Genomic DNA, 142,086 nt, shown 5'->3' on the forward strand with positions numbered 1-142,086 from the left:
TAGTAAAGTGATATCTAATTAATGTGCAGATCGCTTCATTGAAGGCGACACGCAAAGATTCGAGTAAAGAAACATAGAAAACGCTAAAAATACAATCTTGGATGAAATGTTTTGAGTAAATGATTGCCGTGTGAACTTAAAGGGCGAACACAATACTCAGTGTAAACAGACGTGTAATCATACAGTTTGCTACAAGAAGGCTGCGATATTTGCAACTGTCTGATAAAAATAAATAAATAAATTTAATTACAATATTTAAAGAGGAAGCCACATCAACCTTGGTTTTCATGCAGGTCCTCTCTCTTGGTCAAATTGGAATTTGGAGATGTTGGTTTTTATGAAGGGAGGAAAACCGGAGAACCCGGAGAAAAAACCCTCGGAGCAAGTCAAGAACCAACAACAAACTCAACGCACATATATGGTACCGAGCCGGAATCGAACCAGGACCACGTTGTTGAGAGGGGAGAGTTCTCATCCTTGCTCCGTATCATTAAAAACAAAAACTCGATGATTCGGTATCAAACATGCCCACAAAGACATGAAATATGGTATTTCTAACAACTGAGCCTGCGAATTAGGCAGAAATGAATATTTTGTCGACACGTGATACGACAAGGCCTGGGCCTTAGGCCCGAACATCATGGGTAATGATGCAGTGATATATCAGGGGAAGTATAGCACGTAATATCCATCTAGGCCTTCAGAACCAGCCATTAACCCTTGGCTGTTGCCAAGTTTCTTTTTAGTTTTAAATTTTATTTTGTTTGAACTGTAAAGCCTCGTAGGATGGGCTGCTAACTGCTTGGAGTTTGGGCCATGGTTCTTACCCAGATTTCCTGTCGTATTTTTTCTAGCCTCCGAATAACCGTAGTAGTATCTTTGTAAGCGGTTGCTCAGCTCTATTAATCCTGACTTGTTGGAGTTGAGACGTCAGTGCCCTATACCCTATATTGAATGTGTAAGGTATTGTTTTATATGAGGATTGTATATGGTGCACGAGATACGAATGTATACATGTATGTATGCGTGTATGCTCAGGGTTATTTACGCCTCCGGTTGGTTCTCGGCAGGCATCCTAAAATAAACTTATTTGGTTTACGCTGCTGTGTTATTTGTTGTGAAGTGGAGACAGAATATAGTCTTCTAACTGTAAAAGTGTCTAAAAAAGAGATATACTAAAGGCTACCATATAACTATCCGCGTATAAGGGATACGATTGGCGGCGTTTAAAATGTCAGCAAAACAACAGTCGGTGATGTTACTGGGCAATTTATTCTAACTAAAGACCATGTAGGCTCCGAGATAAAACTGGGCAAAGGTTTTATTTATGTGTTGCTCAGCTGGTAAGTTGTAGTACATGAAAACATGGCAGTCTAGTAGCTGCTGATGTTGCCATTCGGCTTTTGCGAATTGTCATTAGCCGTTTTCGTGATTCTTACATGACTGAGTGATAAAGCTTCTTCCCAGCTGCTTGTAATGTGGTTTCGACGCCTTTAGAACTATAACTATTTTAGATAAACTACCTAAATTTAGCTGCGTCGGTTTAGAACTATACATGGCTGGCCAGGTGTAAAATATTCATTGTTTTGGCAAAGTTTTTTAAGGGAAGCTTTCGTATCGTTAATGACAATTTTGAGTAGTATAAGAGCAGACTTTGTTTTCAGTAGCTGTGGTCAAGGTGGAGGATGAAGTTCAATTAGCCCACAAGGGACATTTAATTTTAGGAAACATTTTTGAAAGACTAAATGAGGATGGCAGCAGGACACTGGCGCGAAGTTTCACTCGCTGTTTGTGTTTATTCTAGCTACTATCTCCATATTAGGAGAAGCCTAATGGGGCACGTGACCTCTTGATGTTAATAACGACCTGTTCCACAGCACAAGTAGATGAATGTTGAAAGAAGTTATTTGAAGAGAATATTTGTGGTTTAAACCACTTGTTAGACTTAAAATGTGCTTCTGAGAGCAAAACCGTCATTCGTCAATCAATCTGTCAAACAAGGCATAAAATAATGAAAATGCAATGCTTGAATCAGTCAACTTGTTTCAAGCTGTAGTTAAAACGGTGATTCATAATCATTTTTCTCAAGTGAAATGCTCAGTACCTTATTCCTTTTTCTTGCTTTTATATATATTCGCGACCCCTGCTAAGATCATTTGTTAGAAGACATTTTCTTATAAATTGAAAAAAAAAAACACTTAACTATAGGGCAGTGTACTCGATTACGATTGGCTGAGAGCAGAATAAATCCAAATTGTACCCCGTAGGAATAATCTGTCACGACGTCATAATTCTTTGTTGAAAGTCCTTGATGAAACCAGCTGTCAAATTAAAACTCATTCTAAGTCTTATTCTTTCGCAATTTTCGTGAACGTGCTATAAAAAACCGCTCGTTATTAAAATTCTCTCTTGGCTCCGAGGCTTAGGAGAATAAAACAAAAGAAATTAATTATTCATCCCTCATCCTCAATGCGATTTCTTTTGTTTTATTCTCGCAAGCCTCGAAGCCATGGTAGAATTTTAATATATCGAAATTGGACTATTACTACTCGCAATCTTTTTAAAATTTTAAATTGCATTAGCCTAAAAGCACGTGCTATTTTGAGAAAGTTAAAAACATCACTCGTAACTACTAATTCCAAGTCGTACTTAAAATTGTACGATTTCCTATACAAAGAGAAAAAAAAACCCTTTTCTTCATATCACGTACACACTTGAAGCTCGATTATGTGCCGCACTTATATGCACTGTCAATGAGCAGATTCTATTACACTTTACACACCTTCTTGTTTCTCTGATAGCTCTTAGAACTGATCAATAGTGGGCGGCCTTCAAAATGTCAACCAAATATAAACCGAGGAAGTTGAAAATCTCATATCAAAGGAATCGTGTGTACACTACGTGAGCGGAAAAGTGACAAGATGAAACTTCTGGTACGACTCACTTAAATTAGTGTTAATATTTGTTTTATTTTCTTGAATTTGTATTCAGAGAGGTGCTATTCAATAACTAGTTTAATGCAAATTACGAACGAGCGTTTCCGTATGGTGAAATGAAACAATGTTGACATTGCTGGAAGAATAAGCCAAGCTGTTCAGAAGAGTATTTTTAGGGGCTTTTCCCGCCAAACCTTGCCCTTGTATTTGTTGTTTTCCTTTGGCCTTTGTTTTTAATACGTGTTTGTCCAAAAAGAAACACAATACAATGCATCTTCAATAGAGGCGACACGGTGGTTGGCACGCTGGAGTCTGGACCTAGTGATCCAGGCGGTCATTGCGTTGAGTTCTTGGGCAAGACAATAAACCAATTTCGATATACTAAAAATTCAGCCTAAAGCAATAGACAAACCCTTCAAACTCTGTAGTTATTCCCCGGAGCCTCGCACTGAGGTCTATTGTTTTAGGCTGAATTTTAATATATCAAAATTGGTCTATTTCCTCTCACAATGCCTCCCTCCACCCGGCCGGGTGTAAAAATGAGTGTCGGTAATCTATTAGGAAAAATGATGGTGGTAACCCTGCGTTGGACGCACTTCCCATCCAGAGGGGGAGAGTAGCAAAACTCCTAGTTGCTTTATGCTACAGAAACAGGGATACTGTAAGCCTGTTGGTTCAGGCTCGCAAATTTAGCAAACAACTATATAACAGACTTTGACGATTTTTTTCCAACAAATTCAGGTTAAATATGATGCTTTACAATTTCCATAAATACACATACTCAAATTACCCTAAAAACGAAAAATTATCCATATAATGAAAAAAAGGAAGCAAAACTAAAATTACGACACAGCTTGAACGCTGAACCAGAGTTAAAAATTCAAGATGCAAACTTTTTGTATATTCGTGTCTAGGAGTGGTTTAAATGATTATATAGTCCCAATCTTTTCTTAGCAGCAAAGCCGCGTCATCAAGCTCAGTATACGTAAGCGGGCCGGGCATCCTCATCCAACAATGTCTGGTCATGGTGTGACCAAAGTTAACTTCCCTTCGCTATTCGATGTTAAAAAAAATAGCAAATGATTTCATGCTTTAGCGTGCATCTTCGAATTATGATGAACGTGGGAAGTTTAGAGAGTTATCAAGAAGCTTTTAAAGTGGTTCACGGCTGCGCCTTGATCGACCAGCTATTTCGCTTTTCCATTCCTTTCCTGTTACGCGCTTCCCGGCTTCGTGCTCTCCAAACTTCCCATGTGCATTATAACACGATGACGCACATTAAAGTTTAAGTACGAATCAATAGTGTTAATTGCAACATTCTACTCAATTTAAATATTAAACGTTATCCGTCGTAGTTCACTTCTCACAACGCAGAATTTGATCATTTCACGTTGTTGTTTTGCAGGGGACGGAAAGAAATGTACCAAGAGTTGTAACGCACATGCAGAGCCATTGTTCCGCTCATTGAACCTTTTGTTTACCGACGTTGCCGTTGTGGTTTTCTTAAACTCCATACTTGAATGAGTTTAACGCGCCTACTCTTTTGATCGAATTCTTGGCAACGGATTTGAACCAATCGTATGTGCGCACGAATTATCTTGTCTAATTAGTATTCTATTTTGTTTGAATTTTATGAATACTACGCATCTGTGTTATACATTTACTTATCTGTGAGAAAATCGTACTCGAGATTCACACAGCCGAGCTTTAAGAAATGCTAGCTCAATACGACAAATATCTCCAGCCAAAATTTCGCGCTACCTCCACCACAGCACTAAAATCTTACCGTTATATCCCCTGTGGCAGATATTGACGATTGAGATCATTATTTTTTGCTAAAATGTCCGAAACAACATCTTTACTTGTTGAAGTTTGCATTGCCACGTGGAGATCAGAAGAGTGAATTTCTTTCATGCTTTCAAATTGTTCTGCGGGTATTGGTTTTTCCTTTACTTTCTTTTTTCTTCCTCTTTTTGCTATTACTTTTTTTCTGTGTCCATTATGTCAACGTTTGGGTCCGGCAAATATCTTGTCATTGCTCCAGTTAAGTGCAATATATTGCAAGATATTTCCCTGTTTAAAAAGGGTGACATAAACAAAATGACCATTCAAACAATAGCTCATTTCAAAAGCGCAATCTCATCGGGCCCTCTGGTCACGAAGCAGAAAGGGAGACCTATAACATCAATTTCCAAAGGAAGACGTTGGCAAAAGGCAAAAATATCTGGTCTTCGCTTTTGCCGTGAAGGATTGGGGAATTTTTTTCAAAGTCTACCACCTACCTGGATATAATGCAGCGAAATGTCAAATAGAGGCTCAGATGAGAATGTGCTAGCTTTGATCACCTTTCCTCAGCGGCAATAATGAACTGATGTAATCAATGCAGTGCAGAAGAAGTTAAACAGTTTGGTTCAAGCAGCTGGAATAAGCCCACCAATCGAATCTTTGTCTAGCAATTTCTGAGGAAATTCAATGAGATATTTCCAAGATACGATGGACGTATTCAAAAATGCTTGTCTAACGGCCGGATATAATAAACAAATAAACGATCCTCTATGAATAAATGAACTGTCATTAGAAACGGATTTGAATGTTACAAATGAACGAATCTCAGCGAAAAGGTGACTGATGCAGCCGGCTTTTATCTCTTTTAATTTTTGTCCGGTCTTTGTATTCCAGAGTTTCTCAATAATTACATGTAGTCGTGTTGGCTGTTAAAACTTAGAGACAGAAGATTACTCACGGACAGCATGGGGTTAACAAAGCGATTATAGCGTCCAATTTAAATGGATAAGTGGTGTGGGCGGTTTATACACATACAAAGTGAACTGTTGGATTATAATATCTTGTCAAACTTGTCTTACATAAACTCAAACCACTGTAAATAATTCCAAATTTGGAAAAGCAAAGACGCCTTTTGTCAACCTAAACGCCGGACCTTTTTTCTTTTGGTTTTAAGCTGAAAGCTACGAGATAGGGGTTTGACGATTGTTATACTCTCGAGTTCCACCACAAAACGGGAAAAAAGCGAAAAAATTAAAGAGTTGCGAAAGAATTGGCCCTTTAGAAATAACAGGTCTCGTTAGTTTCAGATTTTGGCGTATTTTCTATAGCTGCTTTCGGGGAATCGCTTAGTATAGGGCGGTTGCTATTGTCAGGGGATCGCTACTGTCGGGGGATCGCTTCTGTAGGGGGATCGCTGCTGTAGGGGGAACGTTACTTTCCGGAGATCTTTACTGTAGGAAGACCGTTACTGTCGGGGATGGCTATGGTAGGGGGATCGTTAGTCTCGGGGCCGGGGGATCGATACTGTCGAGTGAACGCTACTGTCGGGGATCGTAACTGTGGGGGATTGCTACTGTAGGGAGATGGTAATCGCGTCAAAGTTAGTGGAAACAGACACAGGGCCGGCCATAAGCATAATTATGTTTTTTTACCATATAATCGCTTTTGCTGTAATAGAAAAGCATTGGTAATTTAGAAATTCATGAAAAGGATTTAGGTTACTGAAAAGACCAGAATAATCGATGTATTGCCCTTGTGTCTGGTTTTAAACAATGTTATTGTACAAAAGAAGAATTAATCTGATTTCGTCAATCAGAATATTATCTCATCTCAACAAAACAGACTTTTTTCTTTTAACAGTTGTAGGAATGAAGTCCGAAAACTACTTGAAAAACTAGAAATTAAGAAAGCGACTGATTTGGATAATTTGCCATCCAAGATGCTCGTTGGGTCTGTTGATTTCCTCTGGTATTGTTCCGATTCTGAATGGACACTAGCTAGAGCTGAGTGACGCCAATTTTCAAAAAGAGCTTAAGACAAGACATTAATATCTACTGCCAGGAGCCATAATCGGGGACGGAGACTGTAAGCGCGCGCCATTTCAAGTATTGGGGTTGTCCCCATGATATGGGACAATAATTCTATTTTTAGAACAAATTGCGCCATCACCTGGGGCACACGCGCGTACATGATGCGAGGATTTTTGCGGATGTCGCGCGGGGGGAAATGGCGTCCGAAATTCCCGAAATGTTTCATGTTTTTGGCCCACAACTCAACGCGTTTACTTCTGTTGGAATTTTGCTTAAGTATTTTCGTCGTAAGCTGCTCCCGTTTGAGTGAAGTAAGACAGTGTCGAATTTAGGTATGTTCCGCTGTAAGCTTATATATATCGCTGACCAAGTTGTGTTCCGACGGATGCTTCTTTTACATGAGCTGTACATTACTCCACTTTAGTTTCACATATGTTGAAGATTAACAGCTTTTCCATTACACAGCAAAAAACTAGCTGGATATATTTAGGTATAGCAGAGCTTCAGGACTTCATAGTTTCCTAGCTCCTCTTACCACACACTTGCGAGGAATTTGTCAGTCTATCGCGACCGAAAAGTAAAACAAAATAATTGCTAGTTTGAGTTTCGCTTGAATTGTAAGCAACGCTTGATGTTTCATCAAGGCTTAATAACTTTACGTCCGTAGATACTGCTCAGTTTTATTCGTGTAAAAATCCAGTAAATTCTCTGTTGTCGATGAATGAGAGCGCCCGCCGATGCGTGTTTTGTACAGTCAATAAACATGACAAATTGTACTTCCGCCGCACTTTCGTGTGAAAGCGTACATCGAACTCAAACAATAGCTTTATAGTTTTTAAATATGTTTAAATTTGATAAATGTTTGAGAACATATTAAAAGCTAAGCTGAAAATATGTGAATGAAGCAGAAATAATCAGCAAAGTTACGATGACGCTTTCTTTAATCAACTTGGAATAACGATTTCGATTTTGTTGATCGAGTTATCAAAACTCCTTGTCTGTTTTCATTTTCGCAATGTAAAACTTCACTATGCTTATGTTGAAGAAACACACATGATGTTAGTAGCCTTTTTTGCGTTCGTGAAATGTGTTGCAGCATCTCAGCACAAAAGATAACGAAGGAAATCTTTGTCAAGATGTGTTGACAATTGAAAACACCGACTCGGACTTGAAAGTGCACGCGCTGCACTATGCAATTGAGCTAATTGTACGCGTCAGACTTTCCTTTCAAAAACTTTTGCAAACTCACCAAACAAGCAGAAACAATGAGAAACCATCAAAACAGGTTTTGGTTATGATTAACCATTGTCTGAGAAACTCACAAATTTACTCGATACCAGAGTAGAGAGTTTTCTTGCTATATTCTTAAGTCAGAACAAATGCAAAAACATACGCGTAAGCTTACAACTAGCGTGAGCAGATCTTATTATTCATTCCCAGCGCGAGATTGAAGTCTTGTTTTCGACCCTGAAAAACCCACCTTTTCCGTTAGCTCAGAGCATAAAACTACATATAAGCGCCCTGGTTCATATTTCCTGCCTTATTCCCTGCCATCGCTGTGAAAAATACGCAAGAGAATCTCTCAACTCTAACCATTTGATCACGCAACGTGACAACATCCACGCGAGAGCCCCTGACATGTGCGTGAATCCGCGCGGATATATGACGTCAGGATGGCGCAATTTGTTCTAAAAATAGAAAAATTGTCCCATATCATAGGTGCGCGTGAATCCCGAGACTTACGGTCTCCGTCCCCGATTATGGCTCCTGCTACTGCTCAATTTTGATTACTCCTGTCGCTAAGGTGTTCGAAAAAATAATTGACGATAAATTTGGCAAGTATCTTAATGAGAACGATCTTTTGGCCAACTTTCAATCCGACCTTGGATCACTTAACTTCATAGCACACTTAGTCATGGGTCCTTGCTTGAAGCTCTGTCAAAATTGACAACGGTCTTATAAATGGTGTGATATTCATAGATTTGAAACAAGGCTTTCGACGCCATTGACCATACGATTCTCTTTATACGAAGGTTACCTAGCTATGGCATTGATCAAAAAGGCCCTAAAGTGGTTTGACTCTCATCTAAGTGATTGTCTACAAAAGTGTCTGGTCGATGTGGTGAGCTATCTGGTGCGCGTGCTGTTACCTGCGGTGTCCCACAGGCAAGTCTTTTAAATGGTCCCCTCCTTTTCCTGATTTATACGCCTTGCCAGACTCCCTCATCGAGTAAAGCTTTGCAACGAATGTTCGCCGACGATGCAAGCTATACCGAGTCAATGCAGATCAAGTTTGTCGTGGTTCAAACGTGTTAATGAGATTGCTAAGGTTATCTCCTCTGGTATAGGTGCACTTTAACCCTTTGAATACCAACTACACATATATATGCGTAATTAATGGTCGTGCTCTTTGTACCACTGATGACGTCATCAATTTAAATGTCATCAGATATTCTTGATAAGCAGATCGTAGTACTAGGCTAGGCCTTTCCGCACAATGGTCAGGTTTAGATATCGACGACATTCCGACGTCGCAAATCGAAAAAAGTTATCAGTTTTGGTGCAAAAACGGTGGTAAAATGGTCCACTACGCCTATGATTGATCAAGGTCCATTTCTAGGTTTCGCCAGTAATTAACATCCAACTTTCACGGCAGCCAGAAAGAAAATACAACGCAAAAGTTAGCCAGTGTAAAAGGGCCGAGAAAAACAGAAAGGAAAGGGGCAACAAACAAAATTGAGAACGGTTAATGGCAAAAAAAAAAAAAAAAAAGTCCAAATTTTGGCTTATGCGCATGCCCGGAATTGAAATTTTGCTCAATTTTGTACCTAATCCTCGAAAAATCTCTCCTTTTAGTAAAAAAAAAGCTTTCTTAGCAAAACTTAGGCTTGTTTAGCGTCATGGCGGCTAAAAAGCCTGACTAAACGGTTAAAAACGGTATTTTTTGGTTAAAGTTTAGTATTCAAAGGGTGAAGGTTGAGGCCGTTCATATGTCAAGATAGGGCTATATTTACCATATTTCGATTATTGCTGTCCTGTGTGGGACGGTCTCAACAACGAGTTAGCCGACAAATTACAAAAAGTACAATTAGGGTTAACGTTATCACCAAGAGTGATTACCATTCTGGCGCTACCGCCCTCCGCAGTAAGCTAGGGTGGGATAATCTCTACATCAGACGGAAAAAACAAAAATTGAAATTAATGTTTAAAACTATGAATGACCAGACTCCGGAGTACCTGAAAGGCCTATTTAAACCCTTCAGCAGGACTATGGACTTAGAAATATTGAAAACAAATTAGCTTTCTCCAAGCCCCTGGCCGACCTTTTGAAATGGAGTTTCTGCTACATTGGGGCACACTTGTGGAATAGCCTTCCATCAAGAGATTATCATGTTGCCTTCCATCTAACTTCAGAGCCATTAGATGTTCTATTAACTTTAAAAATGAAGTTAATTACCTATTGTTTTCCTCGTACTGCCACACGGCAACATGCAAATCAGTTTTTTTATTTTTTATCTCACTCTTGTTATACTGGTGTCTTTGCCGAGTTTAACTTAAGTGTGTGTATGTATGTAATTTTATCGCTACTTTTGAGGGCAGGGGGAGGGGTGGCGCATTACTTTCAGAGCTTTACCCGGTGTGCGCTGAAAGTGCGGCCAAACTCGGAAGTCTAATCGAGGTAAACAAAAATCCCACACCAACGACTGGAAAAGCTATTAATTCGCAAAGTTATTAATGAAGTTTTCGATTGGTGTTCACCAATCAAGTCGAGTTGACACGGCATTCATCTGTTTGTTCGTGACGCTCAGGGCCTACAGTCTCAGTAGAATGAATGACGTGTCCCCCACCCTCCCCTCCCCCCGACCCCTGATCAATGTTGGAAAATGCCACGTCTTTTTTCTTATAAATGGAAAAAAACTGATTCCCTAGTTGTAAGTGGGGTAAAGGGGACAACTTGCTTGGTATCGTAGCATTTTCGCCTGGGATTGTAGCTTTCATTTCAGCCGTGACAAGTGCGTGACTTGTCTTGTGACTTATCAGTGACGGGAACTCGTGACCAATTACTGACCTGTATCTCTACAGTTCATTGTTTCAGTTTGCACGAAGTGTTTTTTTAAGTCAATCCCCGTGTCAAGCATGCGGTTATTTCGTTTGTCTATAGCACCTGGTAGAAGAGTCCCGATTTCATAATCTCTCGGATTTTTTGTCGAAGAAATGGCGCAACCGAAATTCCACTGAAAAAACATCTGAAAAAAAATTCGCTTTTTTGTGCTATGGGCGCTTCTAGGAGTTCATTCCAAAATAAAGGTAAGTAAAAGACAATGTTTGTAAATAATCAGTTTTTAAAGCTCTCTGATTTCTTCTTCAGGTCGAGCTTTACAGCTCTACCGCACACTTGATGTTTGAACAATCAAATAACAAAGCATATTTTAGAGCAAGGACTTAACTGTTCATATTTCTCATTAAAATCTACTCAAGGCTTCTAAGCAGCGAAGGTACATTTTTCCTTTTCAGCCAGATCATTAATGTTCTATTTGACTGACATCGCTCACGTTCACAGTGACAGATAAAATAAATGTTGAAGTGGCTTTATGACGTGATGTCATGTTTGTCACGTAATCATTTCCTCCAGTTTGTGGGACTAGTCGAGGTGATTTGCAAAGTTAAACGTTTTGCGATACATGGGATATATAAAAGCCAAAAGTTCTCACGAGTTCACGCGAGTGATCACGAATGACCACAAATGGTCACGAGCGACCACAAATGACTACGTACGAGTGACCACGAATGATCAACGAGTGAGGTTTTATCGATGTTATTGTGACGTCATTATAAGGTCCTTTCATCAAAATACCGTATCTTCTCGATTAAACGCCCCCAGCGTTTATTTTAAACTTGACTCGAGGATCAGACGTTTAGAGACTTTTGCAGTTTATTCGAGCCTGGAGTTTACTGGCGTTTTAATTCATTATTTTTAGAGCTTTAAAATATCTTATAATTATACCTAAAGCTTACTATAACCCGAATATAAATTCCTTGAGAGTCTATTTACGAATCTACGTGGGAGACCCAGCGTTTATTCGGGACCCGGCGTTTAATCGAGAAAATACGGTACTGTGACCTATCAAGAGGTTATTTACTAGTATAAGACAAACAGAGAGAGTGACAGGCAGAAAAACAGACCACTATACCCAACCTGATCCAACCAGACAGACAGAGGCAGAAAGGCAGAGAGATAAGACAGACAGACAGACAGACAGACAGACAGACAGACAGACAGACAGATAGGCAGAAATACACAGAGCCACCATACCCGACCTGGCCGGACCGGGGAGACAGAAAGGGAGAAAGACAGAGAGATAGCCAGACAGAGAGACTTAAACAGAGAAATAGACAGACAAACGGACGAACAAGCCACTAGGCCAGCAAAAAGACAGACAAACCGACAACCATTCAGTACCTCCTATATCTTACGTTTTCATTACGGTATTTTCAACATCTAGGCGTGTCAAGTGTCGATCTGGTAATACTATGTTTTATCACCTTCATTAGGTTCGTCCGCCCCCTACAACACCTATGTGACAAACAAAACTGGCGGCATTAAACACCTTTATGTGCGTCTGCGAGATGATAAGCTTGGTGACACCGAGACATACACACAACTTACAGGTAACAGGCCTACTGGACCAATTGAAGGAAGTCCTCAAAAGCAGCGAAAAGAAAGGCTATTTCCGACTCTGATCCAAGCAGGATTCTGTTTGCTGCAGCCTGGAATTCCCAAGCGGTTCAGCGTTGTGAGTCGTGCCAGTCCCCCGATGTACGCCTCGGTTCATGATGGTTATGACTTGTGGGTGACGGACATGCTTGTGGATCCTACAGAATACGGATGCGTCGCCATTATGGGAGACAAAAATGGCATCAATATTCAGCCATCGAATCCTTGTCCACTGTGGATACCTCATACACAAGGCGATCCTATTCCGGAACAAGCCATGCAAGCCAATAAGGTCAATTCATCCAGACAAATGTATTTCGGGCGCTCCGAAGGGAAGCTTTGCTTTGTGGAAACCAAGGATGGCCGGTTGGACTTCTGGCGCGCTATGTTTGATGAATACACGAAACAACTGAGCGGAGATTTACTGATGGACACCGGATTTGACGTGATTGAAGCGAGGCGGGGTGATAAACTGCCCCCAAACACTCTTCAAGTGGGCGGTGGCTATGTGGGTAGGTATATCGGGGATTATCTCTGTCCGATCAACGTTCACGATGGAAAGGTGTGGGATTTTCAATCCATATTTAAAATAAGCAACAAAAAGGGAGACATTGTCGTCATGACTAATGATCCGCTTCTCTGACAAGAAAACGCGATCAAAAGGGCACCGAACTGTGTATAAAGTCATTTAAAATAATAAGAAGCAAAGTGTGCTTTTTTGGAAACTTAAGTTCCTTAGTTTCTTCGCTACGGTCGTGTAACAAAATTATTCCTGTGAATTAGTTCGCGGGAATTAATTTTGAAGAAAGTGGAAGAGTTTATACGGTTTCGAAAGTACTGTCTGTCTTTCTTTCTTTCGTGTACACGCCACTTCTTCAAGGGACATGCACAGCAGTGTCTTTGCTGGTATATCGTGTTTTATCCCTCGGACGTTCATGCACACACATACCTCCACCGTCGTACAAAGGGGTGGGAAGGGGGTGGGGGTGAGTTGGGCGTGGATGGAGCCCTCCCCCACATCTTCTACTTCTTCGCCAAAATACTTGTTTTAAAGGAGCTCAGTCACGGTATTTTGAGTTATTTATCTTAGTAGTCAACTAAGATGGTACAACACCGAAAAGATAATAATAAACCATAAAGGAACAAGGATGGTTAAGGATAGAGAAGATTAACACAGATTACAAACGACGAACTTGAAAAATTTTGGCTAAACTTTACAAGATGAGCAAACCGTGACGTAGCTCCTTTCATGTGCTCTGTAAAATTGAGAATCTGGATTCTGGAGCGTGTTACGCGTGGAACGAAAGACGGAGGAAAGCAAACTTCCTCCTGACTTCCCTATTTTAGAAGTTATTTATCTGACTTCCACCCATCTAAACATGAACAAAATCAAACACGTGAAAACTCAGTTGATATTCTGCAAAATAATGCTTTCTCTTTATTTACCTTATTCGTTTACAAGCGAAACGAATGAATTTATATATACCAAACAAAATGACCGTACTTGGTCATTTTTTTGAAGAGGTTATCCAGAGTACATAATGCCATATATTAAAATATTATTCTTCACAAATGGAATATATAGGTGTATGACGGTAATAAATAAATATATACAACCCATGTATGAACAAATTTAGGTATACAAAATTTTAAGAAATTACTGACCTGTAGGGCTTATATTCGAATTTAGCAAGACATCAATTATAACGTGTTTAAGTCGCTTATTTTGTGAATATTTGTCACTTTTAATGTGCACATTGTCGAGTGCCTCCTTAAGAAGGGCTTTTAGAAATCTGTTAACCAGATAATATATACCCGGGTAGATAACGCAAAGACATCCTGGGCGATACCGAGGTTATTAGTTAAGCAGACAATATCGGCCTACCATTAAGTCTAACTGTTTTACCACATTAGTATTTACAAGAAACGACTTCACTTTTTAAGATTTTAACACAACTTTTAAGAGATTGAAAAGGTCTCAACTACGATGGAATAAAAAGAATAATGTGCATTTGTTAAAATCTTTGCAATCAGAGTGGAAGGAAACACGTCACCTCAGCATAATACAAAAACTTACCAAATACAAGATACCATTTCAGGTTACAAAGCTACAAAAATACAAAGCTTGCTTTATAGAGTGTTTCTCTTAAAGATAACTTAAACTACACTTTTTGAAAGCTCTTAGTTCATGACAATTCAATCCAAACTTAGCTTAAACACTACCACGAAAAATAACCAGTAGCTGCAGTGGCCAAATACTAGCCAATATGACGCCGGAAATACACAACATTTCATTTCAAGAATACCTTTTTATACTTTGCTCGCTTTCTACAAACAATTCTTGTCTGTTGCTACGCAATTATTTTACATAAACCGAAAACGTCTCTGGGTTAAACTAGTTACTCCACTATTTCTGTAGCTTATCATTGTCTTTTCCCATTTTCCTCAGTCAGTGTTTTATACCCAGTGTTGTTCGTTAACACTGGGCGTGACAGGCGACTTTACTACTGGCTTCTGAGGAGGAGGATTAAGTCTATCCCTAAAACAAAATCAAAGAATGGAATTAGCACCACATAGCGAAATAGCTAAACCTGGCAACAGTTGTTGTTGAGAAAGGTACACAAGGTGAAAAAAAAAAAACGATCCAAACAATTCTTCATACAACTTAGACTATATTACGTTCAGTAAATCTAAGAGACAAAGTAGCTTGGGCTTATAAGTACCTACCAGAAGACATCACTCAGTGTAAACAAGCGATAATTATTTTCATTTGGATCTACGCCGCTTATAAGTTCCGTAGATGGTGAGAAAGCCGAGAAGTCCTATGAGCGGTATAAGAGTAGTCTGTCTAGAGGACGTCTATTTTGTGTTATAAAAGTTCGTCGAGACCGCAAGCACGATAATAACCGCGGGGGGTTGGAACGATCGCGTTTACACACCGCCCTCATTTCCGCGCTCGCCGAAAAGCTGCGGTTTTTTAGAGCTTTGCATCTGACCCAACGCGCTCGTCCTTAAAGGCTGAGGCATACTGGACATGATTTTTATCCAACCACAAAGTTAGCCAATCTTATACGTAAAGTCAACACACAGCAAACACAAACTCGTCGGAAAACCGCTCTATCACCAAATTCTGCTCACCTTAAAGACTTGTGGCTTTTTCTCGAGTAAAGGCTTCTTCCTCGGTGGCCGTGAAGGTTCAGACTTTTGAAACCCTGTGAAAGAACGCAAAGACCAAGTCAAACAACGCACAACAATTTCAAATCTTCAACACTGGCGAATTAAGCCAACTCTTCTCTCCCCTGAGGTTCAAACTTTGTCATGTAAAGTGGGTGGTCTATCTTGTCAGTCTGTAAATTCATGGAAATCTGGAGTGTGGCAATTCAAATGAAACCCTCTGAGCAGTCTGAGCAGTAATTTCATTGGATAATGTTTATGATGCAGTAAAAGGTAGTTCTAAGTTTTAAGTCTGCTGATGAAACCCTAGGGTGTGACCATTCAAATGAAAGCTAACGAATAGTACTTTCATGCAGTACTGTTAGTTATGCTGAACAAGTTCGTTCAAACTTTCAAGTCAGTGGACGAAACCCCGCTGTGTGACTATTCAAATGGAAGCTACTGAATAGTATTTTCTTGCAGTACACTTCGTCCCCAGATTATTTTGGAAGCGAAATTTGTGTTAAAATTGCGCTTCAATGGTATGTTAGAAAAGAATATTCGACAATTAATTTCCCCTTATGATAACGATACCGCCATAAACGGACATCAACTGGATGCAAAACCAAATTCTCAATACATATAAAACCGAAGTCTATCTCAATCGCTAAGGAGAGTTCGTATTTTGACTAACCTCTACATCCCTCAGGAGAGTTTGATACTCTTCGCTCTCCTCGAGCCACTTGGGAATCTCAGTAGATCCCTCATCAATGGCTTCTTCGATTCGCTTTTTCAGGTGGGATAACCTTCGAATTTCATCGTTTACCTGTAACTGAAAACAGGAGTACAAAAATCGTTAGATTTTGTTCACGCTTCTTTTCCAATACTGAAAAGCCTGATGTCTGTTATGAGGGAACTAAAGCTTGGGACCAACAGAGGATGAAGGCTCAGAGAGTTTATTCCCCATCATAGCTGTTATTACCAAGGTAATCCCTCCAAAGCTTCAATTAAGCTATTTTTGGATTGAGTTCTGTCCCAGTCTTTCCGAGGATTTTGCCACGCGCGATGCGTGGATTTTCGTGGAGGATGACATTGCGTGTAAAGTCGCCCCGGCTGTCCACGTAAGTAAAATCCGCGTAACAGGATTGGCTATTTGCAGACTGTCCTGGGTTTCCCGAAACCGGAACTGATGTAGAAATACCTTGAGAGGGATTCCCTTGGTAATAAGGCCTATATGGGGCATTGTCCTCACTTGTTTGGACTCAGTAATGGTTTACCAACCTGTTTTGCTTTAGAGGCTTCGAGGTGAAATTCCAGATCCATAGCTGTGCGCACGTGGCCTTCCTCCAAATGAGGGTTGAGCTGTTGGTACGTCTGGATCCCCTGCCATGACATCGGACGCTGTAAGTGGAAAAAGAAAACAAGACCAATGTTATATCGAATGATGCCATTTTGGGCAAGCGGAATATATAAGTACAGCTATCGATGCTTACACTCACGGAACTTCATGTCACGACAGAACTCAGACCTTAATTTTTGTTTTTTCAGGAAGACAAATATCGAGATAACAATTAACTAAAAAGAAATAACAATGGTTAATGATTTGAGGAAGTTTCAAGACGCGACTTCGTTCAGTCGCTACTTTGAATTCAGACTCTTGCAGATTTAAAATTGCAGTTTGTTTAGGTCATTCCATATTAAAATTACCTTTTTCCTTCGCATGCTCGTTCTTTCGACCGACATTCTAACGAATGGACTGCCTTCTGTTTTTCTCGTGGTGCAGTCTGAATTGCTGCGGTTTAAATTGATGTCGTAAAACAGGCGGCTCAACGACATCATGGGCAATTCGTCATCTACTCCCTGTAGAGGAAAACAAATGACAGAGATCATGAAGAGAAAATGTTTTTCTGTAGTACGAAGCGACTAGGAGTATTACCACTACCACCCTACCCCACCCCCAAATGGGATGCTGATCCACCAGAGCTTACTCCCTCGGCCAGAATTCTGGACTTCTGCCAAGTTGCACCAACAATTTTCAAAACTTAGTAAAGGGTTTGAACCCAGGAGTATCAGTAGTTGGCATAGTGTGAAAATAACTGTTGTTGGTGGCTGACGTTCGACAACCTGAGCGGAAGTCATCTTCGGAGTCTAGTCTTGACTTCGAAGATGACTTGTCGAAACGTCAATCACACGGACGATCACACTACACAGGCCAATTTTCAAAACTCTACAGAACTCAGACGAATCATGCTCTACACGTCTTAGCGCTGGAAGTTAAACGAACACTGAGTAAACCATTCCAGATGCTACACTTACGTGGACTGGGAACGAACCCAGCGGTTGAGGATCGGAAAACTTCCGCGAGTACTTAGTCTTCAACATCGGAGGTCTGGGCCGATTCATGGGCGATCTATCAAAGTCACTGTCTCTATCCTGAAGAGACCCACCGCTGATCACACTGTCACCCTGGGACTGCGCCCTTTCCACCGGCCTTCCAGCGGTATGTTTTCGGACAGGTAGACTTTCCACCACCTGGTCGAGCACCTCTTGGCTAACTGATCTAAAAGGCATGCGTTCAAATCCAGCAACCGCCGATTCCAAGCTAAATGTCGAGCCTTCGCACTGTTTGAGTTAAAAAGAAAGATGGGGAAATGTGTGTTAGAAATGCAATCAGTAAAAAGAGTTTTTTTGTTTTTTACTTCGCCATTTGATTGTAAACTCACCCATGAGCTTGGTCGTAAACTGCCGCCTCGTTTTGGCTCAAGAACGCTGTCCATTGATAGCGAGCCAATCGGCGGCGCCGTAGTACTGCGTTTGCCATGCTGATACTTGGCAGCCGCTGACTGGAAGAACTGCAGGCAAAACAAAATTCATGTTAAGCCCGACAATATTTACGCCATGCATACTGAAGATGCCAATCAATGCAAATTGGACGGTCGTTTATTTATTCAGCACCGTGAAATGTCGTTTTCAGGGTACCATTCAATGCTTGAAAGTGTTTGGGCGGACTTTAACTCGAGAAAAACAAGGCACATAACAAGCGACAAAAGCAAAATTTAGGAAGACTCCAAGGAATGGGTACTGAATACGTTAATCTTTAGTAGTAAGCTACCTGCAGAATTACGAATTAAAATGCGGACTTACAGCACAGCTCAAGAGGTTGTACCATCGAAATCGCACTGGAGTTTGAATGTCGAAATCAGCAAGACTGATTTGCGCTCCACCCTGTAATTAAAAAAAGTAGTTAATTAACTGGAAAAAAGGCGATTGACGCCTTACAGAACATAATCTTCCGTTTTCCGCTTTCAGACTCTGACGCTCTGTCACTCTCGTAAATTTTACGGACCCACCCCTCCCAAGCAGAAGTCAAAGCGTCAACCTACCAGAAGTTCTTCCGTTTCATAGTTGGTGACAATAAGGACGTTCACTTGGAGGGTTTTGCTGGTCAGCTTGCTCTACAAGAGAAAACAGATATCAAGATCTAAATTCTCCTTTGCGTAAAACTACACAGTCAAGCGTATTAGAAGATGGTCACTGCAAGGAAACAGTCCAAATTCTGACAAATAGTATTGCAAGAAAGTAGCGAGACTAGCAAAATCCAAGATGGCAAACTAATTCGTGCGCCAATAATACGCCTGCACTGCAGGCTATAGCGATACCACTGCGGAGAATCTGCATGTGGATATTGTGACGTTTGCTGCTCCTCTTACCTCGGGAACAGGAATGTGGAACTGCTCTCCAAACACAGGGCTGTCTTGGTAATCACAAGGTTTCGTTTCCAAGAGGCAGCTCTCACTGGGCGCGCTCGGCAAAAGCACTGCTTTCGCGAGCACCGCCTTACAATGCGTCGAGTTGCCGAGAGCCTTGAGACCCTTCGCTTGATCAATACACACGACCAGAGCTTCGCGATCCACGTCGTAATTCAGCCCAATTTTGATTTGCGAAGTCTCCGAAGCATCCTCGTCGAAGTCGCCTCTTTGCGCCGCTTTCAAATTCTCTTGCGACGCGTCGAACACTCCGCTGTCCGCCGCCACGGATTCGTCCGAGGGAGCGGCTGTGACGGGTCGTGTTCCGGTCGGGGGAAGGTGGATTTCGCAGTGTCTTAGCGGAAGCGCTGGGATTCCCTCCGTGATGGGAGACATCGGAATGAACGGAATGGAGTTGATCGATTCGCTTGATTTTGAGTCTGCGGTCAATAGTCGAAGTCTTTGTTGGACAGGTATCCCTTCAGCCTGCAGAAAGATGAGAACAAATCAAATCAAGAAGAGAGCTGGATTTGGGAGGGTAGGAAGAATAATATGACACTAAATTCTTGAATTAAACAACCTCAAACGGGGACGGGCGGGTAAATAATTTTATCAGATAGTTCTTTCACGATCGTTGGCTTTCACAAGCGCATTACTTGGCTAAAAGAATGACACAAACCTGAGGCAAAGAGCTCCGTTCCAAGTCAGTCCCATCCAGACCAGCCGTACTCTCTCCCTCACTTGCCACTATACGAGCAGTGGCCGGCGAGTGTGTCGCAGAACGATCGGAAGTACTCGGAGAGATCGGCGGCGAGTGCGTTGAGGAAATCGAATCACGTGACGAGAGCGAAACCTGGGACGAGTTGCTGGCGCTGGGGTGATTCGCTCGACCATTAGTGGGCGTGTAACTTGTAGCAGCACCTGTCGTCCGCACTTCGTAGATCGGCTGACACGCGGGATCTCGGGACATCCCTTGAAGCATGTCAGTGACGCGTTGATGGAGCTCGCGAAGGTTGAACGCGTCGTTTCCTCCACTGTGATTCAGGTCGGGGTAGTTGAGCGAGTTTACGGAGCCTCGGCTTGAGGCTGATAAGGAGTCTCGGCTCCCAGATAACGATAGCGATCCGCGGCTTGAGCAAGAAGACACTGACGGGGTGCTGCCCGAGATACTGTCAAGACGAACAAATGAGTGTAAATTACGTCTTGCGTTCACCAACCAACCCTCACTAATGATTACCCTGCACGAGGCAGTTTTGTAGATAAAATCTCATTGTAACGCATGGAAATGAAAGCCATTGAGCAATTCCAAGTAGTGCTGTTTATTTTCTGTTTGACGTTTTACTGAGCTTTTACTGAGTGGTTCTGCCTTTAATCAAAGCTAGTAGACCAAATCTTAGCGTGCGACTATTTACATCAAAGCCACTGAACAGTTCTTTTATACGCCGGCAGTGTTTGTTACGATGTACAAGGTGATTCTAACTACCTGAGGTCATTGGATGAAACCCGTTTGTGAGTACAATAATAAAGGGCCGTGGTCGTGACTTTCGTGTAGTACATGCTGTTATGCTGCACAAAGGCAGTTCTGTTCAGGATAAGAAGTATCAAAAGAAACAAAATCTTACTTTCTCAACTGCATGTTCAGAAGGTTTGTCAGTTTGGTTTGTTCCGTAAGCTGGTGAACCAACATCGACTTCTCGGCCTGCAGCTGGATTCTGTCAGCTATTACTCGGTGGGAAAGTTCTCGAGCCGAGTCGAGATCAGCTGCAAGTTTGTCCTTCTCCACTTCAAGTTTTTGCTGCAAGAAATGGTAGGCAAACGTTAGTTCAACAGAAATGCAAAACAACCAAATGAAACCGCCGTGACCGAGGACTCTCGCATAAACTTCATAATCTGTACAATTAGATCGTAAGATACATAATCGTTCCGGGGAAGTTCCGACTGTATCCGAAGTTCTTTCGTCACTGCTATCCCATAATGCAACGCGCATGAGCTTGATAAAACTCCGAATGTCACGTGACCCAGCATTTCCCAGTGGTGGCTGTTGTGTGAGGTTCTCCCAAGACGAAAGTTTTGAAAGGAAACGAAATTCTCTCTCTCTAAGAACTTTGCAGAAAAACATGCCTGAGGAGACGTTTCCTTACCTTTTCTCCTTCGCTTCTCACAAGAGAATTCAGGCGACGAATTTCTTCGAGCAGAACTTCCTTTTCTTGAAGCAACATGGGCCTGGAATTGTTGTCATCCGCCATGACCTGGGTAATTTTCTCGTCCAGGCGTGTTATCGCGGTTTGAAGTTTCGATTCGTGTTTAAGAGCTTCTTTATACTCTGCTCTTAATTCTTGTTTGTCCCGTCTTGGGAGCTGTTCAATGGCCGAGTCTGAACCGAGGTCTGTTTGGGATCCAATACTTGTTCCAACACCAGTGGAGTCATCTCTGACCTGAATAAAGGTGAGGTGTTCATTACAAATGGAGAGAAAGACGGTTCCAATCGGCGCTTGGTATTTAGGCATTGCGGAATGCACAGATCAACACCTCGCTGATTGAATTCTTTAACACAATGACAAATTTGTACATGAAATTTAAGATTACCTACACGCACTATGTTAGTTTTTTTTTTCAAATAAGTTCGAGGTTAATTAAGGTGTTGGTAAAATAAGCTTATCAAATTAAGCTCAATTCTATGGAATATTTGGTTATTATTAACATGAAGCTGTTGACATCGTTCTTACATCAATAATAATAAAAAACAGCTGCACCAGAAAATTAAACTTGTTAGAAGTCAAAGTCAACATACAAAATATATCAATTAAATGAAAGTGTTTTATTTCCCCTCATCCAATTTCAATGAACTCAGTTGACAAATTAAGTTGGCTTACAGCAGATTGCATTATAACCTCATATACAATGCTAATGGCTGTCTCAACTTCCATTTACATGAATTGCGTTGTCCCTGTTTTGTTCAACAAGTATTTTTGTCCATCTTAATTAAATTTAAGCTCATTTAATAGCCGATTAAGAGATTATCATCAATCTAGATTATTTTTAATCCTTAGGAATGAAAAGGAAATGCCTTTTGACCACAGGAAAAAACACTTTGCCTGTTATGTCCGAGCGAAAAACCTTTTTGATATTATTTGCTTTTCTTTACATCAACAACATCATTGATTTAAATTTTCCGTTTATCTATTATGCAGCTGACATGTTATTTTTCCTTAAAACATCAAAATATTCCAGTGGAGGCAAAAACAAAGAGAGTCATCAACTGATAGACGTTGACTTGAAGCAAACATACACACATATATAAACAGAAGTAGGTAAATAAATTTAACAAACATATAAATTCATTAAATAACTGAAACGAAATAATTGCATTATTGAGATTAATAGAGTGCTAAATCAATTTAATTTCTGATACCACTAATTAATTGATTCCAACAGCAAACTACTTTCAGTTAACTTGCAAAACCCCATGCCCGGATTGCTCGAAAGGAGGATAATGCTGTCTACCAGATAACTCACTATCCAGCGGGTAAGCATGGTTTGTTTTGATATAGTAACACTTATCCACTGGCTAGCAGTTTATCTGGTAGATAGCTTTATCCAGCCTTCAAAAAACTAGGCCCAGGTGTCATGTGCCAAACGTAAGCCAACCCAAAGAGGTTAGCAGTGACCACTTGTCTATTGATGCTAACATTATACCCACATGCATCAGAGAATCTCCACTACGCACCTCATTTGAAGAATCAGGTTGTGACAACTTATCCTTGAGTCTCAGCAAGGCTTGTATCAGATCATTTTTCTCTTGTTCTTTGACAAACAATGTTCTTTGCATGCTTTGTATCTCCTCTACTAAAACTTGTACATCCTCCTTTTTGCATCCACGATGGGAAGACAATTTTCGGTCAACTTTTTTAAGTTTTTCGTAGCCTTCTTCCTGCGCTTGAACTTCACCCGAAACAACATCCATTTCTGTTTTGAGTTCTTCAACCTGAGAAAGCAGTAAATGTGTCACAAAAGCTGAACAACTTTGAAAACTTTTTTTATTTCCCATAGTTGAGATAGTTGGTGAAACTGAACATTGTGTTCTGAATATTAAATATAAAATTCAATATAGCTTTAACATGTACATGTAGTCTCACTCTGCTACCTAAATTACCAAAAGTTTGAGGTTAACAAGTTGACCTGTAATAGTCATTTGACAAGCAATTTTACAATAAAATCTCATAAATGTTGCCCAGAGATGATAACACATGGAAGTTTCAATAATCCAGAAGCAGGGATCAAATTTGTCTTGTAAACAGGGATGCACACGTAGCTAAAACTAAGCCAGGTCATAAAAACAAGCTCGCCTGGCTTTTCTGGGCTGCACACCTTTAAAATCACCACAAGGTTTTGTTTACTGGTAAATTTCAGCTGGTGATAATCTCTCTTCTAGCTGGTGAAATTAGCCAGCTCTTAAGCTACATTCCTGTGTAAAAATGCCTTGTTTGTATATCTCATGAGTGAAACTACAGCATCATTCCTGAGGCCTGTTTCATGCTGCCTTTCCCAAGATCAACCAAAACAAAATGTCTGGAGTATTATTGCATACCCTGGACTTGGCTTGAGATATCTCCTTCTTGAGTTGATTCACATCATACTTGCTTGCAATGGAGCTTACTGTTGAATTTGATGAGGAAGAACTTAAGCTGCCTTGTTTTACATGCTTTGGTTGTCCCTCATGGCGTTTCTGCATTTTCTCCAGCTCTGATGTCCAAAACTGAACCTGTGCAAATGTGTGTATAGGATTAGTCTTGAGTTGATAACATTGTTTAAATTTTACTCTTACTAAAGCTGCATATAGTTACACAATATTACTGAACATCTGCTGACATTTGAGTTGGCATGTCTAGACTTTCCTCACCTGGTTACCAACAGCAGAAAATAGAAAAATAACATAAAATCTTTATTTTGAAAATTCATGCTAATCAACAAGAACTTTATTTGCACACGTATTTATTTCTTGAAATTTACACAATATTACTGAACATGTGTTGACAAGTAAGTTGCCATGTTTAGTCTTTCCTAATCTGGTTACCAACAGCAGAAAATAGAAAAATAACATAAAATCTTTATTTTGAAAATTCATGCTAATCAACAAGAACTTTATTTGCACATGTATTTATTTCTTGAAATTTACACAATATTACTGAACATGTGTTGACAAGTAAGTTGCCATGATTAGTCTTTCCTAATCTGGTTACCAACAGCAGAAAGAAGTAAAATAAAATGAACTTAAAATCTTTATTTCAAAAATTCATGCAAATAAACAAGGATTTCCAATAAATATAACATATTAAACATTATTTCATTGGAAACAACTTTTTTAGTAGGGAAATCAAATTTTACCTCTTCACGTGCAACATTTAGCCTTTGCTTCTTGACATCTAACATATTTTGCTTAGCCTGTAATTTGAAATGCAATACATCACAGTTGTGGTCACACTTGTGATATGTTTGCTGCAGATAATATTAGCTATCAAGTGAACTAAACAATAAAAAATACATAATTATGTTTTTAAAATACCAGGGATTCTTGAGCATTCTCTGAGGCATTTAGTATACAACTACTGACTATTTCATAAATAAACACCTGGGCTAAACTGTTGACTTCTTTGATACCTTATTTCCTGAACTTGATATTATACAAAAACATATTATCTTACATGTAAGTTATTTATTGACTTTCAAAAATTGTCTGGGCTATATTGTTAAACATTAATTTTGAAAGCCTTATTTAAGGCAAGGAGGTCAAGCTTGACCATTAATCAGCTCCTTTTTAGTGTTTTTGTCACAAAATACTCCTGTTCCTTTGGGTGTTTAATTTGTAAGGGGGACTTCACATTTGAAATAAAGAAAATAAACTGCAAAGAAACCTTTCCTGGCATGAAATGCACCTAAACGAGTGCACTGATAAATATAAAACTGAGATATTAATAATAAGAATGTTTTGACATTCCCTGAGTTGCGCATGGTAGAACACAAGCAATAACATTCATACCAATAAGTCAGACTGTGCAACTGCCAAATAATCACAGAGCATAGTTTCCCGCTTCTTCCGCCATTGTATTCTAGGGTCTTCTGCCTGTTGCGCACCTAATGGCAAAAAGAAAATGCATCAAAAGGCATTGTCAAATTGAATATTTTCATACAATTCCCACTGCCCTGCAAATGCTTTGAATAAAGAAGCATTCCCAAGTATCCTAATTAATTTAACATGTTTACAAGGTGGCATGCGACTGACCTTTAGCTCTGTGAAAGAAGCGTATATGCAGCTTCAGACAAATCAGAAATGTTTTTGCCTGAAGCTACAATTAGTTTGTGGTATGATTGGAACTATAAATATCTGCCACGTCTATTGAAGAGGCTAATTTTAAATCACCTGATGTGCTGGGGTAGTTAATGAAGCTGCAATTGCTGATGCTTACTTTTGTAAACGATCTTGTGCTATATTTAACAAATTTAGACTTATGTTGGTGCAGATCCAAGAGGAATTTAAGTGTTCTACTTCTTTCACCTAGAGATACCTGTATGTCATGCAACACTGCAGAGAATGTTAGTTATATAGAACATAATTATAATAACAGCCATTTATAAAGGAGAGAGTGCTCAAAAAGGGGCGGAATAGCCACTTAGTTAAGTGACTGAGATCCCAGCCAAAGATAATGTGAGTTAATCTAAAACAGGAAAAATTTACCTGAGAATGAGTCACTGTCTAATGCCTCCTCACAAATATAAGTAGGTACTAACTTAGCATAATTAAGTTATTACAAAAAATAACAAGTCTGTGATGCTGTATTTATACACTACATATTCTCCAGCTTACCAGTACAAAATGCAACAAGAAGAGCATGTAACATATGTAATTGTAAATTAAAAATTGTAAACTAACAAATGACCAAAAAAGTTTTAAGGTTTAATTTGAAGAATACCCAAAAATTAGGCATCCAGGCTACAGTAACTCTTAAAGCCATAATTTAAATGCTGTTATTGAAGTTATCAGCAGCCCGAGATGCAAACCAGGCAAAAGGGTCTACTTTGTATCGACCCTTTTCACTTTGTTTGCATGCCTTTCTAACAAAAGAATAATAATTGTCTGAAGACTCAGCTGCAACAACAGCTATTTGAAAAAGATTTGTGTTATTTTATTTTTTTTCTTTTTCCAACTTAAACAAATAAGTTTTTTAAAAAGAAGTATAAACTCTTACCAGTGTTGTGATCAATAAAGTATCTTCCAAGAACTTTGTCATGGAGCTCTTCCCAACCATATGGCAACTCTGCGTTTAGAGAAGAATGTTAAACAATGGAATGCAAGCCAGGGTTGTCAAAAATAGCCCGTGCAGGTGAAAATCACTCTTTACTTCATGACCTTAGCCACTAACTCTGCTAGGGAATTTGTCTGATTCTTTAGAAATACATGTACAGTAGACAACAAAATGGACAATCTAAAGCTGTCTACCTCAAAGCTTTTAAGCAACCCTGGTAAGAACCTGGTAAGAACTGTGTGTGCAACCCACTTTTGTGTTAGCAACAGAGTACCATAGAGAAAATCAAACTCGAAAAAGTCGCACAGTAACCCAGTGAAAACAAGTTTATCTTAAAAAAATGTGATAAATATTTATTGAACTTGATAAAAAATACCGTACAAATACATTGCTGCACGGTTATTGATTGGTTAGTCTATATGCACATATACTCAACATACCATTTCCTACACAATCAGCAAATGTCATAGGCTTTGTTAACCTGTAAAAAAAAACAATAAAAGTTGTTAGGATATTTTTTCATACAAGTGTTAACATCACCTGAATCAAGTTCCTTCTTATTGTTTTTGCCATGGCAATTTGAAGTAATGCCAGGTGGATGTACACACTGGTATCAATATCCCATCCAGGAAGAGTCCTATTGATAGTCACAAACAGCTGTTACAGGCTAAAAAAGACCTGGATTTTAAAGTTCCAAAAGAAATGTAACTTTACTAAGTCCATCTTGGTATGAGTTCTTTTCATTGCCAGGAAATTACATAATTTGAACATGTAACAAAAGTACATGACATATTGTAACAAATATTATTTTCCACACTAAAATGTTCCTTCGCTAAAACAACGATGTAAAACATATGTATTTTAATTAAAAGTTTCCTGTTCTGATTATCAGCTTGTGTTAATCTCACTCCTGCGAAATTGCTTTCATGTAAATATCTGACAACAATCAATGCCCACAATGTCCTTACTGTACAAATGCATCATCAGCAAATAGGTGAAAAAATCAGAGAAAAAAATAATCAATTTGCAACTTAGGATCAATATGTTGTCACACTAACTTCTCAGAACTATTCTTAAAACATGTTTATGGAAATCAGTTACATTAATAAAAAGGTTTTTAAAATGACATTGTATTTACACTCCAAGTCGCAAAACACGGATAAGCTTTGACCTGATGGGCCACAGTTGGCTCATATGCAGACTTTATTACTTACTTTCCCAATACAATAAACATCTTTAAGCAATTATTCTGGAATTGAATTCCAGACATTCTGAGCTAATTTTACATTTAAGGTTTTAGTTACTGAAGGGATGTGACAGTCATGCTTTCTGTCTTTGAGGCACTCATCTGTTTCAGAAATAATAGTGTACTGGATTGGGTGTTCACAAATTCCTCTTTAGAATGTTTCATATGCATCTACAGTGTGTGTTAACTCCGAAATAGTTGAAATTGCATTAACAATATAACAGCTCACAGACTTCTTGAAATGGTCAATGTTCATCAATCTGTATTTGTTTTAAGCAAGAAAGTTCCAGAACATGAAATTAATTAGACACAAGAATATTATAGTTTCAATTGAACAATACATGGTTTATTAAGTTTAGTGACACTGGGTCAAAGTATATTATGCTGCCTGGAGACAATCTTTACATTTTTTTCCCCCTCTGTTCAGATAGATATTTTAGATATGCACATTCTGAAGACCAAAACATCCTTGATATTACAGTCTTGGGAAGAACCCTTGACAAATATCGCACAGCATTGACAATAGGCCCGACTAACCTGGGCGAACACAATTATTTGAAACAATAATTCACCAACACAAGACCCCTGGGTGGCATACAGAAAACAACCTTATTGCTTTACAGAATTATTTGTGTACTTTGTTGGTAAACTAATGCTAGATAAGAACACAACATATTTACTCAGCTTATCTACTTACGAGCTATGTGGAACATCTTTGGATTTGATGCTCAGGAATTTTGGACAAGCCTTTTGAACCATGGATAACCTTTATGGTAATTTGCATGTATTCTCCCAGAAGTCAAACACTACCTTGTAAATAAGCCCATTTACAGCCAATAAAGTTCTATATCACATCCCCTGTGAAGTTATCGGTAATAATTTGGTTTTGAACTGACCAGGGACTCACATGAGAAATTTGGAAATAAAAACACATTCAGCAAAAAGTAAACAAGGATTAATCCAGCAAGGCTCAAAATAAATCTGCATAGCAAATATCTGGGGCAATAAATTGTTTTCACCACCTGCTAACCTGACAGAGAAGTGATGCATATCTATTGTTGACCTTCATTAGAGCGTAATTAATTGAGAAGAGTGAAATTGCAACATTTGACAACAATATGGTCATACATTCCTGTGAAATTCTGAGGTTGCTTCTGTGGTGAATTAGAAAAACAACTTCCAGCAAGATCTTATAAATCCCATCAAATAAATGTCATTGATTCAAACTAATCTCATTTCCCTAACAAAACATCATTTTTTTAAGCCTGGAAGTCTACGTATGGTCTGAAGAATGTTTCAGTCAGGACATAAGTGCAGAAAACTTCAAATAATTTTCGCAAAGCCACAGATTTTACCATTGGTGACTGTTTCTAGTAACATGTTCAAAGTTTAACCAGTAATTGCCGTGGAGGAATGAAACAGATAAATAATTCAATTACTTTTGGCAGTGTGCCACAGATCAGCCAGCTAAGTAGAATTCTTCTGTTCAAAAATTGTCGAGGTACGTTTTTCCTTAGCTCTCTTCACAAACCAGACCAGAAATGGAAAATACAGTGATAACAATAACCTAAAACGAGATATCAACCCTGCTAGGGTAAAATATTTTAACTTCATAAAATATCATACTGAATTATACGACTAAACAGTTTCAGAGTTTGATTTCAATTTATTTGCCGTCAAAACAATACAAACAGCAAGTGCATTTTCAAAGAAATAAAATAAAATTCGACAACTTCAATATCGTTCGAAGTGTCAAGCTCGGAATTTCCTGAAGTTTCTCTTCGATTGGAATGCGACCGATATGCTGATTCCCCGAGAAAAGGATATCGATATTTAGTGAAAGCTCCACGCAATAATTATAAATAACTTTAGTTGATAAATGAAGTCGGGAAGCAGACACATCGCGTTGTATGAAAATCGACGAGTTTCCCGTGATTTTGCGAATCAAAAGCGACCAGTGACGACATAATTTCAAATAAATGTGCCTGGAGAGAAACATTTTAGACAGGATTTGTTATTTTTAGACGCGGGTAACGTGTTTTTATAAGCCTTCATTAAAAATATATGTTGTTATGTCCTATCTCCAGTTATAAGCTTACTGCGACAAGATGTCCCCTGAAGAGACGAAAAAGCGTCTACAGCGATTCAAAACCGGCAAAAACACAATTCGTGCCTACAAATTTACTTAAAGCGCTAAATCCCAATTATATCTTAAAAGGGCAGGCATAGCTATCGACCAACAATATAGGATGAATCGAACGCGAGCTAATAGTCACGCAGACCTCCTTAGAAACAAGGCTATAACAATTCTATCGATAAGAGGAGACGAGAAACGCAGCATTTGGTCTAGAAACCTAAGTAAGAATGTCTCTGCATCGCCAAAAACAAGACTTTCAGAGAAAAGAACTCAACGTGATCGCATTAGCCATTTCTGGTATTACATACACTTTGACATAACGATTCCTTTCCAGTAAATTAGTTTACTGTACAAGTAAAATCTCGCTGCAATCATAACGTTTCACGCAAACAACACATTTCTTAGCCAGATACGAAATTCTGAGTTCTAAAATGAATAAGATAGAATGGAGATAGGATTTGGACCAGTTTTGAAGGGAAAAAGCTCCTACATAACTGAAATATTTGGGGATAATAAAGCTCAAAACGGAAAGCCGAGAGGAATAATAAAGCGACAGTTACGAATCTTCTGCACGCTATCAGACTTTTCGGGGAGCTTTCGAGCTCTCCAGGAAGTTGTATCCTTTATTTTGGCATGGAGAAGCCTAACAGAATCCTAGAAGTACATTTACAAGGCCGATCTGTCTCGCTTTAAACGTTTGGTCGCTAACAATGTGTAAATTCCATAAAAATAGCGTTAATACTTTTGGATAACTCGCATACATACTTGATACCACACATAGGATTTAAAGCGCCGTGAAATTAGTGTACCCTTCTCGCCCCTAGATGCGGCCATTCGCTTCGTAAAGTAGCTGTAGAACACCCGAATAACAGTTCTAGAAGCAGGATAAAGCAAATGGCCGCCTGAGCTTTGGGCAAATGTCAATCGAGTTGGTCATACTTGCTACGGTTCACTACCCGCTCTGTTACACTCACCGATCGCGAGGGTCGACCCAACTCGTTCTCTTGGAGTTGTGGTCGATATAATACACTCTGCCATCGTAGTCTCTGGCCTCTTCCCAGCCCAGGGGAAGCGGTACTTCGCATGTTTTCTTCTTTGCATTTGGCATGGCGTCGAGCCACACTTCGCAACCGTTCTTAGCCACTTGCCTCCATGTTTAGCGCTGTAAGTCAAACAGCAGCGGTTTCTCCCTGATTTGAATTCGTCAGTTTCGCGGCCATGTCAGTTTCAATAGCATTGTTCCATAATAGAAAGTCTGCCTGATGGACGGCAAACCGCAAAGCCTGCTTAAGCCGAGTACAATTTCGAAGAAATCCGCAAGTTTTCAATTTCCATATGCGAGGTCTCTAATTTTACACGCAGTCTAGTATTTGGACAATTTATTTCTCTGCAGATCGCTGTATTTGATATGTGCATTGTTTGAGCAAATAAACCAATAAGGATTGGGCTGCCATAATAGCTCGCGGCATGGGTTTGCGGTTCAAATCCCTCAAATACTTTGCCTGTGTAACTCTCCGCCCCCGTTGTGAGGCGATTGTTAAGAGACACGCTTGATTGGTCGATTGGATTGCGAGTTATTGTCAGGACACTTGACAGCTTCTCGTTTGCCATCTTGGAAATTCCGCGCGTGCAGTACATTTCATGTTGACAAGTCATGCCGGAACACACTGTGGCTCGCTTTGCCCCCGATATAACCCGGTTTTATCTCGCATAAATAGTTATCAGCAACAAAAACCATCGCGCAATGCGACTAATTCGGACTTAAGAGCACCCGTTATTTAGACAGATTCTTTGCCTTTTCATTCCTATTTGAAACGCTACGACGTGACAATCTTTTCCCTCCCTGAACATTCAACTTAGTTCCCAATGGGAAATGCAAAGATTTTCAGGAATTTTATTTTGGCTGTTTTTATTTTTAACACTGGGGAAGAAAAAGGCACGAACATATCAGCCTGTTGAACATCGTTGTGGGATTTTAAGTATCGCAGACTTTGGCCCAGCACTTTAGCAAGAGATAACGAGACTTTTACCCGTGAGAAACATCAAAGTTGATCGGCGCGTTCCAATCGTTACTTACATACACTTAGCACTTAACTACTGTTATTTATCTGTGAACAAAGTCATGAAAACGCTTCTGCGCTTTTGAGGGAAGTGTGATATTGCATCACAACGCGTTTACGCGTAAGGGATCGGAATCAAGGACCTGCTATGATCTCTGTTAAAATGCTGCGACGGACAGCTACAGGAAATTAGATAAATAGTTACATGTCCTACTCGACGAATTCCTTCGTTTCTTAATCGCTCAAGGGTCAACTAGGGGTCGCCGGTGTTCCTGTATTTGTTCCAGATCTCAAACCCTCTCTCTCCCGATCACGGGCGCGCTCCAGAAAATCGACTGCTGCTTAGCAATTTCCGGCGCGCGTCAATGCAATGAAACCCCTGGGGCAGCCGTACGTGACACACTGCAGGGGTGTGCGACAAACAGGGGGGATGCGGGGGAGGGGGGGGGCTAGCACGCGTTGGGCGCGCGTTTCCTTCGCGTGTCTCAAAAATTGTACTTCATAGATATGTAATTTCCTTTTTATTCAATTTTTAAACTCCTTATTCATAACTTTGCGGTAATTTTTAAATTCTGAATTTTTTTTCATGTAGTCTTAATTTTACGCAGGGCACCCTTTGATACCAGCCTATGGCTGATGGGGCTACCCTGCCTAAATAAAAATGACGACTTGTCATATGATGATCACTATCAAATTGCATACTAGAAAACGCCAAAGTAATAAAGTAGTAAATTAAATCCTGTACCGGTTCGACCTCAAGAGACAAACTTCTGCTGTGGCTCGAGTGCAAGGAAAGCCGAAAGAAATGCTAAGGATTCGTTATTGTGCAGCAAGTCTACCACCTGCAGGTCTAGGGGATTAACTGTCTGAAAGTAGCTGTTGTGTTCCTGGCGGGTTAACAAGCGAAATCACTTAAGTTTCTTTGTTTAGGTACAAAAAAAAGAGTCGTCTTTCTTTTGGACAAAAAGGCAGAGATTATCCATATCTGCTCTAACTTATTTACAACCGGCTGTGAGTGGGGTGCGACACAATATATTCTATCGTCCCCAAAGATTGGACCCCAACACTTGCCTGTGTTTTTACAGCGTCCACTCTCGCAACCAAACGACCTATTTAGTACCTCATTCCAGACCGGATAGCACTTTTAGCTTAAAACGTGAAAACAAACAAATAAACAAACAAATAAATCAGCTGCCCTCAGAGGCCTAGACCTGAGCACATCTAATGCATGAGAGAGCCCCATTCCATAGCGTGGAACGAAAAAGAGAGAGAGGGGCTTGGTACGAGGAGCCCTCCCGGGATGCGCGCCTTTTATATTTACAGGGCCCCTACGGATACCACTCTTCGATCTGCATGGGCCACCCTGTTGAAATAAAGATTTACTTTACTTTTCTCCCTATTTTTCGCCAGGGTCGCCAGGGTCTTTCGGACATTCAAATCCAAGATAGCGGGTGTTTCCAACTTTTTGGATTGGAACAACTAAAAGAGCCTGGGGACAAGGCAGACCATCTATGACTTTCCTAAAGTAGCTTAAGGTAGCACTAGTAACATTGGTATTCTAGAGATGAGTCACATCTTCAAATAATCAATTGGGCAATTGTTTTCGATTATCAGTCATCTGAGGAAGACCTCCCCCAGCCTTGTCCTAAGGCGTTCTCTTCGATCTTCTCGCGCCAGCGGGCGCCAAAATACACGTAAGGTCTAGAAAAAAGTAATATAACCTCCGCGCAAAATCAAGTGCGCAGGATCAGATGGGAACGCCTGGGCACTAGCGGATTCCTTTTCAACCTCCAAATCCAATCCTGTTTTCAGGGAGGGGAGGCTTAGTAGCAGTTCACTATAAAAAATATCAAGGGGTTCTGGGAATGCAAATAGTTATTCAAGCAACCCGGCAAGAAGTAGCTTAAATACTTTTCATCAATCCACAGATTCAAGGCAAAAACATTTAATCACATTTTCGTATATACTTATATATCTATTTACAAAGATGCTGACGTATAATACATTCTGATTTGAACGTATTTACAAATTCTCTGGTTACAAAATCCACCTCTGATCTATCAAGTGGATGAAGAGCACTTTGAAAATTATAGTCTTAATGATGCTCTCTCAAGACAGTTCTTCGATATTTACAAGTACGTTTTAATCAATTTGGTGTATAACTTTTTCGTTGACTTTACCAGTATAAAGTCAGGTCTGGAAGCGAGCCCACTGTCCATTTTTCCAGTGGATGCTCTCTCTTGAACTGTGAAAACTCACAGGCTTCAATCATCAGTCTGTCAGATTCAGAGACGCTGGATTGGAGGTCTGATGCCTCTCTTTGATTTCCCAGGTTATTGATTAAAGAAGAGCTGGAAAGACATAAAAGAAAAGGTCCGTAATTAGTTATATACGCCCATCAAAATGATCGCAATTTTAGCGAATGTAACCCTTCATTACCCATCCCATCGTATGTTTACTAAGGACATGCAATGAAAATAAAAAAGTCTTTGTACCTTAAAGTCTTGACCAGTTGCCGAGGCCTGTTGCCGGCAGTCAGTGCAAATTTCTCGAGGTTTATCTGTTCTTCAAGAGCTTGGATTTGTTGCTCCATTTGAGCTTTCATCTTTATTACTTTCGCCCTCTCGGACGGGGACATGGAACTGCGAAGCCCACGCTTCCTGTAAGAAATGACCAGCGGCATGTTAAATTAAATTGATTTTTCCTTTTTCAATCAATTTATCTTACCAAAAGTTACGAGACTTGCAACCATAATGGCGACGTGTGGGAAAATTCAGAAACCCAAAATGACCGATTCATTTAAATGATATTTATTTCCAAATTTTCTCAATTTTAACTTTTTTTCTCATTTTCCCCACTTTCTTCAGGCTTACACTAGCGCCGGAAAATCATAAGCACATGCAATGAGATGCTGTTCAATAGCGCCTTTTGTTAGGAAAGTTTCCGAACGAAAGACGCTAATCAGCATCTTACTGCGTGTGCTTCTGCTGTCACGGTTTAAGCTTAAGCGCGAGTGAAAACCAGCCTTTGCAGAAACGCAACCTTTTAAACAAAACTTTTTGCAAAGCGTAAAAGAGTATTGATTAAATCCTGTTACTCCGTCAAATTAAACAGTGGTTCATAGGACTAAGTTCGATTTATACCTTTTCTCAGTTCAGTTTTCCTTTTCTACGTCGTATGAAGCATGTTCGATTTTTTTTTTTTTCGTTTTCCCACGAAATAAAAACAACGAAGGTGTTAACAAACCTTTTAAATTCCTTTTTCTCCTTTCTCTTTTCTTTGTAAGAACTCCAAATAACACCCATTTTGAGTAATTTAGCAAGAAACCATCTCTCTCTCTTTGCAAAACACGTCTGAAGCGAACAAATTCGTTTTGCGAGTGAAGTCTTTTCTTTATGACATGACAAAGGAAGAAAAAAGAGCGCGCAAGAATCAGCCAATGAGCTTTGCCCTAGTGTTAACTGATCAAGCACGCGCATGACTCGCTCGCGCGAAAAAAAAAAAACGCACAGCGTAGCAAGGCGGTTCAGGCAATCTGCAATCGATCTTTTAATATTCCTATTTGAAAATAACTGACCATTTAGCATTCAACCGTGTTTACTTCAATCTGCATCATGTCTCCTCAACCTACGTACGTAGGTGATTTCCTTTTTTATAAATAAATATTTACGACATCCAGACTTTCTTCCATTTGAAGTTAATTCAATGCGAATTTCAAATGTTGACATGAAAAGTGTAGCGGAATCGAGAAATCAAAGTTCACACAAACTGAGACGAGTGGCAGAAGGGTAACGTACTGAAATATTTTCAACGTATTTCCCACCTGTGCGCGCGACGTTTAGACGCGTTTCAACTTGTCTTTTTTGGACAACGTTTATATAAGCTCCCATAATTCAAGGGCCTGTTTATAAGAAGAGAGGGCTACCCTAGCAAGTGGATTACGCTATCAATCACACATTTCCTCTTTTTTTCTTCGTCGTGTTTACAAGGCAGACAGGGTTACCCGGTCCTAACTTTTAGAAACTTCAAGTGTGAATCACTGATCACGCTTGGTAATATTTAGAATAGCATTTCACGCTACAGTTCGTCTTTCAAAGTATACTTCATTATGCGCTAGTGAAAAGCACAAGCAAAAATTTGCGCAAAGTGTAAAAGAGTATTGATTACATTTTGTAACTCTGTCAAATTAAAAAGTGGTTCATAGGCTATACTAAGTTACGATATATACATTTTCTCAGTTCAGTTTTTCTTTTCCACTGCGTATGAAGTATGTTCAAGTTTTTTCGTTTTTTCATAAAATAAGAACAACCAAGGAGCTAACAAACCTTTTAAGTTCCTTTTTCTCCTTTCTCTTTTGTTTGTAAGAACTCCAAATAACACCCATTTTGAGTAGTTTAGCAAGAAACTTTCTCTCTTTGCAAAAACACGTCTGAAGCGAACAAATTCGTTTTGCAAGTGAAGTCTTTCCTTTATGACATGACAAAGGAAGAAAAAGGCGCGCGCAAGAATCAGCCAATGAGATTTGTCTTAGTGTTAAGTGATCAAGCGCGCACACGACTCGCTCGCGCGAAAAAAGAAATAGCCTCGCGGAGCGTAGTAAGGCGGTACAGGGAATCTGCAATCAATCTTTATTACTATTTGAAAATAACTGACCCATTCAGTATTCAACCGTGTCTATTTTAATCTGCCTCATGCCGCCTCCACCTACGTTTCCGGACATCAACCAAGCTAGTCCGTTTCCCCTAAACCGTTACTTTGAGGTATCTTAAAAACTTTTTAGGTGATTTCTACTTTATAACATTATGACATCTAGATTTCCTTTGATTTAAAGCTAATTCAGCATGCATTTCAAAATGTTGTCAAAGAAAGTGTTGCAGAATCGAGAAATCAGAGTTCACACAAACTGATGAGAGGAGTAGCAACGGTAAGGTACTAAAATACTTTTAACTTATTTCCCACTTGTGCGCTACATTTTGACACATTTCAAATTATCTTTTTTTGAGCAACGTTTAAAAGTACCCATAAGGTAACTTCGAACTTCGATCAAAATCTTGAAGCATTGATCACGTTTGTTAATATTTCGAATAGCATTTCGCGCTACAGTTCGTCATCCAAGGTATACTTCATTATGAATTCAAAGTCTCTGTAACTCACTCTCCCATCTCGATCCATGTCCGCTTCTCGAAACAACTTCTCTACGGTGACGGCGTCCAAAAATGGAGCAACTTGCTGGAACACCCTTTTAGCAATGTCCAACGTGATAAAACCGCGACACATTACATCAAATGCAATAAACATCTGCCGAATTTCGTCGTCGTAATCTTCGACCAGAATTTTAGCTTTTGCTATCTCTGCGAAGCGCTCTAAAGACATACCAACATTGGGGGTATCGGGAGTTTGTTCAATCCTAAAGTCTTCAGACCTCTTGGTCAGCGATTGGTCGCTAGGCAACCCACTGCACTTGGCCATTAGTTGCCCTACTTCATTCTTTGATGGCTTGTAACCAAACAGGGCCACAAATGCTACTTTAAGATCCTCATTTGTTAAGAATCCTTTCCTCCCATCATCTGCATTGTGAAAAGTCTCCAGGATTTGACACAGTTTTTCCTCCGTGATGTGTCTCGTGGGCCTGATGTGTGGCAGCTGATGCATGTAATTCTGCATTTCGCTACAGGCAGCGATCTATAAAGGAAAAATAAATCATTAAATATTGTAATAAAACCAAATAATCTAAACAGAAAAGGTGAAGGATGAACTTCCACTAGTTTGGTCAGTTCATCGAATCTTCTAAAAGCTTCAGCCAGAGATTTGACTATACATTATACACGTTCTAGCTGAATACTTTCGTTTGCCCATGAAAAAAAGTTACCTCAAAAGTCGTTTGATCTGTGATATGGAACAAATCCAAACATTAATTTGTATAACCAAGAGCCACAATCTTTAACTGAAAGATTTGAACTTCGCCCGCCATATTGGATTACTGACTTGCCTGGGTAACCAAGCCTGAAACCTGTTCTTGCCTAGTCTCCACTCGTTCTTGTAACACCAACAAAGTCGAAGCGATGCCGTCGGAAGGTAAATTGAAGCGCTGTTATTTTGCTATCAATCCCTTTTCTAGTCACTTCTATAGTCTCTAAGTATAAGGAGAACCTGCTTTTAGCTATGTTCTTTTATTTTCAGGTGTTGAAGTGTTCTCAAATCCATTAGCCCCGCCGTCTTCGTCAGGATCGTACGGAGGCCATCATGGCGGCGGGTAGGTATACGTGTTTGGCTTGCCCAAGCTTTGAGCTGTTTTTGTCATTTATTTCTCATTTAGTTTAAGCTTGGGCTTGTGTTTAATTCCTCCGATCCTTAGCAGAAGTGTACAGCTGAATTTTTAGTTCAGTTAAAAGTGTGTTGAGCAGAATAGACGTTTTAGCGCGGCAGATGGACGTCGCTTGCAATAGACAACTAGACGACCTGAAGCTCAAATGGCTACCAAAAGAAAACGAAGTTAAGCTCGAGTTTTGTTGGAATGCGAGAGATTTAGGGAGTGAGAAATTTAATAAGAGAGGGAAATTAAATTTGATCGAAGTCTGGATTATCTTGCTCTTATATACGTAGAGTATCAGCATTGACAAATGAAGATTTTCGTAAACTTTTGATGACCCCACGGTCTGGTGTACCATCTGTGGCTCCGCCGTCAGCTAAGTCATCAAGTCACAGCAGCAAGAGCGTGGCAAGCAGTATCCATTCTCATCGTAGTAGCAGGTGAGCTCTATTGGATTTGTTGTTCATAAGAATATTGAGCTTATATTCAGATGCAGGTTGTTAGCCATTTCATATGATATCCATGCCCCCCCCCCTCCTGTCTTCCCCTCCTGTACCCATTCCTCACCGATCTGTTCACAAGATTTTCTTAAGGGGCCCTGAAAGTAATTTCTGAGGGGTTTGGTCCATCATCGTCATAAATTTTGACCTTAAGAGTATTTTGGAAGGGGTTTGGAAGAAAAATGGCCTTTTCTCATGGGGATAAAGATAAATGTTTCTTTTTTTGTGTGTGGGAGCTTGATGTCAGCACTAGTGAATAGGTCTGGTTTTGTAAGTGGGTAAATTCTTAACTGGTTTGGTCAAAAGGGGGAATGAATAAATAATAAAATGGCCTTGTATGTGTCAGTAAGAGTGATGCTCATTTACACTATTTGTTTCACTGCTTGTTTCCATTGACCCTGAAAAGCCCCATTGGGGAAGTGGCATAAATTTATTTATTGGGTGATTCCGGAAAATATCCATACCATACCACAGGCAGCATCTTGGAATTCTGAGGGAGAGGGGCAGTTTCTTGGACTGGAATGTTGAAGGCATGGGGGGTAACGCAGTTTGGAATTCCAAACACATAGCGGGAGAGGGTTCAGCTCTGAATTTCCAGAGGGAGAAGAAGACAAAAGCTTCGCTTGAAATTGTTGATCCGATAACTTTTCCAGTTTGTAAATCATCAAGCACGAACTGACCGCTGAAGCAGGATAAAGATCGATCAGGCAGGTGCTAATGATCACACAGAAAAGTGAGCAGATAGATTGTGCAGTGAGCTCCACATTGAAGAGGCCTTAAAGTTGATGAATTAGTCAATGGATTAATAAAGTGTAAAACAAGTCTGTGTTTCTTTCTGACCTAAAATTGTTGATCCATGATTAAAACTTGCCCCAGTCTCTTGTTTCCCAATGGAACGCCTGACAGATTTATAGGCTGCATTACTAGTGGTCAGCAGTTCCTCAATGAACACAATTTTCAATATGGCGAGAGACAGCACATCGTGAACTTCACTTTTGTCTTCCACTGGTTTGAATATGATCTACTCTCCTGAAAATATGAAGCTAATGAAATGAAAACAAAAATTTTTATTTGGTGGTAAACAACTTCAAGATAACACTTAGAAGGGAAAGCTACGGTGCACTGTATTAAACATTAACAAACTTGAGTTCCTTGTTTGTTTGACCGTTAATTGTGAGCAGAATTTTCTTAGAGGGGGAAAAAGCACAAGTTTCCCATTCAGTGGAAGTTTTAGGCGGTCAAACAGGAATTCCAAAGGGTCTGAAAAAAAATCGGAAATTTCAGAGGGAAGGAGGGGGTAACGATTTTGGAATTCGGAGGGCATGGGGGAGGGGTAGAACATTTTGGAATTTCCAAAGGCAAGGGGGGTTAAAATGTTCATGCCGCCTGTGGTAGGGTATGGATATTTTCTGGACTCACCCATTTATTTCCTTTTTTATTTAACTCTCTCCCTCCTAGAGTCTTACATTTTGATTGGTCAAAACATATGGAACCTATCAAAAGTTGTCAGTCAAACAAATTAATTAAAACTTCAATTTCGATGACTCTTTCCTGTGATGAAGCTCATTATGTTTGCAAATATACTCCCTTGCATGGTCATCTTGGGACTGTACAGTGTATGATTTAATAATTATAATAAGAAACGCAGCCATATTAAAAAAAATATGGTGTGATCTATGCTGCAGGGATGAGGAAGAAGGGTATGGTGAAGGAGATGATGATGACCCCTTGTCTAGAAGAAGAAAGAAAAAGAAGTACGTGAATATGTCTTGACTTGTAAATTTTCATTCTTGTAATTCACAAAGACTTTTGTTGATAGAAGTTCTGGTTTATAGGTAGTATGTGAATCACTGTGTCACTGATTGAAGAATTTTGTTAATTTCGTTTCACTTGATTACTTGAATAAGAAATGTTCTTTGCATTTGTTATGATTCTAGACAATCATATTATTCAATATTTCATGGTTACATTATACTATCTCTGCTAGGTAAACCATGATCATGCTTGAGGACAGCTACATTGTATTTGTTCTAACATATACATGACCACACTTGTAACCTGTAGTTCATCTTGCACAGTCACCAAACAGATATATTTTGCTTATTAACGGTCACTTTTGTTCTTATAAGATATTATGCAAAACTTAAGAAGATGGAAGAGGAAAGAGAACAAGAGCTTGCAAGTAAATACAGAGATCGAGTAAGTTATCAAGGAAGGAAGATCTTTATGAGAGCAAACTGATACAAATAGTTTGATGCAGTGTTCCATGTACTTCATTTAATATGTCAAATGTATGACGTTTTCTTGCTTGAGCTCAGGGTACATACATGTACTTGCCCCTTCATAATTTAGCAACTCTTTATTTGTTATTGGTAGCTGTTATCCTAATAGGTAAATCTCATGATTGTTCTTAATGAATGTCATTAGTGAATACATGTATACTCTTGATGGATGAAAATGAAGTGTCATATTACACACATTCAACTTGATATGCCTACTGCTTTGACAACTTTGAATTGGAATTACTGTAGCAACCTTATATAGTTCTTCACTTTGACTTTTTCAGGCAAGGGAACGAAGAGATGGTCTAAACCCTGACTATCAGTCAACAGACACCCTCAGTGCGACAGCCAATTACCGAGCAGTTGGACCTACTGCAGAAGCAACGTAAGATGTCAAATAATTTGTAGAATGCTTGGGCATGACAAAATTGCAAATGGACTCATAATACTTTCAGATCAGTCTGTCAGTCAATCTAATGATAGTTTGTTGGTGTTTCATTCAATATATTGGTTAAATTCCTCTATTAATCTTGAGTCATCATTGTGGTTAAAATAGAAACACTGCAGCTGAGAGACGTCGCCAAGCTATTCAAGAGAGTAAGTTTCTTGGTGGTGACATGGAGCACACTCATCTTGTGAAAGGCCTGGACTTTGCCCTGTTACAGAAGGTACTAAATAGTATTAAAAAAATAGAAAACACGTATCATGTTTCAATCAAGTTATAGAAACACAAGTGAAAGTTTGGGAGAATGAGAAGTGCTGTGGGAACATGAGCCTACAGGCAAGTGTTTCCACAGCTTTTTCAACTTCTTCCAAACTTCCACGAGTGTTTCTATTAAACAGTTAGATTATGAACCTGAAATTTCTATCGCGTGATAGTTGATGAGGATGCAGCCCAGGTCAACTATCACACATAGAAATCGGAAGCAAATAATCTAATTTTTTAGTATGAAACAACTAGTTGTTCAAAACTTTATTTAAATCCTCTTCGCAGACACTTTGGTAACTCCAAGAAGCTGCCGTCATTTTGTTAACAAGGGTACACATCTATGCTACTCACTATCTATCACAGAATAGATAGTGAGTAGCATAGCCAATCAGTGAATGGCATTCATGATAGAGCACTAGTAGATTTATACTAAAACTCAATAGAAACACGGAGAACATGTTTTCTATTTCTTTTAGAAAATTCTGTGACGTAAAAATGAAAAGAGCTTATTTACTTTGATCATCAAAATGTAAATTCTCTTGCTTGCAAATAAGCAACTATGCATTAGAAGAAAATGTTTACATTAAGAAGAACTTAATAAGAGATTAATCCATTTCTTTTCACTATTCTAGGTTCGTAGTGAAATTGCAGAGGAGGACGAGGAAGATGAGGAACTGAATGTAAAGAAAGTGAAAAGTAAACAAAAGGACAAGTACGTACGACATGGTCGAGATGAAAATATTTTGCTGTTTTTCTCAAACATTTCTTAACCTAACCAATAATATTTGCTCGTAAACTTGTGATATCAGTCAATCCAAATAACATTTCAGACCAGTATTCCATTGTCATACTTTACAGTTATTTAATCTGATAACAATACTTAATATATTAAGAATACCATTATGATAATAAAATTTGCAAAATAAACTGAAATCACTACTTAGAAAACCCCGGCAGTGTGGCTATTTGTTACATGTACATGCATCTATGTTTATTTTGTTTTGTTTTTGTTTTTATAGGGAAGAAAATGATAATGAAGACGAGGTTGAGTTCACAACAAAACTAGGTAACAGCATAGTTTTGCAGGAGGATTCTGCCTTCAGCTACTGTCTGGTTATTTCTGACCCAAACAAAACTTCACGATTTTTTTTAGTCATAGATAATAAAAAAATATATTTGCACTGTATAGATATATAGGTTTCCAATTGAGTGTCGTAAAACCAAAACCAAACCAATTACTTACCAATTAGACTACTCAGCCAATCTCAAACCATAGTAAAACCAAAACCAAAACCAAAGTACACATTTTGCTGTTCATTTACGGAAAATAAACATTCGTGTCCAAGTTTCTTTCATTATGATCATTAAACTCTCATTAACACCAATATGACCTTCATTTGCGCATAAGGAACGTTCAAGAAAAACATTTACATATGCATTAACATTCAAAATCATCAATAGAAAAACAATACCTTCATTTGACATTCATTGACTGTAAATGTATTTTCATTTTGGTTGAAAAAAAATTCGTTGTCACGAAACGACAATCATTTGCACTTTAGCACAATCAGTTTTCAACAAAAGACTTTCAATAACACAATTTGCATGAGAACTAACATTCAATTGCATTATTATGCAACCATATCCATGAAGGTAAGAATCTTTAATGCGGCGAGACAAACATTACAGCCATAATAACATTTATTTTCGAAAGATAGAATATCAAATTCGCTGAATGATTTATCCGTCAATTGCCTCACTAGTAAATAGTAAATAGTCTTCGTTGACATCTTCAAAAGCCCTGACTGTCCTTTCGCGGTGTTCAACATCTACATGTCACTACATGTAGATGTATGTCACACGGATACTGTAGTGCGCCCTCTGAGTTGTACGCAAAAAGTTTCCTAAGTGGCCGAATTTATATCTGCAAGGGGAGGATTGTGAAATTATGATTTGAAAAAAGTACATATGGTCCCTTGTTCTATAATCAACTTTTCGAGGAAAATTGGGCGAGATATCTCTGTTCAAAAGAATTATGCTAATGAGCAATTGTTTTCTCTTAACGTTAGGTGAAAACACGGTAATGTATGTCTCACCGCATTTAAGATTGTTACCTTCATGGATATGGTTGCATAATAATGCAATTGAATGTTAGTTCTCATGCAAATTGTGTTATTGAAAGTCTTTTGTTGAAAACTGATTGTGCTAAAGTGTAAGTGATTGTCGTTTCGTGACAACAAATTTTTTTTTGACCAAAATGAAAATACATTTACAGTCAATGAATGTCAAATGAAGGTATTGTTTTTCTTTTGATGATTTTGAATGTTAATGCATATGTAAATGTTTTTCTTGAACGTTCCTTATGCGCAAATGAAGGTCATATTGGTGTTAATGAGAGTTTAATGATCATAATGAAAGAAATTTGGACACAAATGAATGTTTGTTTTCTGTAAATGAACAGCAAAAGGTGTAATTGTCTAATTACTTTCGACACTCAAATGAAAACCGCTCTGTGACCAGGTGCATTCCAATCCCACTCCATAAAACAGACACAAAATTAATTTTAGATCTATTAGTTTTTAGTCTTGAAGTGCCATGTAGTAGTAATAGAGAAAGAGATCTATGTATATACAAGAAAACAAAAATTTGTTAAATTTAGGTCTGAAATAGATTTTACACCATAGCTCATATCTGAAAATATTTTGTCTGGCATTGGTTTGTCTGCCAAAGTTGATTAAAATATGTTGGAGAATGTTGTGAAAAATCATAATAGTTTGGTCTGAAATAGGATAACAGTTCAGACTCTGAGGTTTATCCCTGTGATAATAACTGATGCATGTATTGATGTATACTTTCACAATAGGTCAAAAAATATACAAAGCCTTGTTCAGGAATCGACCAGCAGAGAGAAATGAACTGTTTCAACCAGGACGAATGGTAACAAACATTCACTTTACAGTCTTTTCGTCATTTCGCTGTTGTCATGTCCAGAACATTATTTATTGAAAGGTATTTTCATGACCAAAACTGTGTCAGAACATTGAACATGATACACCTTGGCAAAGATGCTCTGATTCACAGAACTAATAAATATCTAAGTGAATACTACATAATGTGTGATGATGATAAAACAATTTTCATCTTTTCTAAAACCCGGGAAAGTATACTACAAAATGCAGTCCTGAGCAAATTATGTGTGTTTGGTAGTTTGTAATTTAGTTCCATTGCCAGTTATGAATGTGTATGTTGACTAACACTGCTGGTGATGTTTTTATTTTATCATTTTACTCAGGCTTATGTGTTTGATGTCGAAGATGAATATGCTGAAAGCGATATCCCCACAACACTCATCAGGAGTAAAGCAGATTGTCCTGGAATTGAAGTTAGTTATTTTTTAATAGTCATGCTTTTTTTGTCATTTGTGTGGTCTTAAAGCATTTGCAGCCATCATCCTTGAAATCAATTCAGACCAGATGCAATGTTTTGATGATGTCCTCTAAATACTAGTTTGTGCAAATTGTCACATCTTTTGATCAGTATCAGAGCAGGTCCTTTGCAGCCACAATGTACAGTGTCCTGTGACCCATGGTTTTAATCATTAAGGTGTATTGCAATAAGAAGAAGCCAATAACACCCTAGGCTATTTTTGAACTGGAAAAGACCCACTGCGCAGGTCTTTTGCAAGCTCTGCTTGTTAATGTTAGTTGTGTTACTGCAAATTGACAAATTACTGAGACACATTATATTTAGACACATTATATAATACTTGGTAAAAGCAGTATTCTCCTTAAACATAAATTACACGATAATATTTCATTTGTTTTCCTCCTAGACTCAAGCAACACTAACAACCAATGACATTGTTATCAACAAATTGACACAAATCTTGTTGTACTTGCGTCAAGGCACCCGGGGAGGAAAGAAGGTTAAGAAGAAGGAAAAAGGTAGGCATTTAAAATCTTTCTCATTATCTGGGGCATAATTAGTGGTCCTACTTCTAGAAGTTCCATTTTCGTCTGAATGCCTCGTTCCCTCAAGGCAAAATTCCTGCATGCAGTCCACATGCAGGGGATCGTGGTACTTACATTCAACAAAACAAGTAACATTTCAAATGCAACTCTTGCACGCATGTCTCTTGGGGGAAAGTGGTCATTTTTTCTGTAAATCACTTTTCTTGATTATAGTTCTTGCAGTGTCTGTTGTTTGTTTTGTTTATTTGAAACAAAAAAATTAATTTTATTTACTTTAACTCATATAATTTCAATGTCTTTTGTTGAATTTTGAAATACATAGTGCCATAACAAGCAAGAGTGGCATCTTGACTTTTAGGCAGTATTGGTCAAAAGAGTGTAAAAAAAAAGGTTTCATTTTAGGGGTGACAAATGGTTAAATTATGGGAGTCTTTGCACAAAGGCCAGACTAGCTTTTTTCTTTTGCAGCGCAAAAAAAATTGACAAGACGTTCAGATTCAAAGATGTTCAGATGTCCATGACTAGTCACAAAACACACTTGAGTCTGCGAGACACCAGAAATTGGACAAAAACTTTGCAAAACCCATAGTCTGTGAAGGAACATTCACCACTCCTCATTTTAGTTGAAGGGCTAAAATATGTAACCCGAGCCTTTTTTTAAATGCATAACCATCTGGCCTGTAAGCATTTACTTATTTGAAAATCATTGTAAAATTAGATACATATTGAGTGCTTCATTTAAGAATAGTAATTACAGCAACCTCCGATCTTCTTATTATAGCAAAAGAGAAGGAAAAGAATGACAAGCAAGGACAAAAGATACGCCCTGCAGGGGCTGATGACAGGTAAGAGGGGAGTGTTTGTCAGATATTAATAATATTGAAGAACAGCTCAAGTGCAAAGAAATCTCCCATCAGTTGGTAGCCTGTCAGTGGCACTCAGTTTTACTATCTGTATGATGTTAGGCTGTTAAACTGACAAAATGCCAGTGTGTAAAGGTATGTTTTGGAGAAAATAAAAGCAAAAGGAGGGTTGCCACAGCTAGAAATCTTCCGGGAAAAAATGTTTGGGTGGAAAAGATGGCTGTAAGGGGAGGTTAGAAACTTCTATAATTACATGTATAGTAAGTACTTTTTCTGACATTTTGTATTTATTTGGTCAGGGAAGCTTTATTTCAAAATGTTTCACTTTTCATTAACAGTATTTTTGGAGAAATTGGAGATTATGATCCCACAGCAACTACAAGAGAATATGAAAAGAAAGAAAAGGCAAAAGAACGTGACAGGAAGAAATCCAAAAATTCCACAAGCTACTTTGAGAAATCTGAAGGTGGAGTTGATGATGAGGTATATGTCATACAAAAATGTATCTTGTCAAGAATTGATGTTCCAGAGTTTTGCTGATACATTTTTAAACTTTTATTGTCATGGCAAAATATTTTTGGTTTTAGAACAAAATGGCAACCTTTTTGGGGGGTCTGTCCATGGAGTTATAAAACACGACGACGAGAATTGATGGTCATTATACATTTATATATTTCCACAGCTGTTTTGATTAAGTTCTGGCGGTTGTATGTATAGATGCTACAGAAAGCGATGCCACAGTTTGAATGCACAGTTTTTAATCATGGTTCGCATAGGCTCAAGAGTAAATAAGAGTAATTATGGGTGTGTGTGATGTAACGTGATGTGATGTGATTCAACTGAAAAATAAACAAGACAAAAATACCCAAGTACAAAGATATAACTGCAAACTAAATGCGGAGAAAAATAAACTCACAAACTGTGACGAGCCGAGCAGGATAGATCTCTTGACAACAATAATTCAGAACTTCACAACAGTGGAATTCTAGTTCGAAACGTGGTAGAAACCAGGAAAAAACTAATCGCCAGCCGTAAACAAGCACTGGCAAATGGACGCCAAATTATGCATAATGATCGGTTAAGTACTAATGTGTTGGTTACGTAATTCCCATAGGTAAGTGGCACGCAAAAACATGGAATTGAAAATACTCAAAGAAAATTCTAGTTGCTACAGCTGTCATTCACAGGGTTTTTTTTTTTGTGTTTTTTTTTTATAGTTCTATAGAAACACCTTCTTGTTTCCTAAGGGGAACAATTTGAGGCAGTACAAATATTTTTCATGAACTTCAATATATAATTAATAGCACAGCTTTTAGCCAAAGTGTACGTGTAATTTATATCAAAATAATTAATGCCCTCATTTTCAAGACCAACTGTTTGTATATATACCATTGTTCTTGAAAATGAGGGCATTATTTTTTTTTATATAAATTGCTAAAATCAAATTTGAGGATCTTTAACTGGGGAATGTTTCTGTTACATTTCTAGTCATTTGTATGTTTTTCATGAGTTACCAGTAGCATGTTTCGTTGATATCTTTTAATGTTCTTATATAAAGCCATGTTCCTTTGATTTTTTTTCAGGCACAGTTTAGTAAGAAAGGTAAGACAGTGACACATGACCGACTGTGTAATATTTAAAACAATGGATTAACACTTCTTGTTCGTGAATTTGCAGTAATCAAATGGTTTTTATTGGTCAGTTTTATTTATAGACTCATGGCTTCACTGCAAGTTTACTTAAAACATGTTTGTATTCAATGACTCAATAATTTTATTTCTTTTTAAATTTAGATGTGTCAGCTGAAGAGTTTGCTAAGTCTGTCACTCAAACCTTTGGAAAAAAGGTATACATGTGTGAATTTTGCAATGTACAGTTCACATTTATTTCACCTTATTTTATTATAATTATTTTTTATTTTATTTAGCAGGAGATGGAGGAGAGAGCAGCATGGGATTCAGTCGACCCAAAGTATCCTTTGATATTAGTCAAGATTTAAATTTAGTGTCAATCCATATTTCTATGTGTAATGTTGCACAATATTTTTTTGATGTGAGATTTTTGCCTGTACAAACTACATCATCCTGATTAACAAGATGACTACTCAATCACCTGGTTACTTGTCTCCACCCATGTAGGCTGACAGCTGGAGATATGTCAGTGAGTTACCAAGAAGCTGTTGGTAATATTTTTTGTAAACCAATCTCTATTTAAAGTTTTTGTGGAGGTGGCTTGGCCGAGTGGTTTAGGGTGCTGGATTTGAAATCTGGAGGTCCCTGGTTCAAATCCTCATCCCTACTGCTATCTGGAATTTGTTCTTGGTAGTCCTGAGTTCAACTCTTTGATCGTGTTGTGTAATAGCCAACTGGTCAGCCTCAAGCCATTCTTTAATAATTTAATATGTTCTACTTGCAGTATTTGTTTATTTATTTTACAGTGTCCCCAGTTAGCACAACAGTGCTCAATAGATTTGACAAATAAAGTTATTTTGTTTTATTTATTTTTCAGCCAGCAAAACTTGAAAGCAAAATATACAATGTAGTTGCAAAGGATACCTATTTTCTCATTTGTACTTTCCAGCTCAAAGTTTGTCCGCAAAGGAAAAAAGTGTGGCTAGAACGTTTTTTCTTCCTTTAAATTAATAATAACATTGCTATGTTTAACATTGTTTTTCCCTGAGTAGGTTTGTAACAGTTATCAATTTGTGATGCAGTTGTTTGTAACTTAACTCTTTCAAGGCGAAAGAAAAGGGATCGACACTCCCGCAAAGTAAAAGATGTCAATTATGTTCCAGACAGCTATTCAGAATGTTATCCAGGGTAAGGTATATTTATTTAATTTATTTTTGGCTTGTAGCACTGACTGATATCAAGATTCTACAAGCAGTACTGTATGATAAAGTGCAAAAGACTCTAGACTGCGGGCAGCCAGTCTTTTCTTTTAGGGATCAGTGAGTGTTTATCTGCCATTGTGAATGTAAAGAGGTGCTATAAAAAGGGGTTGGGATGTGAGTGATTGCCATGCTCATGTCTCATCCCAATGCCTTTTAGGCAAATGTATATCGCTTCATACTCCTCCCTACCTTACTTTAAGAGGAAGACATAAGACAATTGCTTGTGTTGGAGGAGTTATGGTACATTTTGTACATGTGAAACCTGACAACTAAGTTGTTCAAGTCTTTTTTTGGTCTTTGTTTAGTGCTGTGGATATGCCATATGACAGTGATGAGGAGGCTGATTACAGTAAAATGGATTTGGTAGGTTCAATCTTGACTGAATCATACTTTAAAAAATCATTAATTGACATCAATTTCTGTCTTATATACTCTGCCTCCATTAAGATGTAACAGATTTTTTTTGTTGTTGTGAAATAAAAATAACATAAAATTTTTAATCATCTTGTACTTGGCAAAGAGTGGCAGTCACAGAAAGGGACATATCTAAATTTGTTACCTGTCAGTCATTATTTGCATACATTACATGTGTACATCGTGCAAATCCAGATTACATACTGGTAATGTTTTATCAATAGCATTAAAAACTGAACCGTCTAAAAATTTCTTGATTCAGGAGACTATAGTCCTTTACATGATAATATTAGTAGAGGTCTTGCAGAGACTCTGTTTGCCACAGACTTTGTTGGATTAATGTATTCCATACATTGTCTCTTTTGTAACCCAAAGAATCACATTAATTTGTGTGGCATTTGTTTTTTTTGTTTGTTTTGTTTTTTTCTTTTTTTTATTTGTTGCACTTTTTAATTATTATTTTACATCACTCATTTGTAAATTGTCAATCCTGTCACTGGTATCTTTTTTTTTTCTCGATGTCACGCAATCATTGCCAAATCAAAACTTACTGGAATTACCTATAGACAAGCTAACAGAATAACAGTAAGACAGTGTAACATACAGTCAAACTAACAAACTCAGTCTGTGAAATTTGCCTTTAAGCTGAGTAAAATGCTTCATTTTTGATTTCACAACATTGGTTTTTCATCATGGCTCACACAGGTCCTGAAGATCCTTGAAAATTACCACATCCTTGAAAAGTCCTCTAAGATGATTTCAAAATTTTGGTTTTCTCCTTGAATTTTTACTAGCAGTTCTCTGCTCAAGACATACTTGTAAATTCTTTAGAAGACAGAAAAAAAAGTAATATTTACTAGAATTAAAAGTAATTCATTGATTTTGATGATGACATGTGAAGTAGTACCTTACAGCAGAAATAATCCTGCTTCACGGGGGTCTTGAGTATTCCGTATTTTGTGTGTAACCCCCCCCCCCTTCCTACCTAAACAAATTTCATAGTCAAATAATTCTTAAGGAAACAAGTCCTTGCAATTGAATATTGCTGAATCCTTGAATAGTCCTTGGAAAAGAACATCTGGTGGCTGTATGAACCATGTGGAATCATGTGTACAGTTTCTTTATTAATCAAAACTATAGCAAAATTCTCAAATGTGACTGGCTATCAGCAGCCCGATTTGAACATTAATTGGACAGTGTATGCATCATGCTTGTAATTGGACAGTACGCGTCATTTTGCGTGTGCTGTTGCGGTGCACTTTGTTGAGTAAACTGCTGTGTTTTTCAGCATTCATAACGAAGTTTTATCGTTCAGTGCTCAATCGATGGTTTGTTCGTTTCTCGAATATTGTCATAGTTTTGATTAATTGGTAACAGGACATTGTGTTGTCCAATTCAGTCTGTAATCATACTCGTGATTAACAAATCGGGCTCCCACTTCGCAGTCGTCCAATTTTGTTAATCACTCGTATGATTACAGACCGAATTGGACTCCACTCAGTCCTGTTACCATTATTAACTCTAATTGCAAATTTTGAATGTAAGGATATTCCCGTTTTTTTTTTACTTTCCCTACAATCTACTAATCTGTATTATAATTTGAATTTTTTTAAGAAATAATTTCAAGATGTATGAAACTATTAAGATTAAAAATTAACTTTCTGTAGTAAAGTAACATTTGTTTGAAGGCAATATATTAACTTTTTAAATGGTGACAGGATTGTACAGTTGGAACTTTGCGTGGCCGAAAATACTATGCACAATTTGTTAGTACTTTTGGTTTCTTTCTTGTTAGTTTTAGTTTTTCTGTTGATTTTAGCTCACTTTATGTAATTTTAATTTGCAGTTTTGTTGCCTTCTCGGTTATGTTTGTTGTTTGATGTTAAGGTTTTCATTTATTTTTTTGTTTGTTTGGTTGTTTGCCTGTTTGTTTCATTAGTCAGTCAATAGAACTAGAACTTGAGTTAGTGTCCATTTTCATTGTACTAGTGTTGAAACTACTATACATTAAGATATAGTTAATAACAAAATGTTAAAATAATTTAGAACTGTCCAGAACTTTTTTAAGTTGTTTGTTTGCAGTTAAATAAGTTATTCATTGGTGGACATGTTTAGAATTAATAATATAATAGTTTTAATTTTAAATTCATATATCAATTTTTTTTAAGCAAGTTTGCAAAGTTTTTAACAGTTTATTCTTATGTGGTTATCATATGTTATTTAAATATTGGCTTTAGGGTAACAAGAAAGGTCCCATCAAACGGTGGGATTTTGAAACAGAAGAGGATTATCACAGCTACATGGAAAACAGAGAGGCCCTTCCAAAGTACGTATATTAATATTAGTTTGTTAGGACTTCTCAAAATTATGTCTGTTTTTGTCAATTCTTTCAGTCCCAAGTTATTATATTCATTCTGGGGTTTCATTAAGGTGTTAAGCAGGAAGGCAATTTTGTTTTTCACATGTTTACCTAACCTCCAGAATCCCTTTGCAACTGTTGGATGAAGCCAAGAAGGCTTGTTCCCCCCCCCTGCCCTGGCCTTCCTTACCCCCCCCCCACCCCCAATGCACACTCAAGTAAATGGCTACATTGTTTTAGTAACACCAACCTTACAAGCGAGTGAGAACTCTTATCTTTTTGTTCTGCAGAGCTGCTTTTCAGTTTGGTATCAAGATGTCTGAAGGACGCAAAACACGGCGTGCAGGCCCCAAAGACGAGAAGGCTAAGCTAGACAGAGATTGGCAAAAAATCAGTCAGGTAGGGACTTGTATTTCACTCATTGAGAAATGCAACTTTTCTGAGGTGGGTGTTCTTTCTGCCTACGTTATTTTGTGGGTGCACTTCAGCCAAGAATGTTTTTTTTTTATGGTTTGTCACAGACATGTTTGATGACAGTGCCCTAAGTATATACTCTTTTGATTGAGAGAAAAGTATGGATAGATATTTCCTAAATTAAGTGAAAGAACTAGCAAGAGTTTAAAAATTCTTTGAGTCAATATCTTTTAACTTAGAAAGATTACAAACTAAATTCATAGTCGTGTAAAAATGTGTACTAGCATAATTTGATTTCCTATTGTTTGCCATATATGTACCTGTAAAAGTCATTTGTCAATTTTTTATGCCCTTTTTTTGTCAGATGTTGACCAAAAGAAAAGGAGATGAAGGGTAAGTAGTACAAAACTAGTTAACTGTGAAAAAATGTCACTTAATAATCATCATTAAACATGGTACAGTATGTTTAATAATGATTAAATAATTCATGTCGTACCCAAGTTATATATTTTTGGCAGATTGCATGCTATTTTGTTTATGCTTAGTTTGGCTGACTAGCGGTGAGCGCTCTGAAGGAGAATATACAGAATGAATTAGCATAAGATTTGTTTGTTTGTGATGATGACCATACTTAGGACACCTTATGATTCTTGACATATTTTAGTGATTACTCAAAATTGAGTCTGAACAGCACAAACAAGTCTGTGTTCATTGCTTGCTCGATAGTGTCACATGTCTTTGTAAATTATAACATTAGTTCCCAAATCGGGGAGGACCTGGTCAAGATTAGTATCACTTCAAAGGTATAGTTTTCTGAGTTAAATAATGAGACTGCAGCCCAAGCATTTTCAAATTCAGTTAGTGCCCTGAACTATTTTGGATCAGCCGATCTGGATTCAAGCCTTGGCTGGTGTCATTGTGTTGTGTTTGTAGGCAAAACACTTTACTCTTAGTGCCTGTCTATTTAACAATTAGACCCATAGCCCGCAAGGGCTACGGGTCAATAGCCCATGAGGCGAAGCTGAATGAGCTATTGACCCGTGGCCCTTGAGGGTGAAGGGTCTAATTGTTTTAGTATCACCCAACTAGTCGGACAGAAAAGGTAATAATAAAGTTAGCAAATGCAAGTTGAAGAAATATTTATTTAGGAATAAAACGAAAGAAAACGTCACGCTTGATGGCGCCAACTTCGCTACTCGAGGACTATTACTAATAGTCCCCTAGTAGCGTAGCCAATCAAAATGCAGGATTTGCATTAGTCCACTAGTTGGGTGATACTAAATTCAGATATATAAATGGACACTGGAAAATTAAATGCTGGGATCAAGTCTACGCTGGACTAGTATTCCATCCAGGGTGGAGTAGCAGTGTTCCTACTCATTTCAAATCGAAGATAAGAGCTGGCATAATCAGCTGTCATGCTTGATCCTCAACTTTTCCTCAAAAATAAATAAACATAATAAATATTATGTTAAATTATAATGGGCCACTCATAAGATTACTTCTTGTCTGTATTTACTTAAGGCGCACAACAAGCTATATTAAGTAATTTGAATAAGAACTAACTTATTCAATCAGTGTAATAATTACGACTGTTTTTCCTTGATCATATTTCAGGAAAGGCGATCACTCTGATAGCAAGAGAAGAAAACACTAAGAACTGACAGCAGCCCCTGTAATTTGTATAATTGTATACCTCCACACAACCACATGCATGCTATTGCTATCTGGCTTCACCATTTTTTGTTGTGTAAAGATGATGATTAAACCCCTGTTTACTAGTTTTTACGTTCTAAAATTGTGTGCCAACTTCTACACCAACATTGGCAATTGTTTTTTTCTAAAGGTGGTGTAAATCATTTTTGAAACTTTGGGGGTTTGTGAGTAAAGATTGCTCTGAAGAACGGACTATCTATGTGAAGGCATCAATGATCATTGCAATTATATACAGAACTTAAGCAGCTGTGAAATGTGAAATTAAAGCTTGGGAAAAATTCAGGCTTCAGTGGGGTGCAAATCCATCCAAATCTGAATTTTTTCCCTCAGGCTTTAACTTCACAGCTGCTTAAGGTGTGTATATAACTGTGATGATCCTTGATGTCTTCATATCTTTCTCCGCAGTTCAAATATATGATATTACATATGTCCATTTGCAGACTATATGTGTATAGAATTAAGGCTTGTAGTCTAAGGAGACATCTAAGTTGTTGGCTGTTGGCAATGACAATAGCTTATTCCAGGTTCTCAGATAAGTTGATCAAAATAATAGTGGAAAAAGTAAACAAAAAGGGAAATGTACTTGTCATAACGTCCACCCTTTCTCTCTCTCCCCCTGGTGGCCCAATTTTATTTCTTTTCCAGAATCCCTGAGCCTTGAACAGGCCTTTTACAAGTTATCAAACTTTGGTCTTCTAAGATGTTTTGTGTCATGTAATAATGGCATTGTACATGCACCTTTTGGTAATTAAAATTAAAAGCACAACTGAGACCATTGTGTGTGTTTTTTATTTTAATTTATGTCAAACTTACTCAGTGGAATAACAGAACTGTATTGCTGCATCAGAAAACACCCAGTAAGAAAGGGTGGGCTAAAAACTGTACTCTTAGTACATGTATTTAACAATAAGATTATTCGCTCTTGATATCTATCGTGTAATAGTATAGATCTAGTATAAATTTACTAGTCATTCAAAATTTTATTGAAATCCTCTTCACAGACACTTCTAAAATGCAAAGAAGCCACAGTCATTTTGTTAACCGCACAAAAATGCTAGCCCACTCACTATCTTCAACAAAATAGATAGTGAGTTGAGTAGCGTAGCCAATCAGATAGTAAAGTTTAAATTATTATAATTTAGTTTTACTTTCATGACTGTAAAGCAATATAGAGCTTTGTATATACTTGCTATATAAATGAAGTTGTTATCATTATTATTATTATCATTATCATTATTGTTATTATTACTATTATTGTTGAAATACACTGTTGAAATAGGTTTTAATAGTTTATTTCTTTTATTTACTCTCACCTTGTAATATACCGATATTGACGTTGAAACCCAGGAGGGAGCCATTATGTAAACACTGTTGAAATAGGTTTTAATAGTTTATTTCTTTTACTTACTTTTACCTTGTATATACCAATTTGTATGGAATATGTTAATTAATGTTATGATGATGATAGTAGTATTAGTATTAGTTGTAGTAACCATGATATCATGATTAGATACGGAAACATGTTTTACAGGTTTAACAGACATCAAATTACGTAAATATCATAGCATTTTGTAAAGCTTAGCTCTAGTTTTTGTCACAATAAACACTCCATTATTATTATTATTATTATTATTATTATTATTATTATTAGACAATGGCATCTGTGATAGAATGCTAGTAGATTTAAACTAAATCCCGATAGAAACACAGAAGTAGCACAGTCAAGCTGTTGACATAATGGTGGTGCAAGCGAAGAGAATCATAATTATAAAGGTTATCAAAATACATGGGTGACTTTCTTTTTCATGCAGTGTTTGCTAAGAGAAATCTGTGTTGCTATCAAGTTCTGTTCCTGATGGTGACTGAACTCCATCTGTTATTGTTTGATTTATAACTTATTGAAAGCACATATTTCCAAGAAAAATAAATTTTAAGAACTTAGAGGTACAATAGCTGACATCCAAATTATCTCTATTTTCCATAATTCACTCTGTTTGCCCCTAAATTTTGCATAAGCTATTGTAAAAATTAATGCTCTTGGGAGATCTGCATATTCCCAAGAGCATATCACAACAGTTTATGCAAAATTTGATGGGAATAAGAGTGAATTATGAGCAATTGGAAAATAGAGAATGGTAATGGTGATTGCTTTACTTTTGGAAATCAAACTACTTTTAGAACAATTGCTCTGTGAACATCATTTGTTTCTTAATTAACCTGTTAATAAACATCCAACACTTCTTTGATTCCTATCGTACCCATGTAATGATGATGATAATAAAAAGAATGATTGGTTTAACTCATTTTCATCAATCTGACACCATCCTCAATTTGTTTGAATGATGAATACACATAGCAACATACCATATAAAAATAGAAGTCTACAATTTAATTCTTAATAAAAAGGTATCACTAAATGGAAAAAAAACTAAGGTGAAGAAACAGAGCAGATGGGTTTTGATGGAGGGCTGTCAATACTTGCAAAATTTATCACTATTTCCCTTGCCTTTGGCTTGAACTGTCTGTGGATGGATAAAAAACAAAATATTTGTTACTAACAGTAGTATTGAGGATTTCAAGCAGCAGTTTCCATAAGCAATTCAGAGAATTTGTCTTCCTGTGCTTTTCTCTGGTTTCTACACATGAAGGAACTATAAAACTTTTCCTAGAATGGGATACTAGTCCATTGCAGGGTTACCCAATAGGGTGAGTGCCCAAACTGCTGAACAGAGAGTTCAGTGCACAAACCATAGGCACTGCACCTCCTCTAAAGTTGAAGTATAATCACACAACAGTTTTCATTTCATTTGAACTTGATAATCATAGTCTCAGTTACCTGTATTTTACCCTGGCCATATCAAGAAGCTTCCTAGAGGCTTGGCAGTTGGGCAGGTCATGGTACTTGTCTGAATAGAATATTACTTCCTTGATACCTGCTTGGATGATCAGCTTAGAGCACTCGTTGCAGGGAAACAGGGCTACGTAAATAGTACAACCTTTGATGTCTGCAGAGTTCTTGTTCAGAATGGCATTCAATTCTGCATGACAAACTAGAAGAAGTAAAGTGTCCAATATTGTGAGACATGAGAACAAGTTGTCTCTTGGTTGTTCTTCCTGTTCTACTTGCATGCTGCTACCCTTTGTTTTCACTTGGAGGGGATATCCCTCATTTTCCCTTTATACCAGACATTGAAATGCTGTTTTAAACCCTATTCTAGACTAACGGCTAGCAGATGAATGCTCCATCCCAGGGGTTGGGGAGGTGGGGGGGAACACAATCCTTGGTTACAGTTAGGGTTGCCATGACAACATGTATGAGATTGGAACAAAACCCCAGGATATTTTGAACCGTTAGAAGCTAAATCAATAATTTAAGCTTATCGGATTATACTGATGTGAACCTACCTTAAAATAATGATTTCAAATAAGAATTAAACAAGGCTATAAATGACTCTTCAATATACAAAGAGAAAAATATACTTAACCAGTGGATTAAAACTTTCGCAATACCGATAAGCTTATAAACCAGATAATCCATTTTACCGTAGGGGTATTTTGTTTCCAGCTCATTTGAAGCATGTCTTGCCCAGGGTAATTCATCATCACTGCATCCATTTGGCATTCCATTATATCCAATTCCCACAATCTTCTTCTCTTGATTCACGACACAGGCTCCGACTTGCGAACTCGGGTCTTTGCTTCTCTGTGCAGAGAGAAATGCGACCGCCATGAAATACTCGTCCCAGCTAAGATAGTCTGTTCGCTTTGCAGTCTTCGCTGGAGTTTGTGGAGCGAAGCCTTCTTGCTTTGTGCCGTTACTAAACGATGCATCTCTGTTGCAGTTTACTTCTGTCAATTTAGCCGCTTTTTCGGTCCCTGTAACATCTTGGGCTGAAGTTGGCACTCGCTTTGACATTGCAATATGAGGATCACTGAGAGAGGGTAGCACTTCTCCGTTAAATTTCTTGAAAATTTTGTAACCACACTGCCAAGCGAATCCACGACTTACTTCGACGACAAATTTCCGTGCTCGTATGAAGTAAGGAGAGTCTTGGAAGGGAGGGAATATTAGAAATTCTGCATAAAAACCCGGAGCAGGATTCCCTTCAGACATCAAAACAATCAAGATTTCCCGCGAATTCGTGCGACTTCATCAAATATAAGAAATGTTTTGATTGGTCCCTATTAGCTTCTTTTCTCATATAGACCAATCAAATTTTGCGTTATATGAGATTTTCGAACGCAGCATGGAAGGCCCAGGACAGCGGTGTCCAGGCCTCGCTTTGACGCAGGGTGTGTGGAAAGGCTGCTGGTCCACTATTTGTATGCAGGGACATTTGCATACACATATTTTTCCCGGTTCGGGAGCTTTATTCGGCGGAGGAAAACAAGTATCTTCCTTTACCACGTTTCCGTTGAAATGCCATAGAATTACACGCCAGGAGATGTACGTCGATTCGATAAGGGACCATGTATAAATTCAATCCACAGACGAAGGGTTCAGGGCAGACCTTTGATGTCGTTCTCTCCGGAGGTTCACCTTGGGGTTTTACACTACAAGGGGGCAGCGAATTCAGGAACAGGACGAAACTTTCCGTATTAAAGGTCAGTAATCCAACTAACACGTCCTTCCTACGTGTGCGTGGTTTATGAAGCGACGAAGTACACTAGGAAATGATATTAACTGTAATATCCTTCGGTAGATGTGGCCTCGAGCCCTTTCTTTGTTTACTGTGTGTTTTGTAGTCAGAATTGTGGGTAGATTGATTAGCTATATTTCCATAACTGATCGTAGGTATAAGTCCAGCGACAGACAAATCACAAATGTTATACCTTTACCACAAGCTCTGATTGAAAGATAATCAGTTTTGTTTTTCGGTATAATATTACCTTCCTGGTTGACGATGAAATCCTACCCAAGTTGTTTTCCACAACGCTGATATAGCGGTCGTTACAGCTTCCGTAGGTTTGACGCGATGGCTGCGTTTTTAAGATGCTTCACACCTAATTACGTCCTCCAATGAGTAGTCTGTATTGAAATCACCTCTTCTATAAACGCTCAAAGTTTGAATATAAAGCACTCCAAAAGAATTTTCGAGAATCGAGCAACAGGATTCGCTACAAATGTACGCACGAAATGTATGAATTGCTGACTGGGTGCCCACCACCAGCAGCAATGATTGACGTTCGAAGCTCACTTTCTTATCAGAAGCCCTCTAGCGATTGGAAATTCGCAGGATGTTGCGTTCATGACAGAGTGCAGAGTTTAAATATTGTGTTACGTCGAAGTTGCGCTAAAATCTCTCGCATTCCACGGTAACGTTGTGGAACGACTACTCAGGTTTGAAATCTAGCTCACGTCTGTTTTGGGGATCACCTTCGACAAACGAGGTTCGTGAAATTTTATGCTATGTGGAATTCTATGTCTTCTCAAATTTGACAAGGTTATCTTTCTTTCCTAATTTACGAAGTGGTTTCGACGGCCAGGGAATGTTTGTAAAGTTAAAACAGAAAAACAGGTCACAATTTTCCTCGTTCAATGTTAAGTATTAACTTCGAAAACGTTGCAACGCCGCCTTAAGCTTGGCAAGTTGCAAATACGTACGAAATATAGGACATGGTCGAGTAATTCTGAGAACAGCAAGACGTTTCACGTCTAGAAAAACCAACAGGAAAAATTATTTCCTTTCTGCGTGGTCGTGTTACACGGAGGTAGTAAGAATGTCCGGAATCCTTCTTGTTATTGTTGGTAATCTCCCTTTTCCCTCAGCGTAGTTTATATAATTTTGTCTAGCCTATTTGTTTATGAGTCTGAGGAACTCTTAAAAATTCACTTCCACTCTTTTCTTGCTAAATGGATCTCGATTTATCTGATCAAGACGTTTTTCCCCTGGGATTTTTTCGTTACTTAGTGTAATATGTTCCTGTAAGCAGATTCGAGGCGTTGTTTGAAGTTCATTTATCCTTGCTTGGAATGTGTAAAAATTTTGAATAATATTAGGTCTAGAATTCTCGATGCATAAAATAATTTCCTTGATATGTGCTGCTTTTGAACTCCCTAGAAACAATTTGTTTGGCAAAAAAAAAATTGATAATGATAATTATTGTATAATTTTGTTACTATGCCAGATGGCATGTTGTAAGATATTATTTGCAACAAATAGCTATATGGAGCTTTTATACTTAAAAGATAATTTTGCATTCCCTCTATCCAAGTTTGCCTTGCTTTTTAAATAATTTTAGAGAAGTTGGTAATTAGAGTCAAGCTTCTGTCTGATAAACCTTTAATCTAATTTAAAATGTATGATAATTTAAGGATAATTTGTAACTCTTCTGTTATTTTTCCCTGGCCCAAAAGAGGTCTAGGATGTAGGGAGGATTAATAATAAAATATGCAGATTTTGTGACAAAGTTGTTGACATTGCCTCTAATTGTACAATCCCATGTTTATTTTTCACTTCTGTTTCTGTAGCAGTATTATCTAATTGTCTGTTCAATGTATCTGATGACAACATGGTATCCAAATTTTTTCATCAGGCTCTTTAGGTCATAGCAGGGGTTTCTCTAAGCATTTATTTTCAGGTTTCAACTCACTTATAAAATAGCAGAAAAAATGTGGAACATCTTTCAAACCCTGAATATGAAAAACATTTTGTTATACCCACTTGTAGATAAGATCCAGTCAGCATGGTAAAAAGGTTGTTTTTGATAGCTCTGGGCTAGGAGATTTTGTGGTTGGGTACATGGTTTCTATTCTGACAGGCAGGGAAGATTTTTGGTGTTAAATTTGAGACAGTTGGCATTGCAGGTGTACTTAAGAGATCAAATTATTGTTTTAAATTTAGCTTTTGCTGATTGATATGTATTCTGGTAATGGGAAAATATTTTTTGGCCTTTTGAAAATGATGGTATGACTTGTACATCATAGCTTGCATGAAGACAAAGTTGAATTTTTTTTTCTGTACACCCTGAGACTGGGTGGTAGATCTGGCCAGAACTTTATTGCAGTTTTGTAAAGTGAAGCAGCCACAAACAAGCTTCCCTCATTCAATAATCCCCAACATTTTTATCGGTTAGCTAATGACAGTTTGGTTGTATTATTTATATTCCTACTTGGAAATTGAGGTAATTGAAGACAATGTCTCCTGTATATATAGAATAAAATGCAAAACTTGAGGTTTTGTTCTCTATTCTTTTCCTTTGTGCTGTAAATTGTGTATGATACAACATGTATGTGCTCTTGTGAAGTTGTATAGATCTATGCATTGATTCATTTGTTTATTTAAAAAACAATATTTAAAAATAATATATAAATACTTGATTTGTTTATTTTTTGCCTGAAGTTCTAACAACAAAATTATATGACTAAATAAAAGCAAAATAAAAGGCTGCATGGTGCTTTTCTTTGCTTACACTGCCAATGTTGGAACTTTCTTTAGATAGACAAATGCTGTAATTCTAGATGAGAGGCTGTTGATTTCTGTCAATATCCATCTCAACCAGGGGAATTGATGGATTCCATACTGTCCAGTCCCTGAGGAATGATGGTTATATGTACACTAACAGGCAAAAAAAATTGTGTTCTCTCAGGGCTTAAAGCGCATGTAACGCCATTGAGAATGGAAATCAAGTTACATTGTAGCACTACCCCAACTTACAACATAGCTCATCTAGAAAAAAATATTTTTGCTTCACGCTGTGTGTTTGACTCCAAACATCAACACTGAAAGACAGGGATACAACTCTGTTGTGGAAAAGTACACACTAACGTGTACGTGTAGAGACTGATTACAAAATACTAAAAAAAAACTTTTGATGGAGATGCAAAATTCTCCTGGAAACAGATGAGATTTTGATGATATTAAATTAATATTAATCTTCCTATCCTTGGCAAATGGAGAATTCCTGTTCATTAGGCCATAATATGTGGTAAGATATTCACATTCATGAAGCTATTTTTTTTATTTCAGGTTACTCCTGGTGGTAAGGCTGATCTCTCTCAAGCCATTGCAGTGGGAGATGAAATTGTGGCTATAAATGGTATTGAATGCCAGTCTCGAGCAGAGGCAATTGAATTAGTGAGGTGTTCAAGACAAAAGCTTAAAATTGCTTTGAAAAGGTGAGCTGTATACTTTGCAGGGATAATTTTAACTTATGATTAGCAAGTTGGGTGTAATTGCAAATTATGGAGACTGATATGAATAGAACTAAGCCAATAAGATACTCCTTGTGTATTTATTTACTTCTAGCAAAGCATACTTCCCTTCAGACTTAAAATTTATTCCATTTTTTTAATCACTGCAGTACATCTGACTTATTCGAGAGGTGGGAAATGAAAACAGTATGGTTGGTGATTGCATACGGTTTATACTCATGCAAACTCTACTGAGCTCTCTGAAACCCATTTCATGTTTGTGTAAGGCTTTTTGTACATGCTCTGTCAATTTCTTCAAATGATAATTAATATTTCTTTGCTGTCATTCTCTTATTAATTACAGAGAAGGTGGAGTTATACCTGGACCTACGAATCATTCCAATGGTGCTGTGGTCAAGAAAAAGAGCAAAGTGCCAAATCTCTACGAGACAGCTTCTGAACTTTTCTCTTCATCAGATTTCTATTCCACGTTCAACGTAGATAAACAGAAATTTGCTGAGATAACTCAGAACAAGAAGCCTTCTAATATTTCCGATTCCACTGACAACCTTAGTGCTTCGCATGAAAATTTGTTAGAGAGCTATCGTCAAGCAGAATCGCAACCAAATATTTCTAATTCATCCATCATGGAGGAAACCAGTGAAAGATTGTCAAGGTCATCAACAGAGATAGCAAATGGCAGAACAAGTCCTGCAGAAGTAGATGGTCTAAGGTAGGAGAGGGCTTTGTTCATGCAATGAATAATGTTGCATAAGGGCACATGAAGGGACAAGAATCTGGGATGTAAGAAATGGATAGTTCCCCTGTAGTGCTTACATGTACATACAGAACAGTAATTTAGAGTTGGATAAAGATCCCCCTCTTTCAAAGTGCTGTGTTTACAGTATAAACAGCCAAAAAAAACAATTGTAAAAATCTCTACACTGTTTTTCATTGTCACTTTACAGTGTACACAATTTTCTGTGGTTGTTGTACATATAGTAACCATGCCTAGAAAAGAAATTTTTGTGCTTGCCCTTTGGGCAAGCTGTAACTCTGATGTACTAGCCAGAAAATCATTCTCACTAGCCCCCCAGAAGTTCATATCTTACAGTACCTGAACTGTAATTTGAATTTTCTGAAAGATTTTTCCTAAGAAGAGCAGACGCACGCAAGTGTCAGACACATTCCAACAGCCCTGGGCTATCAGTCAGGACTTCCGTTGTGCACACTGCATTAAGCCATTTGAGTTTTTACTCAACAGAATGTGGTCAATAATGTCAAAGAATTGCAAGGATTGAATAATACAGGATTTGTTTGTTTGTGATGATGACCTTACTTAGGACACCTTATGATTCTTGACATAAAGTGATTATTCAAGAGTCTGAACAGAAACAAATCTCTGTGTTTATTGCTTGCTTGACAGTGTCACGTGAAATAGACACTGCTTAACCTGAATACGTTGCATTCATCAACAACTGATTCTAAAAGGATGAAGGGTGTCAAAACTTGACTTACTTACAAGTATAGAACAGTTAGCACTTAACCCTAATATTTCAGACTGTTTTAATTAGAAATGTGGATTGTGACAAACATTTAACTTGTGACAATTGAAAGAAAAAAAATTAAAAGAATCTACTTATTATTAACTATTTCATTGTTAAAAATGATTATTTACATTGACTTTTTAATTAGTAACTCAAAGCTAATTTAACCTGTGTCACAGAAAGATTAATTCGTAAATTCTGTCAATACTTACCTGGGTAACACTAATAATACTAAATAACAATACGTAAATTCAAATATGTAACAAACATGAGAATATAAGTTACAGGTACTTAATTAGTTATTTCCTTTAATTGCATGCATGTGTTTAAAAAGTTTGTGTTAAAAGTGAAAAAAGATTTTTTGGTAATTTGTGACAATGATGACAGAAATATCTATCTTTGATTGTTAAACTGTAAATTAAATTAAATTAAATCGTTTCCTCCCAGACGTATCAACTCATTGAATAATGTAACTGCTAAAAGATTCCACAGTAGCACAGGCCTTCTTGGAGCAGCACAATTCAACCGACCAGGAACAGAAATCTATGGCAGAACCTGGAGTTTAAGGCGGTAATTCAACAAGTATTAAATCTAAAGACTAAAATGATATGTTTTAAAACTAGTAAACGTTCATTAAAAATAAGTTGACCTTCCAAAGAATTTAACCTTGAACTTTAATTAGTACCATGTGAGCTGAGTGTTAATTAAAATGATTTAATACTATATATAGTAATCATGGTAGTTTTAGTGTAACAGGACTTGGGAATGTCATCAAGGGTGCAACCAGATTTCTTCTAATGTGCCAACAGCACCTGAGCAGCAGGTCCATTTTGGAATGACTGTAATTTTGAAACTTGTGTCTGTTTTGTTAAGGGGTTAGCACTTGTTCATTCTCTTTCAAGGCACTTGAGTCTTGTTTGTGATGATGGACTTAGTTGTGTTTGTTTGTGATAAGAGAAGTCATACTTTATGTGGAGTCCTGTGTTCAATGATAACTGGGGACTTGTGTCTGTTCTGTGATAAGGGGCTTGTGTGTGTTCCGCTATAACAGGGGACTTGTGTCTCTTCTGCAATAAGGAACTTGTGTATGACAAGGGACTTGTATGTGTGTTGTGTATTGTGTAATGAAAAGGCTTGCATCTGTTCTGTGATAAAAGACTTGTTTCTGTTCTGTTGTGGGGGGTTTGTGTGTGTTCTGTGATGAGGAGCTTGTGTGTGATAACGGGCCGAGTTTTGTCTGTTATGTAGTGAGGTATTTGGGTGTGTTCAGTGGTAAGGGCCTTCTGTGTGTTCTCTGACAAGGGAATTGTATGTGTTCTATGGTAAGGGGGCTTGTGTGACTGTCTTTCCTGTGGTAAGGGCCTTCTGTGTGTCCTGTGACAAGGGACTTATGTCTTCTCTCTAAGAAGGAACTGATGTCTGTTGTCTGATATGATTCTTGTTTGTTTTCTCTGATAAGGGACATGTCTGATGGGACACTTACCATTTTGTTCTCTTGTTAGTGGTGTCAGCCTCCCAGAAGGTCACTGGCCAGTGATGCATCAACGTACGCTGACCAGCCCTGGTCGCATACAGAAGGTGATGGTGAAGAGCACCAACATTGCTGTGTCTCCTACAGGCAGAGAGGCTGACAAGTAAGTAACATTTTTGTCACTGATGCTTCCATGGTTAGAAGTAATGAATTTGTAAGTTCCCAAGGCCATCATGTACATGAAACCTTGTGTGAGGCTTATGTGGGAGGCACACAGTAGACCCTTTCAGAATAGGAGAGCACAGTTCCATCCTTACTCATTTCCTATAGCCTTTTAGTCCCAGCCTGTAAAGATGATACTCCCTGTGTGTCATACAATAGTTAGAATATCCGTTTTGAGAATTTTGCAGTTCATCAAGGCAAAATCTTTTGACAGTAAATGAAATAAATCATTTTCTGCATTCTCTTCATTTGTGTGGATTGAACTGATTGTGTTTGGCTTATTCATTAATTATGTCTCTTGGCAAAATCAAGTCAACAGACAGGAAGAAGCAGTGGAAATTCAAAGAACCCTGATGACTGGGTTGGCCGGTGGCTGATGGATGCTCCACGACATGTGGCTCAGACTGGGAGTCTGGATTACAGAGACATGTCAGATAGAAAGATAAGCCTGCAGGAGAGATCAGATGTCAACAAGAGGTAAGGAAAGGGGGCTGTTATTCAAGTCTTAAGTTTAGTCTTAGTAGCTCAAATTTTCTTTTTCTGGGTTTCACGCAACCAAGGGTTATGGCATACATGGAAAAAAGGAATTGCGTTCCATTTAAATGGCCAGGGAATATGTAGAAAATTCCAAACGCTACAACTGGATTGTGACGCTTACATTTGCCTGTCACGCAGACGCTGTTTTCCCTTTGCGTGACGAGCTCATGCTACACGTGCGCGAAGTCGTCGTGTGTCCCTCAGAGCTGAGTGTTGATCAATTGTAACAATCCCAATTTGTCACCGTGTGTCGAAGGTATACATGTATGCCTTCTTCATTAGTGTTTGTTTATACTTATCTGTATAACTTTGTTCTCTTTCAGTCAATCTCTTCCTCGAAGCAAAAGTTTCGGCGGTCCCACCTCTTACGGCGTGACAGTCACGGCAATGGGGGTCAAATGGAACGAATCTGGTAACACAGTGAATCACGCAAGAGGACCCCAACGCTATAGTTCCTCGAATTTGATGCAGGAAAAGCAATTGCGTGACACACAACCCAATGACACGTCTCCACGCCAATCAGAAACGCCTTGGAACTCACTCACGTACGCAACACCTGGTGATACAGTGGAAGTACGCCTGCCAAGGGACATCATTGGACCAAAAATGACTTCAAGTGAGAGCACTTCTAGCCTTGATTCTGTGGGAACAATGGATTCCTCTGTGGGTGGTGCACGTAGACAGGGTCCTGCTCCCCCGCCCAGGCGGAGCGTATCCAAGCTCCTCAGCTCGTTTCGGACTCGCGATCGACGGCGACCCCAGGAAGAAGTGCACATTCCACCAAGATTTGGCGCAGTTGCGAGAATACCTGAAATTGCGCCTGATCAACCAAAACATAGCGTGTCTAGATCGTGGCCGACAGACCATGTAGCGGAGAGCAAGCCAGCCGGAAGTGAGGTCACAAGGCAGTCTTGGCATGCTGAGCCCGCGGGTTACAGCGTACTAGGGGCGCATTCCTCGACGTCCAGTGATGTCACTCCTGACAGAAAACTTTCCAAGTCCTCCAGCCTGCGGTATAGCTCCTCAGTCGTGATAAGAAACATGCGTTCCTCATCTTCCTCGTCTTTTGAAGAGAAGAGCACCGCTCCGACGGTGTACCGTTCGGGACAGATGGCAGCGGAAGCTGAGCAAGTCCGGCCCAACAACCGCTCAAGCACACTTCCGCCAAGGAAAATGCTCAGCGACGTGACCGCGCCAATTAAATCGCCTGGTGACGTTGGACGATGGCCGCCGCAGAACGAACGCGAAGCGGAAAAGGGCCGGATTGAAGACACGCAGATTTTAATACGACTCATGAATGACAAAGTCACCAATGTGGAAACGTCGCCCAGCGTCAAAGCTAGGATCGCCAACTTTGAAGGAGGAATGAAGCAAACAGGTGACGGGACACCTTCACAGGAGAGGCCTCGCTTCCAACAACAGCGTTCTTTCAGTCAAGGAAGAATCGACATCCCGCAGCGGCCACTGAAAGAATCGCGCATCAGCCAGTAAGTGTTATTTTCAATTTCCCTTCACTTTTATTAATCTTACTATCAGTCTAAAGCTATGGCACCGTCCTACATTGGCGGTTTTCGATTTGTTAGGGTGGTTAGGGGCTTGTGACGCAATTTTTCGTAACGCAGTCTTTTCTCCGATTTAGCGTGTCACGCTATAGGAACGTCTGCACCGTGCGTAGCTTGTTCCCGACAACGAAATACGAATTCTCCCGTCATATTTGTTTTGCTTTGAGACATAGCCTGCGTTGCAGGCGTATAACGGGGGAGTGGTGGGGGAGAGTGAGAGCAGGGATAGAAGGAGGGGGCTCCCTACCCCTTTCCCTTGTCTAATCTCAGCAGTGGAAGAGAAATTGATACGCGTTCTCACACTAGCCTGCGAACAGGCTCCCGGTGTGCTGCCCTTATCGCTTTGCTCTCCGAATTCTTCTGTTTCGCGATCGCCGAAATTTTTTTCCGTCCTCAACGGGAGCCTGTTCGCAGGCTATTCTCACACCATCTATTTTAACTAACATAACTTATATTTAACGTGGCTAAATTGTTCTTGTTTTTCCCGGGGCTCTAGATTGTAAATATCTAGATTCGTATTTGATTTCCACACCTTAAAATTACACATGTATCGTGCGTCTATTAAAAAATCGCAACTCAATATCAAAACGATTTTTTGTTTTTCAGTTAGCAGCAAATCAATTTAAGTTTCGTTAGTTCGCATTTTCTTGAATTCCGTTTAAATTTTTATTTACACTATTGATCATAGTGATACTAACGGTAGAATTCCGTTTTCTCGAACTCCCCGCCATCTCGAACTCAAATAATTTTCCCCCAATACACTTTTTCCGCCACTTACTATCAGCTATCTCGAATCGCCGACGTCTCGAACTATTATTCATTTTCTTGTTTCCTTTCTAACAGTTTGAGATTGTGATTGTCGACTGTATACTAAAGGAAGAGCGTTCTATTGTTTTTGTTTTGTTTTTTTTTTTTTGTTCTTTGTAAATATCTGAAGTAAATTACTCCGAGGGAGAGCATACCAAGGAACCATTGAATATCGGCCCGTTTCCTGTTAATTGATGAAAGTTTTTGCGGTTATCAAATTATCTCAAATTCCGGATATTTGGCAATGCGGCGAATGCCTCCGCGCGTGGCAGACTTCTCAACCATGGGAATAATCTTAGGTAACCTTCACGGAGAGTTGTTGACACGAAGATCCAGTGTTAGGACACAAATGTTCTCTTCGTTGGATGCGCAATGTATTCTCCTTGCATGCACTACATGTAGGGGAAAGGGACAACAACAACAAAAAACCACCTCGGGAATGAGTCAAAAAATGCGTTGACTGAAAAATAAATTTTTCCTTGATAAACAGTCAGCACGGTCTTGAAAGAAAACTTAATTGGTGACGCTTTGGAATTGATATACTGTTAATTCGTTGTTACTACTTGGACAAAAAGTGACATAACGGTATTTCCAGTTTTGATTTTGTAGTAACTTATTTAATGATCCTGTAAGCCGTTAACTTCCGTATGTGGTGTAAAGCGCCCCAAATATAGCCGCAGTATTGTGAGTGTTCATTTTTCCTCGAAACTGTCATTGTTGCCAGGAAAACAAATTCAGTATTGGTTAATATTGGGGGTGTTCAAGTTTGTTTTGTCTTCGCTTGAAAACAGCGAGCAAAGTCGATACTGGCCATGTTTTCGTCTCGTATCACTTAATGAACGAGTCGAAAAGAAGGCGGTGATCCCGGCCCTAACATGAAACCTTAATAGCACGATAACGAGAGGTAATGGCTAACTGCGCTCTACATAAACATTCATAGCCTTTCAAACTTGTGTATTGTTGATTTGGTGAAAGCTTATATCATCTTAGTGTGATAGGGGATATTTGTGCAAACCTACACCTCGAACGAGTTCCTAAAATTTCGTTTGTTTTCCGAACAATTGACAGCATTATTGAAGGATTTAAATTGATTTTAAGAACATTTGCTGAGCCTAGCAGACTCGTGTAACATGACCTGAGCTGTCTTTTTCGCTGATTTGTAGCATTCGGCACACTGCTTCGATATTTGTTTACTAGCCTGCGTAGCAAGCGTTTCTGTGGGGTTCGGGAGCAAAGAATTACGGCGCGAAAAATGAAAAGAAAAAAAACACCGAAAATCCCGTTCCTCGGTCTTTCTTTACTCCCAAACCCCACGGAAACGCGTTTGTTTTTGTTTACCAGATCATGTGTGCCTAATTTGGTGTAAATATGCAAGGTATTTTGCGGTGTGTTTTGCCTGTTTAGTGGCATGTACTTTCTGCTTATTACAGAGCTGCTTAGTTCCCAGACGCTAGTTCCTAAATTTTTATGAAAACTTGAACTAAATGCAGGATTTTGTTCTCCTCTGTACAGGTCGTCGTCCATGGATTCGCTTCTAGAAACACGTCCACCCACGAGATTCAGCGCGACTTCTTCATCAACAGAGCAGCCAATATCACCGCCGATCAGAAACGATACAAGACCAACGACGAAACACTGGGAAACAAACGACAATTCGGACCGTGGCCGATCCCAGGAAAACTACAAGAGACCGTCACGTACTTTTGACGTTAAAAGCAACCCCGGGACGGGAGAACCTAGGTCTGATTTTGAACCTTCCTCTCCAGCGCGGCTAGAAAGACAACAGTCTTTAGAGGAGCAGCCTTTCATGAAATTTGCGTCGTCCGCTCGCGAGGAAAACAAGGTCAATTCGGCAATGGAAAGAACTGCCCCGGTGAGTGATAAACATTTATTAATCTCAGAAACTCTGGAACCTGACTTGAGTAGAAAACCGGCTGAAGAAGAGCCTGGACCTCCTCTGAATAACGACGAAAATGAAGTGTTTTGGGATGCAGACGATTCCTTCCCGCCCCCACCCCCGTTGCATCTTCTCGACCCCCTAGAAACGTCACAAGACAGCTTGCCTTTACCCTCTCCTCCTCGGGAAGTCCTTGTTGAATTTCCTCCTCCCTATAATGACTACGACTCGAGGCGGAATGACCCTGTCGAAAAGGAGACCTATCTGCAAAACGGCAAGGACTGTAACGATATTATAAAGCCTGAGGAAAACGCCTTGGTTGAATCCAGCGTGGTAATTGGCGAAGAACCCAAAATTGAGTTAAATGGACCCGGGAAGATCGACACGAGTGTCGTGTCAGACCAACCGTTTGAAACATCGTCGAGTACGGATCTGTCGTCAAAAGATACCTCCCCTGCAGAGAGCAAGAAAATGAGTTCCCAGAGGGCCCCGCCACCTCCCCCGCTCGTACTGACGTCAACCCCTACCAAAGATGAACCCGATCAGAAGGGCTCTTATTTGGATGTCTCCAACAGTCCCTACAGCGGTGGTTCCAACACATCCACCCCTTCAAACAGTCGCCCGAATAGCATGTTCAGTCCAAAACTGGAAGCATTGGATAAAGAAAAGGTGAAATGTTGTACTTCACGTAGAAAAAGGCGCTGAAGGGTTGAATTAAGGGTTGAATTAAGGTCTTTTTCGCCGTCTTGAATGTTTGATTGGCCCACGAGGAATTTCAAAAACCGTTAATAGCCTGTATGTTTGTTTTTGTCACACTAGCTTATATTATTGCCCCACACCATCAGGACTAGATTTACAATTGCAAATTTGTAAATTTTGTCATGAAAATAATACCCAAGGGTGTGCTAGAGGTTTGAGAAGAATTTCGCGTGAGCGAGGCTCGGGGGTGAATTTTGAGCAACTGTTACTATCAGTGGCTTGTTTGAATAGTAGATGAACAATAGCCTCCGGACACTTGGGGCACTTGGGAAGGTCCCAAGGGTGTCCGCTTAATAGAAGTTGCACTGAATTTTTTGCTTCTGTGACTCGCAAAAGAAGGTTTTCGGAAAGTTGATCTCTCACTTTATCGTGTAATGTTTGTTATTCATTATTATTATTATTATTTTTTGGTTTATTTTTCTTGTTTAGGCTGATCTCGTGGAAAGCATGAAGCAAAAGATAATCGATCTAAGATCCCAGATGGATGAAATAAAAGAGGAAATTGATGGAAACGAGGAACTTGGTCGGAAAGTCACGAGGGTAGTGGAACAGAAGGCAAGCGAGACGGAGTTTTCTAAATATCAGCGTTTCACGGGCGAATTGAACAAGATTATTGGACTGTTATTGATACTTACACAGAGAATGCATAGATACGAGATGATGCTAAATGATTTAGACATGTCTGAAGAAGCTGACCGGCAACAAAGGGTGAGTGAGCATATCAGTTGAAAGTTTCCTCGTATTATTCTTAAAGGAACTCAGCGACGGCCTTTTAAGTTCTTTTGGGCATTTACAAAATTACCTTTAAATTAGGAAATTAGGAAACCTCACAAAAGTAGTTTACCAAGACAGAAAAACACCAAAGAGATAATATTAAACCATAAAGGAGCAAGGTTGGTTGAGGATGAGTACATTGACACGGTTTACAAACGACGAACTTGAAAAATTTAGGCTAAACTTCACAAGATGCGCAAAACGTGACATAGCTCCTTTGAACAGTGGAATCCCAATTTTTCTAACCTCCTGGGGAAACGAAAATTGGTTTGAAAAATCGGCTAGTTTGAGAAATCGGGAGTAAAGTTACTGTGTTCAACTGAAGTAAGGGAAACAACTCTTGGTTCGAGTTATCGGGAGGTTCAAAAAACCAGGGGGTCGAGAATCGGGATTCCATTGTATTTTCAAAAAGCTGTTCTTTTCGAAGTCGAGGGATCTTCTTTTTCCTGTCTGTCTGTCTGTCTGTCTGTCTGTCTGTCTGTCTGTCTGTCTGTCTGTCTGTCAGTTTGTCTGTCGGCCTGTCTGCGTGCCTGCCTGTCTGCTTGCTAGCTTGCCTGTCTGCGTGCCTGTCTGTCTGTCTGTCTGTCTGTCTGTCTGTCAGCCTGTCTAGCGAATATCACAATTGTGGGGTAATTTTTATCGCAGGATATTTTACAAGAGAAAATCGAGAAGGTCGCCATGCAACACGAAGAAGCGTGTAAAATCAAGGAAGTGAACGATAAGCGGGGAGAGGTGGTGTCCAAGATTTTGGAAAATTGTCTTGAAGAAGAAGAATTTGCGGACTTTCAGTACTACATAGACATGAAAACCCAACTCGCCTTGATGCATGCTGAGATTCGGGACAAGGTAAAGATGGGAGAGGAAAGGTTGAACACTTTACATTCCACGAAGATTGACTGGAGCATTTTAAGCCTAAGCTAAGCATTACGGAAGATGATCGGAAAAAGCCGACGATGAGGCAACGATGCTTTATTTACGACGCTTTATTAGGGTAGTTCGTATAGAATCCAGTTACGGTATAGTCTTCTTTGCAGTTGATATAACGCTTCTCTCTTTCTTGACAGTGTCGGTTTGCCTGGCCTTGAACTGTATTCCTTGCCTGTTTTTGATAACTTTGACACCGGTCAGCCAAAAAGGTCTTGATTTACAGAAAGTGGTGATCTGTAGAAAAGCTTCCAGAACGCTTCAGTCGTTGAATTAGAATGCCTGATTTACCAGGAAAGTTTGGTGGACTCTTTAAGAAAACCCTGTTCTGTGTTGACGTTGTACTGTGGGTTGTTAACGCCGGCACACTGCAAAAACAGGGCTACCCCGCTCCCCTACTAGAGCAAGAAATGATCTACTCTTACCAGTCCTCACCCTTGGTGTTTTGGGGGAGAAGGGTGGGGGTGTGCAAGAGGAGGCCCATCGTTACCCCCCTCCCCCCCCCCCCCCCGTCCTCTTGGGTACTTCTAAAATCCAACAATTACTGTGATTGGCTAACCGGTATGGAATGCAGTTCAGGTTTAAGCAGCGGTTGAGAAGCGTTATGTTAGGATGCAAACAACAGCTGCGGAGAAACTAGATTAGGTAGAAAAAAGACAATTTTTGTTGCGTTTGTTTTTATAAATTTGAGTTGCGGGCACGTCCTGAAGTTTTTTGATATAGTGTAGGTTTTGTAGCGTGTTCAAAGACTTACGAATTGAATTGTGTCAATCTCTGGAAAGACTAACTATTTTTGAAGTACGAGAACAAAATGCTCTTAAGATTTGAACAGGGATACCACGTTTCTTGATTGGCTAAGATTCGGCCATTCACAGTAATTTCGATTGAGCTATTGACGGTGACTGATGAAATCTTACAACCTTGTAAAGTAATATTTGTGAACGCGATCAAAATTGTTTTTACCTCTACGAAGGCTAACAAATCGTGTACAGAGAAATTGTATGGAAATATAACGTTTACACTCGTGCAAGGTCTGCTTATGAATTGCTGAATTTTTTCAGAGAGAGATTCACAGCTTCCATTTGAAATTATGGGACAGAACGTTTCTTTATAACGCGGAAAGTTGGATAACAATATTAAGTTTTATTTTGAAGCCGAGCTCCGCCACAACGTTTTTCTTGGTCTGCTTTGAGCGAGCTCTGTTTACAAGGATAAATAGTTTTATTAATGTATCAATATAATTCTGAAAAGGCAACTACAATCTGTACTTAGTTTTTTTTGCCTAGACTAGGTCTTGTCCGCGAGATAACAGAAGACCCAAGTAAAGAAGAAACACAGATTACTAGGATAGGTTGAAAAGGGAAATTTCCACGGACGGTTTCATTCGGATTGAGGCTTAGAAAAAAATTAATTAGTCAATTTTTAATATTTATTAACACGAGGTTTCTGATTTGAAAGATATTCACTAAGTTACTATGAAGCCTTGATGTGGTCTTTTCCATTTTTTCCGCTCTAAACCTTGTTTCTGTTAAAATCTTGGTGATATAGCGGTCGTATATAGAAGTCGTAGTAACTAAATTAAAAGCTTTTTTTTAATTTAAGCTGTTATTACGTTTATAATGGTCACCTGAAAATCTAGAACTATAAAGCTAGAATAATTTGTTAAGGTTGTGAAATTCTGCTCGCACTCGGCAGGTTAATTTTATATGCGTGGTTTCGTCCTCGGTTAATCTAAAAATGGGATGATTTTCAAATCCTAAATTGTACGTTTTGTTTGCCATAGTATCCCCCTAGCCCATCAATTATCAACACCTGAATTCTCCATAAACGATGTGTTCGAAGTCCTGCGTGTAATGACAATACAGAGAATACATTAGACCGATCTGCAGGACTCCTTAATTTATATTCAAATTCTCCCAAATGGAACAGTACCACCTTCAAGAGGTTCACTGAGGAGAATTTATAGGTTGACGTTGTGGCATGAAGGGTTCCTGAGAAAATCTTTATCTTTCAGCCTTGGTTGTAGTAATAGTGAGTAACTTTCCACGAATGTGCGTGGAGAAGGGTGTCCTTAAATGGGATAATTTTATACAGATTTCTAATAGAGCTAACATTGTTGGAAATGTGTAATTTTGTAGTCATTTCGTCAGCATTTTTTTTCCTTGTCACGGAGTCATGACGAGTTATGGTACAAAGTATGTGTCAGTTTCCTATTTGGTTTGTCATGGTTAAAAAAAAAAAGAAATTGAAATAAATTGGTAGCTTATGAAGTGTTCTTGTGTGGATTTGTCGTCAGTGGTTTCATAGACGCCAGGTTATCCGGAAGAGGACTCGGGGCTCTCAAACGAGCGTGGCCCCGTAATAAGATAAGGTTAAATGTGTCCCTGTCTTGGATGCCCCATATAGGCCTTATTTCTTAAGGTAATCCCTGTGAGGTGAACTTTAGAAAACTCCTGGCTTCAGAATCCCAGGAGAGTCTAGAGATAGCCAATCCTGTGACGCCAAATTTGCTCACGTGGACAGCCCTAACGGCTTGTCTTCACCGAAACATCACCAAAACGCTCGTGGTGGCATTTGCGGGTGAACTGGGCACTGTCTAAATATAAATTAATTGTGATAACCTTGAGAATAAGGCCTATCAAGGGGATTAGCTCTCACTTTATCCTCTCTTGTCTCTGCATGTATTCGTGATTGTTATACATTGTAATCACTGTCTCTTATCTCGTAAGCTGGAAATCGGCGCACGTGACAACCACTAATTTGCAAGCAGATATTCACCCCTTCCTTGCAGGGTTGGGGCACTTGAGTAGTTTTGAAGCTCACCTAAAAAATGTAGCGTACCATACTGCACCCCTCGTCGCCCTCCCATCAATGTTGCTGATCAGGGAACAGTATAATTCTGGCGGGAAGGGAGAGATCTCACATACTACTTTCTTGTTTTTAAGTAAATTCCAATTTCTTGTTGATCGCCTTCTCAAAGAAATGATTCGACATGTATTGAATCTGTAACGCATGTTTTTCAAGGCTTCACGCGCGAATGGTGCCCGAAACGTGGGTCACACTTCGAAAAATGGGTCACACCTGAAAAAAGGGTCACATTTGGAAAAAGGCTCACACTTAGAAAAGTGGGTCACACTTGAAAAAATGGGCCACACTTGGAAAAATGGGTCACACTTGTGAAAATGGATCACACTCAGAAAAATGGGTCACACTTAGAAAATAGGGTCACACTTCTAAAAATGGGTCACACTTGAAAAAGATACGTCACACTTGGGAAAATAGGTAACACTTGGAACAATGGGTCACACTTGACAAGTGGGTCACACCTAAAAAAACTGGTCACAATTAGAGAAAAGGGGTTGATACTTGCAAAAATAAGTCACACTTAAAAAATGGGTCATACTCCAAAAAAGGGGTCACACTTGGAACAAAGGGTCACACTTGTAAAATAGCTCACACTGGGAAAAATGGATCACACTTCAAAAAGAGGAGGACACACTTGGAAATAAGGGTCAAACTTTGAAAAATGGGTCACTAGGAAAATGGGACACACATGAAAATAAGGGTCACTTCAAAAAAAGGTCGCACTTGGAAAAAAGTCACACTTGAGAAAAAGGGGAACACACTTGAATTAAGGGTCAAACTTGAAAAAATGGGTCACACTTGGAAAAATTGGTCACATTTGGAAAAATGAGTCACACTTAGAAAAAGGGGTCACACTTGGAAAAATGGATCACACTTGAGAAAAAGGGGGACACACTTGAATTAAGGATCAAACTTGAAAAAATGGGTCACACTAGGAAAATGGATCACACTTGAAAAACTGGGCCACACTTGAAAAAACAGGGAAAACATTTGGAAAAAAAGAGTCACACTTGGAAAAATGGGTTACACTTGAATAAATGGGTCTCACTTGAATAAAATGGGTCCCACTTGGGGAAAAAATATATACTTTTGAAAAATGGCTTAACTTGGAAAAATGGGTCACACTTGGAAGTAAGGGTCACAATTAGAAAAATGGGGCACACTTGAAAAAAGAGTCACACGTATAAAAAAGGGTCAGTTGGAAAAATGGGTCACACTTGAAAAGTGTGGAAAAGGTTGGTCGCACTTAGAAAAATGTGTCAGATTTGGAAAAACGGGTTACACTTGGAAAAAAGAATGACACTTGGTAAAATGGTTCACACTTGGAAAAATGGGTCAAACTTTGAAAAATGGGTCACGTTTGGAAAAATGAGTCACACTTAGAAAAATAGTTAACACTTGAAAAAATCGGTAACACTTAGAAAAGTGGGTCACACTTGGAAAAAAGGGTCACTCTTGGAAAAAAGGCTCACTTTTAAAAAATGGTCACACTTGGAAAAAGGGGTCACACTTGGAAAAAGTGTGACCTAACCCTAATCCTCATGCGGATTGGAAATCGCACAGTCTTCTCTGTGGGGTGAATAGGTATTATATGGGATCACACGTTGTTGATCCAGTCCCATCAACACCAAAACCTCACAAATCATTTTGAAATTGCCATTGGCAAAAACTTTGGGAAGATTAAAGGTCAGCTTTCGGCACTGGGAGTTCTGGGATGTATTGGGTAAATTGGTCGATGTTGCCTTTGAAAACCATTGATCAATCATAGCTCACATTTTGTATCTGAACCATCCCAGTAATGGTAAACGGTAAAGTCTTCATACAAGCGAAGTGGCCTATTAGGCCAGAGCTTATCCTGGTTTCTGTAGCATGAAGCGACTAAGAGTATTTCTACTCCCCCTGGATGGGATGCTAGTCCATCGCAGGGTTACCCCCAGCATTAAGTTCGCCGGTACCCATTTATACACCTGGGTGGAGAGAGGCACTGTGAGAGTAAAGTGTCTTGCCCAAGAACACAACACAATGTCCCCTCCCAGGGTTCGAACCCGGACCGCTCGATCCAGAGACGAGCGCACTAACCATGAGGCCACCGCGCCTCCCACCATCCCAGTAATGTTAGTGCCAAAAGCTGGCACTCAAAAGTTTCTGTCAAGGGCAATAGGTTGCCTAAGAGTAACAAAATATGAGGGTGTCCAAAAGTCTAAAATAGAATACTCTGTGAAATATTAAAGATATCTAGTTAAATGACAACGCGGTTAAATAATAATAATAATTTAATAATTTTTGTAGCATTATTTACATACACTGATCAATTGCGACTTGCAAAAAATTCATCGAAGACTAAATAAGAAAAATATTTGCCGGTAAAATTATTAATAAATCAAGACATCAAGAGGCGACTAGCACTAGCGAAAACTGCATTCACCAGCGCTTAGCCCAGCATTCTGCGAGCAATGAGACCCCGTTTGAGTTTATTAAAACCGAAAGGTACATATGTGAAATTAAGACTAACAGAAGTACAGATACCGATAATGTGCCTGCTGCCCGTCAGGAAAAACCCCATTTTTAGAGGAAACCTGAACCCTGCCGAATGCAGAGCCAGGCACTTAACAAATACCCCGAGGGTGAGGGGTGACAAAGCCAGCAAATGTAAGGAAACAAAGCAAATCAAAACGACATTAATAAAAAATCTCAAAACGAAAGCAAGTTGGTAGCGACGTCAGCATAGAATGACTCAAATCAGCAGAATCCCGCCCTTATAGTACTTGCGTCGCCATGGAAACTGTCAAAAAACCGGCGAACCGTGAAAACAACCATTTGCTGCTATTCTTCGAACCGCAGCAAATAATAATATGTAAACAAATTAATGTTGTGATGTAACTTATTTTGCTAATACCATGTTCATTATCATTAATAACACCTCGAATTTGTCATCATTAAGTAGGAGACTATCTTTAATCAGCTTCGAATATCTTTAATACATCTTTCCAGAGCCCTCACTCCAACATCTTGACTGACTTGGGTATCTGGTTTAAAGCTTAAATAATAAATGCCGAGCGTCGTCAGTAAAGCCATGTGCATGTGGTAGACTGGTAGGTGTTTTTCTATAACATCAAACAACTGAGGTGAGTAAATAATAAATATTAGTAGAATTCTGCTAGTATACTAATGCACATGCTGTAATCTGATTGGCTGAGCCATTACACACTATCAGCCATTAGTGTGCAGTGGCTTGGTGTGGTCGACAAGACTGCAACGTTTCCTCGTTTCTCTGACGTTTTGAAAGAACATTTAGGAACAAATGAATAAACAAATTTCCGAGAAGACTAAAAGGAGGGCATTTACGGTTTCATGAATTAAAATAGCTCGAAAGTTTTGAAAGAAACTGATAAGCGTGCGTACACAACTGCAAATGTCAAATTGACAATTAAATCAGTCCGCGCGAATTGTCTAAAGCGCGAAGTTTAATTAATATTCAGACCAGAAATAAATGGAATCGTTTTTCGAAAAAAATTTCAGTTAGAATTCTACTAAAAAAAATTAGATTATTCGCTCTCGATTTCTATGAGGCGATAGTTGATTCGGCCTTCGGCCTCATCAAGTATCACCTAATAGAAATCTCGAGCTCATGACCCAATTGTTAAGTAGAGGTCCTAAAAAAGAGCCCTGAGGTACCCGGCAGTCCAGGTTGAAGCATCTAAATCTGTAAAAAGTGCTCCACTGATGGATATCCATTTTGACCCAGTTCAGGACTGTCCCCTGTAACCTGACTTTGTTTAGCAGTGTAGCACATAATGTTAAGGTAGAAAACTGAAACTGTTTCTGAAACATGCTATTTAAGTGTTAAAAAGTCATTATGAGGGGGGTGAATACGTTTTCGGATCGACGGATTTGGCACGGATTGTGGATTTTTGCGGCAAATCGAGCGGATTCGCGGATTTTGAAAACACAGTAGATCGTGGATCAGCTGTGAATTTTGGCGTATATTCCGGATTGTGCACGGTCTTGATTTTCGGATCTTGGGTCCTAAACGAAATTTGGATCATATAGATCTTTCTTCAGCCTTGGTCGGTATGTTAAAGAGTTCTTCCAAATTATTTCTTTTTTCGAACGAAGCTCATTTCAACTCAGGTGTGAGACTGTTATTGGAATTGTACTGTGTTATAGTCATCAAGCATGTTGCTTTCTTTACTATTTGTGTGAAATTAACGATGGCATTCACATTTACCAGTGTACCTTTGAACTTTTACACTTGCTTCCGGATATAGTTGTGGTTTCGGATTTGAACAAAAATATTGGCGGATCGACGGATTTGGCGTATAAAAGGTGCGGATCGGCAGATTTGCATACCCCTTTTCACCCACTCCATTAAATCAACACTTTTTAGAACCGCTTTTTAATTTCCTAGGATTTCTGGTCGGACTGGTAAAATCTTTCTCTCAACGTAACCATGAGGATCGGCTTCAAATAATTGAGTGTTAGCCTTACCATAGTTGTTTGTCAAAGAAACAAAACATAGTTTTTGTAAAATATAGAACAGCTTTAATAAAAGCAACATTACAAATATTTAACTACCAGATTACAAAAATACAGGTATATTTTCTCCTTCTTGCAAAATTCTTGAACTTGCAAAAGCTAATGAAGTCACACACGTGTAAGCTTTTATTCCGTTAAATGTTTGTTTACAAGTAAGTTCTCTGCAAATTGACTCTCGTGTTAGTTTAAAGTCCCAGGGACTCGGAAATATCGTCCAAGCTCTTGGAAATAAAGTCTAAGTAGGTCAAAATTGAAGTTTGCGCAGCCCGGTCTTTGCTTATTTCCAGTGTCTGAGTAAGTTTAACAGGGACTTTATTTAATTCCCTTGTCGAAGCTTCCGGCCACCATAATTTTTTAGTTGCAGTTGTATTTTCAACTAAAGTGTTATAAATGTAGCTTACAATTTCAACCTTACAATAGTACTTCCAAAGCAGAAAAAAAGAAGTATCAGTATTTGGGGGTAACCCGCAAACAGTGACTCCCGGCGCCGTCCACGGACCCCCACTACGGACCAGTTCGGCGGACTAACCTACGGACCGGTCCACGGACTACCCCTACGGACCCCCTCTACGGACCACCCCCAAAATAGAATAAAACTATTAAATAAATATTTCAGTTACGGGTTGTCTCATAAATTACTCGTGTCGGCGAAATTTCGAACGTTACATTGTGCAAATGTAACAGACTTGGGTTCAGGCTTGGGCGCAAGTTATATCATTACACATTGCCATTTCCTTTGCTCTGGCCATACAGTTTATGAAAGACCGGGAAGCCTCTAGGAAGTCTCCGGGAAGCCTTGAAATTTGTGCTCTTCCTCTCTGCCATTTTGTTAAGCCCATTCTCCCGTGCGTCGTGAACTCGTTCCAGGCTTCACAATTCGCTCAGCGGAATTACAAATACAAACAAACTTAATGCATCAGTCAATTCCAGCAGTGCCCATCCCCCCCCCCCCCGGGCAACCGCGGGACATTTGCTCAAGTTGTCAGTCCCGGGGGTGGGGCATCCGCAATTTTATCGCGGCCCAGGGGCTGGGCATTTGCGTATCCCGGGGCGACTCCCGGGCATTCGACACACGTGTTTTGGAAAGTGCCATGGATGAGTTTATCGGGAAAGACGAGGCGTTTGTCGAACAATGGCTTGTCCGTCAGGGACTAGAGAAACTTGTTTTTAAAGTTGTTTTCTTGTAAGCATATAAATATAAGCGACAAGGCGAACTATATTTTGTTTATCACAAAACAATAACGTAAACTGACGTGAACACGACTATTTCGCATTTCGCATTCAAAACTAGCCTAGCATTTTTTAAATTCATGAAAGTGGAGTTAAAATACTTAAGGTTTGCGAATTCAAATGATGCGATCTTCAAGACAGATCTTGCGAGCTTAAAATGCAATGCATTATCATTTAAAATGTCTTGATTCTTCACAGAAAAAGTAGCCTGCGAATACAGGTGCCTATCATCGCTCGCGGCTGGGGCCACGTCCGCCGCAATCCCAGCTATCCTCTAGCAAACTGTTAAAAAACAAATATAAAGAATTAAATATAATCAGAATCAACTAAAACGTAATGTTGTCCTTGAAGTCTTACCGTTGCATTAAAATACTGAACAGTTGACCGTTTTATTCACTGATCAATTAAAAAACTGCGGAGGTGTTGGAAAGCGACGATCCCGGGGACGGGCATTTGCCCTCTTTCTTCGTCCCCACCCCGGGGCATTTAGACAGCTTATGTTTCCCCACCCCGGGGAATTTGCCAATTTTCTTTAAAAAATGCTAATGCCCGGGGGTTAGCCCGAGGGGGGGGGGGGATGGGCACTGCTGGAATTGACTGATGCATAAATTAAACGACCTAAAAACACATCTTCCATAGCCAGACTGAGCCACGAATGAAAGGTAACAACTTTCCTTCTTTTTGCCATCGCATCTCCTTACGCTGAAAACAGCTTTTGTCTATTACATTTGCACAGTGTAACACTCGAAGTTTCACCGACACAAGTATCTATTAGACAACCCGTCAGTGAAATCTTTATTTATTATTTTTACACCATTTTGGGGTGGTTCGTAGAATGGGGTCCGTAGGGGTAGTCCAAGGATCGTTCCGTAGGGTAGTCCGCGGAACTGGTCCGTAGTGGGAGTCCACGGTCCGGGGATCAGTGTTTTCGGGTTACCCGTATAGTTGGTCCTTCTTGGAACATTTCTTCACCTTGCCGAGAATGATGAATTCATATTTTTCCTTTTCATTATAATTCAAACTTCCAAACCAGCTTCGTCGTTACAAACCTGATAACATTGCCTGTTGTTGATCGAAGGTGACTGGTAGCCATGTCAAGCAACTTTTAATAACAGGTTGTTTTGTCGTGTGTATCGCTGATTTTAGCAGATCGTATGGCAGTTTTTGTTCGAAGTCTCGAAATTGGAGCTCGAAAAGATGATGAGACTACATGTAGTACCTTGGCGGCTATGTTGTGTGTTAATTACAAAACAAAAAAAATTGCAATATCAAAAGAATAAAAAAAAAACCGTGGCAGCTATGATTGATGTGTGCGCTTTATTTTGAAGAGTTCCAAAGGAAAAGCATAGTAATAAAGAAATGATTACTTACCAAAAATGCAACACGAGAGCAAATGTGTTTAATATGGCTGCCATTTCCCTCGTGTTAGCGTGTGTTAAAATAACTCATTTAGGGTTCCCAAGGTGTGAACATTTCGGCTTCTCAATCCATATTGCGATTTTCAGAGGTTGCGAAACTTCCACTTAATGTCACGGTTAAAATTTGTTTATCACACCATACCAACACTTTTCATTCTTTTTAGTGCACTTGCTTATTGGGACTTTTATTAAGCCGAAGCGGGGAGGGGTGGTGAGGACACTTTCACTTCCCGTCTACGGTCCACAATTTCCGTCCACAAATTGCTCCCTCACGATACTCATTCATTGCTTACGTATGAATGAGCTAAAAACGAAAAACTTGTCAGTCAGTTTTCGCTTCAGCATGAAATGAACGATAAAGAAAACATCCTGTTCTCCAACAGACTATTACGTTTATTAATATAATTGAGGTTATACTGAAGCGTTTATCTTTAAATGCATGCGAAGGAGTCAACTTTATGACGCTCAGTAATCCACCGTAGGAAAAAAGATGGCGGCTGTACATTTTACCACAATACCTTGTGAGCCTAACACAGCCTATAGGGCACAAAGAAAGCCAGATTTTTACAACATTTTCCACTTTGTTATAAGGATATTGAGTAGCCTAGGTTTGAAGATGTTATCACGTTTCTGTACGTTTTTATGAACGTTGTTAAGGTTTTCGTGCGCTAAGAATTACGGGCAAATGTACCAGTCGCCATCTTTTTTCCTACGGAAGATTAAATGTAGCTGACGCGAAGCGCGGGAAAACGTGTGCGAGTGGTCACGATTGGTTTTGGTTATACTTCTGATCGGACCAAAAGGTTTCACACCAATCGTGTAGCGTACTTGATGTAAAACCGATTACTTTTTGACATTAAAATGAAAACTGCTCTATCTATCTATTTATCTATCTACCTTGGTGAATTAAGCATATTAAAACTTGAAAAGCATTTTGTACAGGCAGAGCAACTAACGGAACCTTTTAACTTCAAATCGATTGTTTACAGCCAAAAAGGAGAAACAAACGAGACTTCTTTTCTGGAAGTTACGTTTGCTGCAGGTATTGGAAAGTTGCAGCGTTCTTTAACCGTGTCACTGCTACCTAAATTTGGCGCTTCAAAAAACGTCGTGGTTAACCTATAACCAATATTATACACAAGGAGAAGAAAACGCAAAGGGAAAGGTTTATATAAGCGTCGTACAGTTTTGTCTCGTATGATCATCGTAATGTTGGATGAGACATGCCTCGCTGCTTAATTCCTCCTGACAAATCCAACAGGTGAGGCTTTCAACTTGGCCTGACTTTTCTTCAGTCGAAGACAACAACGTAGGGGACTTTACGCTACCGTGATCTGTTGTTGGCTCCTGAAGAGGTCTCCGTAGGTTTAGGTATTGACCATGCTGTTTGTCTTTTAGCGAACAGTCTATTGCGTGGTTTTCTTCATGTCGCTTACAATTTGATGACCACCTAAAGGACTTTTTACAGTACTGGCAGGTATATGGCTTCTCTCCTGTGTGAATTCGTTCATGTTTCTTGCAATATGATAACTCCCTAAAGCACTTTTTACAATACTGGCATGTATAAGGCTTCTCTCCTGTGTGAGTTCGTTCATGTTGCTTGAAATGTCCTGATTGGCTAAAGCATTTATTACAATGCTTGCATGTATACGGCTTCTCTCCTGTGTGAGTTCGTTCATGTTGCTTGCAATTTCCGGATTGGCTAAAGCACATGTTACAATACTGGCATGTGTACGGCTTCTCTCCTGTGTGAGTTTGTTCATGTTTCCTACAAGCTGATGACCAGCTAAAGCACTTTTTACAATACTGGCATGTATACGGTTTCTCTCCTGTGTGAGTTCGTTCATGTGTCTTACAATTTCCTAATTGGCTAAAGCACCTTTTACAATGCTTGCATGTGTACGGCTTCTCTCCTGTGTGAGTTCGTTCGTGTGCCTTGCAATTTGCTAACTGGCTAAAGCCCTTTTTACAATACTGGCATGGATATGGCTTCTCTCCTGTGTGAATTCGTTCATGTTGTTTGCAATTTCCTAATTGGCTAAAGCACGTTTCACAATGCTTGCACATATACGGCTTCACTCCAATGTGAGTTCGTTCATGCTCCTTGTAAGCTGGTAACTGGTCAAAGAACTGGCCACAATGTTTGCATTCGTGAGCCTTCCCTAGTGTCTCCGTTGCCATATTCATCAAAGAGGGTCTTCACTGCTTAAATTTGATGCCTTTTTAGGTCGAATTTCTACCCTCGCTAACCGGGATATTGGACTTGATTTTCTTTCAAGGTATCTTGTCAGCTGTGCTGTCAAGATATATTCCTCACGAATATTCCTAACGAAATGACAAAGAAAACATCATATTAGGTTTTGTAACTTAACGGGCAGCACGGGAGGAGCCCGATTCACAATTCGACTCACATGTTTTCAGGAGCGTTCCTGGGCATTTTCGGATTGTACACGTAAGCCTTCATTGATTATTAGACATGAGTATCATCTTAGTGTGACTAAGGGCCCTAATCTGGGGCGGGGGGGGGGGGGGGGGGTAAACAGCACTTTCTTGCTCATTTTTTCGCGTAATTTAAAAACAAGATCTTTATATGATCACTTGCGTTCCTTACCATCTACGGGTATATTACGAACTACAGTTTAGCAACGTGACTAGCTTCCAGTTGGCTTGATAGCTCAGTTGACAGAGCACTGCACTGGTATCGCAGAGGTCATGGGTTCCAATCCCGTTGAAGCCTAAATTTTTTTCAGACTTTCATTTCACAGCTTCTTAAGTTGTGCATATGACTGCGATGATCATTGATGTCTTTATATTCATATCTTGTTTCAGTTTGTGCAATATTTTTGTTTTTCCTCTTCACATCTTGCCATATTTCACAACAAATTTACTTGTGTGAAAGTGAATTAATCAACATGACGCGAGCGTGGGACAAAGAAAAATTCTGAGTCCCCGACAGGAATCGAACCCATGACCTCCCGAACACCGGGCGGGCGCTCTATCCACTGAGCTACGAGAACTCATGGAGAGCAAGGTCATTTAACTGAGTTCAGTTGTGTACTTGTGCTAATTTTCTTTCAACATTTTAAGGTATAGTGGTCTAATTGTAAGTGTGCCGGACTCTGGATCCGGCAGTCTGGGTTCCAGCCTGACTGAGATCATTGTGTCATGTGTTTTGGCAAAACAGTATCCTCTCAGTCTCACAACATCTTTCTTTATCCAGGTGTAAATATGACTACAAGGAATTAACAGGGTTAGGTCGTCCAATTTTTAGGCAATTTTAGTATTGACGATCATAGTATCAAAATGACAGCTCAAGACTAAGAACTCAAAAGAACGTGGAAAAACCAAAAAGGGACATGAACGGGAAAAAAAACTGGAGAAGATTAAAATGGATTATATGTAGGTTAACTTGAAAAAGAGTGGCCAAACTTTTTTCGAGTCTTAAACTGGGTCAAATTGCATGAGGGTGTTATTTGTAACAGCCAGAAATCACTCTGGATTTGTAAGTGGCTGTGATCTTGCTCAATCAGTTTGAAGTCTAGAACCTGTAATTAATACAAATAAACAGATTCTTCTGATATATAAACAAGATAAATGCTCATCTATAGGGAAGTAGAATTGCTCCTAGTTGCCTCAAGTAAAGGAAATGAATGATGTGTGCCTGCCTGGCCACTAGACTGGAATGCAGACTTAACTTTTTACCTTTCTTTTATATGGTCACAATCATATCATCTTGTAATTAATTCAAATTTAAATTTAGCTTAAATTCATTGGAACTCATTGTGTCCTGATTATATATGAAGCTGAAAAAACAAACAATTTTTGGAAGACAAAGATTACTTATTGACTTTATTGAAGTTGTGTAAACTTTTTTTGCTTTTTTAAATCCCAAAATGTTCAACCACAACAATTTAGTCTCCATTACTTCCTTCACAGGGGTGCAAACATATCATCTTGTGGAATTGTACTGGTAATTTAAGTTAATGTTTGACTTGCACATGTCTCTATACATCACTGATTAATAATGGTAATAGGACTGAGTGGAGTCCAATTCGGTCTATAAGCATACAACTAATTGACAAAATCAAATGACTGCAAAGCGGGAGTGCTATTTGTTAATCACAATTATGATTACAGACTGAATTGGATGACATGATGTCATGTTACATATTAATCATAACCATTATTTATTACTTTCCAAAAAGTACAGTAAGTAAAGTAAAAGTTTTATTTGAAAAAGAGCTTTTAGTAGTCATTTTTATATATTGTAATGAAATTGATACAGTGATTGCACAAGCTATGGTGGGTGTGCTAAGATGTATAATGGTTATATTTGAATGCAAGAAAGAGTTGATATTGGTCTAGGATCTAGACAGTTGCTTTTAACGTATCACATTTCTGCTCAGAATGAAGAAAACATGTCTTAGCTACTTCCATTTTGCAAAATTTCCAGGGGGAGCATGCCCCCAGACCCCCCTACAAACAACAGCTCTGCCATGGAAAATCTCACTCTTTGCCAACAAACCAACTTGAGAGCTCCCCATCATGGATCATACACAACTGCATTTAACACAGTGTTTTGGTTTACCAATTCTTTTTCAGAGCATCTGAATTCATTCAATAAAAAGACATACTACTTGGGGTCTCCTTGTTAACTGTTTGGCAGAGATGGGTTGTTTTTATTATCAAAATTTATCGTTTGACTTGTAAAAAAAGCGATTTTTATGAACTGAACATGCAGAAAATGGCTAATGATGGTATGAGCATTTGTCATTATTTGCAAGCAGCATGGATTGCTCTCTCACAAAGCACACTGTTTAAACAGTAACTAATGAGAGTACTGTTACATTTTCATTTCTGTCAATGTAAAATGAATACTGCACACTGGGGATAGAATGTTGACTGTTGGTAAAATGCATACTGTAGAGAAGGGGTAAACTGCAGACTAAAAACTCTAGACTTTTAACTAGAGTACTATTCGGCTACCAGGAGCACAGTCTTTTCACTTCAATTAGCCTCAATAATGTCTGGGTTAGCCTGTTTATGGTTAGAACTTGATAATAAACAATATAATTTGATGAGGTTTTTGTGATATCTGGAATAATCAAGGTCGAGGTAAGTGTTATCAGTGGAAGCCGAAGGCTGAGGCTGATAACACTAACCGAGACCTTGATTATTTTGGATGTCACAAAAACTGAATCTAATAATTGTTTTATTATACATTGTGTTAAAGAAAATAACGACAAACCCATAATCGCACCGAACATAGTTTATTTTTGACAAGCCATGTTCTTACTTTGCTGTCTGTGAACTTGACATTGCTCTTGGAAATCATGCATTGCATGCACAACCTATAGATTATTCACTAATCGGCTAGTAGATTAGTGAATCTGTGGGTTGCGCTGTTTCCCAGAATTAACTGTAGGCTTTTAGCCAATGAGAAGAGAGAAGGTGACTACAATGTATAATAATGAAGTAACTGGTCAGTGTAAAACGCAGACTGCAGACTGGGGTTAAAATGCAGACTGCAGACCACAGACATTTTAAGTGTTTATCGTAAATAATTTATCACCATTATCGAGTGCTGACCGTATATAGGATCATTCAGGTTAATCACAGTGAGAGTCTGCACCTCGGTTAGCCTGAATATCACTTTGGTTAAACTGAATATTACTCCAGTTAGCCTGAATATTACTCAAATTAGCCAAAATGAAGCTCTGACTAGCCTGTTTATGCTGACTGTGGAAATAACATGATACATGTCTGGACACTCCAGTCTTCATTTTACCCCTGGTCTACAGTTCACAGTCTTTGTTTTACATTGACCAGTTTACATTTTATTATATATGACATAAAATCAATAGTGACTATAGCAGTGAAACACAGCTGATCAGTGTATTTGTACAATCGCATTTCTCTGATTTTTTTGACTGCTAGTTTTAGTTCCTTGAATCATGGGAAAAATTGAGGACAGAAAATGCAGAGACCTTGGGTCTGGTTGTTTCGCCAACGAGTTGTTTCGCCAATGTCTCATTCGCCAGTGTCTTAGGTTGATTTGCCAACGTCCTAAGTCACTTCGCCAACATCCTACTGGCCAATTTGCCAACGTCTTAAAAATAGAAGTTTACCTTCACTTGTGTGCATTGTCATTTATTTCATTCCCTAACCTAGAATTATTTTCCATGCAAGAGCACCTCATTATTTATGACGTCAGTTCTCTGCTACGTTATCCCTCCTGCTAATATTTTTTTTTTGTATGAACACTAATGGGGGAAGGAAATGTAACTGATTTATAACAATCAATACAGCTTGAATGTTACTAAAACTAAGAGTTAAAAAGTCTTCAGTAAAAATCTAAAGTTTTCAATTGCCCAACAGTGTTCAGCATTCATTTATCCCGTGCCTGTGTGCAATTAACCTTTCTTTTCCTGTTTGAAAAAAAATCAAAAGTTTTGCTCTTGTTTAGAATATGTGAAAAAGTCACCAGTCAAACTACAATTGACGCTAATTAGCATCACATTTTAATAAGCGTCGTCTATGTCGTTTTTGTTTTCAGGCTTATTAGAACATAAATGTTTCCCGTTAACCAATCAGAACTGTGAATTTTATCACACTTACCTTTCTGATCTGATGCCATAAGTATAAAAGAGGCAGGTACAAAAGTCGGACTGGATCAACTCGGACCGCCAGTCTGGGTCGGATCAACTCGGATCAACTCGGATCAACTAGGATCGTCTCGGATCATGAAAAAAACATAAAATTAAATGAAATTGAAACTATTACCCATTTGAAGGTTAAAATTCCGGTCAAAATTGGGCCAAATAAAGAAAGACTTGCGCCGTTTCTCCGTGTCGTGCTGTGTAGTCAAGCTGCCATTTTGTATTCTAAGTGCCAGTTCCTCTCGGACTCATCTCGTGTTCCTCCATCCATCCATCCATCGATCTCCACGATCATGGACCCAGATGAAGGTAAATCTTTCTCAATGAATTTGGATCTGTCCACCAAATTGATAGTTTCAGTCAACCCATTTCTGTTACACTGTGTGATTTCGTAGAAATTCACTTTACTTCTGTTTGGCTCCTAATTTGGAGAACAGGAAGTTGATAGATTTAGCTAATCATTAAGCAAAACATGGCTTGCTTGACGACAAGGGATTTCAGTCCACAATGGTTGACGTTTTATATGAGCGAACTTAAAACGATTTTCAAAGATCCTGAAGAAAGTTTTTGAGGAGGACGACGATCCGAAAGGTATTCCAAGTAATTAAGAAAGTAATTTTATAGTTAGCATGAAAAATTGAGCTGAACGAACTCACGTGAGCTTCGCAATATCTTCATCTACATATCCTGAAAACAGAACAGAAAAAGACTGAATCTAGAATTAACTATGATTTATTTATACATGTAAACAGAAGGATTGCGTTTCACTCCTCATGGCAACTGCCAGTAGCATCCATGTCCACGTCCTAATATCAAAACAAAATGAAGCATTTATCCAAAGTTACGGAGCTCTACACTCCCAAAAACGACTCAGTCACTACACATTATTCAATAATTAGCGAGATTCTAAACATAAAACAGCGATCCAAAGAGTATTTAGCTGCATTTGAACAACATGTTTATGTTAAAGTTAGCGTGATAACTATTTAGTTTCTGCTGACTCAATAAATGTAGATGTAGATGTAGATATTGCGAAGCTCACGTGAGTTCGTTCAGCTCAATTTTTCGTGCTAACTATAAAATTACCTTCTTAATTACTTTAAATATCTTTCGAATCGTTGTCCTCCTCAAAAACTATCTTCAGGATCTTTGAAAATCGTTTTAAGTTCGCTCGTATAAAACGTCAACCATTCTGGACTAAAATCCCTTGTCGTCAAGCAAGCCAAGTTTTGCTTAATGATTAGCTAAATCTATCAACTTCCTGTTCTCCAAATTAGGAGCCAAATGGAAGTAAAGCGAATTTCTACGAAATCACGTAGCGTAACAGAAATGGGTTATGACTGAAACTATCAATTTGGTGGACAGATCCAAATTCATTGAGAAAGATTTACCTTCATCTGGGTCCATGATCGTGGAGATTGACGGATGGATGGATGGAGGAACACGAGATGAGTCCGAGAGGAACTGGCACTTAGAATACAAAATGGCGGCTTGACTACACAGCATGACACAGAGAAACGGCGCAAGTCTTTCTTAATTTGGCCCATTTTTGACCGGAATTTTAACCTTCAAATAAGTAAAAGTTTCAATTTCATTTAATTTTATGTTTTTTTCATGATTCGAGACGATCGGAGCCGATCCGAGTTGATCCGACCCGGACTGGCAGTCCGAGTTGATCCGGTCCGACTTTTGTACCTGCCTGTATAAAAGGCCCATAACGCACTCAATGGCCGAGCGGGGGGACAATGCAGTTTGCCACTGTATTTATTAATTGAGTTGCTTGATAGGGAGGCAAAACTTACAGCCATGACAATCAGGCTTGTATCAGACAACAAACTTAAATGAATTCAACATAGTGTCACTAGGAGTATCCAGGCTAAGCTATTTGCAAGCTGGGAAAAGTACGAGAACAATGAAAAGACTGCCGCCCAACTACTCGAGACTTGTTCTCGGCTTAATGGACCAGCTCGTGCAAACTAGAACTTCTCTGTAAATAGGATAAATTAGTTTCAGATAAATATAGGTTTCAATCAGGTTTTGTAAATAGGTTTCATAGGTTTTTTGTGCTTGTAAATATTTCATATTAGCATATACCACACAAGTGAATAGTACTTTTCACGCACGCTAATTGGCTAGCTCGGAGGTGATTAGCCAAGTACTATTCACGTCCCAGCATCATTTGTTGGTATATTGTCACAAATAAAGTTACTCTTTGGTCTGCTAGATATTCAGCCTGTGTGGTATATACTAAAACAATTATTCACCTCAGTGTCGGTGAAAGTGGTGGATATTTACCTCCACTTCGGTGAATAATTGTTGACTATATATTGTAATAAAATTGCTGTTGCTATTTACTTGACGTTCCATTTTATTTCTGACTCGATTACATTTCTAACTCGATTATATGTTTGCTTTTGAAAAAGGCAAAGATATAATGTTAATTTACATCGTAATGCATTATCAGCGAATTGGTACGGTAGTTGCAAAACTTTTGGAAGCCATCGGACTTTGGTATTCAACAGTCAATTTTCACCGTGAAAATTACCGCAATGTTGTGCCCACGGGCCGGCTTGTGGAACTATCAAAAACATGCAAATTGATCTAAAGTCAGTCAAGCGAAACTGGCGATGACTTAAAATTTCTTGACCCAAGGATCACCCAAGGATCAGGATTACATTCCAAACATCAATAAGCAGCTTTATTTTCGTTAGTATTGGATATCTGACGTTAGCGAATTGACCAGTAGGACGTTCGCAAAGCGACTTAAGACGTTGGCGAATCGACCTAAGACGTTGGCGAACGAGTCGTTGGCGAAACGACTCGTTGACGAAACGACCGCAATTCCTTGGGTCGACCTCACAGCACGAACTACCGTCCATAGTATATTTTTTCATTATAAAACATAGACACTATCTTTGCTGTATTCAGTGAGACGAATAGAGATGACACTATGTTCTATAGCTTAAGTAACCATGAAAAAGGCATTCTTGTAGACTCTCTTACCTCTATACACCAGCGACGAGGTCTTCGACTGTAGATCAATTGTAAGACGCCATTACGGTGATTACACTAGACCCCCGGGACTAGACCTCAGTCTCTCGATCACTCTAGATCTGGAAACAAAAGGATCTGTTATATCTTAAAACCGCGCTTCTAAAATTTAACTGTTTTTTTAGAACTACAGTCGCACCGCAGTGCACATTCCAAAGCAGTCCTTGATGATTCATTGATTAATGTAGACATCAAATCGCTTGATCAACACAAACTGTGTTGTTGCACCATTTGTGAAATCTATGATGACGTAATGGTCTTAATCGTGAACTTTCTTCGGGCTATGTAAGGGCATGAACGATACGCACGATTCGATAATAACACTATTAACAACAGCTTTCTTTCTTAAAAGTCACGATTACTTAATTGGTTTTTTTTTTTCACAAGTAAAGGGTTAGCAAAGTAGTCACCCGAGTCACATAATTCAAGAATTATCTATCTCTAGTACGGTGGTTATTTCCTTACCAGTGACGCTTTGCTCCGGGCTTGCAAATATTTAATTTCCTTCCGATATCTGTACTCGCTGCGGTGAAACAGCCAAAGAAATCACTCCATTTGCCTCAACCACAAGGAATACTCGCAAAATTGCACATAAATTAATGACCATACAATTAAGTAAACACGATCTTATTTGTCATGTAGCGAAAGTGAAAACTGCAACGTCAGTGCATCCCACGGCTGACGTAATACCTTTTTTTAGAGTATTTATTATTTCCTTCGAAGCCAACGCTTCGTTAAAACCAAAAGAAAATATATTTTACACTCAATAAAGAAAACAATATCCGTAACATTGTCCGTGTATTAATGTTTCAACAGCTTTTGGCGAATAAACATCACAGGTTGCGTGATTCAAAATTTGGCGGAGAGGAAGTTTGGGTCTGGTCACCGACATGACGAAAAAAAATTAAACAAGAAGATCTGTTAGATCTTATAACCGCGCTTTTAAAATTTAACTGTTTGCTTAGCACTACCGTCGGAACGCAGTGCACATTCCAAAGCAGTCATTGATGGTTCTTTTCTTACTGTTGACATCACATCACTTGATCAACACAAACTCTATTATTGCACCATCAGTCGTAGCCGTTTTCTCCGATGACGTAATGGTCTTAGTTTGGAACTTTCTTCGGGATATGTATGGGCATGAAGATACAAACACTAAACTCTATCCCGACCGTAGGTTGAAAACGTGACAGAAAATTGACGTTACTTTCGATTCTCACCAAATTTGGACAGTGGGATGATCTCATCATTAGCCAACTACAGGCCATTTTTCAGCTCTTTTCGTCATATCCCCCCTCGGGAGAATTTTGTCAAGTTAGCTAATTTAGTATGCAAGCCACTGTCATGGCGGTTGCCTTCGGCGAAATGTTTATTTGCTCAAAATTGGGGCAAAATCTTTCGGAGATGGAAGTGAGGACATTTGTAAGGATACAGAAAGTAATTTGGGACCAGTTGCTGGCTTCTAAGGCTGAATTTATCCAGAAGTAGGCTGTATTTTCGTTTTCGTGCCGAAAGCCACGCGATGAAATATTATCGGCTTGTTCTGCTGTCTTGTTCTGTTTTTTCTCTTGGTCTTTTTTGTAGCCCGCCAAGGCCAGTCTTTCGTCTAAATCAGTTGAAAAAAGTTCGAAAAAGATGTTCCCATTCACGTTTAAGCTATCAGGCGATAATTCTGGAGTTTTTTGGCCGAAACGTCGGCTTTGTTATGTTCGTGTTTTTCGGTTGCTATGGGCGACCGTGGCTTCCTTTGTCTGGTCAAGTCTGGTGAGTGAGGTCACAAAAAAATTCTAATTAATTCTGGTTTTGTTCGATTTCACTAAAATTTTAACACGATGAAGCTGGATTGTTAAGGAATAGATTTACCGTCTGCCGATGTGTGGTAGCTATTAACGCTAAAGTGATATATTGCTTCGAAGTCAGGGTTTTGAAGAGATTTTTTTGCAACGCGTGGGTTCGGCGTGATTTTGTAATCGGAGGTTTTTGTTGACCCCGAAGGAAAAAAATATCCGGAAAAGGTTATTTCATCGACGATTCAAACGAATATAAATATGTATATGTTCCGAGCTAAATTTCTGGTGAAAAAATATAATTTTTGACGAGCGCTGGGTTTTTAATTTTTTCCCGCGAAAGTCAGTATCGGAGATGAGATTTATTAAGGGCCCATTAACCGATTCATGCGCGCGTTGCCAACGAGGTGAAATTTCACTTCCGGTCACCTACGTCAGCCTGAGCACGGAAAATAAAAACAACTCAAAAACTTGCAAATTCACATACATTTTAGATGTTTTTCTTTGTGTTTCGCAAAATGCAAAGTAAAAAAAGTACAAGCAAAGACAAAATAAGAGAAAGACAGAAAAACAAGAGTAATAGAAAGAGAAAAACTAACTCCATGTGGCTTTGTCTGATCTTACCGAAGTGCGCTGGTAGTGTAAATTGCGCACGCGCTGATAGGGTAACTTCCAATAGATATCGGGCGCACTTCCGGTTTCTTTAAATGCTAAAGGAAACGCGGTTTTTCATTAAATCCAGCCTTTTTCGACGAATTTCGATTAAAGCCAACGTTGGCAACATAGCTATAAATTCCTTTTTCGAAATTGTGCTTTTTTCAAAAAATTACGAATTTTTCAATATTTTGAAATGTTCTCAAAATCTGACCTTTTAGAAATGAAACAAAATCGATGCATAGCGTAATGAGGATTTAAATTAAAATATTGAACCAATGAAAAAAATCCCGAGAAAGTAATTTGCCTGGGAGCTTTTGCATTTTTTCTGTATTAGTCACATGACCACGGGCGTGGCGTGATGACGTCATCACTAGTGTTACTGGTCATGAAAAAGTTGAAACACATGAAATAACTCTGAACTAACTAAAAATGAGGAGGTTAGATGAGACTAAATTTTCCTTAGCAACGGCTCGAAAAGATCGGTTAATGGGCCCTTAATGTTTCAACAGCTTTTGGCGAGTAAACATCACAGGTTGCGTGACTCAAAATTTGGCCGAGTGGAAGCTTGGGTCTGGTCGCCGTCAAATTTAAAAACAAGAAGATCTGTTAGATCTTATAACCGCGCTTTTAAAATTTAACTGTTTGCTTAACAGTACCGTCGCAACACAGTGCACATTCCAAAGCAGTCCTTGATGATTCTTTTGTTACTGTAGACATCACATCACTTGATCAACGCAAACTCTATTATTGCACCATCAGTCGTAGCCGTTGTGAAATCTCCGATGACGTAATGGTCTTAATTTGGAACTTTCTTCGGGATATGTATGGGCATGAACGATATGAACAGTATGAACGATTCGATAACAACACTGTTAACAACAGCTTTCTTTCTTAAAAGTCATGATTAAATTTAATTGGTGTTTTCCACGAGTAAAGGGCTAGCGAAGAAGTCACACGAGTCATATAATTTAAGATTTCCGTTATCCACGGCTACCTTAAGCACGGTGGTTATTTCCTTACCAATGACGTAATCCTTACATGTTCTGACCTGCTCTTTGTTTGGCTTGCCAATATTTTAAAATTTTCCTTCTGATCACCGAACTCGCTGCGATAAAACAGCCAAAGAATTTACTTCATTTGCCAAAAGCCACATGAAATACTCGCAAAATTGCAAATAAATTGATGACCGCCGCTTCTGCCGAAATCAACTTGCAAAGTAAACACGATCTCATTTGTCACGTAGCGCGGTTAAAAAAAAAAAAAACACGGGTAAACCATGAACCGCGCTCGGCCCATGGCCGCGCGGTTAACAAGAAGATCTTTTAGATCTTACAACCGCGCTTTTAAAATTTAACTGTTTTGTTAATACTACAGTCACAACACAGTGCACATTCCAAAGCAGTCCTTGATGATTCATAGATGACTACTGTAAACACATCACTTGATCAACACAAACTGTGTTATAACTTATTGTACCATCACTCTTAGCCTTTCTGAAATCTATGATGACGTAATGGTCTTAATCTGGAAGTTCGCTCGGGATATGCCCATGAATGATACAAAAGGAAACGAGTGTCACACTATTAATAACGCTTTTTTAATAAACAGTTTTCTTCCTCAAAAGTCAAAATTTAATTTGTTTGTGCTTGAAGTAGTCACGGTAGTCACACAATAAGAGGTTTTACGCTATCCACGGCTAATTTTAGAACGGTTGTGTCTTTTTCCCCTTAAACGTTGCAAGTTCTGGCAAGCTCTTGTTTACCTCTGCAAATATTTAATATTTCTTCAAATCTCTTCACTCGCTACGATGAAACAGCCAAAGAATTCGCTTCATTTGCCGAAACCCAGAAGAAATACTCTCGCAAAATTGCAAATAAATTAATGACCGTCGCTTCTGGCGAAATAAACTTCAAAGTAAGCACGATCTTCTCTGTCAAGTAGCGAAAATGAAAGCTGCAACGTCAGCGCATTCCATGGCTGAAGTAATACCCCTTTTTTTAAGCGTTTTTAGCGTATTTATTATTTCTCTTCGAATCCAACGCTTCGATAAAGCCAAAAGAAAATATATTTTACGCACAATAAAGGAAACAATATCCGTAACATTGTCCTTGTATTAATGTTTCAACTGCTTTTGGCGCGGAATAAACATCACAGGTTGCGTGTTCAAAATTTGGCCGAGAGGAAGTTTGGGTCTGGCCACCAACAAAAAACAAGAAGATTTGTTAGATCTTATAACCGCGCTTTTAAAATATAACTGTTTTTTTAGCACTACAGTCGCAACTCAGTTCACATTCCAAGGCAGTCTTTGATGATTCATTTATTACTGTAGACACCACATCACTTCATCAACACAAACTGTGTTATTGCACCATATGATTCCTTTGAGTTTCCTTATAGATTTTTTATCTTAGAGTTTTGATGTTTTTTTCTACTTCACATGTACATGAATACCAAAGAAATGCTATTAAACTGTGACTTTATGAAAGATTGCAAAGTTGAAAATTAATTAAATATTAAATTGAAATATCACTGTGAATTCATTTTTTTCAATCTACTTATTTTGTTTTATTTTACTTGTATTTTATTAATGTTTACTATAGTATTTTTAGGGGTAGTAAAAATAGGGGCTCCAAGGACCGGTCAATGAAAGGGGATCCATGGACCTGGTCCACGGACGGGGTCCATATTTTGTACTTTCCCCTAACTGAACGCCTGGAAGGTCGAGGCTAAATGACAGTGCGATAGACTCGATGCCTTATGACAATCAGAGTAATACCGCTGATTGAAGTGCTGAAAGTGTTCCTTCCTTTTAGTTGTTGAATTTCTTTCTAATTTCCAAAATTTATTATCAACAGGAATAAGGAGGTCAAGATCATTTAACTCTTTATTCGATTCTCGCGGGGATTTCTATGATGCCTTGTCGGGTTTTGTTTTCTGATCCAAAACCATGCCCGGCAGGGCAATTACATTGTAAAATATAGTGCCTATAAAGCCTGTTTTGTAGGTTTAAGGGATTAACCTTTCATAAAATTATATGTGGTGCAATGAGAGCACCATGTTGTAATGTTTGTAATGTGAACAAACTTCATTGTTGGTTGGTCTCTTGGTTGAATGTCGTTCAACAAAGCCAGGGACAACGAAGTGGGAGGGGTTGGGGCAGGGAGGCTTTAGTCCCACACAACTTTTCCAGAATAAAAAGATATGTAAAGCAAAACATAATATAACACAAATTATCAGAGCAGTTTTAAATTGGGTGTCGTAAAACCAAAACCGAAGTAATCACTCTAGCCAATCACAAAGGACACAGACAATCCAGTGAACCAATCAGAACTTGAAGTAAATACATGTAGCTGACGCAAAGCGCGGGAAAACGAGCGCGAGCGCGTCACAATTGCTTTTGATTTTACTTCTGATTGGATGAAAAAGTGGCGCGAGTTTTTTCAGGCAATCGTGTAGCGTAGTTGATGCAAAACCAATTACTTTTTGACACTCAAATGGATACCGCTCTATGAATATCATGTAGCACGTCTTCATTACTGGATTACTATGCCTTGAAGACAAACTCCCTCAAGCAGTTTAAGGCCTGGGTCAGGAATTTAGAGTAGAATTATGGTTGGGCAGCTATATCTCTTGTTATATTAGTTTTACCAAGCTGAACTTTTCCCTGAAAAAAAACTCGACGTCGTGCCTTGCCTTAACATATTACTTTGACCACGTGACATGTCAGGTGATCATTTTGTTAAAATTTGGTAAATCGGCGAATTGGTGGCGAATTTTCATTCTATTGATCAATAAATGAACGTTTGCGATGCAAATGTAAATTATCTACCTTGCTACGTTTGGAATGATCTCCCTTGATTTCGTTTATAGAAGATACAAATGATCAAAAGTCGAATTTTGTTGAAAAAAAAGGACCTTTCACCCTATAAATTTTTTCTGTGAAGAGGGACGTCATTCCAAGCGTGAGAGGACGGAAATAATTGACCTGCATCTAAAACACGTCTTTGCAGGATGCTATTACTAAAAACCGCCAACAATTCCTCAAACAATGGCTATTTTCCGCGAAACGTCACGTGACATGTCACGTGGCCTGTCAGAAGAACCTATTCTACTTTAAAATGTTCAGGACGTCAAAACCTAACTGTGTGCTAAATCTGGTTCCATTGCCATTTATACCTTCAGAAACATGGTTGTGAGTGTCATTCTTAGTGTGCCGAGGGGCTCTCATCTGGGGGATCGGGGCATGTGTAGTTTCAAGCAAAGATAAAAAGCACTTTCTTGCTCATGTTTTTTTCGCAAAATTTATAAGCAAGATTGACCTGCATAAGAGAACCTTTATAAGACGAACTCTGACAGTCGAGACATTGGTTGCAAACTTATCTGAAATCTTCCGGATCTCTATGAATTCGAAAACTAGTAGTCTGTTCTTTTTAGCGCAAACTCGCGAATCGCGGCTTCTTCAGGACAAGTGCTGACCTGGGGTTCAGGTTTAGGCCTCGTAGAGCGACTTGTGATGGAGTAATGCTCTTGTAAATATGCCTTTCGACAAGTCTACACTAAGTAAGGCTGAGTTCAGTATGCATTGAAGAAATAAATGAATCTAGCACCTCCATAAATGACTGATAGTTATAATACCACCCATTCAAAGAAACTGTACACAAAATTTGAGAACCAAAGGCCTAATATCCTGTTCAAATCATTTATTTAATGAAACAGTTTATTTTATCTATTTTATATTTTTTGTACAATATGTCATGGTTGTCCTCTTTACGCCTTCCTATATTTCACAACAAATTTACCTGAGTAAATAATCTTTCAACACATTAAGGTATAGTGGTGTAATGGTTACTGTGCAGGACTCTGGATCCGGCAGTCTGGGTTCCAGCCGTGGCTGAGATCACTGTTTCATGTGTTTTGGAAAGACGCTTACCTCTCAGTCGCACAGCATCTTTCTTTATCCAGATGTAAAAATGACTACAAGGAATTAACTGGGCTAGGTCATGCCATTTCTAGGCAATTTTAGCATTGTTGATCAACTGGTCATAGTATCAAAATGACAGCTTAAGACTGTAAAACTCAAAAGAAACATGGAAAAACTAGAACGCGGCATCGACGGGAAAAAACTGGAGAAGATTAAAGTGAGTCTAACTCAATTGGATGAAAGTGTAATATTAACTTTTATAACATCCAGAAATCATTCTTGTTTTGTTTTTATGTGACTGTGATTCAGTTGATACAATCATCTGAAACACTGTGACCTAGCCAATTTAAATGCTGGAGTTTTTCATATTAATGGACAAAACTCTAATCCATAGGGGAGTAGAAATACGCCTAGTTGTCTCAATTTGGGGGAAGGGGGAATATGTTTCGAAGTTGCTTGAAAACAAAATTTCACTGCAAAGTGTCTCCGCTCTTTTCTTGCTCACGATAGATCAAACAATTATAAACCTGGTGTTTCAATACGCACTTCATATAAGTCGGCGATATGCTTGATAATGTTTCCAAAAGGATCATCTCCAAAGTGCTGACGCCACAACCATTCCTGTAGATAGCTTTCGAAGAGATCTTTGGATGTTCCTTTACGAGGCATACTTTGTCTGTCTCCCCACCATGTATTTTCAATGCGCTGGGTGTGCCCACCTGTGTCTGGGTCTACGAAGTTTAGGCTGTGGTTGACTGTGAGATGACTATAGCCCTCGTCTTTTAGGCAGTCGTAAGCTTTCCACATGTCGCTTATCACGCGTGTCCCCGGCAATATGTGAGCGGGTATGATGGGCAAGAGTGTGTCTTTATCCCTTTGCCCTACCGGAACAAGGAAGCATGCTTTGGTTTCGCGGCAGAGTTTAAAAAAGTTCATTGAAAACATTGATGTAACTAGATTATTGACAGTACTGCTGAAGTAGAAGCGATTGGGAGAAAGAGAGAAATCATCCCCCCCCCCCCCTTTTATTCACCAGGGACCCACACATGCGATGCATGTTTTCGTGCAGCGTGCAACATGCGTTAAACACACGAATAAGTAAATTGTAATGTTAATTTTTTGGAATGTGAACGAGTCAAGTAAAATAACAATTATTTTTGGGGGGCTAATTCTCAACTGAACCTCGCAGTGTAGTGGTGTAGAAGAGAGACTGGTAAGCGAGAGTTATGCGAAAGGTAAGTGTCTCGAGACCTGATGGGGTACAAGAAAAAAAGGGGAAAAAATGCATAAGGAGCCTGGGTAATATGGAGAAGAAAAAGAGAGAATGGAGCTAGGGGAAGAAGAGAATCGGCGAAAAGACAACGCGCGATAGCGCGCAATCAAATCCTCTTTTATTCACACAGTAAGTAGTAATTATCAATGTATATATTCAATACCTTAGGGAGTTGCTATTGTCTTCAAAAACAATAGAGCGCACACATAATTTAAAATAATTCTGCATGCATAATAAATATATGGGGTTATACGGAAGTCTTTCCAAGTATAGCTTAGCTAGTCATGAGAAAAGCACTCTCACAGACTCTCTTACCTTGAAACTCCAACAACGGTTACCAACGTCGCCCAACAACAAATCACACAGAGGCCGCCATTCGCCTTAATCACAGTCCACCATGTTGGATGCAACGTCACCATTTTTCTCATGAAAGCGAGGCCACGCGTGTGGAAACATCATGGCTGAGTCAGCGAGTACTTTGATTTCTTCAGAGTTTTGGTACTGCAATCTGGTGGACATACCGACAACAATATTTACCTGTGACAGTGACAGTGTATATTGGCTCGGGGAAGTCTACAACAACAGGAGAGGATGACAGTTCCGGTTGGACCTCCATAGAACTTTCCTCACCAGAAGCTTGGCCGAAAGTTGATGCTATGGATTAAAATGAAAAACATAAAAATACTTCTGATTATTTTACGATTTTAACCAAGGAATGTTTAAAGAGATACCGACAACAATATTTACCTGTCACAGTGACAGGGGACGATGGCACGCTTACATCAAACAATCGCACTCGTGCACGCGGTGGTTCTCGCTTTGTCGGAGATTTTCTTTTCCTGGGTGATCTTGACCAGCAAAAAATACTCGGAACTGCATGCTTCTCCAGAACACGCTTCCCTGTTAAAGTTGTCTTAAAATCCGCTTCCTTAAAGTGTACAGAACATACTCTTGTGCTGTTTGTTATCTGTAGATGGACCAGATCATAATAATTAATGTAAATACATGTGCGCGACAATGACATCGATAACCTAACCGACTTACCTGGACACTTTTGCCCTCGTCTCGCCGTATTTTGACAACCCGCTGCTTTCGAATGGCTTCATCACTGGGAAATTGGTGAAAGGTATGATTTGGAATATTTTTAGCGCGAGTATTTTTACATTGCGGCACGCAACAGTGATCTCCGTTGGGCATGATTGCAGATGATCGCCTTGTCTCCTCGATCGCCGGAAGTTGACTTTACAAGCGTGGCCTCGCATTGGTGTCAAAAGTGCATGACGTCAATCCAAGATGGCTGCTGTGCGATAAAGGCGAATATTCAAAGCGATTGCACTAGAGCCCAGACTCTCCGAGACCCCGACAATATTCCAGCTGGAGTCTAGGCAGTGTAATCACCGTAATGGCGTCTTACATGTGATCTACAGTCGAAGACCTCGTCGCTGGTTCATATATAGAGATAAGAGAGTCTATAAGAATGCCTTTTTCATGGCTAGATAAGCTATAGAACACAGTGTCATGTCTTTTTACCTCACTGAATACAGCAAAGATAATGTCTGTGTTTTATTATGTAGAAATTATTTTACCGTAGACGGTAGTCCGATCTCTCTATTTTCTGTGCTCGTTTTTTCCCATGATTCAAGGAACTAAAACTAGCAGTTACAAAAAATCAGAGAAATACGATTGTACTAATACACTGATCAACTGTGTTCCACTGCTATAGTCACTATTGATTTTATGTCATATATAATAAAATGTAAACTGGTCAGACTGTGAACTGTAGACCAGGGGTAAAATGAAGACTGGAGTGTCCAGACATATATCACGTTATTTCCACGGTCAGCGTAAACAGGCTAGCCGGAGCTTAATTTTCGCTAATTTGAGTAATATTCAGGCTGATTGAATGATTGACACTGATTGAGTGTTGTGCTGTTTTAGTGGAACCACGTATGACGTCATCGCTTTCATCATTTGCATAATACAAAAACGTAAATAGCTCTAAAACGAAAAAAGATATTCCAAAAAATAAACTGCCATTCTTCTTTACTTTGAAAAGCCTTTCAAATAAGCAGCAATTACTTTTTACTTCATAGGTACTTTAAGCAAAAACCCACTTGTCACTGATTGTAGTTGTGTTTTCTGACAAAAACAACTATGAGTAGTTAAATGGTTTTCTGCAGAATACATTAGGGCCATTTATACGAGGAAAATAAGCCACAGCTTACACAAGATGTGAACTTACCATATAAATGGTACATTTTCACCAGTTCACATCCTACACTACCTGTGGATAACATAAGCCGCAGCTTGTGTAAGATGAGGGTTTATAAAATAACTGAGCTACTACTCACACTCGCATTGGTCAATAGGTATGTTTGGATGAGAGTATGTACACACTGTTGTGAAGTTTTAGATTCGTGTGAATTTTGGGAATTATTTTATAAAAGCAATAGAGCACTTTTTCCTTTTTTACATAGCCCCATCTAAACACTCAGGGGGCTGGGAGAATTCGCGATTACGTCTCAGGTTTGCATAACTATCTCGAATTCCCCCTACCCTCCTCGTGTTTAGATAAGGCTATGTAAACATGGAAAAAGTGCTCTAGTTAGTACTTAATTTGGGCTTGACTGAAATAACCCGCAGCTTAAATAAGACACGAAACCACTCGTATAAATGGTGTCTCGGCTGGTTCTTGGCTTACTTAGGACCAAAATCATACTGTGCAAGCACAAGTTTTTCCTGTGTTTCCAACACAAAAGTGAGGCATTAGTCTTGAATAAGTCATGCACCATTTGTACGAGCACTTTGTGTCTTATATAAGTCGTGCTCGTATAAATGGTCCTGTTCGCATCTTTTGTAAGCCGTGGCTTCTGTTGTCAGTGGCTTATTTTTCTCGTATAAATGACCCTATCTTCATGGAAGCTATTCCAATAATTGGTCAAATTGAAGAACTTGTGTGCAGTGAAAATGAATGTTGTTATTATTATGTGCTGTTTACATCAGTGACATGACTTTTGTAGTGATTTACACGAAGCCATGATTAACTCCCTTTGATCATATTTGTAACCAGAAATATCTCATGAGTCAGATCGGTCTTAGTTATACCTGCTTGATCCAATGACTAAAACTCTGAATTCTTTGTCTATTAAGTTTCGCAGTTAATCATAACAATTACGATTTCCTCAAATGTGATTGGTGGATAAACTGCTGTATTTTGTTCTAATTAATCTGCAAAGTTGCAATCGGACAGTGTAATTGGACAGTTAGCTGTAATCGGACACCTGTAATCAGACATTTACATGAGCCATTCATTTTAAGTCCTCTTCACTAAATCCACCAATCACAACATTGGTTACAATCACTATAGTAACCAATTCAAGAGACTGACTTTGCAAAATTGTGGAGGTTTAGTCTTAGGTGACTGTTTTGAAAAAAACTTAACAGCCATTTTGTAAGCTATTCTACATTTTTAATTATGATATTTAAAAATGACTATTTTAGCAGCTCTTTTTCAAATGAAACTTTACTTTACTTACTTTACTTTTATTTGTGGGATTTTGTAATGGTTATGATTAATTTGTAACAGGACTGGACATCGTGTTGTCCAATTCGGTCTGAAATCATACTCGTAAGAGATTCCAGTATCCAAGGAGATAAAACTACTGGGCATAACTTTAGACGAAAAACTAAAATTCGATTCACACATTGCGGACATTTGTCGCAAGGTGGGGAGCCAAATAAACGTTCTAAGCAGGTTAAAGAACATTCTACCTTGGAAAACGAAGGAATCCTTGTATCGAGCTTTTATTTTACCATATTTTTCTTATTGTAGTCAGGTTTGGTATCACTGTGGAAGAAGGAATATAGAAAAACTGGAAAGAACAAATTCGAGGGCCTTGAGATTTGTGTACAGCGACAAGATATCGACGTACGAAGCGCTCTTAGGGCGTATCGGATCAACATCAACCTTAGAAAATCGTCGCACTCAAGACATGTTACTGACTGTGAACAATATTATTCAAGGCAGGGCTCCTTCCAGTTTCAAAAATCTTATAACTGAGAAGAGAACAGCGTACAATCTTCGCGGAAATTTTAATCTTTCCATACCTAAAATACTCGTGATTAACAAATAGCACTCCCACTTCGCGGTCTTCCAATTTTGTCAAGTATTCGTTTGCTTACAGACCGAATTGGACTCCACTCAGTCCTATAACCATTATTAATCAGTGATGTATGGAGACATGTACAAGTGAAACATTAACTTAAATTACCAGTACAATTCCACGAGATGATATATTTGCATCCCTGTGAAGGAAGTAATTGAGATTAACGCCCAAGTCGCTAGTGGAGGGAAGGTGCCTACGAAGCCCGGGGCTGCAACCGCAGGCACATCCCCAAGGCGCTAGAACACCCGACTGGCCTGCCCAACCCGCAACCAAGCCACGAGCCCCCCGCGCCAAGCTCCCTACAGGCACCCGTCACACTCAAGCCAGATGGCATTGGTGGAAAAGAGAAAAAAAACCGGTAAACTATAATTCAATCCACAACGCCACACTAACAGAGCAGTGAACACACTGCGAGCACATGGGACGACAACACATGTACTAACCAAAAATACCGCTGGACAATGTCAGCCCCAGGGCTCTCACGACCATATGACTGCTGCAAACGCTACAGAACGCACCAAACGCTAAACAAACGCTAACAGATGGCCAAGGCACTATCAAACGCCTACAAAAAAAACGCTATTGACCAGACTAGCCCCTGGTCATAAACTATGTAAAATTTCATTGAACTATATCAAACGCTACAGAACGCACCAAACGCTAACCAGACGCTCACAGACGGCCAAGACACTAACAACCGCCTATAAAAACGCTACTGACCAGACTAGCTCCTAGTCCTTAACTATGTTAAATTTCATTTAACTATATCTAAATTGTTGGGGATGTAAACCAGTGAAAATAGTTTACACAACTCCAATAAAGTCAATAGGTAATCTTTATGTTCCAAAAATTGTTTGTCTATTCAGCTTCATATATAATTAGGACAAAATGAGTTCCAATGAATTTAAGCTAAATTTAAATTTAAATTAATTAACTACAAGATGATATGATTGTGACCATATAAAAGAAAGGTAAAAAGTTAAGTCTGCATTCCAGCCTAGTGGCCAGGCAGGCACACATCGATCATTTCCTTTGCGTGAGGCAACTAGGGGTCAACTCCCCTATAGATCAGTGAGCATTTATCTAATTTATAGATTAGAGGAATCTGTTTATTTGTATTAATTACACGCTCTAGACTTCAAACCAGTTGAGTGAGATGACAGCCACTTAAAAATCCAGAGTGATTGTTGGCTGTTACACTTTCATGCAATTTGACCCAGTTAAACTTAAAAAAAAGTAATTATTTATCTATTAATTTTAGTTATTTTATGTATCTTATTAGTACACGACCCCACAAGCTTGTTAGCTTTGACGTCTTTTATCGTGTATAAATAAAGGTTGTATGTATGTATGTATGTATGTGTATCAATTTTAATCTTCACCAGTTTTTCTCATTCATGCTCCTTTTAGTTTTTCCATGTTATTTTGAGTTCTTAGTTTGAGCTGTTATTTTGATACGATGACCGGTTGATCATCAATGCTAAAATTACCTTAAAACTGGATGACCTAACCCTGTTAATTTCTTGTAGTCTTCATGTCCCTTTTTGGTTTTTCCACGTTCTTTTGAGTTCTTAGTCTTGAGCTGTCATTTTGATACTATGATCGTCAATACTAAAGTTGCCTAAAAATTGGACGACCTAACCCTGTTAATTCCTTGTAGTCATATTTACACCTGGATAAAGAAAGATGTTGTGAGACTGAGAGGATACTGTTTTGCCAAAACACATGACACAATGATCTCAGTCAGGCTGGAACCCAGACTGCCGGATCCAGAGTCCTGCACACATACCATTAGACCACGATACCTTAAAATGTTGAAAGAAAATTAACGCAAGTAAGGGACCGTTCATTTTTTATGAGGGAGGGGGGGCTGGTGGGATTTGGGAAGCACCATTTAAAAATCGCATGACCCCCCCTCAGCTTACCAATTTTTTCACATGGCCCCCCCTTATAGCGGTCATTTTTTGGGATGACCCCCCCCCCAAAAAAAAAAATTGAACAAACAATATTTAGATTTCAACTTTTTTAATATTTCTCTATTATCCCCCTACTTCACGTTATTGTGCTCACTATGAAGACAATATTTACAATCTCTATACGACAGAGAGCTGTTGTTTAAAAAACAAATCAAAAGAAAGAGAAGTCAATTTCGGATCTCCTAGTTATGGCTCGCCCTGAGCGTGTGGCATTTGGCCTCTCAGTGGCATCTTCCTCATCTGAATTGATGAATGCAAGAATGACGTCACTTGAGTCATCTCCTCCCCCAGAGTCAATGGCATCACTGTCATACTCATCATTGTCACTTTCATCCGTTTCACTGCTGTCAGCACTTGCCCTGTTGTCATTTTGTGTCAATGTCCTGGCATTTCTCAGTGTTGGTTGGGCAGCTCTGAGAGGACTCTTCTGCTGCAAGCATGAATGTCTTACAATTGCCTTTACTTTCTCACTCTTGCTGCTTTTCAAATGCTGCTTCAGCCCGTGGTGGTTTGAGTACTTGTTTAGTTCTGGAACACGTAGCTTTTTAAGCTTGGTTAGACCTTCGCACAACTCAGTCCAAGGATAATCCTCCTCCCTACTTAACTTTGCCTTTTCTTCTGCTCTCTTTTGCCTTTTAAATTCCAGCACTTCAAGATGCTGAAGATAATCCACCACAAACTTCGATTTGAGAATAAACTTATCTGCAAATAGAGCAACGCTCTCTGGGTCAGATAAAACCAGCCTGCCACTTCCATGCTCGTTCTTCTTTATATTGTTAATCCAATCGGGGAGAGAGCGCATTACTACATGAGCATCATGAAAGAGGCTCATTCCAAAATGCGCAATAATGGCGAAAGCGACGAGTCGTTTAAGAAAAGGTTTACAGCAGAACGATCCAGGCAGTTTGACATCTTACAAGCAAAAGAAGCAATTTTTCTAGGTGCGGATGGCTGTTCAGAAAGGGCGAGTGAGTTTTCCATGCAAGGGTACCAGTTGAAGCCCAGTGATGGAAGAAAACTGAACTTCTCCATCAAAGAGCACAGAGCAATGGTGGAAAAGTTGAATGTCATATTGAAAGATGTAAAGGAACACGATTCCACACTCTTTCAGTCCAATGGGCTTGCTTTAAAGCAGGGCGAAGAATTTGCCCACAGTTTTAATGTAAAACAGATCAAATGTACAGAAGCTAAGTTGATGAAGGTCACGCAGGACATGGAAGCACTAGAATATAAGAAGAGCAATTATAACAGCATATTCAAAGGCATACTCAAACAGCACATCAACAAAAGGAGAAGGAAAAAAGAAAACCGCAGAAAGTCAAATGAAAAAAAGAGGAAGCGGACTGAAAACAACGTCCAACGAGTTTATGGAATCTGTGTTGGAAACCCGCTAGGAAATGATCTTCCATAATGCCTTGTGTACCCTCCTAGAACGGCCGTCCCGGAAGAGTGTCTTAAAGTTGAGGATGTTGCCACGTCGATATTTAGAAGAGATGGGCCATACATCGCCCAGCTCTTGGAAGGGAATTATTTCACCAATGCTGCAAGAAGCAGAATCACCACCAACCTTGAGCGGGAAGTCAGAGATTATGTTTACACCTTCATGTACCCTGAAGAGTACACTCTGACGGAAAGCATTGCTGCTTCTTGCAGCATTGGTGAAAGAGACTCCCATAGCAGCACAAGCAGCGACGAAGAACTCGACGACAGCGGAGATGAAGATGAGTGCCGGTGAAAGTTGCATTCGAAAATAACAGTGTTAAATACTTCTTTTCAGTAGCTACAAATGCTTTTTGTCGCCAAACGTTTTTTTAAAGCAGAAGGAAAGTTTGTAATAAATTTGTATCCTGCCTTCTATGTTTATTCTATAGCAATTTTTTTGATATTCAAACATTATGCCATTTTAAAGTTTTACTAAAATATTTCACGTGACCCCCCCTTTTTCCCTTATTTTTTTGGGATGGCCCCCCCTCGAAAGCCATTTTTTTTCGCATGGCCCCCCCCCCAAATCCCACCAGCCCCCCCTACCTCATAAAAAATGAACGGTCCCTAAATTTGTTGTAAAATATGGCAAGATGTGAAGAGAAAAACCATAAATATTGCACAGACAAGATATAAATATGAAGACATCAATGATCATCGTAGTTATATGCACAACTTAAGCAGCTGTGAAATGCAAGCCTGAAAAAAGAATTTGGGCTTGAACGGGATTGGAACCCATGACTTCTACGATACCGGTGCAGTGCTCTACCAACTGGGCTATCAAGCCAACTGGGAGCTAGCCACGTTGTGAAACTGTAGTTCGTAATATACCCGTAGATGGTAAGGAACGCAAGTGATCATATAAAGATCTTGTTTTTAAATTACGCGAAAAAATAAGCAAGAAAATGCTTTTTACCCCCTCGAACCCCCAGATGAGGGCCCTTAGGCACACTAAGATGATACTCATGTCTAATAATCAATCTAGGCTAAAAACAAAAAAATGCCGAGGAACGCCCCTGAAAACATGTAAATCGAATTGTGAATCAGGCTTCTCCCATGCTGCCCGTTAAATAACAAACCCTAACATGATCTTTTCTTTCTCATTTCGTTAGGAATATCAACGGAAGAAACATCTATATTGACAGCGCAGTTGACAAGATACCTTGACAGGAGATCAAGTCCAATATCCGGGTTAGCGAGGGTAGAAATTCGACGTAAAGCGACATCAAATTTTAGCCAGTGAAAACCTGCTTTGATGAATATGGCAACGACGACACAGGGGAAGGCTCACGAATATAAACATTGTGGCCAGTTGTTTGACCAGTTATCAGCTTACAAGGAACATGAACGAACTCACACAACAGTGAAGCTGTATACATGCAAGTATTGTAAAAAGTGCTTTAGCCGATTAGAAATTTGGAAACAACATGAACGAAGCCATACAGGAGAGAAGCTGTATACATGCAAACATTGTGAAAAGTGCTTTAGCCAATCATCAACGTGCAAGCGACATGAGCGAACTCACACAGGAGTTAAGCCGTATACATGCAAGTATTGTAAAAAGTGTTTTCGCCGATTAGAAAAGTGCAAGCAACATGAACGAATTCATACAGGAGAGAAGCCGTATACATGTAAGTATTGCAAAAAGTGCTTTAGCCGATTAGAAATTTGCAAGCAACATGAACGAAGCCATACAGGAGAGAAGCCGTATACATGCAAGCATTGTGAAAAAAGTTTTAACCACTTATCAAATTGCAAGAAACATGAACGTACTCACACTGGTGAGAGGCCTTATACATGCAAGCATTGTGATAAGAGCTTTAGCCAGTCATCAATTTGCAAGCGACATGAACGAACTCACACAGGAGTGAAGCCATACACATGCAAGCATTGCGAAAAGTGCTTTAACCAGTCATCAACTTGCAAGCGTCATGAACGAACTCACACAGGAGAGAAGCCGTATACATGCAAGCATTGCAAACAGTGCTTTAGCCAGTTATCAACTTGCAAGCGGCATGAAGAGAAACACACGATAGACAGTTCGTTAAAACACAAGCAGCGTGAGTGCTTGTAACTAAAAAGACATCTTCAGGAGCCAGCAACAACTCACGATGGCAAAAAGTCTCGTATATTGTTTTCTTCCACGACTGAGGAAAATTTAAGCCAAGTTGAAAGTTTCACCTGTTGGATTTGACAGAAGGAATTAAGCAGCGAGACATGTCTCATCCAACATTACGATGATCATATGAGATAATAATGACGCGTATGTGAACCTTATCATATGCTAGCCTATTATGTATTTTGGCTTACTTTCCCGCCTCGTTGTAGATTCATTAGGACACAATTAATTCTGGTAAAGTTAGTGTTTGAGGAAAGTCAATTTTTTTTTTTTGAAGTGCCAAATTGAGCTAACCGACAGTGTTCACGGTGATAGAAACTTGGAACTTCTCCTTACCTGCAGCAAACCTGTATTGTACCTGTACGTGATGCTTTCAAGGTAAAATCAGTTTAATGCACAAAGCTAGATATGATGTCGTAATCACCATACCATTGAATATCCCAGTCGACACTTGTATTCTCTTGGTATACTCACGAGCTTTTAATTTTACGTGGTTTCATTGTCAACACTCCACTTGAGGGGCCAAACAGAATAAGAACGTGACTATTTGAAATTTGCGTTCATTTCATTTCTTCATCAGATATTTAACTTTCTTCCATTTATTTCAAGCGGGGAATAAAATAACCAAGGAGATCTTCCGCGTGTTTTGAAGAAAAGAAGGCGTGAAAAGTAAAATTGTCCCGTTTGTTACTTCACGTACTTTTTACGATAACTGCAGAAATTCGCGCGCGTTCACTAGCAAATTTTCATTGTCAATAACCGGACAGACACACGAATTTATAATTTATGCGATGCGTCAACGAGCGAGAGCGGACAATCTGATAATAGGCCACGTTCGACATATCAATATTCTTACATCGATCCGAGGCTTCCGGGTCAAAATTGCAAATTTTTAAAGTTTCCTTTGTCTTTCAATTCCCAAAAGAGACTTGGATACAAAGAAAACACCACCAAGCATAGAAGTTTGTCCTGAAAACCTCGGAGCCATGTTAGAATATTGATATATTGAACGTGGCCTGTTTGTTATTGTAAAAAAAAAAAAAAAAAAAAAAACAGATCGACGTCAGTTTTTCATTCGTCTGCCCTGTTATTGACAATGAATTTCGTCATAACATTGTCAAAGTAATGTTCAGTTGCACTCAGCTATCACCTAGTGAATCCACAGCTAATTTGACAATGTTATAACGAAATTCATGATCAACAACAGGACAGACGCATCAAATTGAATTTAAAATGAGCGAAAATCATTGTAAAACACCACAGTCAAATTCAAAGCTGTCTTTAATAGGCCAATTTTGAAAATGTGTATATTTTCACTCAAGGTCCAAAAATAACTTCCGATTGCCAATAGGCCAATTTCGATATATGAAAATTCTAACTTGACTCCGAGGTTTACGGGATAAAACAAAAGAAATCACATCGAGGATGAGGGTTGAATAATTAATTTCTTTTGTTTTATTCCCGTGAGCCTCGGAGCCATGTTAGAATTTTCATAGAAACATGCACACTGCTTAGTTAATAACCCGTCCACACTAAACCAAAGAAATTTGAAGACGCAGTTTTTACTCCGAAACACATCTGATGTACTCCATCCTCACTTTTCCGAAAAAAAATTGAAAACGAAACAATCACCGGCGACAGAAGCGCTTGAGTGTAGCCCCCGAGGGTTATAACCCTGGGATGAATAGCAGGGGTGAGGACGGGGATGAACGGCACGGGTGAGGACGTTTGTCGTGATTACTGTAATACTTTGACCTCGCACTCTCTGAGACTGCCCCACTAGTTTTTCAGCGACTCTTTTTGGCAACTTTTTTCGCGACTTTTTGGGGACTTTTTGGCAGACACAAGTTGCACATGTGACGTGTGACCTTCATTCCTTACCTCCTATCCCTCACACTCAATTCACCACCCGTCTATCACTTCATTCCTCCACTGCTCGTCAACCGCTTCTCCCAATTGTTAACCCCCACCTGTTATTTTTCAACTCTTTTCGCCCAGAATTCTCCACCTACACTAACATTTCTGCCGGGTTACTCTTGTCTTTCCAATATTTGAAGTTCAGCGCAGTTTGATTTCCTTTACATGTATGCGTCAAAATACGTTGCATAATGAACAGAATATATCATTCTAGAATCAAACAAAACAAGCAATGAGACAATTAATCAATAAATAGACACACATCAGTTCACATCAAAAATCATTTCGATCAAGTCTGATGCGAAAAAATATCAGAGTCATGGACGTGAATCGAAGTTGCATCGATCGGTATGTCAGATCAGAGGGAAAGGTCTATTCTGAAAATGGAGGATAGGAGGTGGAAGAGAGCGATCTTCATCCAAACTTACCGTCACCTCCGTCCCAAGTGCCCGTATCCGTAAAACAAATGTTTTCAGTTTGCCCGGGCTCGAAACATGTTTCGCAGGCAAATGAGTCGATTGTGTTTCTTGGAAAACAAACATTGATTATTTTTGTGCCACGAGTTTACTTCTAGATGACGCTATGCACTTCAGCCCCACCTCCTCCGCCCAACCATGGACACGCTGCGGGAATGATGACAGTTTGGCAGGATTTTCAAAGAGGGGACTGACCCCAATTAGTCATTTCCACGCGTTCCGTTAGTTGGGGTGGAGCGCGGGAAAACGGCGGAGTGAAGAAAAGAGAGACAGTTTTGGTGCGAGGAGCGAACGCGCCATTTTTCGCGCTACGCCCTAACTAACTGAACTCCTGGCAGAGGCTAAGTGACAGTGCGCTAGACTCGATGCCTCATGACAATCAGAGTAATGCCGCTGATTGAAGTGCGGAAAGTGTGCCTCGCTTTTTGTTGCTGAATTTCTTTCACATTTCTAAAGTCACTAGACGTCATTCACCATCACTAGACGCAATTTACCATCACTAGACATAATCCACCATCACTAGACGTCATTCACCATCACTAGACGTAATTCACCATCACTAGACGTAATTCACCAACACTAGACATAATTCACCATCACTAGACGTCATTCACCATCACTAGACATCATTCACCATCACTAGACGTAATTCACCATCACTAGACATAATTCACCATCACTAGACGTAATTCACCATCACTAGACATAATTCACCATCACTAGACGTCATTCACCATCAATAGACATCATTCACCATCACTAGACGTAATTCACCATCACTAGACGCAATTTACCATCATTAGACATAATTCACCATCACTAAACGTCATTCACCATCACTAGACGTAATTCACCATCACTAGACGTAATTCACCATCACTAGACATAATTCACCATCACTAGACGTCATTCACCATCAATAGACATCATTCACCATCACTAGATGTAATTCACCATCACTAGACGCAATTTACCATCATTAGACATAATTCACCATCACTAAACGTCATTCACCATCACTAGACGTAATTCACCATCACTAGACGTAATTCACCATCACTAGACATAATTCACCATCACTAGACGTCATTCACCATCAATAGACATCATTCACCATCACTAGATGTAATTCACCATCACTAGACGCAATTTACCATCACTAGACATAATTCACCATCACTAGACGTCATTCACCATCACTAGACGCAATTCACCATCACTAGACGCAATTTACCATCATTAGACATAATTCACCATCACTAGACTTCATTCACCAACACCAGACATAATTCACCATCACTAGACATAATTCACATCACTAGACGTAACTCACCATCACTAGACGCAATTTACCATCATTAGACATAATTCACCATCACTAGACATCATTCACCATCACTAGACATAATTCATCATCACTAGACGCAATCACTAGACGTAACTCACCATCACTAGACGCAATTTACCATCATTAGACATAATTCACCATTATTAGACATAATTCACCATCACTAGACGTCATTCAACATCACTAGACGTCATTCAACATCACTAGACATCATTGGCCATCACTAGACGTAATTCACCATCACTAGACGCAATTTACCATTATTAGACATAATTCACCATCACTAGACTTCATTCACCAACACTAGAAATAATTCACCATCACTAGACATAGACATAATTCACCATCATATCACTAGACGTAACTCACCATCACTAGACGCAATTTACTATCATTAGACATAATTCACCATCACTAGACGTCATTCACCATCGCTAGACATAATTCATCATCACTAGACGCAATCACTAAACGTCATTCAACATCACTTGACATACTTCACAATCACTAGGCATCATTCAAGATCACTAGACATCATTCACCATCACTAGATGTCATTCACCATCACTAGACGTCATTCACCATCACTAGATATCATTTACCATCACTAGAAGTCATTCAACATCACTAAACGTCATTCACCATCACTAAAAGTCTTTCACGATCACTAGACGTCATTCACGATCACAAAAGATGTCATTTACCATCACAAGACGTCATTCATGATCACCATCACTAAACTTCATTCACCGTCACTCAGTGTTTCAACCAGAGCGCGCCATTACGGGAATCCCGCGTTGCAATCAGAGATGGCCCCCAGAAAAACGAAGACAGGGCCAATTTGGCCACCGATACGGTCACCAATGTAACTAACATTTTATCCTTGGCGACCAAAATTAGGCAAAAATTCTGGTTTAGTCACCATAATGGCGACTACATTTCTCTGTGTTGACGATCAGTCCGGTTATTTTGTCTCACATTATGTCCTTCTAGAAAGTCATATTGAAAGATCTTTGCTTCTAAAACATTCAACATAAGATAAGAAGTCAATCCATCCTTTTGCTCTGCTGTATTGACTATCTCACATCGGAAAACTTCCAAGTTTGAAATCGCCCTATAATGCATTGCAAACCCTTGATCATTGACTATGTCATGTATGCCTAAGGACTGTTCTCTTGTAATGCACGGATCATACTAGTATCTGATTCGAGAGTAGAAACACTTCAAAAAGCACTTACTATTAAATTTTATCCTAGATCCTAATATACTGCTTTATTTTCCTTGGTACCCTGACGCATTTTTCCTTCTGTAGCTTTCAATTTATTGGCCCCTTTCCTAAAAAATTGGCCCCTAAAAAGGTATTCAGGGGCCACTTTGGCCCTCAAGAAAAATTTCCTGGCTGAAACACTGGTCACTAGACGTCATTCCGCATCACTAGACATCATTCACCATCACAAGACGTCATCTACCGTTACAAGACGTCATTCTCCAAATTCGAAATGTAAAATCCTCATAGCCGCCTTCTCTATGGAATATGAACGCTCCTAAGCTAAATAATACTCTCGCCATCATCAACGTCATCTGGCATTTGGTGTGCCGCTACTTATTGATAATTCTAAATCTCGCATTTTTCTCAGGGTAAAAAAGGAATTTCTACTCAAATTAATAAGAAGAGTGACTAATGACCTTTACTTCTTAAACTATCGCCGCATATTTGTTAATTTTTATGTAATGGTCTTCTTAGTAACGTAACCGCTCATAAACTTTTTCTTGACGCTCGATGCTGAAAGATTGCTTTCTAAACCTGAAATATAAGACAATTGCAACTGCTTCCTGATCTCTTTTTCATTAGCCCACCAAAACGATCAGTTTTCTGTCTTTACTCATTTACATTGTGGAACTCCTTGGTTTCTACTCAGCCAGGTCTTCCAGATATTTTCGACTCAGGAGAGCTTAGGGTGCCACGCTACGGGAAAAAAGCCATTTACCACGCTAACAGGAACATTGACGTTGTTCTCAAATCTAAAGGAAACGTGCTCATTGGAGACAAGACGCTTGTAAGGGGTAAACTAAACAAAAAACGTGTAAAGGGGCTGTGCCGTCACAAAGAAATAACAGACAAGACAGTTGTTTTGTAATGTGGGTATGATGAGAAATGTTCAGATGTAAGATGGGTAGGAATTAATGAGAGCTAATAGGGGAGCGCTTAATGCCGTGTGAAGTGACACTAATTGGAAAAGAGATGTTTATTAACAAAACCACCTTCAAACGCGTTACATTGAATCACCTTGTCACAGCCACGAATAAACTAAACCTCCATTAACAGACGAACAAAAAGTAAAACGATTCTTACGTAGAATCAAATTACTTTATTCAACTCAAAGTAAACTACTGAACACCGAGCAAACTACTTTACACAACTTTTATGGCAAAGTTTTCCTTCGAAAATATTTGCCTATAATAAACCACTTTTACTGTAGAAAATAATACAATGTGAATTGACAAATCAATTTATAGTTATCATTTAACTGCTGTAGGACGTCCCGCTTCAAACGTAATCGTTCACTTGATTTAGCGCCCTGAACGCTTACTTTAGTTTTAGTTGTAAAGAGAAGACGCTTATTGGAGGAAGGATCCTTGTTAGCGAAGGGGCACTTATTTCTTACTTGACACTAACATGCCAATTGCAGTATAGGAGCTTCTTAACAAAACCACGTTCAAAGGCGCTAAATCGAATCAGTTGTGGTAATCTAGTAACAACCAGGAATAAACGAAACCCTCATCAACACTCTAACCATCAATAAAACACTTCTTGCACAAAATCAAATCACCTTCCTCGATTCAAACTAAACTTTAACAAAACGTTAGTTACGAAGTTGTCTTCGGACATTGACCAGTTAAAACCTCACTGATACAATAATATAATGTCAACAAGTCAATAGTTACCAGTTGCATTCAGTAAGTTTTCACTATATAATGACTCTAGTTTACAAAGCTACCACAGTTACAGCAATTATTACAGTGTCGACTTTTAACGGTATAAGAGAAATTTAATTTTAGTGCCAGACATTTATACTTTGAAAGAACGGTAAAGCTTCTTCTTTGTGAACACAAAACACAGGTGACAGATCAAAAGGAATTCTATTAAAAATTAGAGGAAAATTAATCAATAAAAACATAAATTAATTGAATGCCGGCTTTTGTCTTTGTATCGCTAAAAATATGTTCATGTCGCTTATTTAGAATAGCATGCCACTGGAACATACGAGACTGCTTCTCTGGGATACATGTTTTGTTCCAGCTGCTTATATAAAATAAAACGTTAAAGTTGACTGTTACGTTTTGACACTTAAAATAACAAATCGGAACCCTTAGGGATTCAGATAATTCAGGATACCATACATGTTGCAGTGAGCTCGATATACATTCGTAAACACTAAAAACGACTAGAAAAAAAATCAAGGGCGAGATTATCATTTACATCTTAGAATGCGTTCAAGTGTAAACGTCGTTGTTATCTCATGTGATCATCGTAATGTTCCATGAGGCATGTCTCGTTGCTTAATTCCTCCTGACAAATCCAACAGGTGAGGCTTTCAACTTGGCTTGAGTTTTCTTCAGTTAAAGACAACAGCATCAGAGATCTTTCCCCAACGTGAGTTGTAGCTTGGTCCGCAACATGTCTTTTTAGTTGAAAGCGCTGATTATGCTGATTGCGTCTCAAAGAACTGTCTATTGAGTGTCTTCTTTCATGTTGCTTGCAAGTTGATAACCGGCTAAAGCACTTTTTACAATGCCTGCAATTGCATGGCTTTTCTAAAGTGTGAGTTCGTTCATGTTGCTTGCAATGTCCTAATTGGCTAAAGTGTTTATTACAATGTTTGCATGTATACGGCTTCTCTCCTGTGTGAATTCGTTCATGATTCTTGCAATGTCCTAATTGGCGAAAGCATTTATTACAATGTTTGCATGTATACGGCTTCTCTCTTGTGTGAGTTCGTTCATGATTCTTGTAATGTGATGATCGGCTGAAGCATTTATTACAATGCTTGCATGTATACGGCTTCTCCCCTGTGTGAGTTCGTTCATGTCGCTTGCAAGATGATAAGTCGCTAAAGCGTTTATTACAATGCTTGCATGCATATGGCTTCTCTCCTGTATGAGTTCGTTCGTGATTCTTGCAATTCGATGAAGCGCGAAAGCACTTTTTACAATGCCTGCATTGGTACGGCTTCTCTCCTGTGTGAGTTCGTTCATGTTTCTTGCAATCTGATGATTGGCTAAAGCATTTATTACAATGCTTGCATGTATACGGCTTTTCTCCTGTGTGAGTTCGTTCATGTCGCTTGCAAGATGATAAGTCGCTAAAGCGTTCATTACAATGCTTGCATGTATACGGCTTCTCTCCTGCGTGAGTTCGTTCATGTTTCTTGCAAGCTGATGATCGGCTAAAGCATTTATTACAATGCTTGCATATATGCGGCTTCTCTCCTGTATGAGTTCGTTCATGTTCCTTGCAATGTCCTAATTGGCGAAAGCATTTATTACAATGTTTGCATGTATACGGCTTCTCTCCTGTGTGAATTCGTTCATGATTCTTGCAATGTCCTAATTGGCGAAAGCATTTATTACAATGTTTGCATGTATACGGCTTCTCTCCTGTGTGCGTTCGTTCATGATTCTTGCAATTTGATGAGACGTTAAAGCATTTTTTACAATGCCTGCATTGGTACGGCTTCTCTCCTGTGTGAATTCGTTCATGTTTCTTGAAAACTGATAACTTGTCAAAGAACTTGCCACAATGCTCACACTCATGTGCCATCTTTTGTATCTTTGTTCTCGTATTGGTCAGACAAGTGTGGTTGGCTTAAACGTTGATCCACTGTACATCAAAGAACAATTTATCAAGCGTGTTGCACTTGACACCCTACGTAGTATTGTTAACTCCACTGTCAAGATCGATCTTTTGCCGCATTGCTATGGAAAAACATTAAGATTTAGTCATTGGTCGTTATGGCAGTGGCAGTTGTCGAGGTAAGAGCAAGAGTGAGAGAGTGGCAAAGGGTGTGGGAATACTTCGGGTTTATTTACTTTATCTAGAGCTTTTTGTGGGATTCAAGAGTCAGGATATAGATTTTTTTAGAGAAATACACCCGTTGTTTTTGAGACAAGTGACAATGCTATTAGGGCAGCTAGAGCTTTCGCACGCGAGCGAGTTCGCACCCATCGAGTTTGCACCCACGTTGACTCAACTAGAGGTCAAGATCTTAACATTTACCTTCCTTTCACTGAACAAAAAAGACAACATTGTGGGCATAATGAAACAAAATCTGGCAAAATATATTTATTTCTCATTCTTTAATTCATTGAAGGTGAAGGCAAACTCTAAATAGAATGTTTATCATGAGTCTAGGGGTGCAAACTCGGTGAGTGCGAACTCCAATGGGGGCGAAACAGGTAGCATTTGCTATTGGAGGTAATGCCATTTGCAATCCACTCTCTACCAACTTAGTTCCTTATCAAACAAAATAAGTTCATTAAAGGGAGGGTTTTATGGCGGGCCATCGCGTTCAATATTAGATATCATGATATCTGTATGATATCTTTAATTTATCACGATATCATGTTATCACGATATCTTCACAGCATTAGATATCAGGATAAACGGATATCTTTGGTTATAATAATAACTCTTTTTCCCCGGAGAGATATCTTCTCTGATAACATTTTGCACCGTTATCGTATTTCCTTGTCATCACCGTGTATTTTGTAATAGCTCTATTTTTTAAAAAAGCACGCTATCGACGGTATTGTTTAGAGTCTGTGAAGTCTAACAGTGAGTCTAAAGGCGTCAAACCTGTGAGCATAATGTCCTAACCTTACTTTTAAAGCGTGCTATAGTTGTAGTTTCTCAAACATAAAAATTAGTAAACACGGAGAAAAACGAGGCCAGTAATTTACGCCTTAATGAGATAGGAAGTCAATTGTTTAATTTTTAACTTAATGTACTCTCTTTTCCGCGAGCAATAGTTGAGACCAGTAGCACCGTGACAATCGCGCAACTGAATTCATTTCTTTTGACAATGAGACTACTTTTGGCAACCCTGACACTTCTCTTTCGCAGTATCGTCGTGCTAAGGTACGTGTAGCCTTATCGGAGTGACCTGACTTGCCCCGTTACCCGACGAAGTTATACATGTGTGTTCCATTTAGGCACGTGGTCACGTTTCTCGCGCGTACAAACTATTTTAGCGTTAGTTACAGTCCGGAATATCCCTTTAAATTAGGACAGTCATGACGTCATGAAGCTATTGTTAGCAGGGAAAATGGCGGACCTCTTATGCGGACAAAGAAAGTATGTTGTTTCCAGTCTCGCATAGAGTCTGGCCAGTATTATCCAGGACTTTTTGCGACCAAACATTGAGAAGGAGAATAAGCGGCCATTTTGGTAGTAGAAGAACGTTGACTGTCTTCTAATCATTGAGTTTTTTTGGTGTCAAGCGACGATGTAGACGCGATTTTGTGGCCAAATATTAAGGTTAGTAAGGTGTACGAGTTATTTTCTAGTATTCAAGTATTTTTCATTGAGCTGTGTATATTTTTTACTGGTTCTAGTGTTGTTAAAGTTTCATCATGCCAAATTACACGGTTGTAAACAACGTCGATATTTTGTAAACTCTCTTTGAATTTGAGGCGTTACAAGTGTACCTGAACCGCTGTTGTTTTAAGGCTTGAGTAATGCATCGTTCCTTCATTTTTATGACAGTTGTTTTCAATTTCTCTCTCCTAAGTACATGGAAGAGCATACGCGACTGCTCGAGGTACTTTGCCGAATTTTTGGGGAAAAAACAAAGGGAAAAGAGAGGAAATAAGACGTCGCTAAGTACGCAGACGAAATTAAACAAATTTGGGAGGTCTCTGTTTTGGTGGATTAACCGAATGTGCACCCCAGTTTTATCACTGGAGAGCCAGCAGCCTGTTGAAAACCACCTACAGCACAGAGGTGGCAGCGAAACAGACAGGCCAGGGGTAGTGCAGTGATTCCCTGTAAATGGATGCTATCAGTATCCCAAGGAATGGCACAAAGGGTAGAGAGATCGTTTGTGCTCATTTACCAGACGTTGAGGGCCATGAAAACATGTAAGTTAAGGTTTGTAGGGGGCATTGTACTCTTTTTTTTTTTTTGGCATTGTTTAAAAACTATACACACAGCAGCTGTTCCTAGTAGATGATGATTCTTTTCACCTCCCCATGAAGCTTGAATGTACCAGAAAGTAACGTTTTTGCAAAATAATTTTTATGAACGCAAAGACTGAAAAGGTACGAGAGTTTAGAATGTAGTGTCGAGTGTTGAACATCACTAATTGTGAAACTAATGCAAAACATTAATTGGTTGTGAACAGGAAACATATCAGTTTGGTTAAGAATATGTAATAAAAAATAGAAAACATAAGAGTTATCAGACCACTTGAGGGCAATCTCTTATTTAATGAGACTAATGTGGTAACTACATTCAAAATAAATTCATATGTTAAAACGAAAAATACATTGGTAATAATATTGACATCTGTAACCAATGTAATAATCTTCTAAGTGCTTGTGATTTGTTTCAGGTCCTGCATTCTGCTAAGAGGCAAATTCAAGGCCGAGAGTACCTAAAGAGTGAATAAAATAAAATGGATTTCACTTTCAAGACTGAATTTGTTTTGTATACGTTAAATAAATATATAATAAAACCTTGGGACATGTGGATGGATTGTGAATGCTCCCTTGTCAACCTGTCCAGTGAGTGTGAGTGAGTGTGAGTGAGAACTTTATTAAAGGGTCAAAGAACCTTATAGCCTGGGAATAAAAACACTATACTAATTAGGGGACAGTGCTAAAAAACTATACTAATTCTAATATTAATACAATAAAAAAAATAAATGACTTGAAGGGCATGATGTGCAGCATAGGATGCAGCCCTTACAGCCAGTGTCCATTAAGCGAGTTATATCCCTTTTGCGAATATAGTTTGTAAAAGCCTGCAGTGTCTTGGCTGATCTGTCAGCCATAGACAGTTTGCCCCATAATCTGGGTCCTACATAACGCAAAGAGTGCTTCCCATAAGTAACAGTGTTGTATCTAGGAGTAGAAAAATCTGATTGTCTCAGGTTGTATGCAGAAATATGCTCGTTAAAAATGTTACAGATGCTATTAGGACATAGTCTATGTTTAACTTTATACATGAGAATACAGATGTCTTGTAAACGCCTCTTCGCTAGAGTTGGCAACTTAGCTCTCTCCAGTAGCTGAGTATAGCTAGCATGCTTGTCCTTGTAAACGGCCCTCAAGCCCCTTTCCTGTAGTCGTTCAAGTTTACGTGCATCGCTAGCTGTGCAGAAGTGCCACACTAGGTGTGGCACTTCTGCAGGAATTATATTTTGATATTTTTGGGTAAGTAACTTGTGAAAGTCAGCAATTATATGTAAGTTTTCATAATTTAAATGTGGAAATCAGACATGATATCTTTTAGCACAGTAACAAATAGATACAAGAAATATTTGAAATAAATACCAAAATGGAGAAATTTCAGATTTACAAAGAACATATTGACAGAATTTTTGACTATCCCTGCATCTGACGACACTAAAATTTTGAATACATTTTTTCTAGCTTAGTTTATTTTGTATAAAAGAACAAGAATTTCTCACTCGTGAAATTTGTTTGATTTCATTTCCTCGATTTAGCCAAAACGTATAACATTTCGGACATCTACAATTTATCTTTGCTGGCATGTAAGAACACGCGCGTGCTGTCGATTTCGACCCGATAATCCTTAGATAAGAGGAAAGCCTCAATTCTCATATCGATCATTTCTGTGCTTAGGAAAATGCAGAGTAAAGATGCTTACCGATTGTACGGTCTCTTGCCAAAGAATGATAACAGCAGCTCGTCAAACGTGGACGCATTGCGTTCTGTGGTGCTTCCTTCGGTCCGAGGATAATCGTTATCTGGGCAGAATTGTCTGTGACATGGAACGCGAACACAAATTTTCCTTTTATTTTATAATTTGGACAGTATTTAACTCAATTCGAGATAAATCTAAACCTCGTGAAGGTCCGCATTCATGGCATTGGAAAGTACTCGCGACTCTCTTTGTCCGCCATCTTGAATCTCTTGGTTTGTTTTGACACTCAACACACCAACCAAAACACGCATTCTCATTGGTTGAAACGTGAGTTTCGTGACATCACAGATGTCCTAATTTATCGGGATATTCCGGACTGATTTAGCAACCTCAACGTAACTCCACTCTGTCTCGCCCTATCACACTATCTGATATAAATACCTAATGGTCTCCAGTACTTCACGAATTGTGCCGATATTTTCAAAATTATTCACGCTGTGCTGCCAAATTTTCCCCCACCCCCACTGGGGGTAGAGATTCGTAACTAAGACGGGTAGCCTGTTTCAGAGCGGGAGAGCCAGCGAAAAACGAGTGGGGTTATTATTTTCCACTCTTTTCTTCGCTCGCCCGCCCGCTTATTCGAATATTCGTTGGCTCCCGACTATTCTGGCTAAAGGCGGGGTTACACGTGGATTAGAATTAAATCGTAAAGTGAACAGAAGGGAGGGTTTCACATTTCGGCGCGCTTCTCTAAATCAAAATACTTTTGTTTGCTTCTTATCAATATTATTAATTTAAAACCCCACTTAGATGCAGTTCAGTGATCACATGCTATAGTTAGTTGTGGTAGAAGGACGAATGACCAAAATTCTCAGAAGATTTCAGTGGATTTTATCACTGTCAACAGCTGTTGAATTTAGTGTTGACCCGTACGATTTATTCTTTGGTTGATGATTGCACAGCTATTTGTGTGCGAAATTAGGTGACTTACTTATGACTGATTCATAAACAATGAGAAATCGGGCCTGTGCCGAAAAGCATACACAGGCAAATAAATAACACAGACATGTGAGAACTGTGAAACCTTCCCTTTAACATTTGGAACAACCCCAAAGCCTTAATTCTTAAAAGCAGCTAAACAGCATATTGCAAAATTAATTCACAACACACACAAGCACCTATAAAGCCCAAATGAAAGAGCTTTCTGGAAGTCCTATGTAAACTTCTGACTTCCATGGAGTTGGTAAACTATTGTACACCATGCCTACACTACGTATCAAGTAGTTTTTGCATTCCAGAACATTCAATCAAACTCAAAAGAAACAGAAATCCTAACGAGTTATCAAGGTAATTTATGACTTTCTCAGACAAAGTATGTAAATGTGGCAGACATTACAGCTGCAGGAGTACTAAAGAATAATACTGTTGACTGCTGAATCGTTGCACAGATTAGCATTGAGGTTCCATCCCTGATTGGGATCATTGTTTCAGTAAATTAAAAGCGAGGGAGAACGGGTCCATCAAAATATGGACCAGGTCCATGGACCCCCCCAGTTTTACTACCCCTAAAAATACTGTAGTAAACAATGAAATAAAAATAAAATAAGTAAATTGAAAAAAAATTATTCTCAGTGACATTTCAATTTAATATTTAATTAATTTTTAACTTTGTAATCTTTCATAAAGCCTCATTTTAACAGCATTTCTTTAGCCAGTGTAACTATGACAAACAGGGGATATTTAATTGTATATAATCTCGGAAACAATTACACGTACAGGAAAGATCCAAGTACATTGCAAGAACCTGCATTAGCCTTATAAAGGGTGGAGGTGGTAGAGGGAATCTTAAAGGAAATCTTAGTATAACAGACTCTTAATCTCTATGTTCTTATAAAAATATGAGGGTATTTACTGTACCTGTAACAATTTAGTTATAGACTGCAACATTTACCCAACATGAAAACTAACATAATCAGGGCTTAAATGAACTGCAACTTTTACAACTGACACTGTCACTGTTTTGTACTCTCCCTACATGTTGTTTGTGTCCTGATTAGTTCTGAAGTTGAATAGGCAAATCATTAGTTATGAAATTTATTGGAGGTGTATATTTACTATTTTATGACATTTGCATCTCTTCATCCTTAGTGCCTTCAACTAATTTTGACCATAAGAATCCAGTCTCAATAGATTGTTTGCAACTGACGTCATCATGGCCACATTGGATGACCATGAACAGAAGAATTCCAATAAGCGATATTGTTCCTGTCACCCAACATGGCCACTAGAGAAATATTTGCAAACCACCAATTACTTCCTTCTGAGAGGTGCAATATTTATTATTTCTCCTTGTAAAAGAAATTATAATGATACAAATTATAATAAATTTATAAAATATATTTTTCCCTGACAGGCATTTCATTGTAGATAAAGGCTTTTCTTAATATTAGGTTCAGACAACCTGTAATTCCAATGTGGGCATTCCAATGGAGGCCACGTAAGAACAAGTTCCCATGAACATGAACATAAAGGATACCACTAAGGATTTTAAAACACAAGCAGGGAATTCTTGTTGAATTCAGACCAGATTTTGTAAAAAAATGCGCAACCACGAAAGTAGAACCAACCTTTACCCCTGAATATATATACACCAAAAACTCCAAACACATGCCGGTACACTGCAAAAATTTCAAGGCCACGCCTAGGATCTTCGGCGTATTAAATCTATACTGATTGCACCCTTACCTCTGTTATTAAGGCGCATGCATGAGGCCCTGCTAGGGGGGTACCCATGTCCCCTGTCTGAAATTCACCACCAGCCATGTCAGCATTTCTCAACATTCCTATGTCGTCTGTCGGAATTTCGTCTCAAATGAGTTGTGTTGGGAGATTTGACCTTGTTCGATTAAAACGAAGCTACACGTATAACACATCGTAATACCTTTGCTTATCAAAAAAAAACAAAAAAAAAAACGATACAGTGCTCTCAAGTTTCACGCATTGAGCATGAGGCTCATGCAAATGAGTTCAATCTTGCACTCTCAAGCTGAAACTATTATTACTCACGCATTGAAGGTTCCTTGCCATTTTAGTCAAGTACACATATCATTAAGTATGTCTTTGGATATAATTTACTCCTTGTACGCTTTGCACTTGCTTCGAACACTTTTCAGCGGTAGGAATTCTTATGCAGAGCCAGCATTTCTCCGGCCAGAAGGTTTAATGATTACTTTATGGTTACTTTTAAAGCATCACATTTCGACTCAGAATGAAGGAAAAGACTTCTTAGCTACTTCAGTTTTTCAAAACTTTCTAAGGGGCTGGGGGCACACTGGGGGGCATATTGGGGGCATGCTTTCTAAGGGCTTGGGCATGCTTTTGAGTGCTGAAGTTGGTAACCTCCTAGGGAATGTGGGGGCATGCTCCTCCCGGGAAATTTTGAAATTTAGACCGTTGGAATTGCTATTTTCAGCCTTTTTCCAGTCACTATTTGGACCTAAAGTACGATCGAACCTATGACTATTTTTATCATGTTTGTTTAACAACCATTCATTAACTCAAAATCTCAACGGCCTCAATCAGATAATCTCTCCTATCTATAATCTTCCTTTGAATTTTGCATAACCCTTACTTTCTGCTGAAGATGAGAAAACCTTGGCAGCTTTCCCCTGTCTCTCTTTTCCTTCCATACTGCCATTTGTTGATAATACAACTTCATATTCTCTTACTGGTGACCCACTGATAAAAATATGAAGCCGACTTTCAGAACTCTCTTTCCTTTTTCCTCAAGCGTGTTTTTAGGCGTTTTAGGGCACAGCTCACTCAGCTGAGAATGAGAAAAATACACAGCAATGACAGACTCGATTTATTCGACGTTGGACGTTTTAGCATATATAAGAAAGCCTGGGTTTCACGACCCTTCGACATGGCGTGTGAGAGAGGAAAACACATTTAAAACTCTACAAATGCGTCTTCACTTCGACTCAGACGTTTAAAACAATCACTGCATTCTCAGCTCCGAAATTCATTGTCGGTCTATCTTGCCATTGGTGTCGCTTTCCCTATTTCGCTGGAGCAGTCTGTCGTTCGTCGCCAATTCGTAGCTCTCATGTCGCCGTTTCAAGGCCATGTCGCTTGTCGGAATTTACCCCTAACAAGGTCTCATGCATGTGCATACTTAAAACATAACTAACTGGTGGAATATTTCACAATATGCCAAAGGAAACCACTGTATTTACAGCATAGAATTCCTCTCAACGTGTTCACGCTTACAAGTTCAATAGCTTCGAATAGCTAAACACATCCGGCATGGATTGATTCTGGGTAGTACCCCGGGAAGTAAGCCTACAACCAGATATACAACACACAGTACACTGACACACACACGCTAGCTTAATTTGCTCGAGGAGAAGACAATAACTGACCCTGTCAAAATCATTCTCATAAACTCTCTTACCGCCGCCATTACAGTGATTGCACTAGAGCTCAGTGTCTCGACTCCCAGAAATATTTCAGTTGGCAGAGGACTGGGACTAAGAGTGGCCAGTAGGTTTTTTGATCACAAGGCTGCTCATAGTGACCGGTAGCCTGCAGGCTAAGAGACCATACGGTAAAAGAAAAGGCTGAAAGGTTGAATCGACAACTGACCTCCATAGTTAACTATTATTTCCCGCAGTAGAAGAGGCTAGTGCAGTGGTGGGTATTTGTCTAGCTGCGAAGCGGGTTAATTTTTTCTGTAAGTACCACCCCGGGATACCATCCAGGTATATACGAAACCAGTATGATAAAATACCTGCAAAAAATTGACCACAAAAAGTCTTTCACAAGTAAAATCGCGCAAGAAATGTGCAACAGTGCGAGAAAAGTCATCTTATTCATAAGGTGATCAACAAGAGAAATCAACACGTAAACTAAACGTGTTCCATGTGTATAGTAAATTGACTGAAAACACAGTGGAAAAAGTGGTTGATTCGTTGATCTATCGAAAAGATTAGTTCAGTTCAGTTTGCGGAACTTCTGATGAAAATTGCTGTCCGGAGGCGGTAAACTCAAATCTTATGCGTCGCGTTTTGTCTCTCAAGAGTTCTATTACAGGGCCGATTTTGATTGGTTTAAAAAACAATGGAAGTGAGCGGAAGTAAGAAACGAGCGACTCGTTTTAAACATAGTTAGTTAGTAACTATGTTTTAAAGCTAAATTTGCGCAGTTAAACCGGAAGTCCAATATTTTCGAACTCCCAAACAGAGCTTTCCAAAGTCGTTCAATTCTCGACGAACGAAGACTCTGGGAACGAGGCTGCCGTGAAAAATTGAAGCGTTGGTGGAAAATATATACATATATATCGCCGCATGTGTGCGGAAGAGTGTTAAGTGTCGCTGGACTTGGCATTTGAGCTAACTGGGGACACGTATTTAAACAAATAAATATTTCAAACAAACTGCTTTCTTTTTTTTCTCGTGAGCTGGTAAAATAGCAGAACGAAAGCTCTTCATTTCTCTCGGTTTAGACAGATAGCACACTGACACAAAGTCGTATATGGCGAAACTGCCATCGGGTCTGCGTGACTTCAGACTGGTCTGACGGTGGAAAGCGTTACTGTGATCAACAGGAAGCTCGTTCACTCAGGTCACGCACTCCCTCACTTCTGTCTAAAACGAAATGGTCACAACCCTGAGGCAAAATAAACTTGGATAACCCAGGGGAAACGTCTACCACCGGAGATTACCCCACAAAATGTGAAACAGTTATCAATGCACACAAGTCACGGCATAACATATCGACAAAATGTAATTTAGCGTTACGCACAACATATTGACAAACAAGAATTTAGATTCCCTGGACTTTTATTTTCGAGTATCAATTCACTTTAGGTTACAAAACATATAACATATATTTGTTTCGATTTAGAAAGAAATAGATTAATCCGAGTCAACAGCAGCCAAATTTTAGTGAATGAAACAAGGAACAGGGTGAACTTGTGACATGGGGTGCGCTGAGACTGCCGGGACGAGTAATTAACGCACAAACTCCGCCAAAAAGGACAATTTTAGGCCAATTAAGGAGAGAATATTTCATTGCATTGTCTTGTTTGAACAGGACAATGAAACGAAGAGAGCAACGAAAACCGCACGCGTCGCTCGTACTGAGGGGCTAACAGAGCAGGGGGAAGTAAAGCCCTTGAAAGTCTTCATATGACACAAGGTGTCCCGCCTGTTCCTTATCGGTGGGGAAATTCCATACATTTAAAATTGGTTCGCGGGAGCTTTGCGCGCATCTTGTATGTTCATTTACAGTATTTCAAAAATCTTCTTCAGTTCAATCATGAGCTGCCAGTCAGCCTTTTGTAAATCATCTCTGAAGTAATTCTTTACAGCGTCAATGGATTCTCGGCTAATCTGTGAAATATCACGAAAAACGCAAAAATTGTTATTAGAAACGCATTACAAAGAAGTAAAGAGACAGGCGCGGAAGACCCAAGGTAAGTGCGCTCGTTTCTGGATCGAGCAGTCCGATTTCGAGCCCTGGCCGGGGACAATGTGTTGTGTTCTTGGGCAAGACACTTTATTCTCACAGTGCCTCTCTCCACCCTGGCGAATAAATGAGTACCGGCGCACTTAATGCTGGGGGTAACCCTGTGATGGACTAGAATCCCATCCAGGGGGGAGTAGAAATACTCCTAGTCGCTTCATGCTTCAAAAACAGGGATAAGATCAGGCCTGATGGGCCACTTGGCTCGTATGCAGACTTAACCATTACCTTACGCAAAAAGTAAAAGTGAAAGTGAAGATGATAAATAAGAGATGAGCCAGGAGAGGGATATTTGTACCCCACAGAAGTCCCAACATGTGCAATCTGTAGGTTGGCGAAATCAACATATTTCTGTTCACTGATTTCTTGTCGCGTAATATCAATCCCGGTACAGCTATTTCTCCAGGAAGGAATTTTTCGGTTTAAACAGGCTGGCAAGTCTCTCAAGGACATAAAAACGAGCACACGGAAAGAGGCGTTTGTTTCACAAGGCTATACTTTCTGTAAACGTCCAAAATTCAAACTAAACCACGCCCTGTATGTCAACATTTCTTGTATTCTCACCTTGCTCATCAAAAGGTCTGTGTGATCAAAATGCCGGCCGTACATTTTCGGCGCCTCTGCAGGCGGGGACTCGATCTTCACGCACACCTCCATGCCTTTACGAGCCTCAGTGAGCGGCTTGTGGTTGGCTTCGATGCCAGTAACAACCCCGACATCTAAAAACTACAAAACAAAGTCATTTTCAATTAACCCATAGCTCCGCAAGAACTCTGGGTTGGCTATCCCTCACGGAGAATCTTGCTGGGCCCATCCCCCACCTCCTCTCTCAGGGAGGGAGGGGATGGAAGGTCTCCGAAGTTATGCAGCAAATTAAAATGATTGTTCAAAACCTGTTTTGTTTTTAAGTTTCTCCTTTCCAGTTTTCATTTCCTTTGATACTTGTGTTCTTGATAAAAAACGACTTTGTCGTGCAATAGAACGGTGATAATTCAGTGACGTTGGAAAGTAGCGGAGCGTTAGCTTTTGTTTTAGAATTTTATTTCCAGCGTAATGCCATAATAACCCAAAGAATTAATGTATCATACTATAATCAATGAAAGCCCAGATTTTCCCTTTTGAGCCAATCAGGCTGAAATGCAACTTTTCCCGTGCTTTTCCATTATTGTAACGCGCTTGCATCAGTTTAATATTTTCCCGTGCCTGCTCCTGGTTACTTTTTCCCGCGCTACCACCAGTTACAACTTGCTGGTTAAGAGTTTTCATCTGGTTTACTGACCCATTGATTGCTTCCTGCGAAAGGTACTAGGAAACGTCTCAAGTCTAAGTAACACAAACGAGTAGAAGTTACTTCATACTATACTCCGTACTGTGCTACTGACCTCCTTGCTCGGAACTGTCACAGGGGTTCCCTCCTTCACTACACCAGCCTCCACAATCACACCAACCACAATCGGGCCACGGGAGTTGAAGATGTGTTGAGGCAGAATTCGTAGCTTGCACGGAAACACTGCAATGTGCTTAAATTCTTCCCGCTTCTTTTGTTTAAGTTCCTGGTGGAGCGAATTGAATACCATTCAAAATTGTTCGAAAGAGTAGTTCCACTGCACTTTGTTTAAATATCGAAAAGTGTCGCCACAATAATTTACCAATAAAGAATCAGTGTTTTAGCTACTGAATGTAAAAGGTCACGGTATCGCTTGCGTGACTTTTCCTGTGTTTGTTTTGGCTACGAGACTCCTTTTATATAGAGTTATATAGTTATATAGTTTATATAGTTTTATAGAGAGTCGGGACACTTCTTCATTTTGTTAGTAACACTCCACTGACCTCTCTATAAGCTGTAAATTTGTCGAACAAGTGATAGATGATGTCGGCGGCAAATATTTTCACGCCCAGACTGTCAGCCATTTCTTGTGCCTCTCTCTCTATCCGCACGTCAAAGGCCAGGATAACCGCGAACCTAAGTAACGCAATGAAGATACTTAGCAAACTATATGACGAGAAGCATATATGGCGTTTCTTCGGACAACATATACTCTTTTATTTCCTTTCATTGTTTGCCAATATTTCAATTTTAATTTTTTAAGACAATCTTATAACACTATTAATGAAAACTTTTAGGTAAAGTTAATACAGTGTCCCCAATTAGCACACAAGGGCTAAATATATTGACACTTAAATAAAGTGCTTACTTACTTATCTAAACATGGTACCAAATAGGCACGTAACGCGCGTTAAGAGTGTGCTAGATTCTTGAGTCACCGCAAACTCTCTTGAATAAAAGGACCAAGTTTCTCTTCTCAGGTAAAATGTCTCATGATTCTTTCGCCGAAAATCGTCACGCTTAATTGCTCCACAGGTTTTGCCGAGTTATTAACTTGCAGACCTTCCTTACCAGGAAAATTAATAAAGGTATAGATAAAAACACATTTTCAACAATGATTTGCAAATTCCTACACATTCCTTGCATCGCGTAGCTCCATTCATATCAAATGAGTTAAGACGGCCGCCATTTTGAATGTTATGACGTCATTATGTTGGTTAAAGCGAACTGACATCACTCGGCGAACTCAAAACTTGAGATTGGGAATGCCTTAGTTAATCATTTTTTGACCAAATTTTTGGTGTTCACAATGATTTCTAAAACATTAGCGGCGATTTGTTTCAATAACAGACCTTCCTTACATAATGGTATTCACTAAATGACCCACAAAGGGCCAAGAAAACGACTCACTGGCTGTCGTGTTCCAACATCGTGGAGCATTTCATGATGTCCTTCTTGTGAACTGGGCCGATGTTCACTCCAGAATACTATAAAATAAAAATGAAAAAAGGCCTGTAAAGTTGTGATTACTTTCAAATCAGGACAAAATGTTTCACGCCCTCATGAAACTAGTACGATTCTACTGAAACAGCCATAGTGTTGCACGGTTGCTACTCACAGGAATTTTCGAAGTTCGCAGGAATTCAAGCAGGGCTTCCAGTGATCCCAGAGTAGAGGCCTGCACATACACACCACGGTCTGACAGCTTGATGGACTGAAGCGTGTCACGAAGCAAGTTCGACACTTCTTCCTGTTGGGAAGCAGAGTACAGAAAATTATGATCTACTGCAAAAAATAAGATACATAAACGCTGACTAAGTGGTCTTGTTAGTACTAGTAGAGTACAGGAAGTTATGATCTACTGTGAAAAAGATTTACAGCTAAAATGGTTACTTGGTAGTCTAACTAATACTACATCAACGCTTTGATTAGAGAAAAGTAATCGAAATTCTAGGCCAAAGTACTGTACAAATTTAGTTTCTCCTTTCTCAGAGAGACATAGGATGAAACGATTTAATAAAGAACGGCCTCAGTCACGTTTGATAATTATCACACTAACACGAGGGTATAAACTAAACCCGCCACTTCCTTCCAATAGCTGCACAGCTGCAAAAATATTTTTCACGTGCATTTTGGTTTGCCTCAGGCCAGTTGGGATTTCTAACAATGTCATATGCTATGTTCAATTTGAATTATTTGTTTCAGTCGTTTGTTCGGCCCCACCTGCCTTTGTGCTATAAACACTGCCGAGGGTAAATAAAGGTTATATTCGTTTGTTTGTCTTTTATTTACAAACCAGACATTCGCAAACGCGTTTTTCTTCACACGCACATTATCACAACTTGTAAACAGCTGTTAAAGGTGTTGTGACTCACCTTCCAGTAGTCAACCTCGTCTGGTTGCTGAGCAACAAACAGCGGTATACCAGCCAGGGCCTTTTCCAGGTCCTTAGCAGCAATTTTGACCCCCTGGGAAGCAAGAAGCTCTTTGTTGTTGATATACTGGTTCTTGACCCTTAGTTCCTTGAGAGGCTGAGGCGTAAGTAAGGCCCTAATCTGCGTTACAATAGGGCCCTCAATTCCGGCCACTACGACTGTGTCCCCTTCCTTCAGCTTACCATTGATCAAGATCACATCAATTGTAGTGCCAAGGCCGGGCAGTGACTTGACCTACAGAGAAACCAGAGTAAAGGGTTAGGTTGGGTGCGGTAAATAAGACGGATCAAGATATTAGGGTTCGGGCCACGGACGGGGTCACTGTATTCCGTGCAAGACACTCACATCCTTTAGTTTCTCTCTTGTACCGGCGAGTTGTTGGCACAGAATGAGGGGTGACTTGCAATGAACTAGCATAGTCATCTAGGGGGGGGGGGGGGGGGAAGGAGGGGAGATTTGTTGCACTCCCAGAGTACCATTTCGAGTTAAGCAATACTGAATAAAAAGTAAACAGCCAAGATGCAAGCCGCGGCTGTAGAGGTGCTTGCAATCCAAAGTAAAATACGCACAAACAAAACAATACCACTGAAAACACAGTCCCATTCGCAGCCGTTACTTGACTCGTCACGCAATGATTCACCACACCAACTAGTGACTAAAGCGTTGCGTTACTACCAATGTGAGAACACGAATTGTTATATAGCTGGAGTTTTTCCTGCTACAGCGCGCCCATTCATTGGCTAGTTCATGGTCACATGACATCTAACAAAGAAATTGTTTACCGCCAAATGCCATGGGCGGGCAACATTGTGAAAACTAAGACGTCAAACGGGAAACAGTTCACCGTTACCCCGCGAAATGTTGACCGCTGTTGCACGTGATCAAAGCGTGCAGTTGAAGGTGGTCTGATGTTGTCGTTGGAATCTCAGCGCGTTTTCCAAAATTTGCTTTTGTTTTGTTTTGCTATATAACAAATCACTTAATGACTAGTTCTTTGGGGAACAGTGAATTTTGTCTCCCTCGAATCTCAATGTTTTGTGAGACCAAGTCGAGGAAAACATTGAGATTCTCGGAAAACAAAATTCACTGTTCCCCTGGGACCAGTCATTAAGTGTTAAATGTTTGCAACCCTATTTATTGTTTTATTTCATGCTTCAGCACTTTCCTGCTGGAGTTAATAAAATTTTACTTTGGATTGAGATTAATACTGTAAGGGCACGTCTTCTGCCTTCTTATTCAGCGGTCTTGGTTACCTTAAGACCGGACCTCAGGAAAGAATTTTTCGCAAAAACCGTATGGCTCGGAGCGAATCAGCTCTTACCTCCAGCACCATGCTCTGCAATTCTTCAGAAAAGGCTAGTCTTTGAGCGAGTCTTAATTGAGTGAGTTGCACCACTTGTGAGATCAGATCACCCATTCCATCTCCGGTGTGAGCAGATGTGGGTACTAGGGACACATACGATCGAGCATCGGGATTGTTGTAGAAAAGAGCTGCATTCAAGGACTGTGAAGAAAGAAAGGAAGGCGATGTTTAAGGAGTGGCGTCACGGCTGGAACACAACAACAACAAGAAGAACCCGCTTGTAAAAGTTTAACAAGTTGATTTCATTTGGCTTGCTTGTTCCACGCATTCAGTTAGTTTGGGAACGCATGAAACTGGCTACCGCAGTTGTTTGACCAGTTACCGCCTTAGAGACGACCTCCCGCTAGTTATATGCGACGTGCCAGATGCACTTGCTAGAAGGGTGCGACCTTTAATAAGACTCGCCCGCATGATGAGAGAACTCAAACAAACCTGTTCAGCGAACTCTTTCACGACGATCTGCACTCGTTCATCAAACTCTTGTTTAGTGTTTTTCTTCTGTTTTTTGATCGTGTCAAAGATGCCTGAATTTGGACCTCGCTTCCACTCAAACAGTCTGTCAACCTTCAAACAAATTACAGCAAAATATGCCTTACCGCCAACTTTTAGATTTGCATTTCAGGAGTAAACATAAAACATATCAGTAAAACTTGAAATAAACACAGTTACAGAAGTTACAGACCTTGTTCAGTGCCACTATAAAAGGAGTCTTTCTCTTCTTCAACAAGTTAAGTGACTCGATAGTCTGTGGCTCCAAGCCATGCATAATGTCCACCACCAAGATAGCCATGTCGCAAAGGGATGACCCGCGGGACCGTAAATTACTGCAATACACACGAGACTGGTATTTGTAAGTGGTGTAAACAGACGTATTTCCCCGCGCCCACTTGTGAAACTTGGGGGAATGGGCACAAAACGTGCCACAATGACGACGTCCCTCGACTTGACGGAGATCTTAAGGAACAAGCAACAAGAAAACTGGCAAGCATAAAGATCTCAACTGGAAGTTAACTAGAATTTTAAAGCGTTCTCCCGAAATTGCAAAACCACCCCGACCTATAATTCTATAGAAACGAAGAAGTTTTCTATTTCATTCAAAATAGAACCCATATAAAACAAACTACTTTCTACAAGGCGTTTTAATCTTAATTAAATGACTGTGCAACTGACCTGAAGGATTCATGTCCAGGTGTATCGATGATAAGAAGACCAGGCAGCTTGATGTTAAAATCTTGAAACTGAAATAAAGTGCATGTGTTAACAAAACACGTAACTACTGATACGTAGTTGTAGAGATGAAGAAAATTGATTCCCTTTGACATGCATGCTTAGAAAAGTCCTTCTAATATCAATTAGTATGAATCTACTAGGGTTCTATGACGAATACCGTTCTTTTATAGGCTACGCTATTCACTATCTATTCTGTTGTAGATAGCTAGTGAGTAGCCTAGCAGTGTGTGGTTGTTAACAAAATGGCAGCCGCTTCTTTGCCCTTTTCAAAGTGTCTGTGAACAGGAAAAGATTAAAGTTTTGAACGACTAGTAGATTTATACTAAAACAATTAGATTATTCGCTCTCGATTTCGTTTTATAGAAAAACTATTCTATCACGAATGCCGTTCTCTGATTGGCTACGCTACTCCTATCTATTCTGTTGTAGATAGTGAGTAGCCAAGCAGTGTGCGGTTGTTAACAAAAACAACGGCCGCTTCTTTACGTTTTCAAAGTGTCTGTGAAGAGGACTTAGAAGAAATATTGAACGACTAGTAGATTTATACTAAAACAATTAGATTATTTGCCTTCATCATCTATCAGGCGATAGAAGTCTCGATCGAGTTCATAATCGTCTCTTGCACGAAATCTAAGAAAGCTGGCACCATTTCTACTGTGTTGGACTTACATCTTTGATCATCCTGGTCTGCTCTCTGATAGCGTCAACAGGAACCATAGTAGCACCAATCTGCTGAGTAATACCGCCTGCTTCTCCATCTTGGACATGAGTGTGACGTATCTTTTAAAAAAACAAACACACTGATCAGAAAAACTCTCAAAACGTCATTGACATAACCTTAATTTAAAGCGTGCTTCATTCATTATCAGATAAATTATATTCGCAATCTAATGATACTGATAGAAACCCACCTTGTCTAAAATCTTTGTTTTTCCAGTGTCCACATGGCCCAACACACAAATGACTGGAGATCGAAGGTTGTCTGTGCTTCGATTAGCTTCTGCCCTTACACGTCTTTTCTGAAAGAAAAAAAAAAGACAGAACACAATGACTACCATTTTAAAGTTTGCCGATAGGGCAATCTAATTTTAATCCTTGCCATCTTCCTACTTTGGGTTTCTACCACTTGCTCAGTAGTGCTCACTACGATTATACATCACAATGATAAGGAGAGTGGAAGGATGAACAAGAGGGAAGGGGAGGGAGGCCAGGAAAAAAGCTCCCTTAAAAGCAATACAAAGAACCGCTAACCACGCAAAGAACCACAATGTATCTGTTAAAAACTATGTTCCATCTCAGCAACATCAAACGTAAGTTTCCACAATCCTTCTAGCTCTTTCCTTTAGTAATCCGTCCTTCTACTCCCATGTTTTTTTTTTTTATGTTCACTCAAACGAGATGGAGGCTAACTCGATAACCTCGCGGTTCTATTAGCTCCATGTACAAACTATGGACCACTGTCACGTTTTTAATTGTTATATATGAATCTTTTTTCTTTTTTTATGTTAATATTGTAATTTCAAAACTGTAAGTGCAAAATAAAGTGAAGTTGAAGTTGAAGTTGAAGTATCAGTGAAGTAATATCCGAGCCTTCACGGTAGAACTGTGCTGCTGACCACCCAGATGAAGGACTGCTGACAGGAAACAGACTGCTAAGCTCGTTGTTGTTCACTTAGTGAACTATATATTTACTAAATTAAGGCCATGCCCTATAAACTGGATTTTGACGAACACCTCTCTTTGAGGAATCTTGTCCAAATTTCCAACACGCATCACCATCTTCTCTCAAGGGTTTTCTGTGCTAATTGGCAGCATATCATGTCACGGTGATCATACCTCAATTCTTTCCCACACAGTTTCTGTTTTGGTGTCCTCGTCATCAGACTCCTCGTCACTGTCACTCTCTTCCTCCTCGTCATCTGAATCAGTGTCCTCTTCACTTTCCTCACTCTCCTCTGAGTCTTCTTCACTTTCTGCAGCCACTTCTGCAGACGGTTTGACTTCCACCTTCAAAAGAATAAAAAAAACAAAACATTCAACAAATCACTAAATATTTAACTGTCAACGTGTTTAGCAGCACTGTGCTAATTAGGGACACTGAAATAAGCAAACAAATATATTGTAAATTGAACAGAAACTTGTTAAAATCCCAACTGGTGGGAGGCTGACCAGCTGGCTATTTACAAAGCATGAAGGAGTTGAATTTGGGACCACCAAACACAAATCCATCCAGTAACAGGGAGGAGGATTTGAACTCAGGACCTCCAGATCACAAATCCAGCACCCTTAACCATTAGACCATACTGCCTCCACAAATCTTGTACATATAGAATATTGTACATACTACAATATTGCACTCATGAGAAACTACACGGACCCTGTTAGAGGACAGCAGTCCAAATTCTTAACAAGAAAAGAAATCACAGTGTAATGTATTTATACCTTAACTGTAGCTGGTGTTTTAGCATCAGAACCTGTGGGGAAAAGTGCTTTCACTCACATGAAAACTACAAAAATTTTTATACTGTACTTAAAAAATCCTAATATAAGCACCTATCTAAAAGTAATCTCCAACAGATATAAAGTGGCAGTAAATAAAACAAATACGGAATAAATACCTATTTATTGTTAGACTGCAAAACAGTCGTTTTTGGACGTTTTCGGAAGGAGCAAAGCACTGTAAGCATGATCCTCGCGTGTGAAGCGCGCAAGCCTCACATGCCCATAGTGCACATTGTCTGTCATGTAGGAAAGTTAAAGAAAATGACCAAAAGACGACAGGAACCTAATATACTTGTCAACTCTGGAGGTGTGTTACCAATTCTCTTTTTCAGTATTTTTTAACATAAGTCCAAGGTATTACTGTACAATAATATTATTAGACGCATGTAGCACACCTTTAACAGTTGTTTTATCTTCAAGTTCTTCATCAGAATCAACGTCCCAAGAGTCCTTGACCTACAAACAGTTTAGTTGTTTGATTCACCTTTCCACTGATGTGTCAATAGCAACTTTTAATGCATGCAGCACTGATTCTTTAATGAAATCGAGCTACTGTATGATTGTCCAATGTGGTAATCATACTTAAACTGTGGCTGCAAAATACAGCCACTTGCACTTTTTCTGACTTTCACAAAGGTAATGTGAAAACCAAAAAGTCAATACTGTAAAAAGACTAAGGGAAATTCTATATATCTGAATTGCTTACAACTGAGGCCCCATTGGGGCCCACTACGGGTGGGGCAGGGGTCTGAGTATCCCATTAACTTGGGGCCAAAATTTCCTGTACATTAGAGAAATAAACAACTTTCTCTACTCAATATCTTGGGATATCTGTTCAAAATATCCCAGTACTCCCCCCTCTAAACAAAATCTCCTAATCTCATCGATTTGTTACCTAAATATCCCACATCTTGAAAAATCCTAACAGAACCTCATAACTCAAGGGTTTGACTTGTTATGAAGGTTAAATGAGCAATGTTCTATTCAAACTGGGGCACTATTATTTCTAACAATCATGCTGCTCTTTCAACAGTTAAATTCCAAGAGTTTTTTCTATTTGGGTGGTAAAGTGTGTGTGCATTGTTATTGTTAAAATTCACAGGATTTTTAGCTGTGCCACTGAAAAATACCTCATCCTCTTCTTCAGCCTCGTCATCCTTGTCCTCCTCTTGTTCTTCAGTTTCTACATTGTCAGTGTCCTGCTGATCTGTAGCAGAAACTACATGTTATCAAAGAAAAGATACTGGTTGCCTCTCTAAGAAACCTGAACTAAGTAACTGTGGAGCGACTGGTGAAAGAATCATTGATTTTCAACACAACAAACTATAAAGGTTACTAGTTACCATCAGATTTCTTATCATCTTCTTCAGCAATTGTGCCTTCAGAAGTAGTGACTGTTAAATGAATTAGACAAGACAAATTCAGAAATGGCAATGATACTATTAATAGCCACATTTACAGCAAAATGTGAAAATAGGCCTGCACAATTTTGCTTAGTAGATATTATCTCAAGTTTATAATGAATTTAGTTTTAAAAAAAATTCAACATAGTTTGATTTATATTATTTTATGGTTCAATTAGGATGGTAACAAATCTCAACAAAAGAAAACTATGCCTCAAAGCAAACTAGTTTGAAAGTATCATTTTGACTTGACACTCATCTTAAACTGAAAACCTACAAGGTTAGCACAACTGGAACAGACTGTAAACCCAAGCCCTTTCTTTTTGAACTTTATTTTAACCTGTTTATTATAATAGATCTCTTTAACACACAAGAAGCAGCCTACAGAACAAGATAATTAAGATCAAATGTTTATTTTTTTTACCTTGATCTTCAGTAGAACCATCTGGTTGCTCAGTTTCTTCCTGATCTTGTTGTTGTTGTTGTTGTTGCTGTTGTTGTTGTTTCTTGGGTTTCTTGGTACCATATCTGACTGGCCTTCTTACTCCATCTTGTTCTTGCTGATTAAGTGCAGGGATGTCTATCAAACCTACAAAGATACAATTTCCTTGAAATTCATGCATGCTTTTTTTCCCAACATTTCCACAGGACCATAGTTTTGATTGGCATTCACTAATATGTGGTGTTTCCACCTGGTTACACAAAAAAATTGTGATAGTGCATTTCTTGCACTATCACAATTCATACCTTGCTTTTTCATAGAATCCAACATTGCTTGAGCCTGTGCTCTCTGTTGCTTTTGAGTCTTGGTGAGGAACTTCCCTTCCTTCTTAAGTCTCTCTTTCCTTTCCTAAAAACACACATTCATTTCATGGAAATACTCTGTACATGTAAGTCCATACAGGAGACTGGCAGGTGCTTCACTCAGGCTGCTAGATTCAGACTTAAATACGCTGACCATCAGGGTGCTGTGTTGCCCAGAGTTGTGTTACTTTACAGCAACATGAACTCCTGACATTTTTTATTACACTGTTCTGGTGTTTATAGAACGAGGGCTATTCATATAATGTAAAAGGTTACCATTTCCACAGTGTAAAAACATTAAACGTTATTGTCAAATAAATTTCTCAAACTCAGTTATTCTTCAAGTGTAAACAAAGGAAATCATGACTGTGGGGGTGTTTGGATATTTGATCTTAATTAGCATAGATTTTTACGATTTAATTTCTCTGTTTTCTCCTTAGCTTTATTTTTGATTGAGAAGGTATATCAAACACTCAAAGACAGTGTTTGACCACATCTCCACACACCTCGAAGTTCATCAAAAATACTCTGCTGCTTGTCTTATTTTC

General features: G+C 39.1%; 11 protein-coding genes, 2 long non-coding RNA genes and 1 pseudogene across 17 annotated transcripts in view; 5 read left to right on the top strand and 9 right to left on the bottom strand.

Annotated features, from left to right (window-relative positions):
* The first annotated feature begins 10,695 nt into the window (after positions 1-10,695).
* LOC110057653 (uncharacterized) lies at positions 10,696-14,087 on the top strand. The gene is made up of 2 exons (XM_020764244.2): positions 10,696-11,059; positions 12,305-14,087. Exons 1-2 carry the CDS (start codon positions 11,026-11,028, stop codon positions 13,108-13,110), a joined length of 840 nt encoding a protein of 279 aa, XP_020619903.1. The 5' UTR covers positions 10,696-11,025; the 3' UTR covers positions 13,111-14,087.
* Positions 13,877-31,476, bottom strand: LOC110057651 (protein KIBRA-like). The gene is made up of 20 exons (XM_020764242.2): positions 31,025-31,476; positions 27,108-27,148; positions 26,611-26,679; positions 25,404-25,498; positions 24,752-24,808; positions 23,955-24,128; positions 23,094-23,351; positions 21,508-21,801; positions 20,989-21,161; positions 20,046-20,535; positions 19,331-19,852; positions 19,004-19,075; positions 18,765-18,845; positions 18,344-18,472; positions 17,937-18,242; positions 17,328-17,480; positions 16,902-17,021; positions 16,315-16,452; positions 15,606-15,679; positions 13,877-15,006 (listed from the first exon to the last, which is right to left on the bottom strand). The coding sequence occupies exons 1-20, from the start codon at positions 31,156-31,158 to the stop codon at positions 14,925-14,927; spliced, it is 3,462 nt and encodes a 1,153-aa protein (XP_020619901.2). The 5' UTR covers positions 31,159-31,476; the 3' UTR covers positions 13,877-14,924.
* A 2,793-nt stretch (positions 31,477-34,269) lies between these two features.
* On the bottom strand, positions 34,270-36,642 carry LOC149103975 (uncharacterized). Its single transcript, XM_089274257.1, has 3 exons — positions 36,436-36,642; positions 34,606-34,770; positions 34,270-34,461 (listed from the first exon to the last, which is right to left on the bottom strand). Exons 1-3 carry the CDS (start codon positions 36,492-36,494, stop codon positions 34,287-34,289), a joined length of 399 nt encoding a protein of 132 aa, XP_089130383.1. The 5' UTR covers positions 36,495-36,642; the 3' UTR covers positions 34,270-34,286.
* Positions 36,643-36,724: 82 nt separating this feature from the next.
* Positions 36,725-38,101, bottom strand: LOC110057727 (EF-hand calcium-binding domain-containing protein 11-like). Its single transcript, XM_020764310.2, has 2 exons — positions 37,980-38,101; positions 36,725-37,792 (listed from the first exon to the last, which is right to left on the bottom strand). Exon 2 carries the CDS (start codon positions 37,772-37,774, stop codon positions 37,208-37,210), a length of 567 nt encoding a protein of 188 aa, XP_020619969.1. The 5' UTR covers positions 37,775-37,792; positions 37,980-38,101; the 3' UTR covers positions 36,725-37,207.
* A 2-nt stretch (positions 38,102-38,103) lies between these two features.
* On the top strand, positions 38,104-55,316 carry LOC110057693 (protein Red-like). Of its 2 annotated transcripts, none has more exons than XM_089274255.1 (23): positions 38,104-38,185; positions 38,291-38,363; positions 38,714-38,860; positions 40,606-40,674; positions 41,050-41,119; positions 41,487-41,587; positions 41,759-41,870; positions 42,544-42,623; positions 42,931-42,977; positions 44,775-44,848; positions 45,204-45,293; positions 45,744-45,855; positions 46,664-46,727; positions 47,084-47,228; positions 48,329-48,347; positions 48,539-48,591; positions 48,673-48,716; positions 49,484-49,564; positions 49,944-50,001; positions 52,290-52,378; positions 52,702-52,810; positions 53,190-53,218; positions 54,443-55,316. In XM_089274255.1, exons 1-23 carry the CDS (start codon positions 38,173-38,175, stop codon positions 54,480-54,482), a joined length of 1,719 nt encoding a protein of 572 aa, XP_089130381.1. In that variant the 5' UTR covers positions 38,104-38,172; the 3' UTR covers positions 54,483-55,316. The 2 variants fall into 2 exon arrangements, with proteins under 2 accessions (XP_089130381.1, XP_089130382.1); XM_089274256.1 differs by having other exon boundaries at positions 48,676-48,716.
* Positions 55,315-58,821, bottom strand: LOC110057646 (deoxycytidylate deaminase-like). Its single transcript, XM_020764238.2, has 3 exons — positions 58,085-58,821; positions 57,378-57,591; positions 55,315-57,063 (listed from the first exon to the last, which is right to left on the bottom strand). The coding sequence occupies exons 1-3, from the start codon at positions 58,653-58,655 to the stop codon at positions 56,970-56,972; spliced, it is 879 nt and encodes a 292-aa protein (XP_020619897.1). The 5' UTR covers positions 58,656-58,821; the 3' UTR covers positions 55,315-56,969.
* A 190-nt stretch (positions 58,822-59,011) lies between these two features.
* LOC110057645 (uncharacterized) lies at positions 59,012-75,450 on the top strand. 2 transcript variants are annotated; one of them, XM_020764236.2, is made up of 10 exons: positions 59,012-59,146; positions 62,512-62,660; positions 63,040-63,408; positions 64,670-64,792; positions 65,725-65,856; positions 66,228-66,392; positions 66,776-67,939; positions 70,334-71,387; positions 71,907-72,185; positions 72,897-75,450. In XM_020764236.2, the coding sequence occupies exons 1-10, from the start codon at positions 59,012-59,014 to the stop codon at positions 73,170-73,172; spliced, it is 3,846 nt and encodes a 1,281-aa protein (XP_020619895.2). In that variant the 3' UTR covers positions 73,173-75,450. The 2 variants fall into 2 exon arrangements, with proteins under 2 accessions (XP_020619895.2, XP_020619896.2); XM_020764237.2 differs by lacking the exon at positions 64,670-64,792.
* Positions 75,451-83,596: 8,146 nt separating this feature from the next.
* On the bottom strand, positions 83,597-93,686 carry LOC149103976 (uncharacterized). Of its 3 annotated transcripts, none has more exons than XM_089274019.1 (3): positions 93,400-93,686; positions 92,887-92,996; positions 83,597-85,549 (listed from the first exon to the last, which is right to left on the bottom strand). In XM_089274019.1, the coding sequence occupies exon 3, from the start codon at positions 85,409-85,411 to the stop codon at positions 84,392-84,394; it is 1,020 nt and encodes a 339-aa protein (XP_089130145.1). In that variant the 5' UTR covers positions 85,412-85,549; positions 92,887-92,996; positions 93,400-93,686; the 3' UTR covers positions 83,597-84,391. The 3 variants fall into 3 exon arrangements, with proteins under 3 accessions (XP_089130145.1, XP_089130146.1, XP_089130144.1); XM_089274020.1 differs by lacking the exon at positions 93,400-93,686 and adding an exon at positions 89,843-89,959 and having other exon boundaries at positions 92,887-93,228; XM_089274018.1 differs by lacking the exon at positions 93,400-93,686 and having other exon boundaries at positions 92,887-93,228.
* Positions 93,687-101,967: 8,281 nt separating this feature from the next.
* LOC149103977 (THAP domain-containing protein 1-like) lies at positions 101,968-102,820 on the bottom strand. Its single transcript, XM_089274031.1, has 3 exons — positions 102,617-102,820; positions 102,320-102,539; positions 101,968-102,226 (listed from the first exon to the last, which is right to left on the bottom strand). Exons 1-3 carry the CDS (start codon positions 102,767-102,769, stop codon positions 102,060-102,062), a joined length of 540 nt encoding a protein of 179 aa, XP_089130157.1. The 5' UTR covers positions 102,770-102,820; the 3' UTR covers positions 101,968-102,059.
* Positions 102,821-110,451: 7,631 nt separating this feature from the next.
* On the top strand, positions 110,452-111,450 carry LOC149103978 (uncharacterized; annotated as a pseudogene).
* A 5,960-nt stretch (positions 111,451-117,410) lies between these two features.
* Positions 117,411-120,393, bottom strand: LOC149103979 (uncharacterized). The gene has a single exon (XM_089274016.1). It carries the CDS (start codon positions 119,876-119,878, stop codon positions 118,571-118,573), a length of 1,308 nt encoding a protein of 435 aa, XP_089130142.1. The 5' UTR covers positions 119,879-120,393; the 3' UTR covers positions 117,411-118,570.
* A 917-nt stretch (positions 120,394-121,310) lies between these two features.
* Positions 121,311-122,749, top strand: LOC149103980 (uncharacterized). The gene is made up of 3 exons (XR_016202147.1): positions 121,311-121,594; positions 121,848-122,196; positions 122,670-122,749. It is a non-coding gene; the product is annotated as an uncharacterized LOC149103980 (long non-coding RNA).
* LOC149103981 (uncharacterized) lies at positions 122,525-125,207 on the bottom strand. Its single transcript, XR_016202145.1, has 3 exons — positions 124,147-125,207; positions 123,950-124,063; positions 122,525-122,711 (listed from the first exon to the last, which is right to left on the bottom strand). It is a non-coding gene; the product is annotated as an uncharacterized LOC149103981 (long non-coding RNA).
* Positions 125,208-129,771: 4,564 nt separating this feature from the next.
* Positions 129,772-142,086, bottom strand: part of LOC110057677 (eukaryotic translation initiation factor 5B-like) — a 17,396-nt gene continuing 5,081 nt past the window's right edge. Inside the window, exons 6-25 of the mRNA XM_089274014.1 lie at positions 141,482-141,584; positions 141,159-141,323; positions 140,675-140,725; positions 140,462-140,538; positions 139,727-139,787; positions 139,272-139,303; positions 138,666-138,836; positions 137,741-137,848; positions 137,499-137,609; positions 136,770-136,837; positions 136,282-136,423; positions 136,032-136,163; positions 135,558-135,740; positions 134,177-134,470; positions 133,420-133,551; positions 133,212-133,288; positions 132,305-132,437; positions 131,857-132,027; positions 131,039-131,200; positions 129,772-130,341 (exon numbers count right to left, since the gene is read on the bottom strand). Of these exons, the coding sequence (XP_089130140.1) occupies positions 130,234-130,341; positions 131,039-131,200; positions 131,857-132,027; positions 132,305-132,437; positions 133,212-133,288; positions 133,420-133,551; positions 134,177-134,470; positions 135,558-135,740; positions 136,032-136,163; positions 136,282-136,423; positions 136,770-136,837; positions 137,499-137,609; positions 137,741-137,848; positions 138,666-138,836; positions 139,272-139,303; positions 139,727-139,787; positions 140,462-140,538; positions 140,675-140,725; positions 141,159-141,323; positions 141,482-141,584 (2,481 nt within the window). The 3' untranslated portion in view covers positions 129,772-130,233. The remainder of the gene's footprint in view (positions 130,342-131,038; positions 131,201-131,856; positions 132,028-132,304; positions 132,438-133,211; positions 133,289-133,419; positions 133,552-134,176; positions 134,471-135,557; positions 135,741-136,031; positions 136,164-136,281; positions 136,424-136,769; positions 136,838-137,498; positions 137,610-137,740; positions 137,849-138,665; positions 138,837-139,271; positions 139,304-139,726; positions 139,788-140,461; positions 140,539-140,674; positions 140,726-141,158; positions 141,324-141,481; positions 141,585-142,086) is intronic.

This window comes from Orbicella faveolata, unplaced genomic scaffold (genome assembly GCF_042242905.1).
Source record: "Orbicella faveolata isolate gen_17 unplaced genomic scaffold, um_ofav_v1 contig_35, whole genome shotgun sequence".
Taxonomy (NCBI): domain Eukaryota; kingdom Metazoa; phylum Cnidaria; class Anthozoa; order Scleractinia; family Merulinidae; genus Orbicella; species Orbicella faveolata.

Bases quoted from the DNA above. Each gene is read 5' to 3' on its own strand.
- LOC110057653 (XM_020764244.2), top strand. From the start codon at position 11,026: ATGGGCGCTTCTAGGAGTTCATTCCAAAATAAAG. The intron at 11,060-12,304 runs GTAAGTAAAAGA...CACCTTCATTAG, and splicing joins GAGTTCATTCCAAAATAAAG to GTTCGTCCGCCCCCTACAAC.
- LOC110057651 (XM_020764242.2), bottom strand. From the start codon at position 31,158: ATGCCAAATGCAAAGAAGAAAACATGCGAAGTACCGCTTCCCCTGGGC. The intron at 17,022-17,327 runs GTAATTTTAATA...TTCCACTTACAG, and splicing joins CGAGCATGCGAAGGAAAAAG to CGTCCGATGTCATGGCAGGG. The intron at 16,453-16,901 runs GTTGGTAAACCA...TCCTGTTTTCAG, and splicing joins AAGCCTCTAAAGCAAAACAG to TTACAGGTAAACGATGAAAT.
- LOC149103975 (XM_089274257.1), bottom strand. From the start codon at position 36,494: ATGGGTGTTATTTGGAGTTCTTACAAACAAAAGAGAAAGGAGAAAAAG. The intron at 34,771-36,435 runs GTTTGTTAGCTC...CATTTCTTACAG, and splicing joins GAGAAAAAGGAACTTAAAAG to GAAGCGTGGGCTTCGCAGTT. The intron at 34,462-34,605 runs GTACAAAGACTT...ATGTCTTTCCAG, and splicing joins CAACTGGTCAAGACTTTAAG to CTCTTCTTTAATCAATAACC.
- LOC110057727 (XM_020764310.2), bottom strand. From the start codon at position 37,774: ATGCAGAATTACATGCATCAGCTGCCACACATCAGGCCCACGAGACAC.
- LOC110057693 (XM_089274255.1), top strand. The intron at 44,849-45,203 runs GTAACAAACATT...CATTTTACTCAG, and splicing joins TGTTTCAACCAGGACGAATG to GCTTATGTGTTTGATGTCGA. The intron at 48,592-48,672 runs GTATACATGTGT...TATTTTATTTAG, and splicing joins CTCAAACCTTTGGAAAAAAG to CAGGAGATGGAGGAGAGAGC.
- LOC110057646 (XM_020764238.2), bottom strand. From the start codon at position 58,655: ATGTCTGAAGGGAATCCTGCTCCGGGTTTTTATGCAGAATTTCTAATA. The intron at 57,592-58,084 runs GTAAAATGGATT...TACTTCTTCTAG, and splicing joins GGAAACAAAATACCCCTACG to TTTGTCATGCAGAATTGAAT. The intron at 57,064-57,377 runs GTAACTGAGACT...ATCCATCCACAG, and splicing joins ATGGCCAGGGTAAAATACAG to ACAGTTCAAGCCAAAGGCAA.
- LOC110057645 (XM_020764236.2), top strand. From the start codon at position 59,012: ATGTATAAATTCAATCCACAGACGAAGGGTTCAGGGCAGACCTTTGAT. The intron at 62,661-63,039 runs GTGAGCTGTATA...TATTAATTACAG, and splicing joins CTTAAAATTGCTTTGAAAAG to AGAAGGTGGAGTTATACCTG. The intron at 63,409-64,669 runs GTAGGAGAGGGC...GTTTCCTCCCAG, and splicing joins GCAGAAGTAGATGGTCTAAG to ACGTATCAACTCATTGAATA.
- LOC149103976 (XM_089274019.1), bottom strand. From the start codon at position 85,411: ATGAATATGGCAACGGAGACACTAGGGAAGGCTCACGAATGCAAACAT.
- LOC149103977 (XM_089274031.1), bottom strand. From the start codon at position 102,769: ATGCCCAACGGAGATCACTGTTGCGTGCCGCAATGTAAAAATACTCGC. The intron at 102,540-102,616 runs GTAAGTCGGTTA...GTCCATCTACAG, and splicing joins ACGAGGGCAAAAGTGTCCAG to ATAACAAACAGCACAAGAGT. The intron at 102,227-102,319 runs GTAAATATTGTT...TTTAATCCATAG, and splicing joins GTCCCCTGTCACTGTGACAG to CATCAACTTTCGGCCAAGCT.
- LOC149103979 (XM_089274016.1), bottom strand. From the start codon at position 119,878: ATGGCACATGAGTGTGAGCATTGTGGCAAGTTCTTTGACAAGTTATCA.